The sequence below is a fragment of the Pseudorca crassidens genome, chromosome 11 (assembly GCF_039906515.1).
Source record: "Pseudorca crassidens isolate mPseCra1 chromosome 11, mPseCra1.hap1, whole genome shotgun sequence".
In the NCBI taxonomy this organism is placed as follows: Eukaryota; Metazoa; Chordata; class Mammalia; order Artiodactyla; family Delphinidae; genus Pseudorca; species Pseudorca crassidens.
Window position 1 is genome coordinate 86,587,130 of NC_090306.1, and position 129,884 is coordinate 86,717,013.

At 42.5% G+C, this 129,884-nt stretch overlaps 1 protein-coding gene and 2 long non-coding RNA genes across 5 annotated transcripts; 2 read left to right on the forward strand and 1 right to left on the reverse strand.

The window, feature by feature from the left end:
- Window positions 1–14,772: 14,772 nt before the first annotated feature.
- On the reverse strand, window positions 14,773–72,236 carry LOC137202330 (uncharacterized). Of its 2 annotated transcripts, XR_010932548.1 has the most exons (6): window positions 71,799–72,236; window positions 71,146–71,281; window positions 70,407–70,588; window positions 68,004–68,114; window positions 23,039–23,149; window positions 14,773–15,820 (listed from the first exon to the last, which is right to left on the reverse strand). It is a non-coding gene; the product is annotated as an uncharacterized lncRNA (long non-coding RNA). The 2 variants fall into 2 exon arrangements; XR_010932549.1 differs by lacking the exons at window positions 68,004–68,114; window positions 70,407–70,588; window positions 71,146–71,281; window positions 71,799–72,236 and adding exons at window positions 26,458–26,536; window positions 36,064–40,401.
- On the forward strand, window positions 19,070–109,669 carry DRAM1 (DNA damage regulated autophagy modulator 1). Of its 2 annotated transcripts, none has more exons than XM_067697727.1 (7): window positions 19,070–19,359; window positions 42,087–42,154; window positions 51,479–51,621; window positions 55,819–55,996; window positions 59,978–60,036; window positions 63,959–64,051; window positions 109,518–109,669. In XM_067697727.1, exons 1-7 carry the CDS (start codon window positions 19,229–19,231, stop codon window positions 109,533–109,535), a joined length of 690 nt encoding a protein of 229 aa, XP_067553828.1. In that variant the 5' UTR covers window positions 19,070–19,228; the 3' UTR covers window positions 109,536–109,669. The 2 variants fall into 2 exon arrangements, with proteins under 2 accessions (XP_067553828.1, XP_067553827.1); XM_067697726.1 differs by lacking the exon at window positions 109,518–109,669 and adding an exon at window positions 64,624–66,922.
- On the forward strand, window positions 56,003–59,964 carry LOC137202331 (uncharacterized). The gene is made up of 2 exons (XR_010932550.1): window positions 56,003–56,133; window positions 56,950–59,964. It is a non-coding gene; the product is annotated as an uncharacterized lncRNA (long non-coding RNA).
- Window positions 109,670–129,884: the final 20,215 nt, after the last annotated feature.

Below are 129,884 nucleotides of genomic sequence, written 5' to 3' on the forward strand. Positions count from 1 at the left end.
TTACTCTCACAGACTCTTAGGCTGGAACCTCAGGAATCACTCTGACCCTCAGTCAGTGATCTCTTCTGCTTGTAAATTCTCTATCCCTTATTTGACATTAACCATCTCATGAGGTTGAACCAAATAATGGTTAAGATCCTCTATATAAGAACCTACTGTATAAAAAAGTTTTTTTATTTAAAAAATAAAAAAAGATCCTCCATAAATGTGAGATGCCATGGTTTTATGGTATGCAACACTGCATCATGCTTTTATTGAAATTCTCAAGTGCGCACTTGTATTTTGAACAAGACTGTAAGCCTTTTTTAGGGCAGGGTCTACTCCTCATACGTCTTCAAACCTTCTTCATGCCCATCAGGTTTCTGTTAGGGAAGGGACTCAGAAAATGTTTGTAAAATGAATAAATGAATGATTTAATCATGGGCCTAAAACTTGCTTAAATCCTTTGTCCAAATTACAGATTTTGACAACAAATACTCAACACATTTTGTTACCTAATAGAACTCAGTTTCACTCACTCAACATGCAGCAAAGCCAATCTACTGACACTGGGTTGTAGTGAAGGAAATTACAGCATTTATTTGCAGGGCACCAAGCAAGAAGAACAGGCAGCTAATGCTAAAAAGACCTGAACTCCCTGATGGCACGGGTTTTTAAAGGCAACATTAGGGGTGAGGGTTGCAGGGTGTGTGATCAGCTTGTGGACATTCATCTGATTGGTTGGTGGTGAGGTAACAAGGTGATTATTTCAGAAATCTCAATCCTCAACCTTCTGGTTCCAACAAGTCTGATTAGCAGTTTCTATCCAGCAGGGGTCCTGGTTTCTATGAAACAACTCAAGGATATGCATCTGATTGTTATCTATATCCTTCCAGGAGGAACTAGGGGTCCTGTGACTCTATTGTTCAAGTTATTAGTACTTTTCTTGCTTGACTGCTTTTCCTTTTTTTCTTCATTTTCTCAATCATTAACTGAGTCTGCCCTTTGGAACTCAGGGAAGCCCTAGAAGTCTAAAGCTTTTTCTACAGACAAGAAGCTAGAGACACGGAGAGACTTGTACCTGGGAAGGGCCTTCAGGGTCTTGCTTGGTTTCAATTTCACCTCTAAGTGGCAGGACCCACAATGATAATTTCCAAAGAAGGTCCAATTCCAGCAAGCACATCCTTGAGGCTTCAAAGATCATGGTAACAAGAGTGTAAATAAGAACAGAACCCGTTAGTCAAACTATTCTCTTTTTGGTGAAATTTACCAATGAATTACTTTCCGTGCAAATAATTTCTAATAAATGTGGGTAAGAATCAAAAATGTCTGCTTAGCAAATATTTACTTTTGTGCATTATTTCTATGAATTTTAATATCTTTTTGTTTTTAACTAAATCTTAGTTTAGTTTTCTTATTATGAAAGTATTACACTTAGTAGGTCAAAGAAGACAAAATCTCTTATAGCTCTCATCCTGTTTCTTTTCTCTGTGAATGTTTCCTCTTGCCTTTTCTTTTGCATATTGACCTTTATTTTATTTTATTTTTATTTTTTGGCCATGCCACACAGCTTGTGGGATCTTAGTTCCCTGACCAGGGATCAAACCTGGGTCCTTGGCAGTGAGAGCACAGAGTCCTAACCACTGGACCACCAGGGAATTCCCACAAATTGACCTTTAAATTTTATTGTTCCAAAACAATTCACACTCATAAAAATAAAAACAATAAAAGCATATAAGGTAAAAAGTTAATGACTCCTTCCCTCCAAGGCCCTGTTGCCAATCCCAAGGGGTAACCATTGTTAACAACAGGATGCATATTCTGCCAGACAATTGTTTTTGCAGATTTAATTATTTTTTTAAAAAGTTGAAGCATTTTTTATTGAAAGTACAATACCCACCCTGCACCTTCTCATCTACTACTAGATTCTACTATTAGCACATTGCCTTATTTGCTTTTTCACATATCTATTCAAACAGCTATGCCAATTCCCATTCATCAGTCCATTTTTTCGGATTTCAAAATAAGTTGCGGAGATCAGCACACATCATCCCTAAACACTTCACCATTAAATTGCATTTAAAATATCATCTCATATATATTGATCCACAACTTGCTCTATATATATGTTGCAAGAAGGGGGACCCCTTCCAGGGCCCAAGAGTGGGCTCTTGTCTAGTACTCAGAAATGAATTGTCTGGGGAGACACACGTACTGACAAAGCAAGAGACTTTATTGGGAAGAGGCGCCCAGGTGGTAAGGAAATCCAGGAGAAATGCTCTGCCCCGTGGCTCGCAGTCTCGGGTTTTATGGTAATGGGGTTAGTTTCCGGGTTGCCTCTGGCCAATCATTCTGACTCAGGGTCCATCCTGGTGGCGCACACATCACTCAGCCAAGATGGATTCTGGTGAGAAGGATTCTGGGAGGTTGGTAGGACATATGGACTGGTGTCTCCTCTCTCATTTTGACCTTTCCCAAATTCTTCGGGTTGGTGGTAGCTTGTTCTTTCTGCGTTCCTTACCAGGACCTCCTTTTGTAAGATAACTCATGAAAGTTGTTACTATTGGGCCTGGCTAGGGTGGGTGGTTTCGGTCAGTGGTTCCCCTCACATATAGATTCAACAAGTCAATATTTTTTATCAAGGGTTTACTATGTGCCAGGTACTTTGCTAGGCCTTAGGGTTATATTTACAAGGGAAAGAAACGCCATTCCTGAATCATGGAGCTTACTCTAAAGGAGACTTTGAAACTCTTTCCACAGTAATAATGTTACCCCAAAACTGGGTTCACCTCTTGGTAGGTATCAAGACAATAGACACAACCAAGCCAAAGATCAGGAGAAGGAAAGATTTATTACTTGCAGCAAAGTAAGGAGAACAGCAGGGATCTTTCCCGAAGCAGAGTCTCCCCGAACAGCAATATTGGGGAAGCTTTAAGCTAGGGTACCTGCATATTCATGAGGCGGCTTGAGCAGAGGAGAGTTCAGCATAGAACTGGGGCAAAGGTTGACAGAGTCCAAGCTTTAGTTGATTGAATTCAGAAGGGTGAACATCACCATTCCCTCCTCCACCTGAGTGGGGGCCTTAGTTCCTGCAGAACTCAAAGATATATTATTGCGTATATCCCTTGAGGAGGAACTAGGACTCTGCTTTATCGCCGCACTATTGTTTGACTGCCTTTTACCGGTTCCTCCGTTCCTTTGTTCCCTAAGATAATTGATTACTGAGACCTGATCATGCAAGCACTGTGGCCAGGGTTAAATCACAAAATGGCTTAGGCCAGGACTTCCCTGGTGGTCCAGTGATTAAGGCTCTGTGCTTCCACTGCAGGAGGCACAGATTCCATCCCTGATTGAGGAACTGAGATCCCGCACGCCACGTGGCACGGCCAAAAAAAAAGGCTTAGGCCAAAATGGCTTCTCTAACATCAAGAAAGCCATTCCCGGTTCTCTTTCTCTAGGGACCCCCTAACCTATCTGCTTACAGTAATGATAATAACAAAGATAGTAATAATAATTAGTAGTAGTATGACAATATTATAACAAAATAATAATTATTATAATAATATAATATAATAAAGTCTAGTATTTCTTGTGTGTCTAACTATATCCCTGACACTGTTCTAAGTATTTTAAATATATTAACTAATTTAATCCTATAGAGTAAGAACAATTGTAATGTTCGATTTGGAAATGGTGATGAAACTGAGCAGTGTACAAATCCTTTTCATGTCCCCTGTTTCTTTTATTTATTTATTTATTATTTATTTTTGGCTGCGCCTGGTCTCGCGGGCTTTCTCTAGCTGCTGAGAGTGGGGGCTACTCTTTGTTACAGTGCGCGGGCTTCTCCTTCTGGTGGCTTCTCTTGTTGTGGAGCATGGGCTCTAGGGTGCACCGGCTCAGTAGTTGTGGCTCATGGGCTTAGTTGCTCCACGGCATATGGGATCTTCCGGACCAGGGTTCAAACCCGTGTCCCCTGCATTGGCAGGCAGATTCTTTTTTTTTTTTTTTTTTTTTTTTGCGGTATGCGGGCCTCTCACTGTCTTGGCCTCTCCCGTTGCGGAGCACAGGCTCCGGACGCGCAGGCTCAGCGGCCATGGCTCACGGACCCAGCCGCTCCGCGGCATGTGGGATCTTCCCGGACCGGGGCACGAACCCGTGTCCCCTGCATCGGCAGGCGGACTCTCAACCACTGCGCCACCAGGGAAGTCCTTGTCCCCTGTTTCTTGTTCTTAGGAAAAAAAGTCTCAGCCTCCTAGACCTTCCCTGAGTACCAAAGGGCAGATTCAAACAGCAGTTGCTAATCAGGGAAGTAAGGGATTGCAGAAACAAAGGAGGAGCAGTCATGAAACAATAGTGCAGCTTTGGGGCAGGGTCTTGTTTCCACCTGAAGGGATACACGTCACAATATCTTTGAGCTCTTCTGCAGAACTAAAACCCCCACCAAGGTGGAGGATGGTAACTTCAGGTGAGCACATGATCCCTGGAGCACCGCTCTGTTACCTCACCATCAACCAATCAAAAGTAAGTCACTTTGCAGCCCTAACCTCAAATTTTACCTATAAAAACTTCTCCATGAAAACCATCCAGGAGTTTGAGGTTCTTGAACATGAGCCACGTGTCTCCATGCAGGGCCCTGCAATAAGCCTTTCTCTGCTCCAAACTCCGAAGTTTCAGTTTGTTTGGCCTCACTGTGCATCGGGCATGTGAACTTGCGCTGGGCAACAGAAAGAACCCCTGAATGATATTGAGACAGGGGAGGCACGAAGGCACAACATTTAAAAGAATGACATAGCTGTTGAGGACACAACAAAAACTGCTTAGAACCAATAAGGCCCAAGAGGTGGAAGCTTCAACTTCCAGTAGACCTTGAGCCTCATGACTGTAACGCATTAGCATATGCTAAATGACACACCCATGGGCACCACGACAGTCCCGACCATAAAGGCCAAAAAGTGGGCGGTAGGGCTTCCTTGGTGGCGCAGTGGTAGGGAGTCCGCCTGCCGATGCAGGGGACGCGGGTTCGTGTCCTGGTCCGGGAGGATCCCACATGCCGCGGAGCCATGGCCACTGAGCCTGCGCGTCCGGAGCCTGTGCTCCACAGCGGGAAAGGCCACAGCAGTGAGAGGCCCAAGTACCGCAAAAAAAAAAAAAAAAAAAAGAAGTGGGCGGTGGCCCAATTCCTGGAAATCCCCACCCCTTCCCCAAAATAGTTGGAATAAACCTCACACCCGTTAGCCCATAAAATTACCCAGCCCATAAAAACTAACCACCCCCATATTTCAGGGCCTCTCACCTTCTGAGATGGCCCCTACTCTGTCTATGGAGTATCTCTCTCAGTAAATCTACTTCTTCCCTATTACTTTGCCTCGCCCTGAGTTCCTTCTGTGAGGAGACATAAAGAACCTGAGCTTCATTAAGTCCCGAGACCATGTGTGAGGATTTCAATTAAGACAATGGGTTCAAGGGACTTCCCTGGTGGCCCAGTGGTTAGGATTCCTTGCTCCCAATGCAGGGGGCCTGGGTTTGATCCCTGACCAGGGAACTAGAGTTCGCAACTAAGAGTTCTCATGCCACAACTAAGGAGCCCGCCTGCCGCAACTAAGACCTGGTGCAACCAAATAAATAAATATTTTTTAAAAATTAAAAAAAAAAGACAGCGGGCTGGAGTCCCAGCCCTTGGGTTCAAGTCCCAGTCTGAGTTTTGGATGAGATCCAATCCCATCTGAGATGAGGTGTGCGGGGTCATTATGCCCAATCTAAGCACAGGCACTGAAATTACATGACTGAGATTGAGAAACTCAAAAAGTTCCTGGAAATGAAACACACTTTTGCTCCTGTTCATTCCCTCCTCCTGCTCCTCCATGACCTTGTTTCATCACTTACTTCCTCTGCTAATCAGTCCTCAGATTGGACTCTGTCCTAACCTGTTAGGGCAACCACTGGCCGAAACCGCCCACCCTGGCCAGGTGACCATTTGCATGAGTTGTTTTACCACAGGAGGTCCTGGTAAGGAACACAGTACTAACAAGCCATTACCAGCTGGAAGAATTCGGTAAAGGTCAAAAGGAGAAACAGTCCATATGTCCCACCAACCTCTCAGAATCCTTCTCGCTGGAATCCATCTTGGCTGAGTGATACGAGCACCACCAGTAAGGACCCTGAGTCAGAATGATTGGCCAGAGACAACCCAGAAACTAACCCCATCACCATAAAACCCAAGACTTCGAGCCACGTGGCAGAGCAGTCTCCTCTTGGGTTCCCTCACCCTGCGGTTCTCCGCCTGGGCGTCCCTTTCAGTAAAGTCTCTTGCTTTGTCAGCACATGTGTCTCCTCGGACAATTCATTTCCGAGCATTAGGCAAGAGCCTGCTCTCGGGCCCTGGAAGGGGTCCTCCTTCCCGCAACAAACCCATCAGTGTGAGCATCTTCCCATTTTGTAATCATGTACTTCTCTACCTGTCCTCTTAGAATTGGAAGTCTAAACCTAGTGCCTTCAGTCCTCAGTCCAGTGCAACCTAACTTCTGTTTGTACCATGCTACTGACATTTTTCATGTAGCGATGTTCACTGACTGCTTATCTGCCCAAACCAATCTTTTTCCTTCTTGTGCTTGATGTCACGGCAGCACTTACTCCCTTGGTGGTCTCACCTATTTTAATAATGTACCCCCCTGCCCTGGTCCACTGATGCCACCTAAGTCAGTTTCCATCTACCTGTCAGTTGGCTTCACCTAGGTTTCCTAGAAGCATCTTAAACTAGTCATTAAACCGTTGTTATATCTAAAACCAAACTCATAATCATACTTCTGTTCCCGGGCTCAGTTCATGATTAATATAGGCAGTGAGCCTCTCAAGCAGGAAACCAACTGCATTTCAACTCTTCTGTTATTCCACTCATTCAATTGGCCACCACATTTTTTCTCCATCCACAGTCCAATGCCTTAGATTAGGTCATTAGCATTTCTTAAAAGGACCCACCTATCCTTAATCCTCACTGCTATCTCTAGTCCGTCCACCCAACGCCTGCAGCAGCCTTCACCTGCAGAGAATAAATCTGATAATGACACCACCCTACTCACAGAACTTTTGCCTTTTTCTTGAAGGTTTCTTCCAGGTTATACCCAATCTCTCTATCATATGGATGTAAATCCCTTCACAATGTCATCCCAGGATCTCCCAGCCTTATCTTCATGTGTTCCAGTCACCCAGGACCACTTTTCATCCCCCAAGCAAACCAAGTTCATTTGAACACGGAGTCATTAATTTCAGGCACTGTTTGCTTTATGTATCCTTAAACACAAAGCACAACATCTGACAACTTGTACATCTTCAGTGTTTGTTGAATGAATTAACTACAAATCCTGGGTGATCGGTTCTTCAATAAAACATTAATTATTAATTAATTTAGTAAGTAAGTAAAAGAATTATGAAAGGAATGCCTCCTTCAAAAAAATTACTTCTTGGGAATTCCCTGGCCGTCCAGTTGTTAGGACTCGGTGCTTTTCACTGCGGTGGGTCCAGGGTTCAATCCCAGGTCAGGGAGCTAAGATCCTGCAAGACATGTGGTATGGCTAAAAAAAAAATTACTTTTTTTTTCAGATGGGTGGGAGGCAAACAATTTTCTGCTGACCTGGTATTTTTGTCATTTTCCTAGCCAATTTCAAATCTTGTTCAATTTACATCAGAACAGCTGACGAAACCTCTTCCCCCTTCCCTGTAATATCTTTATCTACAGAAATAAATTCACGAGATCATGGTCAACATGAGCATATACCTCAGTTTTCCATAGATAACGACAACTAAAGCATGAACTGCACCTCCTAAGAAAACCCTATATATGTAGAGATTTAAGATTAGCTAAACTGAGAAAGTCAGATCATATGAGTTGCTATATTTGCAAGTTAATTTTGAAACTATTCATAAGGGGAAGGAAAGAAAAACTGAACTCTTAAAATTTTTAAGAAATTCTCACTCTCATTGTCATCATGGAAATCCCCAAATTTCTCAAATATGTTCTTTCTTCCTTAACCCTGGGAGCCTAAAAACATCTGCCAGAAAACATGATGATACTGAGGAAGTTTCTGGTACCATTGCCCAAACCTGTAGTAACTTGTAATGAACAGGTATCACTCCCACAAAGTGCTCTGGTTTCTCTCCCTTTGAGTAGCCAGAATTTCTAAACCTTTGCTGAGCCTTTCTGATTTCTGTACTCAGTGATATGGGGTTAACAGTGCCTCTTAGGAGATGCTAATGTGCTGATGGTATGTACGATTGTATAAAGACCAGATTCTCTAGGCAATAGTATTAAATCAGTATTAAGCATTCATTGGTACATATTTTTTCAATAAACATTTATTTTGTGCTAGTGTGTAGTATAAGCCCTGACCGTTTTTTTTTTCTTTTTTGTAATGCAACAGCCTGACTCAGGCTTTTTTTTTTTGGCCATGCCATGAAGCATGCGGGATCTTAGTTCCCCAGCCAGGGATTGAACCCTCGCCCCCTGCAGTGGAAGTGCGGAGTCTTAACCACTGGACCTCCAGGGAAGTCCCCTGACTTAAGCTTTGATCACCAAGGCATCCGAAGATGGCCATCTCAAATAAACATACTACCAGCCACAGACTAAATAAAGAGCCAAGCTCCTTTGTTTTTGAGATCTTGATTGATTTTAATAACTGACCGTTTGGACTATTCATCTTTTTCTCTTCCTTCAATTTATATTCCTGCTCTGTGCTATCTTTGCAACTTTTGTATAAATCTAAAATTACTCCAAAATATTTATTAAATTGCAGTAATCTATTCCACCCCAGTAAAAGGAGAACCCAGTCCCATGCATGCTCTTTCTCTCTCTCTCTTTTCCCTTAGACCTCACAGGTGTGCTATATGATTTCCAGGTCTTATGAGTAATAACACTTTATCTTTTCAAAGTTTCCTGATGGTTATTGCTGAAGGGCATCTTGCAATCATAATAACCACAAGGGCCGGTCCAACCTCATTGGTTATTGATAGGCTGAGACCAGCACAAAACATAGTGCTTGGCACTGGAGATACAAATGTAGGAGGTTTAGTTCCTGCTCACAAAGTTTTGAGTTTAGTGGGTAGACTGAAAAGTTACATTGTGAAGTATGTAACGGAAGTAGCCCAGGATGCCTCCTGATACAGGGGAGTGGCACAGAGAAGACTTCCTGAAGAAGGTCATTGCTGAGGTGAATACATTCATCAAGTATTTATTAAGCACCTATGTCAAAGCACTGCTCCAAGCTCTGGGAATAGATCAGTGAGTGAAGCAGAAAGAATCCCCTTTCTAGGTATTCTAGGAGAGTACCCTGAAGAAAGGGTGCCAGATGAACAATTTAAAGAAAACAAACAGTATATCTTTAAAGGTTGATTATGTACAAGTGAGTATAGCTTAGGCACCAGAAAAATCTGGCTCACTGTGTAACGTTTCCTGCCTTTGTGTACAGAGGTGACTTCTCTCCATACCTGGGAACAGGGCCCAGAATCCATTCACAGCTCAGGGATCCCTGCCCTGTAATAAACACACACACACACACACACACACACACACACACACACGGGTTGGGTCACTCAAAAGGTGACTGACACCAGGAGTTGTGACATCCCTATTATGACAACGCCCCTTTGCCAGAGCAGGAATATAGAAAAGAGATTCTACTTAACCCCTACCCCTACGAGCATATTTTAAGTTTCTTCTGAATCGTAAAAGGGAGAATAGAAATTATACATGGTGCTTTTTAAATTTTATTTATTTATTTTGGCTGCACTGGGTCGTAGTTGCAGCACGCAGGATCTTCGTTGCAGCATACGGATTTCTTAGCTGCGGCATGCGAACTCTGAGTTATGGCATGCATGTGGGATCTAGTTCCCTAACCAGGGATCAAACCCCGGCCCCCTGCACTGGGAGCGCAGAGTCTTACCCACTGGACCACCAGTGAAGTCCCAGATGGTGCTTTTTAAAGAGATGGTACACTTTAGTACGTGAGCCCTTTTCTTTTCAGAGCAATGGTTACACACATTCGTTCACATAAATTTCCTTGACTGTTCCAGAGACTCTTGGAAGGAGAAGCATGGTGACATCCTCTTTGGTGGGATGAGTCCTGAGGCCCTGCCATTCATTGAAAAATATACTATTTTGATTTGATTTTAAATGTACTGAATTACGGGACTTCCCTGGTGGCGCAGTGGTTAAGAATCCGCCTGCCAACACAGGGGACACAGGTTCGAGCCCTGGTCCGGGAAGATCCCACATGCCACAGAGCAACTAAGCCCATGAGCCACAGCTACTGAGCCTGTGCTGTAGAGCCTGCGAGCCACAACTACTGAGCCCACGTGCCACAACTACTGAAGCCTGCGTGCCTAGAGCCCGTGCTCCACAACAAGAGAAGCCACTGCAATGAGAAGCCCACGCACCGCAACGAAGAGTAGCACCGGCTCGCTGCAACTAGAGAAAGCCCGTGTGCAGCAACGAAGACCCAACGCAGCCAAAAATAAAATAAAATAAATAAATTTATAAAAAAGAAAAAACCCCACACATTAAAATAAATAAATAAATAAATGTACTGAATTACAATCATCTTTATTCACTTTAGCTCTCCTGTGTTTGCTGTTCATAGCAATGTTTATTAACCTCTGCCTGACCTTCTCTGGGAATCTAGAGTTACCACGTGAAGTCAACCCCGTTCAGATGAGTTAAACAAGGTGGGAGAGGCAGGTTAAGTGTATGTATATGTTGAGAAACGTGAGCTGCTGTAGCAGATAAACCCAGAAATCTCAAAGGCTTTAGTATCTCATTTCTGTAAAGACCCAAACCAGTGTTTCTCAATGGCTGGGGATTGGGGTTTGGGTGCAGTTCTTTGCTTCACAAAGTTGTTCAGGGTCTCTATCCAGTCTCTATCCATAACAAGTGGCTTCCAAGGTCATCGTGGGTGCTGGCATACTGCCAGCTGATGGGAGAAGAAAGTGAAGAAGGCATACCCACTGCCCATACTGGGAAATGGCTCACCACCTCCATTGGCAAGAGCTAGTCCTGATGCGGCCAGGAGGAAGGGAAGTCCTTGCCTGAGGAACCACTTCCCAGCGAGAACTAGACAATGGAAAAGAAGCAGGAATCTTTCATTCTAGGGGAACATCTAGGCATACTGTATATTCTCTGCTTCTACAATATAACTGAGAAAAGTAATATGGTTGTCAAAAGGAGACTAATGAAGTATGCGATTTTAAATATGAGATCTTATTGAGTTTTGGTAAATATTTTACTGCAACTTTAATAAATATTTTGGACTAATTTTAGATTTATAGAAAAGTTGCAAAGGTAGAGCAGAGAATTTCCATATACCCTTGACCCAGTTTCCGCTAATATTAACATGTACCATGTAACCATGGTACATTTGTCAAAACTAAGAAATTAACATTGGCATATTACCATTAACTAAGCTATAGGCTTAATTTAGGTTTCACTAGTTTTTCCATTAAGGTCCCTTTTCTGTTCCAGGATCCAATCTGGGACACCCCACTGCGTTTAGATATCATGTTACCTTTGTCCCTCTAGTCTGTGAGAGTTTCTCAGTCTTTCATGACCTTGAAACTTTTGAAAGTACCAATCAGGTATTTTATAGAATGACCTTCAATTTGGGTTTGTCTTGTTTTCTCACAATTAGACTGGGGGGTATGGCTTTGGAGAAAATACTACAGAGGTGAAGTACTTTCTCATCACATCATATTATGATATCCTATTATATCAATATATAAAGTAGCGGTTTATTACGGGCGATGCTAACTTTGATGATCTGGTTAAGGTGTTGTCTGCCAGATTTCTCCTCTGTAAAGATACCTTTTTTCTCTTTCCATACTCTAGTCCTCAGAAGTCACTAAGTTCAGTCCACATTCACGGAGAGGGGATACTGTAGCTTTTAGAAGAGAGAAATAATTGAGGTTTTTATTGCCTGTGAATCAAAATACATAGAATAAGTAAAGAATGGTAAAGGAAATGGAATTAGCAGTGCTAATTTTTGTACTCTTATCTGGTAATTAAAGAGCTGAGTAATGACAAGTGACCAAGCTCCTGAATTGTGAATTTTAAAAAGTTGCTTTTGCAAAAACATGACAACTTATCTTCATAAAAGAAATGGACCTAATGCAGTGCCCCAGCTTCTGCTTCTAACAACGTTGGACTAGGAAATTCAGGCAACTGAAAAATCTGGGGAAATATAAAAACATCTTAAAAGCATCAGATATAACCAAAGGATGAGGAGTTATTGGGCCAAGATCTCCGAAAAGAATAGAATCCAGAGGAGTGAGCCCAGCTCTAGGACTGTATTTGGTCAGGGGCAGGGCATCGGCCCGTGAGGAAAGGCCACTGAAAAGGGCTTTCAACCATCTTCTAAGTAAGGGATTTAAGCCTTGGAGACCAGGGCTGTGGGTCCAAAGTAAGGGTGAGCAAGAAATAACCAGCCCTCATACACACTGCAGGTCTGGCTTCAAGGTATCTGGAGTGGGGCGCGTGCAGGGCAGGGGGGACGTGGCATAGAAAACCTCGAGCCATAAAATAAGGTCTGCATGATGGTGAATAGCAAACGTCCCCAGTGCCAACATGAAGTAAACAAAATACTCTCTGGAGAAATATCATCAACACCTCAAATTATTTCTAAAAGTAATTCTTCAAGTACAATGTCTAATAATCAATACAGGATAACAATGTGGTGTATTAAAGTGGGAACTCCAGGGATGTAAAAACACACTTTAAGAGGGGAACAAAACGATGGTAGGTTGAGTTTGTAAAATTATCATGAGCTGGTAGAAGAAATAAGCAAGGCTCTTAAGCAAGTTCAGCATATGCACGTCCAGATTTACAGATGGGATACATGATGGCATAATTTACAAGAGCATTCATTATAGTATTTTAAAGATGGTGTTTAGGAAAATGACTTTATACTCAATTTTCTAGGAACATGGCCCATTGAACAACTGGGTACCTGGGATTTAGAGACATCATGAAAGGGATGCAATAAAAAAACTAATTTAGGAAGTACGGTTGACCCTTGAACAAACATGAGTTTGAACTGTACCAGTCCACATATACACGGATTTTTTTTTCAATATATATGTGATGCAGTACTACATGATCCAAGATTGGTTGAATCTGCTGATGAAGAACCACGAATACAGAGGACCAACTAATAAAGTTATAAGATTTTCCACTGGGGGTGGGGGATGGCGTAAGGGTCAACTGTATTGAAAACTACCCAAATAATAGTGTTTAAGTAAGATGGAAGTTTATTACTCTTTCACATGAAGGAAGCCCAGAGCTAGGTGATCCAGGGCTGCCCCAGCAGCTCCATGATCAGTAGGGACTAGGCCACCACCTTTTTGTTCCACCATCCTCACTTAGAGCCTTTCTCCTCAAATTTGGTGACTTCATACTCCACTATGGCTGCTGGAGTCCTGCCATCCCATTATGTTGCAAGTCATTTTCCCTTAAGCAGTCTTCTTATATCACATAAGGATTCTTTTTTTTTTTTTTTGCAGTACGTGGGCCTCTCACTGTTGTGGCCTCTCCCATTGCGGAGCACAGGCTCCGGACGCGCAGGCTCAGCGGCCATGGCTCATGGGCCCAGCCACTCCGTGACACGTGGGATCTTCCCGGATCAGGGCATGAACCCGTGTCCCCTGCATCGGCAGGCGGACTCTCAACCACTGCGCCAACAGGGAAGCCCAAGGATTCTTATTACATGCTGTAGGTCTGAACCATCACATGGCTGCCCCTAGCTGCAAGGGAAGGCGAGAAATCTGATCCTTTTGTATGGGGCAGAATGTGTCCACTCTAAATTGGGAATTTATTACTAAGGAGGAAGGGAAAATGGGTGCTGCACTGGGTAACTTGTGATCTATCACAACAATGAAATAAAGGAGCTATAGCTCTGAAAGCAAGTATAAGTTAATACCACAAGTAGTGTTTTATAGCTACTGTAGTAGATAACACTAAGAATACAGAAATGGAGGTGATATATGATGAAACTGCAACAGTGAGGTTATCGAAGCAATGAAATTGGTACAGTACTTTTGTATAATTTAGAATGTTAACAGGGATTTTAAAATATTTGTATTGTCCTTTGACAGAGCAATCCTATGTGTGAAAAGGACAGGAAAAAGAAAAGCAGAAAAAATTGAAGTGTTTGTAGAATGTTATTTAAAATAGAGAACTATCTGGATGAGCATAAGTGTTTAACATTGGGGGCAGTGAAACAAATTATAGTTCATTAATTCAATGGATGAATACAGAGTAAAAGTGGTAACTCGAAGATTGTAACAACATGGAATAGATATTTGATACATAAAAATAATCAAGCTATGGGCTCCCCTGGTGGCGCAGTGGTTGGGAGTCCGCCTGCCGATGCAGGGGACACGGTTCGTGCCCTGGTCTGGGAGGATCCCACATACTGTGGAGCGGCTGGGCCCGTGAGCCACGGCCGCTGAGCCTGCGCCTCCGGAGCCTGTGCTCCGCAATGGGAGAGGCCACGACAGTGAGAGGCCCGCGTACCGCAAAAAAAAAGAAAAAAAAAAAAAAAAAAAACAAGCTACAAATTTGCAACTACGATTTGATTTTGAATATTCCTATGAGAAAAAGCCAAACAGAAATTAGAAAATTGAGAAAGTTGACTTATTGTCAGGGAATTATGGATGCTTCTCAGTTGTTATTATATATTGGGTAAGTTTTTCAAAATGCATAATATATCCATGCATAAATATACATATACAAAAATTTAATAATAACTATATATATATTATTTATTTGTTTTTATTTATTTATTTTATTTTTGGCTGTGTTGGGTCTTCATTGCTGTGTACAGTCTAGTTGCGGTGGGCGGGGGCTACTCTTCGTTGCGGTGCGTGGGCTTCTCATTGCGGTGGCTTCTCTTGTTGCAGAGTGCAGGCTCTAGGTGCACGGGCTTCAGTAGTTGTGGCATGTGGGCTCAGTAGTTGTGGCTCACAGGCTCTAGAGCGCAGGCTCAGTAGTTGTGGCGCACTGGCTTAGTTGCTCCACGGCATGTGGGATCTTCCTGGACCAGGGCTTGAACCCATGTCCCCGGCATTGGCAGGCGGATTCTTAACCACTATGCCACCAGGGAAGTCCTAGATAACTATATATTTTAAGGAGTTTCCTTCTGTAATTCTGGAGTTTGAGGAATTAGAAGAGTGAGACAGTCCTTACAATGGTTATTAAGGTTACAGGCTTTTGAGTCAGATAGACCTGGATTCAAATTCTGCACCTCTGTTCATTAGCTGCATGACCTTGAGCTTCAGTCTCCTCATCCATGAGAAGGGGATGATACCTGAGCTTTGGTGTGAGGATTATTTAGATCAGAACAACACTACCTTTCTTTCTTTCTTTTTTTTGTTTTTTGCGGTACGCGGGCCTCTCACTGTTGTGGTCCCTCCCGCTGCGGAGCACAGGCTCCGGATGCACAGGCTCAGCGGCCATGGCTCATGGGCCCAGCCGCTCTGCGGCATGTGGGACCCTCCCGGACCGGGGCACGAACCTGCGTCCCCTGCATCGGCAGGCGGACTCTCAACCACTGTACCACCAGGGAAGCCCATCACTATCTTTCAATAAATGATGATCATCAAGGAAGAATGACTTCATCCTCAAAAGGACAGTCCACTGAGACCCTTACTTTTGAGACAGTGTGACTTCCTTTGACAGAAAGTCAGAACCATTTCAAAGGGAGATGCACAATATTTATTATATTATACATCTTAAAGTTACCCAGTGTAGAGAAAGAAAAAAAATTTCTTTTCTTCTACTCTTCTGGGTCCTCAGCTTGGGTCTCTGTCAACAAAAAACAGAAAAATGAACAGAAGTTTATTAATATGTATATCTCAAATGCACGGGAGAAACTCAGGGATGAGTAACTCAAAGGGATGGCTAGAACTTGGGTGTATATAGCATTTTAACAAAGAAAAAAAAAATTTGTATAGAAATGACGGGACAAAGGAAAGCGTTTTAAGGCTTCCAAGGGCGGGAAACTGTGGGAATGTAATTTGGGGGAAATTAACAGTGAGATTTGTTTGGTGTCATCTCTGGGCTGACAGTCTAGAACCTCCAGCAAAGGCAATTTATATTTTGTCTTTAGGCAGAAAGGAGGAGGGTAGAGAGAGCTTTTCCTGTTTTCGCTGCTCCTAATTGCCTTCGGCTCAAAACAGTATGTCAAAGAGGCATATTTGGGGGTGACATAATCTGGTTTCCTTCACCAGTAAGGTTGTTTTTTGGGATTTTTGCATTTCTTACCATATAAACTTTACTGTTCCAAGCAGTGGGTGTCATAAGATCTACAGTATTGGGACTTCCCTGGTGGTTCAGTGGCTAAGGCTCCGGGCTCCCAATGAGCCTGGGCTCAATCCCTGGTCAGGGAACTAGATCCCACATGCCACAACTAAGAGTTTGCATGCCATCACTAAAGACTAAGACCCGGCGCAGCCAAATAAATATTTAAAAGAAAAAAAAAAGGGGCTTCCCTTGTGGCACAGTGGTTAAGAATCCCCCTGCCAATGCAGGGGACACGGGTTCGAGCCCTGGTCCGGGAAGATCCCACATGCTGTGGAGCAACTAAGCCCGTGCGCAACTACTGAACCTGCTCTCTAGAGCCCACGAGCCATAAGTACTGAGCCCGTGTGCCACAAGTACTGAAGCCCGCGTGCCTAGAGCCTATGCTCCACAACAAGAGAAGCCACCGCAATAAGAAGCCTGTGCAGCAACAAAGACCCAACGCAGACAAAAATAAAATAAATAAAATAAAGTATCCCTTGCTTGAAAAAAAAAAAAAGATCTACGGTATCAGAAGCTTTTTGAAAGGAAAGCAGTGCTGTGCTCCTTAGGGCTGCTTGACACCATATTTATGTGTATGCAGTTAGTTACACTTATATACCTATATTAAATATATATATATATGTATCCATACTTATTTTATTCTTTCTGCCTTTATAGTCAGACAACTCCTGTATGTTTGTGTTAAAAGTGATTAGCCAGTTGGATTAAGGGACTTACATAAGCAACAGAAAGATAAAATGATCAAGTGAATTCCATTTGATGTCGTAATTCCTCTGCCTCAGGGAGGGTTTTTTAAATCAGATCAGTTGTAGAGTAGGAAAGGGGAAGCAGGAGGGGACAGGGAAAAGCAAGCAAGGGAAGTTGGTGGGTTTTCAGAATGCAGAAACCTAAGTAGAGACCTACAGTGGATAACTAAGGATGGCAACTTTTGTGATTTTTTTCAAAAGCTTAATTAAAAGCTTCTGTGTTATTGGATATGGTGGTCACTTCCCCACAGGCTCAGTGATTTCCTGAAATACAAGTCTGTCCATGTTCCTGTTTCCTCACTACCAAAACCAAAACCAAACAAATAAGGTTCTTTTTTTTTGTACATTTTTAGTCTTTTTAAAAATTTTTTATTTTATTTATCTTTTTATACAGCAGGTTCTTATTAGTTATCCATTTTATACATATTAGTGTATATATGTTAATCCCAGTCTCCCAGTTCATCCACTACCACCACCACACACCCGCCACTTTCCCCCCTTGGTGTCCATACGTTCAAACAAATAAGATTCTTAGCAGGGCTCAGGTGACGTGGCCTCTTTGCCCACCTCTCCATTCCCTGCCTTACACTAGCGCGCTTCTTCTTTTTTTTTTTTTTAATGGTTTATTTATTCAGTTCGGCCACCGGCCATGTGGGATCCTCCCGGGCCAGGGATGGAACCCGTGCCCCGTGCAGTGGAAGCCTGGAGTCCTAACCACTGGACCGCCATGGAAGTCCGCTAGGGTACTTCTCTAGGTCCAGAAAAACAGGCAATTCACCATCTGTGCATTTTCTCCTGCTGTTTCCTTGGACTGGAATGGTAGTCTCACCTTTCTTTGCCTGAAGAGCAATGATTTACTTTAAAAACCTCTACTATCTGTCAGGAACACGTACCTGGCTCTTCATGCGAGCACTGGCCCCAGCCTCTCAGCTCTATTTTTTTTTAAATCTCATATTTATTTAATATTCCATACAATGTATTTTATTTTGACATGTCAGTCTCCTAGACCCCATGAAACTATTTAATCTTTGTATCCTGTCCTCCAGCAGGAGGACAGGACACTCAAGAAATGTTAAGGTGGCTAAAACAAACCCACGTTTGGTTACCAATGACCAGTGACCTCACATACCTTGGGCTCAGAATCCCTAAACTGTATCTCAAAATCACTGTGCCCGCCAGCGCCTTCAGAACACGAATCCCTTTCACAGGGTTTGAAATGTATCAAGTCTCCATTACTCACCAGGCTCCAAGCCTGGGCTAACCCTGATCCATGAGAGAAAGAGAAACCTAACTTCTAGGAAAGAAGAGTCCGCTGTGCGGGGTGGAAGGGGGATTGGGGCGGGGTAGGGGGGAAGCAGCACTGTGGGCAGCACCGGGGCCGTCCAGGCTCGGCCCCCGGCCCTCGCAAACACCCGCCTATACACTCCCCTCTGTTTTCAGGTGGACACCATCCACGTGGGTGCCGCATCCGTGCCCCGTGTCCTGGCGAACGTCACCGAACACTTCCGCCCGGACCCCTGCAGCAGGGCCAGCAGCAGCCGTCGCAGTGCAGCGGGATGGGGTGGATGTCACCACGGGCGGGCGGCGGGACCACGGAGAGGAAGCCGTCGGGGTTCGAGGCCCGGCACCCCGGAAACCCCGAGGGAAAGAGGGGCCGGGAAGCGTTGATGCGTTTCCCCGGAGTTGCGCAAGGGCAAGGGCAAGGGCGGGCTGGGACCGTCTGGGCGGGCATTCCCGCCGCTGCCCCCGCCCGGAGGCCGAACCAAAAGCGAAAGGAGCCGGTCCCCCCCCCTCCGCCCCCCGCCCCGCGGTCCCGCAGCCCCGGCGTCGCGTTCGCGGGGAGGTCGCCGCGCGCCTGCAAGTCGGCGGAGCCGCCGCTTTGTGACTTCACTCGTTTCGCAACAAGCCCGGGCCGCCCGCGCCCCACCCACCCCCGCGCCGCCTCCTCGCAGCCCGCCGCCTCTCTCCGCTCTCCGCGCTTCCCCTACCTCCGGGGCCGGGCCTGCCCAGCCGTCGCGGAGCCTCCCTCCCGGCCGCCCGTGGCTGTTCGCGCCGTGGCCGCCGCGCCGTGGGTCGGCACGTGCGCGGCCCCCGCCTCCCAGCAGCGCGGAGCAGCCCCCCGTTCCGGGCCCGCAGAGCGCAGCGCCCTCCTGGTGGCGGCGCGATGCTGTGCTTCTTGAGGGGAATGGCCCTCATCCCCTTCCTCCTGGTGACCTGGTCGTCCGCCGCCTTCATCATCTCCTACGTGGTCGCCGTGCTCTCCGGGCACGTCAACCCCTTCCTCCCCTACATCAGGTGAGGAGCCAGCCGGGTGGGAGGCAGGACGCGGGACGGGGCAGAGGCACCGCGGGAGAGCACTGCTGATGCGGAGGGAAGGGGTCCAGACCCAGCTGGGGCGTCTTGCAGAAAGATGGAGCACTGACGACCAGGAGGGGGCGCTCCTGGGAGGTACAGGGAGGCAGGGGGTAGGAGCCGAGCAGTTCTGATTTTACCCCGAACACTGAGCAGAGTGGCGTCAGGAGCCATCGAGGATGCACAGGAGAACTTTGAGACTGGGTATGGGACAGAATCTCTGGAAGACGCTTTGGCGGTATTGAAACAAGGATGGATCCTGTTGGATGCCACTCATTGAATGTGTAAGAGGCAGATCCAGGTGTACGCTAGAACAGCTCACGTATTTCACTCCTGCTTCCCAACGTCCTCGTGAAGTGGCTGTCTGGCTCATTTTTCTTGCAAGGAAACTAAGTTTAAGCTGATGTTGAAATTCATCAGTGTGACACTGATGTCACAGCTAAGAAATGGTGGAAGCAGAACTCACACCCAGATTCATTCCCATGCCAGAAGCAACACCATGCTACCTTTGGTAGTGGTGTTTGGAAGACGCTTTAAGCTCTCTTGGATGGAGCTTCCCAAGATCCCTCTGGGTATTGGGCCTTCAAATTGGCAACAGTTGGTGACATCTCTTGTGTTGTCATTATACCATTTCGTCTTTCATGAGTTTTGGCCTCTACCTTTCTTTAATTTTTTAAAATAAATTTATTTATTTATGGCTGCATTGGGTCTTCGTGGCTGCGCATGGGCTTTCTCTAGTCGTGGCGAGCGGAGGCTCTTCTTTGTTGTGGTGTGCGGGCTCAGTAGTTGTGGCTCACAAGCTCTAGAGCGCAGGCTCGGTAGTTGTGGCGCACAGGCTTAGTTGCTCCATGGCATGTGGGATCTTCCCGAACCAGGGCTCGAACCCGTGTCTCCTGAATTGGCAGGGGGATTCTTAACCACTGCGCCACCAGGGACGTCTGGCCTCTACCTTTCTTGAGAGTTACTTTATCAGTGCCCAGGACATGCGTCTGGATCCTCTTCGTGTGGCTCCCAGCTCTGCGCCTTGACTGTGGTAATGGCGTTCCTTAAACATTTGAAGAATCCATCCTTATCCAAGTGGTGTGACCGCTCTGGGTCTGTATTGATTGGTGAGGGCATTATAAAGTTGGTGACACCCAAGGTTGCTGCTTAATTATTGTAGGGATTGTAGAGATTATAGAGGTTGTAGGGCCTCTTCTTTTTGCAGCCATTCTGCCTGGTGAGCTATGCTCTATAATCTCTTTTGTAGGCGAGAAAGGGGAAACGAAGTGAAGCAAGAGGGGACTACAGTTTAAAGATGCAAGGAAGCAAGTGATATGCAGAATAGTACACAGAACCAAATCTGTAGTAATGGTGGTGGTTTTGCCCACGCAAGATGAGGCGTCCCATGCATCGAGGAAACTTTCCCATCAGGCGTGGTGCCCCTGCAGAAACCTCGGCTTGGTTTCTCATGGCTCGTCTCTGTCCCAAGTGCCATTGTCTTGCTTCTCTTGTATCTGAAGTGGGATAGATCCTCTTAGACTGATGTTAAAAGCAAGAGTTCACTCCCGGTAATGCTTTTTATTGAGTAAATAGCAGCTGTGTTTGTTGCCAGTTTGAAGGTCAGGGGCAGGTAGTATTTGGTACACATTGGCTAGGCGATCAGAGGCAGGGTTTGAGTCTTTGTAGAGGTGTCTGATGTAGTTGTGATTAATACCACCTCCAGGTGAGCTACCAGACATTCAGAAATGGGGAAATGAGCTGACAGGACCAACTACTTGTAAGATGCTCAAATCACAGACATTCCAAGGAAGAGGTTTTAAATTTAGCAAGGAAAGGAAACTTTCAGGAAAAAGTGGAATAACAGGAGAAGAAGGCACGAGATTGTTCCCTTGCTGCCGGGAGCCTTCAGCCTACAAACACATGATTGCTTGCCTAAGTGTGCCTGGGGCCTTTAGGTTGTCTGCTCTGTCTGCCTACATGGGTGGCTGGAGCACTGGATTGCCTCTGCTGCCTCCTAGAAAACTAAGTCATTGAGGCCAGGGCAAGGACAAGATTAGAAGGGCAAGTTTCTGGACGTGATGGGATTAACTCCAGATTTATCCGTTTGGCCCAGACCGTACTTCTCTGACTCATCTCTGCTCTGATGCCTCCTCTTCTTCCTTACCCGCCCGCCCCTCCACTTCCCTCCAGACTCCTTGGCCTCCTTCCTGGGTCTTGAGCATGTCAGGCACACCTCTTCCTCCTGGCCTCTGCACTGGCTATTACTATGCCAGAATGTTCTTCCTTACCTCCTTCTTTGTTCAATTATCTCTGTGAGGCCTGCTCTGATGGCCCTATTTAACACTGCACCTTAGTGCTCCTGACACCCCCATCCAGTCTTGTTCTCCATAGCACCTATTACCTTCTAACAAACTGTATGATTTACTTATTTATTATGCTGATCATCTGTCTTCGTTTGCTGGAATGTAATATCCATGAAGGCTCTCGATATTTGTTGAATTAATATGTCTTGGGTGCTCAACTGTGAGTATTGCTATTCTTCCCTCCAGGGTAGGGCAGAGCCCTTTAGGGAAGGCTCGGTAAAGTCACTGGTGGTTGGTCAGTGATCTGGACGTATTTAGGGTGAGCACCCTTTAACGCGAAGGCATTTTTCAGCCAATCTGATGTTCTGATGTTTTTTAACAACGCTGAACACTCTAAGTAAGAGCCATTGCATTTTACAATTTTGTTTATTTATTTATCTTCCAGTTTTATTGAGCTATAATTGACATACAGCACTGTATACGTTAAAGGTGTACAGCATCACGAATTGACTTACACACGTCATGAAATGATCATCACAATAAGTTTAGTGACTACCCATCATCTCATATAGATACAAAATAAATGTAGGGCTTCCCTGGTGGCGCAGTGGTTGAGGGTCCGCCTGCCGATGCAGGGGACATGGGTTCGTGCCCCGGTCCGGGAAGATCCCACATGCCGCGGCTGGGCCTGTGAGCATGGCCGCTGAGCCTGCGCGTCCGGAGCCTGTGCTCCGCAACGGGAGAGGCCACAACAGCGAGAGGCCCGCGTACCGCAAAAAAAATAAATAAATAAATAAAATAAAATAAAATAAAATGAAATAACTAAATAAATGCAAAAGAAACTAGTTTTTCCTTATGATGAGAACTCTTAAGAATCACTCTCTTAACATACGGCAGTGTTCATTACGTTACTCATGTTGTACGTGACATCCCTAGCACTTCCTTGTCTTGCAGCTGGAAGTTGGTACCTTTTGGATACCTTCATGTAACGTCCCCTCTCCCCACCCCCACCTCTGGTAACCACAAATCTGATCTTTTTCTGTTTGTTCTGGAAGTTTAATTGACCTACAACACTTTGTTAGTTCCTGGTATACAACATAGTGATTCAGTATCTTTGTACACTAAAATGATCACCACTAGCCATTGCATTTTAAATAAGATCCAGAACTGTGGAAGAACCCCTTTGCAGTAGGACAATCAAATTCAGCTTTCTTATCAGATATTTTCTGATAACATTGTTATTCCTCAGTATTTGGGACAAGTGGGCCTATAGCTCTTAGACACATGAAAATATGCTCAATCTCATGAATGGAATAAAAATTCAAATTAAAACTCACTTTTGGGAATTCCCTGGTGGTCCAGTGGTTAGGACTCCAGGCGCTCACTGCCGAGGGCCTGGGTTCGATCCCTGGTTGGGGAACCGAAATCCCATAAGCTGCGCAGCCCGGCTGAAAACAAAACAAAACAAAACAAAACAACTCACTTTTCATCTACTGGCTTGGCGGAAACCCAAATGTTTGATAGCACATTCTATTGGTGAGACTTTGGGGCAACAGGCTCCTGTACACTGCTGGTGGGAATGTAAAGTGATTCAATCTCTACGGAGGGACTTGGGCATTATTTATCAAAATGACACAAATACAATATCTAAAGTATATTCATAGCACGGCTTTTAATAACAAAAGGTTGGAAACAATACAAATGTCCATCAGTAGAGGACTGGCTTAATAAATGATTTACCCAAGAATATCTCAAACGAAAGCTCTTTTTACATAGAATACTCTCTTTAGAATTTCATTACATTGTTACATGGAAAAAAGCAAGATGCAAACAAAATATACTACCATTGGGGAGGGGAATAATGTGTATCTGTATTTGCTTGCATGAAGAAACTAATAAAAATGGTTTATCTGTGTATGATGGAGGGAGGTGGCCATGGTCAGCAAGACCCTAGCTGATGGAAAAAAAGGGTGGAAATAAGACTTCTCCTGCCACACTTTAAAAAAATTAATCTTTTAATTTTAAGATAATTATAGATTTACATGCAGTTATAAAAAAATAATACAGAAAGATCCCATGTATTTTTTTACCCAGTTTCTCCCAAAGGTAACATCTCTAAACTTGGCATTAACTTTTTATATGAATTTATTTTTTAGGCAAATGGATGTTTCCTATCATAAAATTAAATTAGAAGCATGGGGATTCAAACAGCCACCAAATTTAGCAAGTTGGAATAACATAGTGTGATGTTTCTGTATTATGAAACCATTAATGCAAGGATGTGAAAACCAAGGACAAATAAAAATCAACCTCAAAGCATTAGTTTAGATTTTTACAGGGCCACACTCATATTCTTTTTTTTTTTTTTTTTTTAGTTATTTATTTTTGGCTGCATTGGGTCTTCGTTGCTGTGCACAGGCTTTCTCTAGTTGTGGCGAGCAGAGACTACTCTTTGTTGCGGTGTACAGGCTTCTCATTGCAGTGGCTTCTCTTGTTGTGGAGCATGGGCTCTAGGCGTGTGGGCTTCAGTAGTTGCAGCATGTGGACTCAGTAGTTGTGGCTTGTGGGCTCTAGAGCACAGGCTCAGTAGTTGTGGCTCACAGGCTCTAGAGCACAGGCTCAGCAGTTGTGGCCCACGGGCTTAGTTGTTCCGCTGCATGTGGGATCTTCCCAGACCAGGGCTCGAACCTGTGTCCCCTGCATTGGCAGGCAGATTCTTAACCACTGCGCCACCAGGGAAGCCCTCTATCCACTTTAAAGACACCAAAACTGGAAATGAGATGATTCAGAGTAGATGTGGTTTTTATGCCAGGAGGACATACGGTGGACTCGTACTTATGTAACAGCCTTGGCCCACATCAACACGTAGGCAAATGAATGTTTGTACATTTGTATATTTGTGGTGTGTACATATCCGTATAATTTTTTTATTACTTTTTTTAGTTGAAGTGTAGTTGATTTACAATGTTGTGTGAAAGTGATTCAGTTATACATACGCCTATATCTCTATTTTTCATATTCTTTTCCATTATAGGTTATTATTATAAGATATTAAATATAGTTCCTTGTGCTATACAGTAGGTCCTTGTTATTTATCTATTTTATATATATTAGTGTGTATCTGTTCATCCCAAACTCCTAATTTATCCCTCGCCCCCCAAATCCATATAATTTTTGATGGCTTCCTGCTTAAACCAACTCTTTTGATTACTAACTACACTGAATTTCAGGCAATGGTGACTTCTGCTTCCCTGTTCAGCTGCAACAATGGGATTCAGGATAATAAATAATAGGATAATGAGGTCTCTGGGTACAGAGTCACATATTCTCACATGATGTTAATGACATTTCAGTCTTTATAGTGCAGTGATTATTACCTCACAGTATCTAAGCCACAGTATCATAAGACGAAAAGGCAGGCATGCCATTTAAAACTTTGAGCTAGAAAAGTGTCATCCTTGAAATGATAATTTATAGCTTAGAAAGGATAATTTATAGCTTAATATTTTTATCAAAAAGCATTGCCCAAATTAGTTAATTCTATGAAAAACACAGTAAGAACATTGAAGATCCTAAACTTTTGCAGCTTGTAGCATTGTTTGGCTTCTGAGTCAACTGTAAATATATATATAAGTTCTCCTCCATTTAAAGTTTTCATTGTCATTTAATTACATAAAATACTTATTTTTCTCACTGACTTAAACTTGTGCATGTTTTTCTTCTGCTAGTTCTACTTTTTAAAAGGCAGTAGAGTATCGCTCAGAAGTCTTGATGACAATTTTTAAACCTAAGTGCTCAATTTCAACTTAAAAAAGAGTGGTCCACTGAACAGTCCTCTTTCCCTGACAGTAATTGCATTTCAGTCCATCAAGAACATGCATTGTAGAGTCATAGCATGCCAAGGACAACTTACTAAGGTAATGGCTGCAGGAGGGATCACTGGTGTGAACCCGCTTGTAAGATAAACAGTTCTGTAAACTCACATGGAAATGATATTTTATCATAAAAGGAAAGAATATAGCACAGCAGAGGAGAGTTCTGAACTGTGTCCATTGAAATTAGACAGCTCTAGATACATGGCTTGGCTTCCCCATTTAGATACATGGCTTGGCTTCCCCCTCTGTGACCTTGGGCAGTTTCTTTTCTAAGACTCAGTTTCTTCATCTTTAAGATGATGATAAGTACTTTCCTTATAATATTCTGAAGACCAAATAAGATGAAGGCAAGTGTAAGTGCTGAGGAAATGTTTTTTTCCTTTTGTAATATTAGCAGCGATAGTCCAAGCAGGGATTATTTTTTTTAGAGACTCTCCTCAGAAAAAATTTCAGAATCTGACCGCTTATGCCTCCCTCTTCATTACCATTCTGGTCCAAGCCACTGTCCTCTCTTGATACACTACTGAAATCACTTCCTAAGTCTCCCTGGTCCATGCCTGCCCATCCATAGTCTTTTTGCAACATCCTTTAAAAACGTCAATCAACTTCATATCACTTCCCTGCTCTCAGCCCTCAGTGGCTTCCCATCATGTTTAGAGTAACATTCAGAGTCCTTACCGTGACCCACGGGGCTCTCCATGACCCCCTCGCCCATGTGCACACAGGTCCTTGCTTACTCCCCTCCAGCCACGCCTCCTTCCTTGCAGTTGCTCTAATATATTGCCACCTTCTGGCCTCTGACTTGGCTCTTCCCTCTGCTTGTAATTTTCCTGGCCCAAATATTCATTCAGATCTCTGTTCAAGGACCCTCCCCAGATTACCCTGTCTCGAGTGGGTGGCTCATCTGTCTCTCTCTGTCCTCTTATCCAGCTTGCCTCTTCTTCACAGCATTCATCACTCCTAGACGATTAAAAAAATTTTTTTTTAATTTATTTGTTTTTGACTGCATTGGGTCTTTGTTGCTGTACGAGGGCTTCTCATTGTGGTGGCTTCTCTTGTTGCAGAGCATGGGCTGTAGGCGCGCGGGCTTCAGTAGTTGTGGCACACGGGCTTAGTTACTCCGCGGCAGGTGGGATCTTCCTAGACCAGGGTTCAGAACCCGTGTCCCCTGCACTGGCAGGCGGATTCTTAACCACTGTGCCACCAGGGAAGTCCCACTCCTAGACGATTTTTATTGCCCCCCACAGAATGTAATTCCACAAAGAAGGGGCTTTTTCTGTTTTACTTACCACTGCATTCCCCCTGCTACAAAATTGCCTGTTACATAGAAGGCAATCAGTAACTAAACGTTGAATCAATGAATCTTTGAATTTTTTTGTTAGATACTAAGGTTCTCGAAGGTAGTGAATTACCTTTTCATCTTTGTATCCTCATCACCCGACACAGTTCCCAACACATAGGAGATGCTTAACAGTATTTAAAAAAATTTTTTTTACACTGAATTTAAAATTTAGTGTAAACGAACATTGAATACGAACATTGAAACTTTTTTCCACAAGTCTTTAAGGACAACTTAATCTTGTTATTCTATTCATGAAACTAATAGCTGTTTCAAGATAACAATAATTTGATTTTCTGATTAATAAATTAATATAGGTATTTAAGAAATTAATTTCCTCTAAACAATCAAATTTGATTACAAAAATCTTTAGTTAAATTTTCTTAAAATGTTAAAACTACATGGAAGTAGTTTGACCTAGCGATGGCAGACCAGCTTGTTTCTCACTAAACTTCCTTTTTTAAATTTTTTAAATTAATTTTTATTGGAGTATAGCTGTTTTACAATGTTGTTTAACAGTATTTTAAAAATGTTGTATGAGTGAACAAAGAGGGAACTGGGGTTGATAGAGGGCAACTGCATGTGAATAGAGTGAGAAAAGAGCAAGTTTTTTGCATTTATGATCAGGATATTCTTTTTAAATTTAAAACTAGTTGAATATAATATTGTCGATCAACCACACCTCAAAAAAAATAGTTGATATAGCTATAGGGTACCTCCCACTCTAGAATAATCACTGAGTGAAGCTGCCAAAAAGTTAGCCCTAATAATTTAAAGTAATAAAATGGAATGACTTTTTTTTTTTTTTTGGCCATGTGGCTTGTGGGATCTTAGTTCCCCAGCCAGGAATTGAACCCTGGCCATGGCAGTGAAGGCACCGAGTCCTAACCACTGGACAACCAGGGAATTCCCTGGAATGACTTTTTATTATCATACTTATTTTTTTTAAATAATATATTTAAATATGAAGACAAAGGAAGTAATGGTCTCCTTATACGGGTGCATTAAGTGCTTTTGGTTCTAGGTCCTGACTAATCTTCCAAGCAATGGGCCTAGGATTTTAGGACAGTCTAATAAAACTGTTTGGGCATGCAGATAATTTTGCATACTGCCAGCATCTCAGTCCCCACAGTAAACCATGACCCCAGGCTTTAGAGTAATGGAATCACGTGTATCCAATGATTTAAAGAACAGTATTCGACCAAGCTTATATTATCATGCGTGTTTTTTTTTAATTTTTTAATTTAATTTTTTTTTATACAGCAGGTTCTTATTAGTTATCCATTTTATACACATCAGTATGTACATATCAATCCCAATCTCCCAATTCATCACACCACCACCACCATCACCACCGCTTTCCCCCCTTGGTGTCCATACGTTTGTTCTCTGCATCTGTGTCTCTATTTCTGCCCTGCAAACCAGTACATCTATACCATTTTTCTAGGTTCCACATATATGCGTTAATACACGATTTTTGTTTTTCTCTTTCTGACTTACTTCACTCTGTATGACAGTCTCTAGGTCCATCCACATCTCTACAAATAACCCACTTTCGTTCCTTTTTATGGCTGAGTAATATTCCATTGTATATATGTGCCACATCTTCTTTATCCATTCGTCTGTCAATGGGCATTTAGGTTGCTTCCATGACCTGGATATTGTAAATAGTGCTGCAATGAACATTGGGGTGCATGTGTCTTTTTGAATTATGGTTTTCTCTCGGTATATGTCCAGGAGTGGGATTGCTGGGTCGTATGGTAGTTCTGTTTTTCGTTTTTTAAGGAACCTCCATACTCTTCTCCATAGTGGCTGTATCAATTTACATTCCCACGAACAGTGCAAGAGGGTTCCCTTTTCTCCACACCCTCTCCAGCATTTGTTGTTTGTAGATTTTCTGATGATGCACATTCTAACTGGTGTGAGATGATACCTCATTGTAGTTTTGATTTGCATTTCTCTAATAATTAGTGATGTTGAGCAGCTTTTCATGTGTTTCTGATGATGCCCATTCTAACCAGTGTGAGGTGATACCTCATTGTAGTTTTGATTTACATTTCTCTAATACTTAGTGATGTTGAGCAGCTTTTCATGTGCTTCTTGGCCATCTGTGTGTCTTCTTTGGAGAGGTGTCTATTTAGGTCTTCTGCCCATTTTTGCATTGGGTTGTTTGTTTCTTTAATATTGAGCTGCATGAGCGGTTTATATATTTTGGAGATAAATTCTTTGTCAGTTGATTCGTTAGCAAATATTTTTTCCCATTCTGAGGGTTGTCTTTTTGTCTTGTTCGTAGTTTCCTTTGCTTTGCAAAAGCTTTTAAGTTTCATTAGGTCCCATTTGTTTATTTTTGTTTTTATTTCCATTACTCTAGGAGGTGGAGCAAAAAAGATCTTGCTGCGATTTATGTCAAAGAGTGTTCTTCCTATGCTTTCCTCTAAGAGTTATAGTGTCCGGTCTTACATTTAGGTCATGAATCCATTTTGAATTTATTTTTGTGTATGGTTTTAGGGAATGTTCTAAATTCACTCTTTTACATGTAGCTGTCCAGTTTTCCAGGCACCACTTACTGAAGAGGCTGTCTTTTCTCCATTGTATATTTTTGCCTCCTTTGTCATAGATTAGTTGACCATAGGTGCGTGGATTTATCTCTGGGCTTTCTATCCTGTTCCATTGATCTATATTTCTGTTTTTGTACCAGTACCATATTTTCTTGATTACTGTAGCTTTGTAGTATAGTCTGAAGTCAGGGAGTCTGATTCCTCCAGCTCCATTTTTTTCCTTCAGGACTGCTTTGGTGAGACTTCCCTGGTGATGCAGTGGTTAAGAATTCGCCTGCCAGTGTAGGGGACATGGGTTCAAACCCTGGTCCAGGAAGATCCCACATGCCATGGAGCAATAAGCCTGTGTGCCACAACTACTGAGCCTGTGCTCTAGAGCCCATGAGCCACAACTACTGAGCCTGCGCCCCACAACTATTGCAGCCCACGTGCCTAGAGCCTGTGCTCCAGAACAAGAGAAGCCCGCACACCACAACAAAGAGTAGTCCCCACTCACTGCAACTAGAGAAAGCCCGCACACAGCAACGAAGACCCAGCGCAGCCAATAAATAAATAAATTTATTTTTAAAAAAAAGAAAGTTAAAAATAAAAAAGTGCTTTGGCTATTTGGGGTCTTTTGTGACTCCATACAAATTTTAAGATTTTTTGTTCTAGTTCTGTAAGAAATGCCATTGGTAATTTGATAGGGATTGCACTGAATCTGTAGATTGCCTTGGGTAGTAGAGTCATTTTCACAATATTGATTCTTCCAATCGAAGAGCATGGTATATCTCTCCATCTGTTTGTGTCATCTTTGATTTCTTTCATCAGTGTCTCATAGTTTTCTGAGTACAGGTCTTTTACCTCCTTAGGTAGGTTTATTCCTAGGTATTTTATTCTTTTTGTTGCAATGGTGAATGGGATTGTATCCTTAATTTTTCTTTCTGATCTTTCGTTGTTAACGTATAGGAATGCAAGAGATTTCTGTGCATTAATTTTTCATCCTGTAACTTTATCAGATTCATTGATTAGCTCTAGTAGTTTTCTGGTGGCATCTTTAGGATTCTCTATGTGTAGTATCATGTCATCTGCAAACAGTGACAGTTTTACGTCCTCTTTTCCAGTTTGGATTACTTTTTCTTCTCTGATTGCCGTGGCTAGAACTTCAAAACTATGTTGAATAATAGTGGTGAGAGTGGACATCCTTGTCTCGTTCCTGATCTTAGAGGAAATGCTTTCAGTTTTTCACCATTGAGAATGATGTTTGCTGGGGGTTTGTCATATATGGCCTTTATTATGTTGAGGTAGGTTCCCTCTATGCCCACTTTCTGGAGAGTTTTTATCATAAATCGGTGTTGAATTTTGTCAAAAGCTTTTTCTGCATCTATTGAGATGATCATATGGTTTTTATTCTTCAATTTGTTAATATGGTGTATCACATTGATTGATTTGCATATATTGAAGAATCCTTGCATTCCTGGGGTAAATCCCACTTGATCATGGTGTTTGATCCTTTTAATGTGTTGTTGGATTCTGTTTGCTAGTATTTTGTTGAGGATTTTTGCATCTATATTCATCAGTGATATTGGTCTGTAATTTTCTTTTCTTGTAGTATCTTTGTCTGGTGTTGGTATCAGGGTGATGGTGGCCTCATAGAATGAGTTTGGAAGTGTTCCTTCCTCTGCAATTTTTTGGAAGAGTTTGAGAAGGTTGGGTGTTAGCTCTTCTCTAAATGTTTCATAGCATTCACCCGTGAAGACATTTGGTCCTGGACTTTTGTTTGTTGAAAGATTTTTAATCACAGTTTCAATTTCATTACTTGTGATTCGACTTTTCATATTTTCTATTTCTTCCTGGTTCAGTCTTGGAAGTTTATACCTTTCTAAGAATTTGTCCATTTCTTCCAGGTTGTCCATTTTATTGGCTTGTAGTAGTCTCCTAGAATGCTTTGTATTTTTGCGATGTCCATTGTAACTTCTTTTTCATTTCTAGTTTTTTTGTTTGTTTGTTTTTTTGTGGTACGTGGGCCTCACTGTTGTGGCCTCTCCCATTGTGGAGCACAGGCTCTGGATTTGCAGGCTCAGCGGCCATGGCTCACGGGCCCAGCCGCTCCGCGGCATGTGGGACCTTCCTGGACCAGGGCACGAACCTGTGTCCCCTGCATTGGCAGGCGGACTCTCAACCACTGCACCACCAGGGAAGCCCTCTGGTTTTATTGATTTGAGTCCTCTCCCTCTTTTTCTGATGAGTCTGGCTAATAGTTTATCAGTTTTGTTTAACTTCTCAAAGAACCAGCTTTTAGTTTTATTGATGTTTGCTATTGCTTTCTTTGTTTCTATTTCATTTATTTCTGCTCAGATCTTTATGATTTCTTTCCTTCTGCTAACTTTGGGTTTTGTTTGTTCTTCTTTCTCTAGTTCCTTTAGGTGTAAGTTTTGAGATATTTTGATTTTGAGATTTCAAAATTTGAGATTTTTCTTGTTTCTTGAGGTAGGCTTGTATTGCTATAAACTTCCCTCTTAGAACTGCTTTTGCTGCATCCCATAGGTTTTGGATTGCCGTGTTTTCGTTGTCATTTGTCTCTAGGTATTTTTTGATTTCCTCTTTGATTTCTTCAGTGATCTCTTGGTTATTTAGTAACGTATTGTTTAGCCTCCATGTGTTTGTGTTTTTTACATTTTTTCCCATGTAGTTGATTTCTAATCTCATAGCATTGTGGTTGGAAAAGATGCTTGATATGATTTCAATATTCTTAAATTTACCGAAGCTTGATTTGTGACCTAAGATGTGATCTATCCTGGAGAATGTTTCTTGTGCACTTGAGAAGAAAGTGTAATCTGCTGTTTTTGGATAGAATGTCCTATAAATATCAATTAGATCTATCTGGTCTATTTTGTCATTTAAAGCTTGTGTTTCCTTATTAATTTTCTGTCTGGATGATCTGTCCATTGGTGTAAGTGAGGTGTTAAAGTCCCCCACTATTTTTGTGTTACTGTCGATTTCCTCTTTTATAGCTGTTAGCAGTTGCCTTATGTATTGAGGTGCTCCTATGTGTTGGGTGCATATATATTTATAATTGTTATGTCTTCTTCTTGGATTGATCCCTTGATCATCCAAGGTAGTGTCCTTCCTTGTCTCTTGTAACATTCTTTATTTTAAAGTCTGTTTTATTTGATATGAGTATTGCTACTCCAGCTTCCTTTTGATTTCCATTTGCATGGAATATCTTTTTCCATCCCCTCACTTTCAGTCTGTATGTGGCCCTAGGTCTGAAGTGGGTCTCTTGTAGACAGCATATATATGGGTCTTGTTTTCGTATCCATTCAGCAAGCCTGTGTCTTATGGTTAGAGCATTTATTCCAGTCAGGTTTAAGGTAATTATTGATATGTATGTTCCTATTACCGTTGTCTTAACTGTTATGGGTTTGTTTTTGTAGGTCCTTTACTTCTCTTGTGTTTCCCACTTAGAGAAGTTCCTTTAACATTTGTTGTAGAGCTGGTTTGGTTGGTGCTGAATTCTCTTAGCTTTTGCTTGTCTGTAAAGCTTTTGATTTCTCCATCGAATCTGAATGAGATCCTTGCTGGGTAGAGTAATCTTGGTTGTAGGTTTTTCCCTTTCATCACTTTAAATATACTGTGCCACTCCCTTCTGGCTTGTAGAGTTTCTGCTGAGAAATCAGCTGTTAACCTTATGGGAGTTCCCTTGTATGTTATTTGCCGTTTTCCCCTCGTTGCTTCCAATAATTTTTCTTTGTCTTTAATCGTTGGCAATTTGATTACTATGTGTCTTGGTGTGTTTCTCCTTGGGTTTATCCTGCCTGGGACTCTCTGTGCTTCCTGGACTTGGGTGGCTATTTCCTTTCCCATGTTAGGGAAGTTTTTGACTATAATCTCTTCAAATATTTTCTCAGGTCCTTTCTCTCTCTCTTCTCCTGGGACCCCTATAATTCGAATGTTGTTGTGTTTAATGTTGTCCCAGAGGTCTCTTAGGCTGTCTTCATTCCTTTTTATTCTTTTTTCTTTATTCTGTTCCTTAGTAGTGAATTCCACCATTCTGTTTTTCAGGTCACTTATCCGTTCTTTTGCCTCAGTTATTCTGCTATTGACTCCTTGTAGTGTATTTTTCATTTCAGTTATTGTATTGTTGATCTCTGTTTGTTCTTTAATTCTTCTGGGTCTTTATGAAACATTTCTTGCTTCCTCTCAATCTTGCCTCCATTCTTTTTCTGAGGTCCTTATCATCTTCAGTATCATTTTTCTGAATTCTTTTTCTGGAAGGTTGCCTATCTCCACTTCATTCAGTTGTTTTTCTGGGGTTTTATCTTGTTCCTTCATCTGGTACATAGCCCTCTGACTTTTTATCCTGTCTGTCTTTCTGTGAATGTGGTTTTCCTTCCACAGGCTGCAGGATTGTAGTTCTTTTTGCTTCTGCTGTCTGTCCTCTGGTGGATGAGGCTATGTAAGAGGCTTGTGCAAGCTTCCTGATGGGAGGGATTGGTGATGGGTAGAGCTGGGTGTTGCTCTGGTGGGCAGAGCTCAGTAAAACTTTAGTATGCTTGTCTGCTGATGGATGGGGCTGGGTTCCCTCCCTGTCGGTTTGGCCTGAGACAAACCAGCACTGGAGCCTACTCAGCTCTTGGTGGAGCTAATGGTGGACTCTGGGAGGGCTCTCACCTAGGAGTACTTCCCAGAACTTCTGCTGCCAGTGTCCTTGTCCTCACGGTGAGACACAGCCACCCCCCACCTCTGCAGGATACCCTCCAACACTAGCAGGTAGGTCTGGTTCAGTCTCCTATGGGGTCACTGCTCCTTCCCCTGGGTGCTGATGCACACACTACTTTGTGTGTGCCCTCCAAGAGTGGAGACTCTGTTTCCCCCAGTCCTGTTGAAGTTCTGCAATCAAATTCCGCTGGCCTTCAAAGTCTGATTCTCTCGGAATTCCTCCTCCCGTTGCTAGACCCCCAGGTTGGGAAGCCTGACGTGGGGCTCAGAACCTTCACTCCATTGGGTGGACTTCTGTGGTAAAATTGTTCTCCAGTCTGTGAGTCACCCACCCAGCAGCTATGGGATTTGATTTTATTGTGATTGCGCCCCTCCTACTGTCTCATTGCAGTGTCTCCTTTGTTTTCGGATGTGGGGTATCTTTTTTGGTGAGTTCCAGTGTCTTCCTGTTGATGATTCCTCAGCAGTTAGCTGTGATTCTGGTGCTCTCGCAAGAGGGAGTGAGCACACGTCCTTCTACTCCGCCATCTTGAACCTATGCACGTCTTATTTGTATTGTTTTTATCCCTTTGAGGACCAAGTGATTATGAAGTGGCTTAACATCATAAATTAGTTCGGAGAAAGGTGTTAGATAAACCGCTTGGAATTTTCCGTGATGAACAAAACTTGTAGAAATCTAAACACAGTACATATAGTTGTAAATTGATTTCCTAGGCACAAGTGTGTACACATAACAGCCTCAACAGCTTCTAAGCCACATGCAAATGAACAATTAGTTCCTATCCCCCTGTACAGTTTCCAGGAAGTGCCTCATTTACTAGGAGGCAAGTGAGGACGTGGATGGATCTGGGCCAGGTCTTTAAGCCATGTGATACAGAATGATGTCGTGGGAGTTGGGTAAGGGGACTACTTCTGCCACATTGGGAGGCAACTGCTTTGGCATGGCATTCATTCTCCATTTTCCTGAATCAGGTGCCCAAGTACAGCTGTGCCAACCAAATCCTACTACCTCTGCCTTTGCACAATATGATCATTTACTGTGAGCATAAAAAATGTAAAAGAAAAAGAGGCTACCAACAGGTTCTCTTGGCACCCCCTTGGTGTTATGTTCATCTGGATTCCAGTGTCAGGTGGAAGGTGTGATACAGTATTTACTTATGATGTAAAATAATAGCTTGGAGACCAAAAGAAAGACTGAAAAGAACATTTTAAGGTAAGAGAGGTTTTCATATATATATATATATGTATATATGTGTGTATATATATATATATATGAAAAAATATATACATATATTATTTTTAAAGAAAATCACTTGTTAACATTTATTTTTTATTTTTTTATTTTTTTTGCGGTACGCGGGCCTCTCACTGCTGTGGCCTCTCCCATTGCGGAGCACAGGCTCCGGACGTGCAGGCTCAGCGGCCATGGCTCACGGGCCTAGCTGCTCCGCGGCATGTGGGATCTTCCCAGACCAGGGCACAAACCCGTGTCCCCTGCATCAGCAGGCAGACTCTCAACCACTGTGCCACCAGGGAAGCCCACTTGTTAACATTTAAAAATCTCCCTCCATGTGACTTCAAGCTACCAGGACAGAGCCACTCCCCCACGCCGTCCCCCAACACACACACACACACACACACACACACACACACACACACCCTTAATATTCTCCTCACCTCTTCTGCTGAAGAATTTAACCTTCATGACAATGTTACCCCAAAAAGTGGGTTCACCTCTTGGTAGGTGTCAAGCCAGAAGACACAGCCAAGCCAAACAATGGAAGAAGGAAGGATTTATTACTTGCAGCAAGTAAGGAGAACACCAGGGATCTTTCCCAAAGCAGAGTCTCCCCAAACAGCAACACTGGGGAAGCTTTAAGCTAGGTTACCTGAGTACTCATGAAGGGGCTTGAACAGAGGAGAATTCAGCATAGAATTGGGGCAAAGGTCGACAATGTCCAAGCTTTAGTCAGTTGATGTCAGGAGGATCAGAAAAGGTCGACATTCTCATCGCTCAGGTTCCAGTGGATCTGGTGGATGAGCCCTCCAGAGGGGTTTAAATTCTGTGAAACAGTTCCAGAAAGTGCTTCAGGCTAATCTTTACCATTGAAACAGAACTGGGAGTCTTTACAACTGACTTATTATCTTTGCTATTGTTACTCACCTTGCCTAGTAACAGTTGTTTGTTCCTTTGTTCCCTTAAGATCATTACTGCTGAGACCTGTTCAAGGGCAAGCATTGCAGCCAGGCTTAGATCACAAAATGGTTTAGGGCTAAATGGCTTCTCTAATGTCAAAAAGCTATATCTGGTTCTTTTCCTCCAGGGCCCCCCTACTCTACCTGCTTACAATTACAGGCTGCTTTGGGAACTTTCTCTTCTCCAGAACTGCCTGATCACACCACATCAATAATCGGAGCACCTCCAGTCTTGTTTTTGGTAGCATTTCCCCCGTGTCTGCTCACTGATCAAGGTCCACAGTTTATCATTGTTGACAGTGGGGCAGAAGCTCCGATTCCTCTTTTAAGTGGTGATGCCTCATTCCAACTTTCACAAAGTAACCTCGGTGATATTTGTCAAAGCTGATCCTGTGGTGATGGATGCCATCCGCGTTACCCAGGCCTCTGGGTGCTTCCGACGTTTGATGATGCAGCCATGGCATGACTGCGTGGCACGCGGCCCCTAAGTTTCTGGGTCTTCCTTAGTCAGCATGGCATGTCAGTGGCTGAGATGAAAGAGGGAGCCTTCTGTTTGTATTAACGATAGTAGGCAACCACTACTATCCTTAAAAGTTCTTAGAAGTGGCCACAGTTTCATTTTCTGCTTGGAAAGTTTTCTTTCTTTTTTCTTTTCTTTCTTTTTTTTTTTTTTTTTTGGCCGCTGCAAGCTGCATGGCTTGCAGGTTCATAGTTCCCTGACCAGGGACTGAACCCATGCCCTCAGCAGTGAAAGCACAAAGTCCTAACCACCGGACCACCAGGGAATTCCCTGGAAATTTTCTTGAAATACTCTTTTTCTTTTTAAATTTTATACAAAATTTTATTGACATATAGTTGATTTACAATGTTGTGTTAATTTCAACTGTACAGCAAAATGATTCAGTTATACATATATATATATATATATATATATATATATACACACATTCTTTTTCATATTCTTTTCCAGTATGGTTTATCACAGGATATTGAATATAGTTCCCTATGCTATATGGTAGGACTTTGTTGTTTATATCTTAAATTGTTTTTTAATTAATTAATTTTATTTATTTTTGGCTGTGTTGGGTCTTCTTTGCTGCGCGCAGGCTTTCTCTAGTTGTGGTGAGCGGGGGCTACTCTTTGTCGTGGTGCGCGGGCTTCTCATTGCGGTGGCTTCTCTTGTTGCAGAGCATGGGCTCTAGGCACGCGGGCTTCCGTAGTTGTGGCTCGCAGGGCTCTAGAGCGCAGGCTCAGTAGTTGGCCGCATGGGCTTCGTTGCTCTGTGGCATGTGGGATCTTCCTGGACCAGGGCTCGAACCTGTGTCCCCTGCATCGGCAGGCGGATTCTTAACCACTGCGCCACCAGGGAAGCCCCCCTCTTGAAATATTCTTAAGCAAAATTTCACCAAATGGGGGACTTCCCTGGTGTCCAGTGGTAACGACTCCATGCTCCCAATGCAGGGGGCCTGGGTTCAATCACCGGTGAGGGATTTGGATCCTGCATGCTGCAACTGAGACCTGGCGCAGCCAAATAAATAAATAAATAAAATTTTAAAAATCACCAAATGTAGTTTAGGTACCACTTTGTCACTTAATGGAAATAAATCACACACTGACCACTCTTACCTGATAAATAGGGAAATTTGTGACTCAGATTGTACTAACACATGGTAGGTGTCCCATAAATATTTTGTTGATGAGTGGATAAAGTTTATGGTTATTTTTGCAGCCAAATAAAAACTTTTTAAAAGATGATTTCATTTAATCAAACAACTGGTTATGAATACAGTGCATTCATATTTTCCCCTATGTTTGTAGTATTGATGTTTCCTATGTTGTAGTGCCAAGCGTAGGAATGTAGGCCCATTGGTACTCATGCATTGATGGTGGGTGTTATAGACTGAGTAATCCTGAAAGAAAATCAGACCATGGTGGTGAATAATTGTCAAAGGTGTTTTTTTTTGCTTTTTTTAAAAATTTTCTTTATTTATTTTTGGCTGCGTTGGCTCTTTGTTGTTGCGCGCGGGCTTTCTCTAATTGCGGTGAGTGGGGGCTACTCTTCCTTGCGGTGGTTGGGCTTCTCATTGCGGTGGCCTCTCTTGTTGCGGAGCACAGGCTCTAGGCATGCGGGCTTCAGTAGCTGTGGCTCGCGGGCTCTAGAGGGCAGGCTCAGTAGTTGTGGCACACGGGCCCAGTTGCTCCGCGGCATGTGGGATCTTCCCGGACCAGGGCTCAAACCCATGTCCCCTGCATTAGCAGGCGGATTCTTAATCACTGTGCCACCAGGGAAGCCCAAAGGTGTTTTCTTATTATTTTTTTTAATTTAAAAAAAATTTTATTGAAATATAGTTGATTTACAATGTAGTATTAGTTTCCAGTTTATTCTTTTAACATCTTCATTGGAGTATAATTGCTTTACAATGGTGTGTTAGTTTCTGCTTTATAACAAAGTGAATCAGCTATACGTATACATATATCCCCATATCTCCTCCCTCTTGCGTCTCCCTCCCACCTTCCCTATCCCACCCCTCTAGGTGGTCCCAAAGCACCGAGCTGATCTCCCTGTGCTATGCGGCTGCTTCCCACTAGCTATCGGTTTTACATTTGGTAGTGTATATATGTCCATACCACTCTCTCACTTCGTCCCAGCTTACCCTTCCACCTCCCCATTTCCTCAAGTCCATTCTCTATGTCTGCGTCTTTATTCCTGTCCTGCCCCTAGGTTCTTCAGAACCATTTTTTAAAGGTGTTTTATTATTAAATTATGGCATCTGAGAAGCTATGAGGTCTTAACCTACTTTACACCTTCCTGGTATAGAACTAAGGCACGATGAGCCAACTGTGTGCATTTTTTCCCAACTCCTTGTTCAGTGACCAGCATTTTGGTAGCTTGAATTTTGACATATTGGGAATATTTATAGCATGGAAATTGGCCTGTGTTACAAATCAGGTTCCCTCTAGAGCTGTTTGTTAAGCATTTACCAGCACATCTGTGCTCGCTCTCCTCCCCCAGTCATTCTTCTAATTGCTTTGTTCCTTGCCTGCTGTTAGAGCACAGAGGAGGCAGGAAAGCAGAGTCAGACACATAGATGGAATGTAGATTCCCTCCATCTGATAGCACTGGGACCTGGAACAAGTTATATAACCTCTCCAATACCCCGTTTCCTCCTTAATAAAGTGGGGTTGGTAATAGGCCCACCTCAGGGTTGAAAGGATGAAATGAAATGATGTATGGTGAGCACCTAGCAGTGGCTGGTGCATGGTAAGTGTTCAAAAAGTAGTGTCTACTGCCAGTACTGATAGTCATTCATTCAACAAATGCATATGGAAAGGCTGTTTGCAAAGCACTTTTGATTCTGCCTGTATGGGTTTTTTTGTGTGTTTGTTTTTGTTTTTGACCTCGCTGTGTGGCTTGTGGGATCTTTGTTTTGTTCCCTGACCAGGGATCTAATCCAGGCTCATGGCAGTGAAAGCATGGAGTCCTAACCACTGGACTGCCAGGGAATTCCCAGATTCTGCCTGTATGGTTTTAAATGTAAAGATAAGCAAGAATAAAATATCACTCTGAAATTCTGAGCTTTCGAATCGATGTTCGATGTCATGTGGACTGCATACCTGGGCCCTTGAAATATGTCCTGGTTTGCTCTCCCTGGACAGATCATTCCCAAGTATGGGCATCTTCTCATCTCCTGTTACAGCACCTTTGTCCCCCCACCTACCTACCCCCCTCAATATCCTCGTCACTTCTCCACAACCAACAATCTTCCTGGCACGTGGCAGATTCCTCACAGACCTGTGCCAACAAGTACTCTTGCATGAGTCATCGGGTAGCTGCTTTTTTATACCCTAAGGTCAAGAATAGAAGGCTTCCTTTCCCTGTGAGAATTTTCTGGCAAAAGTGCTGCCCAGGGCCTCCCTGGTGGCGCAGTGGTTGCTGCTGATGGCGCCTGCTGATGCAGGGGACACGGGTTCGTGCCCTGGTCCGGGAAGATCCCACATGCTGCGGAGCAGCTGGGCCCGTGAGCCATGGCCGCTGAGCCTGCGCGTCCGGAGCCTGTGCTCCGCAACGGGAGAGGCCACAGCAGTGAGAGGCCCGCGTACCGCAAAAAAAAAAAAAAAAAAAAAAAGTGCTGCCCAAGGGCACACATGAGCTGTTTCCACCAGCTGTTTCCATCACTGGTTCCCATCCCCTCCTCGCCCATTCAGGACGATGTTGTGCTCAGAAGGGCATCCCAAACGTCGGGCAGCCTTCACCCCAACATCCCTTTAGTGAGAAAGAAGATTATTTGTAGGAAAAATGGTAATGTTAAATTCTAAACCCTTCAGATTCTTACAGGTACAAGTGACACTGAGATTGAAGTAATTGGGACTAGAGGAATTTGTGGGAAGGGGGAACATTAACCTCTTCATACTCTTCAAATATTAAGTGTTCACAGAGCTTAAAGACTCCTGCTTCCTGCACACACAGGCTTCCTGTGGAATTTTTCAAACACTTTGAAGTGCATCTTTTCAACTTGATCCATTTTTCAGTACTTAAATTTCAGAGCTGTTTTTAAAACGTGGAAACACTCAAGACAAGTACGAGTTGTTTCATGTTGGGAGTGCCTTTGCCATCAGTTTGAAACTGTGCTTTATGCAAGCAGCTTGAGAGTATAAAAATGTAAACCTTGGCATTAATGAATAGAAGCTAGCACATGTCAAATGCTACATTCCAGCTCATTGAATTAATTAATTGATAGACTGCATCTGAAATATGTCTCATAGAAGCTATTTTTTTGTTAAAATAATTTATCACCATGAGTAATACCCTTGATACCCTATTTCCATAAAGTACTGACAGGCATCAATAATATTTATTGCTCAGCCTTCTATCATATTTTCAGCAGTGTAAATTCTTATGCATAAATCATATTGTTAAAAATTAAAATGATGTGTTTATGTATATTTAATATTCAAATAGTAGACTTTTCAAACGTGGTTTTAGACCAGGTTTTTTTTTTTCCCCAAAAATAGTCTCACTCAATTCCTCATCAAGAATGAACACACACTTCAGATTTTTCAGGTGGGATCATCTGAAAAACACCACCACCATTCACTTTAAAATTTCCTCACACAGTGTTGTCAATTATATTTCAAAACAAACAAACATACAAACAAACTCATAGGAAAAGAGACCAGACTTGTGGTTCTCAGAGGCCAGGGGTGAGGAAGAGGGGGATTGGATGATGGTGGTCAAATAGCACAAACTTCCAGTTAAAATATAAATAAGTACTAGGGAGGTAATGTACAACATGGGTACTATAATTAACACTGCTGTATGTTATATATGAACGTTGTTAAGAAAGTAAATCCTAAGAGTTCTCAGCATAACAAAAAAAGTTCTCAAAAAAATTTATATCTATATGAGATGATGGATGTTCACGAAACTTACTGTGGTGATCATTTCATGATGTCTCTAAGTCAGATCATTATGCTGTACACCTTAAACTTATACAGTGCTGTTTGTTAATTATATATCAGTAAAACTGGGGAAAAAAGAAAAAATAGTTTTTAATTTTTCAGAGCCCAACTTGAAAATACTTTAGAACAAAATCAGGTCAAATCTTTGGAATTCAAAGTGGCCAAACACCCAGAAGGGACACAATATAATACCTGCCAATTACATGCCTGAACTGAATTCCTTTTTACTAATTTGGACATGTCTTCTCTTTCTCAGTGATACAGGAACAACACCTCCAGAGAGTGGTATTTTTGGATTTATGATAAACTTCTCTGCATTTCTTAGTAAGTACACAATAATAATTATAAATAAATTAAAAATTACCAATCTCACGTGAAGTAAAATGTTACAGTTTATGTATCATTTTTATTGATTGGTCTTTGATCTTTGTTATTGTTTTCTTTGTTTCTATTTCATTTATTTTTGCTCTGATCTTTATGATTTCTTTCCTTCTACTAACTTTGTGTTTTGTTTGTTCTGCTTTCTCTAGCTCCTTTAGGTGTAAGTTTAGATTGTTTATTTGAGATTTTTCCTGTTTCTTGAGGCAGGCTTGTATTGCTATAAACTTCCCTCTTAGAACTGCTTTTGCTGCATCCCATAGGTTTTGGATCGTTGTGTTTTCATTGTCATTTGTCTCTAGGTATTTTTTGATTTCCTCTTTGATTTCTTCAGTGATCTCTTGGTTATTTAGTAACGTATTGTTTAGCCTCCATGTGTTTGTGTTTTTTACATTTTTTTCCCTGTAGTTGATTTCTAATCTCATAGCATTGTGGTCGGAAAAGATGCTTGATATGATTTCAATTTTCTTAAATTTATGGAGGCTTGATTTGTGACCCAAGATGTGATCTATCCTGGAGAATGTTCCTTGTGCACTTGAGAAGAAAGTGTAATCTGCTGTTTTTGGATAGAATGTCCCATAAATATCATTTAAATCTATCTGGTCTATTTTGTCATTTAAAGCTTGTGTTTCCTTATTAATTTTCTGTCTGGATGATCTGTCCATTGGTGTAAGTGAGGTGTTAAAGTCCCCCACTATTACTGTGTTACTGTCGATTTCCTCTTTTATAGCTGTTAGCAGTTGCCTTATGTATTGAGGTGCTCCTATGTGTTGGGTGCATATATATTTATAATTGTTATGTCTTCTTCTTGGATTGATCCCTTGATCATCCAAGGTAGTGTCCTTCCTTGTCTCTTGTAACATTCTTTATTTTAAAGTCTGTTTTATCTGATATGAGTATTGCTACTCCAGCTTCCTTTTGATTTCCATTTGCATGGAATATCTTTTTCCATCCCCTCACTTTCAGTCTGTATGTGTCCCTAGGTCTGAAGTGGGTCTCTTGTAGACAGCATATATATGGGTCTTGTTTTCGTATCCATTCAGCAAGCCTGTGTCTTTTGGTTGGAGCATTTATTCCAGTCACGTTTAAGGTAATTATTGATATGTATGTTCCTATTACCATTTTCTTAATTGTTATGGGTTTGTTTTTGTAGGTCCTTTATTTCTCTTGTGTTTCCCACTTAGAGAATTCCTTTAGCATTTGTTGTAGAGCTGGTTTGGTTGGTGCTGAATTCTCTTAGCTTTTGCTTGTCTGTAAAGCTTTTGATTTCTCCATCAAATCTGAATGAGATCCTTGCTGGGTAGAGTAATCTTGGTTGTAAGTTTTTCCCTTTCATCACTTTAAATATACTGTGCCACTCCCTTCTGGTTTGTAGAGTTTCTGCTGAGAAATCAGCTGTTAACCTTACGGGAGTTCTCTTGTATGTTATTTGCCGTTTTTCCCTTGTTGCTTTCAATAATTTTTCTTTGTCTTTAATTTGATTAAATTAATTAATTTAATTTAATTATTCAGTCTGATTACTCGATGTGTTTCTCCTTGGGTTTATCCTGCCTGGGACTCTGTGTTTCCTGGACTTGGGTGGCTATTTCCTCTCCCATGTTAGGGAAGTTTTCATCTATAATCTCTTCAAGTATTTTCTCGGGTCCTTTCTCTCTCTCTTCTCCTTCTGGGACCCCTATAGTGCGAATGTTGTTGCGTTTAATGTTTTCCCAGAGGTCCCTTAGGCTGTCTTCATTTCTTTTCATTCTTTTTTCTTTATTCTGTTCCACGGCAGTGAATTCCACCCTTCTGCCTTCCAGGTCACTTATCCGTTCTTCTGCCTCAGTTATTCTGCTTGCTTCCTTCTAGTGTATTTTTCATTTCAGTTATTGTATTGTTCATCTCTGTTTGTTTGTTCTTTAATTCTTCTAGGTCTTTGTTAAACATTTCTGGCATCTTCTCGATCCTTGCCTCCATTCTTTTTCCGAGGTCCTGGATCATCTTCACTATCATTTTTCTGGATTCTTTTTCTGGAAGGTTTCCTATCTCCACTTCATTCAGTTGTTTTTCTGGGGTTTTACCTTGTTCCTTCATCTGGTACATAGCCCTCTGCTTTTTCATCTTGTCTCTTTCTGTGAATGTGGTTTTGGTTCCACAGGCTGCATGATTGTAGTTCTTCTTGCTTCTGTCCTCTTTTATTGTTATTTTTTAACAAACATTATTTTTTAGAACATTTTCAGATTCACAGAAAACTGGAGGAAAAGGTAGAGATTTCCCATATATGCCCTGCTCCCCGCACCCCCCCACAGCCTTCTCCATTATCAACATCCCCGCACCAGAGTAATATATTAGTTACAGCTGATGAACCTACATTGCCACATCATTATCACCCAAAGTCAATAGTTTACATTAGGGTTTATGCTTGGTCTACGTGATTTTTTAAAAAGTATAACCTTTGCAACTACAGTTTTGCTCTACTTTAAGAACTCAAGTGACTAGAAATCCAAAGTTATTTTTGGCCTCATTATAGAACTATTCACTTTATCTGGTAATTTGCCACAGGAATTTGAAATGGATTTTAAATGTAATTTCTAAAATTGTGATTTATATCCAATGCATTTGCGTTAAGCCAAAGACACCTAAAGTTTAGAAGCTAGTGTTTCTCAGAGTGTGTTCTGAAGGTAACTTACAAGAAAATCCTCTTGGGTGCTGGTTCCAAGGCCTGTTCCAGGGCCACACTGCAGATCTACTGGATCAGAACTTCTGGAAGTGGGGCCCAAGCATATGTGCTGTGAACCAGCACTCTAAGGGACTTGGATACTCACGAAAGCTTCTGAACCAATGACAAAGGTGTTAGCTCACCTGTTAGAGGAAGGGAAAGGTGAAGCATGGAATAGTTTGTCTCCAACTCAGCTATGATTTTTCAGTTCCTCAAATGCACCTGAGATGCAGTTGAGAGGCTACAACCCTCTCTCATGAGCCAATTAATGTAAAGACTAAAAAACTCAGTCCTATGGGTGATGAGGGTATATGGATGGAAGAGGTAGGGCTCTTTCCATAAACCCTTAACCCTGCAGAACAATCAGGTATTTGCCAGGGACCCATCATATAACCAGCACTTTCTGGCCCTCTCTACTGATGTAGGGCGGAAAGGGCAGAGGTGCTGGAAACCCTACCTACTGACTTGACATCTTCAGAATTTGTTCATCCTCCTTGGTAGAGGGAGTTTCACCCCATCACTCATTTGTTGTCTTCTCCTCCCAAGGTTTTGGAGGTGAGCAAGGGGAAGTAGAAATAGGAGTCAGTCAATCCCAGTGCCCTCTTACACCATCCTTGCCCAGAGTCCAGATTTAGAAGACAGATTATTTTATCACTAGCAAGTGATAAATGTAGCTTTTTGCTTCTAGGCAAGGGAGAATCTGACACGAATATCTCTGTTTAAAATGCTCTAAGATAAATGATTAGCCTTTAGACTGGTTTTAAAAATTCAGCAAAAAATATTATGGCCATCATAACACTATTGAACACACAGAAATCTACTTTATCCCAACACATGCATGATATCCATCTCATGGACATATAATAATTTATAATTCAGTCCCCTATTGTTAAACATTTAGGCTATTTTTCATTTTGTAATATACAATGCTAAAGTGAATATCTTTTAAACATATCTCTGCATATCTATGTGACTTTTTCTATAAGCTAAATTTGCTGAGTTAAATTTGCTCTCACACTATTCACAAAAGCCAATGGCAATTAAAGAAGTAAACATGAAGAACAAAACCATAAGAGGAGGGACTTCTTATGGTGGTGCAGTGGATGAGAATCCGCCTGCCAGTGCAGGGGACATGGGTTCGAGCCCTGGTCCGGGAAGATCCCACATGCCATGGAACAACTAAGCCCATGAGCCACAACTACTGAGCCCACGCTCCACACCTACTGAAGCCCGCACGCCTAGAGCCCGTGCTCTGCAACAAGAGAAGCCACAGCAAGGAGAAGCCCGACTGCAAAGAAGAGTAGCCCCGCTTGCTGCAACTAGAGAAAGCCCGCGCGCAAGAGTGAAGACCCAACACAGCCAAAAATAAATAAAATTAAATCTTAAAAAAAAAAAAAAGAGGATTTGGATTTAAGTATAGGAAAATATTTTTAAAACCTTAGGATGGAAAAGCTTATCTAAACTTACACACACAAAACCCCGAAGCTAAATAGAAGAACTGACAGATTTGGGTAGATGAAAATGGAAACTTCTAAGTGATGAAAGATTCATGAAGTTAAAGACAAACAACAGACCAGAAGAACATTTGTAATATTTATAGCAGACAATAGACTAACGTACATAATGTATAAAGAGCAACTACAAATTAAAAATGAACAAACTCAAGAGAAAAATTTAAAAAATGATAAACATACAATTTTCAGAAGAGAAATGCAAATGAGTAGTGACATACTGAAAGTTGCTCAATCTCACTGACTATCAGAGAAATGCAAATTAAACAAACAGGTTGCCATTTTTCATTTGTTAGATTGGCAACAATTAAAAGGACAGGGCATACAGAATTGCTTTCAAACTCTGTTGTGGGAGTATGAATTGCCTCAGTCTTGGAGCAGTTTGGAGCTACTTTTTGGCATTTTAATTGAGCATAGTTTTTTGACCCAGTAATACTACTTCTAGGAATTCATTTTTCAGAAACACTGAAAGTGCACCAAAGCCTTCTATATAAGGATGTTCACTGAGCATTGTTTGTAATAGGAAAAACATATAATGTAGAAATCTATCATTAGGAGAATGATGAAATAAATATGGCATCTCACTGTATACCATGATGAGGGAGACCTATGTGTACTGACATTGGCAAGATCTCCACGGAACACTTTTATTTTAAAAATTTATTTAGTTATTTATTTTAAATTTATTTATTTATGGCTGCGTTGGGTCTTCGTTGCTGTGCGCAGGCTTTCTCTAGTTGCGGCGAGCGGGGTCTACTCTTTGTTGCAGTGCACAGGCTTCTCATTGCAGTGGCTTCTCTTGTTGTGGAGCATGGGCTCTAGGCACACGGGCTTCAGTAGTTGTGGCACGTGGGCTCAGTAGTTGTGGTTCGTGTGCTCTAGAGCTCAGGCTCAGTAGTTGTGGCGCACGGGCTTAGTTGCTCCGCGGCATGTGGGATCTTCCCAGACCAGGGCTCAAACCCGCGTCCCCTGCATTGATCTTTGCTATTGTTTCCTTCATTTCTTTTTCATTTATTTCTGATCTGATTTTTATGATTTCTTTCCTTCTGCTAGCTTTGGGGTTTTTTTGTTCTTCTTTCTCTAATTGCTTGAGGTGCAAGGTTAGGTTGTTTATTCGAGATGTTTCCTGCTTCTTAAGGTGGGCTTGTATTGCTATAAACTTCCCCTTCAGAACTGCTTTTGCTGCATCCCACAGGTTTTGGGTTGTTGTGTCTCCATTGTCATTTGTTTCTAGGTATTTTTTGATTTCCTCTTTGATTTCTTCAGTGATCACTTCATTATTAAGTAGTGTATTGTTTAGCCTCCATGTGTTTGTAGTTTTTACAGATCTTTTCCTGTAATTGATATCTAGTCTCATGGCGTTGTGGTCAGAAAAGATACTTGATACAATTTCAATTTTCTTAAATTTACCAAGGCTTGATTTGTGACCCAAGATATGATCTATCCTGGAGAATGTTCCATGAGCACTTGAGAAAAATGTGTATTCTGTTGTTTTTGGATGGAATGTCCTATAAATATCAATTAACTCCATCTCGTTTAATGTATCATTTAAAGCTTGTGTTTCCTTATTTATTTTCATTTTGGATGATCTGTCCATTGGTGAAAGTGGGGTGTTAAAGTCCCCTACTATGAATGTGTTACTGTCGATTTCCCCTTTTATGGTTGTCAGTATTTGCCTTATGTATTGAGGTGCACCTATGTTGGGTGCATAAGTATTTACAATTGTTATATCTTCCTCTTGGATCGATCCCTTGATCATTATGTAGTGTCCTTCTTTGTCTCTTCTAATAGTCTTTGTTTTAAAGTCTATTTTGTCTGATATGAGAATTGCTACTCCAGCTTTCTTTTGGTTTCCATTTGCATGAAATACCTTTTTCCATCCCCTTACTTTCAGTCTGTATGTGTCCCTAGGTCTGAAGTGGGTCTCTTGTAGACAGCAAATATATGGGTCTTGTTTTTGTATCCATTCAGCCAATCTGTGTCTTTTGGTGGGAGCATTTAGTCCATTTACATTTAAGGTAATTATCGATATGTGTGTTCCTATTCCCATTTTCTTAATTGTTTTGGGTTCGTTATTGTAGGTCCTTTCCTTCTTTTGTGTTTCTTGCCTAGAGATTCCTTTAGCAGTTGTTGTAGAGCTGGTTTGGTGGTGCTGAACTCTCTCAGCTTTTGCTTGTCTGTAAAGGTTTTAATTTCTCCATCAAATCTGAATGAGATCCTTGCTGGGTAGAGTAATCTTGGTTGCAGGTTTTTCTCCTTCAACACTTTCAATATGTCCTGCCACTCCCTTCTGGCTTGTAGAGTTTCTGCTGAAAGATCAGCTGTTAACCTTATGGGGATTCCCTTGTGTGTTATTTGTTGTTTTTCCCTCGCTGCTTTTAATATGTTTTCTTTGTATTTAATTTTTGACAGTTTGATTAATACGTGTCTTGGCGTATTTCTCCTTGGATTTATCCTGTATGGGACTCTCTGTGCTTCCTGGACTTGATTAACTATTTCCTTTCCCATATTAGGGAAGTTTTCAACTATAATCTCTTCAAATATTTTCTCAGTCCCTTTCTTTTTCTCTTCTTCTTCTGGAACCCCTATAATTCGAATGTTGGTGCGTTTAATGTTGTCCCAGAGGTCTCTGAGACTGTCCTCAGTTCTTTTCATTCTTTTTTCTTTATTCTGCTCTGCAGTAGTTATTTCCACTATTTTATCTTCCAGGTCACTTATCCGTTCTTCTGCCTCAGTTATTCTGCTATTGATCCCATCTAGAGTACTTTTAATTTCATTTATTGTGTTGTTCATCGTTGCTTGTTTCATCTTTAGTTCTTCTAGGTCCTTGTTAACTGATTCTTGCAATTTGTCCATTCTATTGTCCATTCTATCTCCAAGATTTCGGATCAACCTTACTATCATTATTCTGAATTCTTTTTCAGGTAGACTGCCTATTTCCTCTTCATTTGTTAGGTCTGGTGGGTTTTTATCTTGCTCCTTCATCTGCTGTGTGTTTTTCTGTCTTTTCATTTTGCTTATCTTACTGTGTTTGGGGTCTCCTTTTTTGCAGGCTGAAGGTTCGTAGTTCCTGTTGTTTTTTGTGTCTGTCCCCAGTGGCTAAGGTTGGTTCAGTGGGTTGTGTAGGCTTCCTGGTGGAGGGTACTAGTGCCTGTGTTCTGGTGGATGAGGCTGGATCTTGTCTTTCTGGTGGGCAGGTCCACGTCTGGTGGTGTGTTTTGGGGTGTCTGTAGACTTATTATGATTTTGGGCAGCCTCTCTGCTAATGGGTGGGGTTGTGTTCCTGTCTTGCTAGTTGTTTGGCATAAGCTGTCCAGCACTGTAGCTTGCTGGTCGTTGAGTGAAGCTGGGTGCTGGCGTTGAGATGGAGATCTCTCGGAGATTTTTGCTGTTTGATATTATGTGCAGCTGGGAGGCCTCTTGTGGACCAGTGTCCTGAAGTTGGCTCTCCCACCTCCGAGGCACAGCACTGACTCCTGGCTGCAGCACCAAGAGCCTTTCATCCACAGGGCTCCTTAATTTGGGATGATTCGTTGTCTATTCAGGTATTCCACAGATGCAGGGTATATCAAGTTGATTGTGGAGCTTTAATCCGCTGCTTCTGAGGCTGCTGGGAGAGATTTCCCTTTCTCTTCTTTGTTCTCACAGTTCCCAGGGGCTCAGCTTTGGATTTGGCCCCGCCTGTGCGTGTAGGTCGCCGGAGGGCGTCTGTTCTTTGCTCAGACAGGACGGGGTTAAAGGAGCCGCTGATTCGGAGGCTCTGGCTCACCCAGGCCGGGGGGGGGGGGGTAGGGAGGGTCACGGAGTGCGGGGGCGGGCCTGCAGTGGCAGAGGCCGGCGTGACGCTGCAGCCTGAGGCGCGCCGTGCGCTCTCCCGGGGGAGCCGTCCCTGGATCCCGGGACCCTGGCAGTGGCGGGCTGCACAGGCTCCCCGGAAGGGCGTGTGGCTAGTGACCTGTGTTCGCACACAGGCCTCCCGGCGGCGGCAGCAGCGGCCTTAGCGTCCCATGTCCATCTCTGGGCTCCGCACTCCCAGCCGCGGCTCGCGCCCGTCCCCGGAGCTCTCTCAAGCAGCGTTCTTAATCCCCTCTCCTCGTGCACCAGGAAACAAAGAGGGACGTAAAAGTCTCTTGCCTCTTTGGCAGGTCCAGACCCCTCCCCGGACTCTCTCCTGGCCAGCCGCGGCGCACCAACGCCCTGCAGGCTGTGTTTACGCCGCCAACCTCAGTCCTCTCCCTGCGCTCCGACAAAAGCCGGAGCCTCAGCTCCCAGTCCCGCCCGCCCCAGCGGGCGAGCAGACAAGCCTCTCGGCTGGTGAGTGCCGGTCGGCCCGATCCTCTGCGCTGGAATCTGTCCGCTTTGCCCTCCGCACCCCTGTTGCTGTGCTCTCCTCCGCGGCTCCCAAGCTCCCCCACTCCGCCTCCCGAAGTCTCCACCCGCGAAGGGGCTTCCTAGTGTGTGGACACTTTTCCTCCTTCACAGCTCTCTCCCGCTGGTGCAGGACCCGTCCCTATCCTTTTGTCTCTGTTTAGTTTTTTCTTTTGCCCTAACCAGGTACGTGGGGGGTTCCTTGCCTTTTGGGAGGTCTGAGGTCTTCTGCCAGCGTTCAGTAGGTGCTCCGTAGGAGTTGTTCCACGCGTAGATGTATTTCTGGTGTATCTGTGGAGAGGAAGGTGATCTCCGCGTCTTACTCTTCCGCCATCTTCCCGGAAGCGCGTCCCCTGCATTGGCAGGCGGATTCTTAACCACTGTGCCACCAGGGAAGTCCCAACCATGGAACGTTTTTAAATAAATAAAAAAGCAAGTTCCAGAAAAATACGTGCACAATAGCATATATGTGAAAAGGATAACAGCCAAGACAGTGTGTGTGTGTGTGTATGCGTCACATGGCGGGGGAAAGTAAGATGGGGTGAGGAAGGGCAGGTGTGAACGAGTGGGGAGACTATCGCAATCAGGAGACTGAAAATACAAATTATTTTAAAAGCCATAAAAACTGTTCATGTGTTTTTCCTTCTAAAAAGTCAAAAAATAAAAATTCATCAGAGTCCCTTTCTTTTTCAGGTGCAGCCACGATGTACACAAGATATAAAATAGTAGAGAAGCAAAACCAAACCAGCGATTTCAGCACTCCTGTTTTTAACTTGGTGTCGTTAGTTCTAGGATTGGTGGGATGCATCGGGTTGGGCATTGTAGCCAATTTCCAGGTATGACCTGAAGTTTTTTTGGTTATTGGGGGTGATGGAGTATATGTATCTGGAGGAGAGAAGCAAGAGCACCAGAGGCACGCTTGTGCCAGCACAGCTCTCAAATAGTTGATGAGTGTATGAATATTGGGATAGTTTGCTTCTTAGAAACAAATCTTCGTCATTTGCAAGTCAGCCCAGCCTAGTACTTGGGAGAGATGGGGTGCGTGTGTGAGAGAGAGCGTGCTTCAGACCATGCTGTGGGCTCTGGGTTGCTCTGTGTTCTTGTTGATTGTGGTTTAATGTACTGGGAGAGCTACTTCAGTCATTGTAATGATTTCATTAACATCGTGAAAACGTTTCTGTGTATGAGCGTGTGTATGTTTACTGATTCTGCTGTTTGGGCCTCTGGTGTTCAATTCAAAGAGAGGCATCTGATCTCTTTCTTTCACAGATGAGGATCTAGGCACATGGAGGTGAAATAATTTGGTCAGGGTTACTCAGCTAATCAGTTGCAGGGCCAAAATATGGCCTTACTGAGCAAATTAACTTATATAACAACTACTGCAGAGTCCACTTGACATATTCTTACTGTGTCAAGTGTTGGAAAAAATCCTACACGTTTTATTCTAATTTTTGGATTCCTTTCATTCCGAAGCCTCTTTCAGGAAGGCATGGTATTTGTCTATGGAGGCAATATCTTATATTTTACAAGTATGTGTTGTATTTCAAATGAGTACTAATTATGAGCACTCGCCTTACAGGGTTATTGCTGGGATTCGATGAGATAATGTACAGTGCCCAGCAGTCTGTACGGTCATCGGTTCATCACTATAGGCCAACACCCTGGAGGGCCTGCTCTGTCATCACCATTGTCCCTTTGTGACCGTAGAAAGGAGGTTACTCCTGGAGGACTTTTGGTTCTGCCTGGGGGTACTCCTTTAACTTTTTTCCCACCAGAAGTGGGTTGATCTTCTGTGACGCTTACTTTATAAAAACGTGTCAGCCTTCAGTGCTAGCTGGCTGTTCAAGTCCACATCTGCACACTGAAGCTGCAGCAGAGGGGCACTGCCTCCTGGTGTGTACCTGGGAGGCTGATAACCTCAGGACACCACCTGTACCATCTGCTGTCCACCTGTTCTCTAGTGTCTGCTCCTGCATGAGTCAGACCATTGTCAGAGGGCCCTCTGCCTCGCCTGCATCACGTGGGCCTCAGAGAATCACCTTTTCTGCCCTGCACATGCAGGAAGCCATCTGTCATTGGTTGGGGGGACAGTATAATAAAGTGCTCTGGGAAACTCAGTGCTGTGTTGTGAGGGGTGAGGCATCCTTCCTTGTATGACACAGAATCTTCAGGACAACCTAGGGCAGGGATATTCTTCCAGGTCTGGCGGCCAACAAGTTTTCGTTTTAGGATGTTACAAATCCACAACTAACAGTGTTTCCTTGTTAACACTGGTGAAAGCTGAGAGCCAAATTTGTAGCCTCCCTGAAGCAAGCCTATAGGGCTTCCAGGAGGGCGTCTTGTGAACTCACTTTGCTTCCGGCTTCGTTTAACTTTCCTACTCTATTGTCTCTGTGTTAGGAAATAAACATCACTAGTTGCCTATGACATTCGTCACGTGGTAGAGACTCTTGAAGACATTTCCTTACGTTTTATGATTGTGTGTGTTTTGGGTTCCATAACAACATTTATTGAAGTTTTCTTTTTTCCTTCTTTCTTTTTCTTATTTGGCCGGGCTGCACGGCTTGTGGGATCTTAGTTCCCCGACCAGGGATTGAACCCTGGCCCCGGCAGTGAGAGCATGGAGCCCTAACCGCTGGACCACCTGGGAATTCTTATTGAAGTTTTCTAGGTGACAGACATTTATGAAAACATTTCATGCTTTAACTCGTATAATTCTAATAATGACCTTAGAAGATAGGTAGTATTATTTTCCTCATTTATCAATGGAGAAATGGAGACCCAGAGAGGTTAATACTCTCCCCAAATCCTGTGAGTCATGAAAAGTCACCTTTGATTGAAGCAGTCTTCCCAGAACCTGTGGGGAAGAGTTAACCTCTAGGCCAGAATGAGAAAATCTCTGTGAGAAAAAAGCATGTACACAGTTCACAGTTCTAGGGCTTCCCAGGTGGCGCAGTGGTTAAAGAATCCGCCTGCCAATGCAGGGGACACAGGTTCTAGCCCTGGTCCACAAAGATCCCACATGTTACGGAGCAACTAAGCCCATGCACCACAACTACTGAGCCCGCGTGCCGCCGCTACTGAAGCCCACATGCCTAGAGCCCACACTCCACAACAAAGAGAAGCCACCACAATGAGAAGCCCGCACACCGCAACGAGGAGTAGCCCCCGCTTGCCGCAACTAGACAAAAACCTGCGCGCAGCAACGAAGACCCAGTGCAGCCAAAAATAAAATAAACTTAAAAAAGAAGAATGATAAATTTTTTTTCATAAAATTAGGGGAAAAAAATTCACAGTTCACAGTTCTAGCGTCAGAAAGCACGATGGAAAAATTATTTTCAAAGGGAAGGTGGCAACTTGGAAGGATATAAGTTGTCTAGTGGAGTGTGGGTATGACTTGTCCTGTGGGGGGGATAGTATGCACTGTATGATATCCCATCACATTATTCTCGGAATAACTCAACATCACAAGTGATAACGGCCATCAGTGTTTAAACCATAAAGGGCAGACTTCAGGAAGAAGGCTTAGGTGGTTAGATAATTACACTTTTGTTTCCTTTTAAGGTTTCTGTGAAGTGATTACATCTTCACAAAGACCAGAAATAGAATTTCTAACTTTCCTGAGAGCAAAGTGTTTGCCTTGTCATTATTCCCGTAAATGTATCTTTACAACTTCCTTTTTTGATATCCTGCAATTCACTTTCGGGCGTGCCGTAAGCAAACCTATGTGAGCGGTTGCCTCAAGAAGAATTAGAGATGTGAGGGCGGGAGACAGCATTGGCTGGTGCTTTTTCTTGAGGGGGAGTAAACTGCATTTACCAGGTGTTCACAGTTAGCACTCTTTCCTGCACTGGTGGATAAGATGGCTACTTTTTGGTGTCTCCTCACCAAGCAGTCTCCGTCAATGCTCTCCTGTCCCTCAAGAAGTCTCCTTTTTGGAAAAGTCAAGTTTCCTGAGGTTGAATCCTCTCAATAGTCTAGTTTTCTCTACTTTTATTATCTTTTTTTTTTTTTTTTTTTTTTACCGGTACGCGGGCCTCTCACTGTTGTGGCCTCTCCCATTGCGGAGCACAGGCTCCGGACGCGCAGGCTCAGCGGCCATGGCTCACGGGCCCAGCCGCTCCGCGGCATGTGGGATCTTCCCGGACCGGGGCACGAACCCGTGTTCCCTGCATCGGCAGACGGACTCTCAACCACTGCGCCACCAGGGAAGCCCTATTATCTTTTAAATTAACAAGAGTTTCAAAAAGAGCTACCAGGTTTTCATCTTAACCTCTATCCAAAATTCATGTCTGATCTGAGTCGTTTCCCTTCTAAAAGACATCTTTGATGAGCGAATATGTATTCCACAGTGAAAAGGGCACACTGGAAATACACCTCCTGCTAATCCAAGGGCCTTTTGATCTGATTTCATCAGGGCTAATGTGGGTGTCATGAAGCTTGCAGATTAAGATCTGATGTATTGAATTGGCCAGGGTTGAGGAAGCAAGTTTCCTGACAGTGCTAGTGGGGGGTGGAAACAAAGTATGTAAATTCAGGATTTGATTTACTTATTAGCATAGAAAGAAAATGGAGAGTGGAAAGTACCAGGACTATCAGGTTATTCCTAAAACAACCCCAGCTCATTAGCATTAGATGCTTTGCCTTTTGTTTATTTTCCCTTGCTCAAATGTGCCTAACATTCAAGGGGTGAAAAGGATTTGTTTTTCTTAATTCTTTTATAATTTTTTTGGTTTAATAGGGGTTCCCCCGCCAGTTTTATTGAGATATTATTACTGAACCAGGCCCATCTGCCCAACTCGCAGCAAGCCAAACTTTGATATGGAACAAGCAAGTTCCTGGCATTTACTCCAGTGCCGGGAAGGCTTTTCTCTTGGTCATCTTCTGCAAGCAGCTGTATTTTCCAAAGATGGGGTGTGTGCATCTGTGATGCCTGGTGGCTTGGAGGAGCCCAAAGCAAGTGAGTGAGTGTTCGGCTCTTGATGTGCACAGACTCACGCTGAGTAACAGCACATGTGTGACTTTCTCTCTAGGAGTTAACTGTCCCCGTGGTACACGATGGCGGTGCCCTTTTGGCGTTTGTCTGCGGTGTTGTGTACACGCTCCTGCAATCCATCATCTCTTACAAATCGTGTCCCCAGTGGAACAGCCTTTCCACATGCCGCATACGGATGGCCATCTCTGCCGTTTCCTCTGCAGCCATCATCCCCAGTATCCTTTCTTACATTTGTCAGTGTCCTTGCAAGCTTGACACCCTCACTGCCCCACTCCCCTCCAAAAAAAATGGAGAAAGCAAAGGTTAACAGCCAAGTGTCAACAGGCTTCAGAAGAACGATTGGGAGAAACGGGTAAATCATAAGGAAAATATCTCAACGTTGTCTGGTTAAATCAAAAGAATCTTTGGGGAAAAGAATGGTGTGAAAGGAAAATGAAAAACAATGTCAGAACACTTCAGTCTCTGTTTACTTTCCTTCCACAGGGTCGGTTTCATGAGCCATGTGAAAATATTTATTTTTCTCTGTAGTGCTTGGCTAAAGACATCAAATATTGATATTGTACTTAAAGTAATAGCCCTGTGGATTCCCAAGAGGCCCGACTTTCCCTTCTCCCCACACATAGGTGGTTAGATGGTTTGATTTATTCGTCCATATTAAGAGGTTTTAAAAAGCTCTATACTATTTATTTCTAAGTCATTTAAATACATTTAGCCTTTTCTTTTTATCACTGATTTCATTTTCAAAATGAAATTTTATTTTTTCTAATTCAACAATGTGAAAAGAAAATATAAATTTATCATACTTGTATATTCTGATTTAGAAGAAATGAAAAACAACCCTTCCTTCCTTTTTTTTCCTTTTTCATTCTTTCTTTTCCTTTTTTTTCCCCCAAGAGGTATTTAACAAAGAAAAAAAAAGCTGTGGTCTTTCAAGGGTGGAAAATTCCCCATCTTTCAAAATACCATCTGCAGTCATAGCAAATGCTAAAGAGTCATTAAAAACTGGTGATTATTTTCAGACTGTAGGAAAATGGAACTATTTTATTAGCGGTGGTCTTGTTCATCCGAGTTGGGTTGTGGTACAAAGTGGGCAAGCTTGAGTAAAAAGATATTTTGTCATCATGTGCTTCTAAGTATTAAGCCTTGCATTTTTCTTTTAAAATTGGAGCTATAGGGACTTCCTGGTAGCGCAGTGGTGAAGGATCCACCTGCCAATGCAGGGGACATGGGTTCGAGCCCTGGTCCGGGAAGATCCCACATGCTGCAGAGCAACTAAGCCCATGCACCACAACTACTGAGCCTGTGCTCTAGAGCCCATGAGCCACAACTACTGAGCCTGCGTGCCACAACTACTGAAGCCCACGTGCCTAGAGCCCGTGCTCCACCACAAGAGAAGCCACCGCAATGAGAAGCCCGCGCACTGCAATAAAGAGTAGCTCCCGCTCGCTGCAACTAGACAAAGCCTGGGCGCAGCAAAGAAGACCCAATGCAACCAAAAATAAATAAATTCATTTAAAAATTTTCTTAAAAAAAAAAATTGGAGCTATACAAAATGTGAAGTCTAAGGATGGTTTTTGTTTTTGTCATTTAGGGAAGAAAAATTTTAATTACAAAATTTCTAAGCACAGAGGAACCAAATTCTAGTATTGAGAAATTTAACAACAAACTATATACACCCTGGTTCCTAAGACAGTTCCTTCTCTGTTTCCTTGTCCTATTTATGGATTGAAGACATTCATGCTTTCTCTTGAGACGGATCTCCTCAAACCTTTTAGCTTGTTTTAGTTGTAAGATTTATAGAACCACTTGTAAAGTCAAAAACAAAGTTTTTTGGTATAGGAAAACTTTCCTTGCTTTCAACTTTGGAGACAGATCGCTAGGTACTAAAATGAGAGAGGTTTAGCAGAATTACTTTTTCAAGCCAGAGTTTCACATACTAATAGTTCCCATTTCTAGGAAGTTCGTATGAGCCATGCTGACGGGTAGGATCCCTGAACAGAAACAGGTTATATGTTTTTATCCAATTAACTTGAAATAATTCATCCATAGGAAAAAGTCTTTTGTCTTAAACATTAGCATGGATTTATATTTCCTTAGAAAGATTTTAAAGTATCTTGAAAATGTCCTTGTTTCTCTTTCCTGTATTAGTTCCGTGAAACCTTATTTGACTCCTGAAGAAACTGAGGCCTGGAATCATGCTTCTGAGCCCTTCCTACTAAACTATCCATCTTGCATTCAGCTTCTGCAGCTTTCAAAAGGCTTCACAAAATCACTAACAATGCAAAGGCCGGTTCCTTTGCGAGAGACGCAGTCTGAGGCTGCCTATTTCTCCGACCTCCGTTTTACACTTTCTTCCCTGACTGTGGCTGTTTCCTGTTCTCTGCTTTTGCCCATGCTCTTCTTCTTGCCTGGATAAACTTCTCCACTTTGTCTTTCTAGAACTGAACTGTCTATCCAACACAGTAGCCACTGGCCACACGAGGCTCTTGAGCATTGAAACGTGGGTAGTCTGTGTAGAGAAGGGCCGTAAGTGTAAAACACTGGATTTCAAAGACTTAATGAGAAAAAAAATGTAAAATATCTCATTAATAATTGTTTATATTATTACATGTTGAAATGACAACATGTTTGATATATTGGGTTAAATAAGATATGTTAATATTAATTTCATTAGGCTCTTTTTCGTTTCTGTCAATGTGGTGACTATAGTAGAAAATATTGTTACACATATGCCTGAATTTCTGTGGGATGATGCTGTCCTAGAGAGCTCCTCAAACCTCACAGCTTAGATTAAACTCAACTCAGTGTAGCTTCCCTGACACCTCAAACTCCATTTCGCTCCAAATTAATAATCTTCCCTCCGAGTCATGACTGCACCCTGTTCTTTTCTCTCTAACGCGGCACATTCCCTGGGTCTGACAAGGCTGTAATATTTCTGGGAGCTGAGCCCAGGTCTTTTTTGCCAGAGTTTTGTCTGCCTCTCCCCCCCACCCACTCCTCCCCAGCATGGGACCTGATGGGACTAAAGATGAGATAAAGAATTAAGTGAAAGAATTAAGAGGCTTTTAAAACTATTAGAAACAGACATACGGTCATGACATGATTAGAGAACCTTTAATGTTCTCTACTTCTTTTTATTTTTTGGCCAGCGGCATGCGGGGTCTTAGTTCCCTGACCAGGGATTGAACCCGCGCCCCCTGCTCTGGAAGCGTGGAGTCTTAACCACTGGACTGCCAGGGAAGTCCCATTCTCTACTTCTTTTACTTTGAGAAACTGAGAGGTGTTAAGCATTGCAAAATATGGGACGTGGCGGAGGGCAGGGAGAGAGGGTGCTGACTCCAAATTCAGAGGAGGCGCTAAACTTGGCATTGATTGACACAACACTTGGAATTAACATTTTGCAAAAACTTTTAAAGAGCATCCCATTTCTCTCTAGCTTTCTCTTTGGCCTTCTACGTTCAATCAAAATGGTTGTCACCACCTTTGTGCAGACAGTCTTGTCCACGTTGGGCAGTAGCCTCAGTCCCTGGCCTTGTTAGGCTGGCCTCTCAGGATTTGTCCTTCGTCCCCAGGGTCAGATGTAGGATGTATCTTTCTGATTTGTAAACCCTTTGGGCCAGGGAGGAAGGGCTCCGCTTACACCCAGTTACTCAATGGAAAAATCTGTTTTTTTAAATTTTTATAAAGATAATACATTAAATTTCTGTAGCTTGTTTTTGTATATGAGCCTTGGTACTTTGTGATGCTTTGAAATGTTAATTTTTTCCTTGAAGCTGTTGCCTTGAACATAGTATTTTAGGAAAAAGAATTTTAATCAATATTATTATTTAGGGACAATAGTATTTTAGGGGAAAACTACTGCAAAAGTACCCATATTAGACTGCTGTGTCATTTTGACCAAACTTAAACAACAGGGTCAAGCAAAATGTAGCCACAGATTAAAAGTCTTCTATACATAACTGACAAAGTATTGCTAAGGAATGACTACTTCTGTGTTGTATTTTAACTGCTGCCATGATCGAACTTAAGGTTTGAGATGATAAGAAGCTGATATAACTTGTTTGATAGCAGAAATGTTGGCACTAACATGTGAACATTGTGTAATGGTTATATTATTAGAAGAATAACCTATTCTTTATTCTTCTAATAAAGGACCTATTTTCTCCTGTAGTTTCCTTAACAATTTCGTTTTTTAGTGATTGCCTGTGCTTCGTTAATTTCTATAACCAAGCTGGAGTGGAATCCAAAAGAGAAGGTAAACTATAAGCTGTTTTCAATATGATTGTCAAACCTGGTTCCTTGAATTATTTTCAAAATTATTTTTTAAAATTTGAAATTAAAATTTTAAACCCTTCAACCATCGAGGCTTAGTAAAAGAGGTGAGATTTAAGGGTAGGGAAACAATGCGAATGAAGGTGTATGGAGGTCAGACGAAGCACCACATGTTAAGCAGAGGTGATGAAAACAGAGTAGAAGATAGTTTGTATCAGCATAGGGTGAGAAATAAATGTGGTCAGGGATAAGGTTGTGGGGGAATAGTTTGTGCAAGGCTTTAAGAGGTGGGCAGAGGGGCTCATGCTTGATGTAGGTGATCGGCCGCAGGCTTTTGAACAGGAAAGTAAATTAAAAGAATATTATTGGAGGGCTTCCCAGGTGGCGCAGTGGTTGAGAGTCCGCCTGCCGATGCAGGGGACACGGGTGCGTGTCCCGTTCCGGGATTATCCCACATGCCGTGGAGTGGCTAGGCCCGTGAGCCATGGCCGCTGAGCCTGCGCGTCCGGAGCCTGTGCTCCGCAACGGGAGAGGCCACAACAGTGAGAGGCCCGCGTACCGCAAAAAAAAAAGAATATTATTGGAAGAAAATTAGAAGAGACACCTGGGATGTATTGAAGAGGAGAGAGACCGGAGTTAGGATGGCAGAGAGAAGGCAGTTCCACTAGTTTAGATTTTAAATCAAGATTTCCCTAGACTGGAAGAAATAGCATAAGAATGAAAGGACGTGATGAAGTGAAGATGACTTCCAAGTTTTTGTCTTGGGTGAACCAAAGAACCTGTTCTCATGAACAGATAAGATTGGGTCCCTTGGGACTTCCCTGGTGGTCCAGTGGCTAAGACTCAGCGCTCCCAATGCAGGGGGCCCAGATTTGATCCCTGGTCGCGGAACTAGATCCCACATGCTGCAACTAAGAGTTTGCATGCCGCAACTAAAGATTCCATGTGCCACAACTAAAACATCCTGCGTGCTGCAACTAAGACCCAGCGCAGCCAAATAAATATTTTTTAAAAAGAAGAAGAAAAGATTGGGTCCTTAACAGGAATAAATGATTTCATGGGGAGAAATGGATGGGTTTGGTTTCAGAATCGTTGAATCTGAAGCTATAGTGAAACGCCGAGGAGAAATGTCCAGTTAGACATGGGGGACTAGACCTGGGGTAGGATCAAGAGCCATCAGAGCATAGGGTAGAGTGACGGGTAGTTTCCAGGCCAAACATCAGAACACAAGGAATCAGATGTTTCGAATTAAGATCAACTCATGTCGTTAGTTACCTACAGAGAGAAGGGAGTTAGTGAGGAGCAGCAGTTTTTCCCAAGGTGCAGGTGGAGTTACTGATGTTTTTCAAAGAGCAGTTTCAGGGGCTTCCCTGGTGGCGCAGTGGTTAAGGATCTGCCTGCCAATGCAGGGGACACGGGTTCGAGCCCCGGTCCAGGAAGATGCCGCAGAGCAACTAAGCCCGTGAGCCACAACTACTGAGCCTGTGCTCTACAGCCCGTGAGCCACAACTACTGAGCCCGCCTTGCTACAACTACTGAAGCCCGCGCGGCTAGAGCTCGTGCTCTGCAACAAGAGAAGCCACCACAATGAGAATCCTGCACCCCGCAATGAAGAGCAGCCCCCGCTCGCCACAACTAGAGAAAGCCCGCATGCAGCAACGAAGACCCAATGCAGCCAAAAAAAAAAAAAAAAAAAAAGCCCAATCCCTTTGTTTAAAAAGAAAAAAAAAAGCAGTTTCAGGGGCTTCCCTGGTGGTCCATTGGTTGACTCCGTGCTTCCACTGCAGGGAGCATGGGTTCAATCCCTGGTCGGGGTAATGGCAGGGTCAGAGGAAGCATTTTCCACCAGAGGGGATTCTGGCAGGTGATGGAAGCCTGCAAGAAGCAAGTGAGAGACTGAAGACGGTGAGGACGAGCCAGGCAGAAGTTAGAAAAAAAGTGCTTCCTGATAAGGAGAGCTCACAAGAGTAGCCCTAGGTGTATTTTACTTCTTAACCACTGGGGGGAGGCCTTCCACCACAAATCAGCAGCTGGGAAGGATTCATCAAAGCATATTCCCCAGTTGAAAAACCTTTTTTCATTTCATTTTCTATCTTAAAAATGTGAAAAGTACCTGGTTTTCTATTCACTCCCCTTCCGTTCCCCAATATCCACGAATGCAAAGAAAACTCTTTACATAAGTTCACGGAACAGAATAATCGTTTAGGTCCTGCCCCAAACCGTGGAGTCCTTCAGAGGTTTCACAGCACATTCCTGTGCATTGACTTAACGTGGTAGGGAGGATAAGAATTATGATGTCCTTGTCCCATTTTACGTAGCAAGGAGATTAGAGCTTTGCCTGCGTTCATATATGTGTAGTGGAAGAGTCTGGACCCCTCCTTCAGTGCACTGTTATTAATATCATGCTACAGAAATCCTCTCCCACCCCCAAATTCTGCTGCTATTTGATTAAGCCATCTTCATTGTCTAGAGATGATAGGAGATGGGGTGGGTCCCCTAGTGCTGTCACCTTTGAAAAGGAAGTGGCCCCCATTCTCGACCCTGTAACGTAGGCTGGTCAGATTCTCCCTGGAGTGGCCTGGATGAGAACAGTGGGTGGATGTGATCCTCCGTGGGGAGGGTGAGTGGTGGTGTCTGAGAGTTTGATGTGCCTCAATTAGATCTTTGTGGTGGATCAAAGAAAAGAACTGACCTGTAATCTAGCACACTTGTTTGTTCACACTTGTAACCTACGGCAAAGCAGACAGTGAAGCAGGAAGAAAATGTAGGTTATGATTTGAAATCAGAGGGCTCGAACTGATGACAGTCCACAGGCTAATTGGGCATGTGGGCTAAAGTCAGAATTTAGACAAGCATTTTTTACTTAGATGGTGTTTAAAAATGCTTTTTAAAAATGGTTTCCAGTATTTAAAAATCAGGGGAGCTATCTCACACATACACACACGCGCGCACACACACACTCTGTGGGCCTTTTTTTGGCCCCGCCGCATGGCATGTGGGATCTTAGTTCCCTGACTAGGGATCAAACCTGAGCCCCCTGCATTGGAAGCACAGAGTCTTAACCACTGGACCAACAAGGAAGTCTCTCTCTCTCTCTCTCTCTCTTTTTTTAATCTCAAAGGAACACTGGGGTCATACTTTCCTACCTGGCGAGAATGGAATTGAGCTGATGGGGCGTGGGCTCCCCATTGTCCCTCTTTTTGCAACCGTCAGTTTCATTTCTTTTTATTAGTTTCCTGGCCTCCAGAGGCAGCTGACTTTGGAACCCCGAATTAAAGCCATTCTCTTTCTTGTCCTCCATTCTCTCATTCCTGCCCCCAAGAAAACAGTCTCATAATTAGCATTTGCTTTGTAGCTGTGCTTACCTTATAACATCAAGCAGACCTATTTTCTGAACTGACGTTTTCTATAGTAACAGAGAAACACAAAACCCAGGGGTGATAGCCAGTTTCCTTTAGATGCATAGTTGAAGTCTGGAATAACCACATGGACACTGGGTAGGTGCTTTTCAAGCCTGCCTTTCAACTTTGGGATTCCCAGCTGTGGGAGAGCAAGTCATGCCTTGTATGGAAAGTTCTTTCTTCTGTTGAGTCCAAATTTGCCTTCCACTCTCAGCCGTTTTGTGATCCTTCTTCTGCCTGTTGAGGTTCCACAGACAAGTCTTAAAGCCAGAGTGTGTGAGAACCAGAGAGAACTTTTGGGGTCATTGTATTCACATTCTTATCGGGCAGTTGCCCTGATGTGCATCCACATGGCCTTGCTTACCGTGTTTCCTCCGGGGGTTGATTTATGCTCACTGGACAGCTTTTTCCTTTGGCCTGACCTGCTCATTATTATTTCAGTATGTCCACTAAAGTGAATGCATTTAGGCTAAATTCTGTTTCTTTTTTTGTTGTTGCTCTTAGGATTATGTATATCACGTAGTGAGTGCGATCTGTGAATGGACAGTGGCCTTTGGTTTTATTTTCTACTTTCTAACATTCATCTACGATTTCCAGGTAGGTATTTATCAGTGCAAATGTTATAAGTTATGATGCGGATTAGTAGAAATCCATAGAACATTTCTTGCATTTAACATAAGTGCACTATCTTTTTACCCTTATGTGTTTGAAAAAATATGTAAGTATTGTGCAATTTAGTGTATTCCCAAAGGAAAGCATCTTGAATAGCTCTCCTAAACAAGGAAACGTTCATCTGTCCTCTGCCATTTGATGCTTATAGTCATAGATCCTGGTTATTTTTTTTTCAAAGAGGTCTCACAAGTTCCAAATAACAGGAAATATGTCTTTTCTTAAAAATAAAAGTGTGTTGTTGAAAAATGTTCTCAAGGCAGAGAGAAGATGGGACCTTGTCAGATTTGGCAACAGGGAAAATCTTACATTTTGAAACAAGTGAATTACTAGCTAAAAGGTTAGAGAGAAGGCCAAGAAAACTCTTGAGGACCCAACTCGAGCTCAGTACAAACCGTAGTGAGATCATCTCTGAGGGGGTGCAAAGCTGTTGGGAGTTTCAGAGCTGGCACTGGAATTGTTTACCTTCTTTTAAACCTTTTTTATTTTTTTAAAAATAGAGTGTCACCCTAAGGATATCCACAGAAATCAATGGTGATGTTTGAAGGAAGGAGAATTCAATCTCACTCAAGGAAAGTGGCAGACAATTTCTAGAAGTGGTACAGAGGATAGACAGGGTTTTAACGCTGCCCTGCGTGGAATTCATCTGCAGCACATCCAGGACTTGAATTTCTTTAAGAATTCCCAATAGTTGTACTATTTCCAAAGGTATGTTTTCCTAGAGAATGTAGAGCATTTATGACATTGTAGCAATGTTTTTATAATTTTCTAAGTAGACACTTTTTTATATTAACAAATTCATTACAGAAAAGATAAGGTGTTCCAGAAAATGGAGACCTCTTATTTTTTGTACAGATTCTGTTTTGTTTCTTTGTCTGTAAGAGATTTATGGAAATACACTAAAGGAGGAATTCATTAAAAAGTAAAATCAGGGAATATTCATTTTAAAATTTCATTTTTAGAGAATGCACTGTATAATTTTATATCTCAAGAGCATCTATAAAATTCAATTTATAATGATCATTAAGATTTCGTTAATAAACTAACACTAAGAGACTATGATTTTTAGATGAACCAAGCAAAATGCTTCTGTTGAAAGGCCTTAATACCACTATGCACATTAACTCAGTGACCACGGAAGACCACGGTTTTGAAATTCTGTCCCCCCCCAGGCCTCCCTGCTCACAGAGACCAAGCTTCTACCCTTGCTGCTAACTGGCAGTCCGTAGTGATGTAACTCCAGGTAGGATTGATTTAGCAAGGCAGCTTAGAAATCAAAAGCCTTCTAACAACAGAGTGAAATGCAGGTGAACAACTAACAGGAAAAACTCACTGGTTTCCGGACTGTTGTCTTTACCAGATGAGCAGGGAGAGGGGAGTGTGTCTCAGGGAATATCCAAGTAAGGCAGGATTATGGGAAGGAGACTTTTGCTTAATACTAAACCTCTGCAAAAGCCAGTCTGCAAACAGCATTGCAGATTCCACTTATAAAACTACCCTTTATTGTTACTGGCATACCTTGACATACAGTCTGACTCAGAAGCTGCAACTAACACCTTGCATTCATTTTACGCCAGTCAACGTGCTGATGGGAGCGCAGGTCTGAGAGAGGAGAAAGGGGAGCAGGGTGTGTGATGGAGTTTGTTTGCTCCTCTTCTTAATGCCTATGGCTGGATGTTTGCACACTTTACAAAATGTGAAGCAGGTCCTTTGCTCAGCAAGACCTGCACATGGTGCCACTTTTCACCCAAATCAAAAATGACAAATGAAAAGCAGGTCATTCCAGAGGAAGAAGTGGGTCTTGAAATAGGAAGGCTTAGGTTTAGAAGTTGAAGAGAAGGAACTCTTCTTCAGGGACCCTCCAGACCATAAACCCATGTCTGGCCAAGTGGGTCCAGACCTTGAGGGCATATGCCAAGGGCAGAGCAGCCCGCCTGGATAGCTGTGGAGGAAGGAGTGAGACTCAGGGGTGGTCAGCCACTTCTGCAAGGTCACACTCTATTTCCCCTCAAGGTTCAGTGGTGAGAGCCTCAGACCCGCTGCTGGGTTAGTGGTAACTTGTTATAATGCTGTGGCTCTCTGTGTAACACTGGAACTGAAATACTGGTTAAAGCTATGTTCTGCAGAGGGGGAGGAATGCCACTGGCCTTTACCGTGGAACCTGCAGTAGAATGAATCCAGAGCTGGGTCTCCCTTGGAACAGACTTTTGTTATCAGCCCTTCTGGATGCATTGTCATTCATTTCTATATCTCTCTGCAAGATTTAGATTGGGAGCTCCTTGAGGGCAGGGTCTGCGCCTTAATCTTTGTCTTTGTAACTCCAGCATTTACCAGGCTGCCTCCTGGTACACAGTAGGTGCTTAATAAATACTCACTGAATGCATGAATGAAGGAATGAGCAAATGAAGGCATGGCTAGGGATATTTGTAGTGCTGCATAATGAGATTTACTCTGGTTTACTAATTAAGTGCTTAAATAGTCTGTGTCACCTTGTAATATTGACTGTTCTGCTCTGTGTGCTGTAAACGTTTCAGTTGTTTGGGCTTCTCCATTCTATGATGACTCTCTTCATCCTGGACAGTTACCACAGAAATTGTTAAATGGGCTAGACAAAATGGTACACCTGGCTTGGCAAACTGAGAAGGCCAAAAATCACTCCAGACAATCACGTTCTGCTGATTCCATGAAATCTCTAAAGCTGATCTTATCCATATTCTGGTATTACTTCTAATTTCCATGAACTTGCATTTCCTTGGACCTCATGGCTAAAGGAGTAAAATAAAATGAAATATTTCTTTATTTTAGTAGTTTGTGTCTCTGTTAAATTACAATATGTCGACTGGGTGCTACTATGAAGTATATTTATCCGGGAAAGGATTCTAGCTCCACTTGGACTCTATAAAGGTAGAGTTTAAACCTTATGTGTTCTTTTTTTTTTTTTTTTGCGGTACGTGGGCCTCTCACTGTTGTGGCCTCTCTCGTTGTGGAGCACAGGCTCCGGACGCGCAGGCTCAGCGGCCATGGCTCACGGGCCCAGCTGCTCCGCGGCATGTGGGATCTTCCCGGACCGGGGCACGAACCCGTGTCCCCTGCATCGGCAGGCGGACTCTCAACCAGTGCGCCACCAGGGAAGCCCACCTTATGTATTCTTAATTCATGTAGATTTGCATGTGGGCAGGATGGCTCATCTTTGTAGAGATTCTTGAATAGTAGTATCAGAAGTTTGCACCAGAAATCCAACTCAAATTTGTTGAACGAAAAAGGGGCATCTATTGCTTCAAGTAATGAGAAGTCCGGGGGTAGAGCTGGCTATAGGGATGGCTGGATCCACAAGTGCCACCAGGACTCCATCTGTTCTCTTCTTCTCTCAGCTCTGCTTTTCTCTCTGTTGGCATTATTCTCAGGCAGGCTTTCCCCTGGTGGGAGTGAGATGGCTTCTAGAAGACCCAGGCTACAAACTGTCCAGTGGAATAAGAGGGCTTCCTAAAAGTTCCAACCAAAGCTCTCCAATTCAAACTCACTGTCTCTGATTGGCTGCCTTGGGTCACATGCCCATCCTGTAGCCCAGGGAGGTGTGATGATGCTCTGATTGGTCAGACCAGCATCACATGTCCACCTCTGGAGCATTGAGGGGTCCACACTGCCCAAACTACTGGGCTGATGGTGCGGGAAAGTTGTTTCTCAGAAGAAAGGGATGATAAATGGATCTTGCACAGACAAAAAGCTGCAGATTCCACTATGAAATTAAAGTCTTCCCTGACCCCACAGGTCAGAAAAGCCAACCCAACTTGATTCAGAGCAAACCAAATTTTACCTGCTGCCAATCTTTTCAGGTAAAAAAAAAGATAAGTAAATGTAAGCCAGGTAGGTAATAATGTACCTTCAGTTAACTTCAAAGTTATGTTTATACTTCTCCAAGCTTCTCGTGTTCTTATTTAACCTCTGTGAGATTGGTCAGGCAGTTAACTGTCACATGCTTCAAATGAGGAAACTAAGGCAAAGAAAAAGAGGTTCAGTGACCTGTAAGTGGTTCTACCACCGGATGGCAACAGATTCCTGTCTGGGACTCTTGTTTTCTAATCCAGTGCATCTTTTTTTTTTTTTTCCTCCCTTTTTTTTTTTCCTCCCCAAACATTAACAGAGGATTCCACAGAAATTGTATTTCATAAACCAAATTAAGTACATCAGTGTTGTGCTGTGTTTGGGTTTCCTAACATCCCTTACATGTGGCATGGTCCCATGTTCCCAGTTTTTACTCATTTGGAGACACACTGGTCTGGTATTTGGGCCTGGAATGAGGAAGGGGGAGTGGGAGGAAGATAAGTGGTCTCCATTCTCTCCCATTCCTTGATTCTGGCAAGCCTGGAGGCCCAGCCGTCTCCCCACACACATACTCTTGGTCTGGCTCTGAATACCCTGCATTCTCAAGGCCAGAATGTCATGCATCTGCATCTTGTCTGTTGCACAAGAGAGCAACCACAGCCTCAAGCCCTGGAGGAGAAGCTTCTGACGCTCCTGGGTCACCCCCAGCAGATTCATCTTCTAAAACGAAGGGCAGCGGTATGCCAAACTCACACTGGGGGGGGTGGTGACCTCCAAAATCAATGCTTAGAAAATGCTGAAGGGGCTACCAGCCATCTGCACTGTGGTTTGGGTCAGGGTGCCATGAGATAGATGATGCCTAGTGAGCCTGCAGCCTAGGTAGTCCCTCAGTGATGAGCAAAGCCCTCCATCCCCAGAGCCGGCTCTATCTCTGGACTCTTCAGTTACATGAATCTCTTTTTAACTTCGGTAAACTTGAGCTGGATTTCCCATGCTTATTCCTATAAGAGCCCTGACTTAATACAAATACCCAAGAGTTCTCCTAATATGCAAATATAGCAAACTGCTGTTATCTGGACTCACTGTGCTGGGGTGGAAAGATAATTTCTAGATAACAGGTGATTCAACTGTTCCCACTCACAGCCCTTACTCTCTGAACCATGTTTTCTTTTTTTAAAAATCTCGAATCAGTAATATATTGATGTGATTCAAAAATCAAAACGATATAAAAAGGTACTCTGTGAAAAGCCTTTGTACTTTCCTCTACCCACACTTAATTCACCGCTCTTCTGGCAGATAGCCCCTTTTAATGAAAATACAAGCAGAAACACACATTTAAGAACGTTTCCCTTTTAATTTCTATCCCAAATGTAGCATATCTTGCAAACAGTTTTGAGCCTGCCTTTTTTGACTAAGCAATGTATCTCAGAGATGTTTCCTTATCAACACACAGAGAGCTTCTTTGGGTTTTTTTGTTCTGTTTTACACTTGTACAGTATTCTATGTGCCATTCTTTATTTAACAAGTCCCCTGTTTGATGACCAATCATGTGGTGTCCAAGCTTTGCAATTATAAGTGAGTGACCTAGTACATACAGCATTTCACACGGGTGCAAGGAAATCTGTGGGAGAAATTCCCGTGAGTGGGAATGCTGGGACCAACGGGAACTGCAATCTGTGATGTGACAAATACTATCTTCTTGCCTTTGGAACCTTACCACATGAGTGTTTTTTGTTGGAAAATCTTTCCAGCTATTTCACCCTTCCATCTAAACTGGGGATGCTGATTGTAAGTTCACCTTTTCTTGGCAACTCATTCATTCATCATGTGGATTCTGCAGTACATGGTGTGGGACAGAAGCCAGCTGATGGTGTCACTGTTCTACAAAGCCCTCTTCACTCTTTTATTTAAGCCCCTAGGGCAGGGAGGGTGAGGCTGTTTGCTCCCCTCTCTGCGGACAGCAGAACGCCACTGTCTTTTACCTCCTACCAACTGATGCCCACTCTCCTTTTCATGGTCAAGAGTGTCTCCATCTCACTTGGGTTTTTCATTGTGATCTTGCACTTTTGTCTCTGCCTCTTCTAATCTCATCTCTTTTCTATCCACTTTCTCTTTTGGGATCTCTTTGAAGGGCTGCCACTTCACGTATACTTCCTTATCTTCTGAGAACATTTTGCTTTTATAGACATCAATCATCAACCACAATATTCCCTTTCCTCTTTCTGGCAAACTGAACCATTACAGAACCAGGGAGAATCCACAAGCCTTTTGGTCCTCCCTGACCTTGTAGCTTGGTGGTCAGTGTGGAATGACCCAATGAGTGGGGGACACCAGCGATGCAGGGGCGAGAGAGAGAGAGAGAGAGAGAGAGAGAAAGAGAGAGAGGGAGAGAGGGATTGATTCTCCAGCTTTGAGAAATTTAACTTACTTAGAAATAATAGGCTTTAATTGATGGACCTACCTTGATACATCATTACACCATAGTCTGTAGTATCCATTAGGGTTCACTCTTGGTGTGGTGCACATTCCATGAGTTTCGACAAATGTAGCATGGCATGTAGCTGCTATTGTAGTATCATACAGAATAGTTTCACTGTCCACAAAATCCTTTTGTCATTTTGAAAAAGACAAAGTTGGGACTACCTGTGGAGAGACAGCATAAAGTTTTCTCAGTACCAGCTATTCAGGGACTTTTGTTTAACCACCAAGAACATTTCTTTACTTGCTTGCATTATGACTCAGTTCCTGTTAATATTGACTGAGCATCCAACCACAACGAAGATACTGTGAGAAGGGGACAGGGAGTAGGTAGTGGGAACATGATAGAGAGAGGGCTCCTGTGCCACACCAATCTTTGGTGGGAGTTTGAGATTAGCTCTCCCACAGCCATGCATGACCCTTGAAGGGGAGCACCGAAATGGCTAAGGATGCCATGGGGCAGTGAGGCTGGGGGCTGGGGGCCTTTCAGTATGATTAAGGCCCTGGTAGCTGTGAGGTGTGGTTTCTTAGGACTCTGAACTCTTAGTATCTTTTGCTTCTGATTGGTGCAGTAAGATGGACTTGGGGTTAGAAACATCTGCTCTCTACTTGCCAAGGAGGCAATCATGGTGGGGTGCAGAGACCACTTAGGCTTCCCCCAGGCTGAGTAACAGAAGTCCTCAGTGCTCACACTTGTCAGACGGATGGGCTTGGCATCCTACCTCCAGCAGGTGATGTGGTTGGAGGATGTAGAGTTCTCTGAGCCTCCAGCGGAAGCAGAAGGGTCTCCGGGCTCGGGGTCCCAGGTTCCAGCTCTCTTGCTCATCAGGCTAATGTTAGCACAAGTGATAGGAATGCCTGGAAGACAAAATTCACCTTCTTGAACAATCCTGTTGCTTAGGGTCAGCCCAGAGAAGCACATTCCGGGTGCCACCCAAGATATCTGATTTAGGGTAAAGAGTGATGTAGTTAGAGCTGGCCAGCAATTTGACAGCTGCTAACATAACCTTTAACACGTGTATTAAAATGAATACTGAGCTTAGTTCAGTCTGTCATTTCCTCTTAATACTTGAAAAGCCAGAGTTTTGTTTGAAAGTTCCCTCAAAAGGCTCTAGCGGGTGAATTTATTCTTCCGCTTGACCACACTTGGAACTCTGAAGTCAGAACCACCTTGAAACTGAAACCAGGAAAATCCCTGGTCTCTCTGGCCGAGAGAAGCAAAGGTATGCTCTGAGGTTTATTAAATAATTACCCAGTTGCTGACATGTTGTAGGGGAGGGAAGAGCCAAGGTGCTGGCAAGTATGAATAGACATTAGTGAGGATCTTGTGTCATAGGGCTTATAAATGAGGTAGAACATTTTGGTGTTCCCTGACCTTTGGCTCAAACCGGGGGATGTGTTCTTTTGAGAAGACTCAGTTAACTAGGCCTTGGTGTGCTCTGTCGTTGTTTTGACTGTCTGAAAGACCACAGTCAGCTGTGATCCAATTAATGCTGAAGATACTCAAAAGTCGTTGGCTGTTGGGAGCAGATGCAGCAGTGACTTGAAGAGAAGAAAATGAGAAGTGGGGCTTCCCTGGTGGCACAGTGGTTAAGGATCCACCTGCCAATGCAGGTGACACGGATTCGAGCCCTGGTCCGGGAAGATCCCACATGCCACGCAGCAACTAAGCCCTTGTGCCACAATTACTGAGCCTGCGCTCTAGAGCCCGCAAGCCACAACTACTGAGCCCACGTGCCACAACTACTGAAGCCCGTGTGCCCTAGAGCCCTCGCACTGCAACTACTGAGTCCATGCCATGTGTTCTAGGGCCCGTGTGCCACAACTACTGAGCCTGCATGCTGCAACTACTGACGCCCACGTGCCTAGAGCCTGTGACCCGCAACAAGAGAAGCCACCGCAATGAGAAGCCCACGCACCTCAACAAAGAGTAGCCCCCGCTCGCCACAACTAGAGAAAGCCCACACGCAGCAAGGAAGACCCAATGCAGCCAAAAAAAGAAAGTGAGAAGTGAGGGAAAAAACCCGGAATTAATTGGCCATTTCGACTTCCCATCTGCAGCTGGTGTGAATGGCAGATGAGGGCAGGTTTCCTAATAAATGGCTCTGAGACTAACTCAGTTCAGAGGTTCAGGGAGGGAGGATGATAACTTCCTTCAATACTCCCCAGACTTCAACCATTTGTGTGTCTCCTTTGCAATTTTTGTCATCCTCTTACTGCAATTTACTGAATATTTTTCACTGACTCACTTTTTAACTATTTTTATTTTAAAAAGAAACTTCTCCCGTTGCTTCTCCTCCTGGACTGCCTGGTTTGGTGAATGGTGTTACCATTCCCTGGGTCACCCAGGGCAGAAACACTCTGCTCCCCAACCCCACCTCATGTTCTATTAACTTTATCTCCTATGTACTGGGTTAAAAGATAATTATCATCCAAACCAGGGCATTCTGGGGAATGAAAGGGACATTATTAATAAGTGAACCAGAAGGAAACTGGGTTTGTCGGAAGCAAACGGGGATATGTGGTTAACCATCTACATGGCCTTGAAACCTCTTCCTCCTCCCCATTCCCACCATCACTACCTTATTTATTCATAATTATTTGCCTTCATAATTATTTGCTTGGACTAGTGCAGTAGCTCACTATCGTTTCCTTAATTTCATTCTTGGTCCTTTCCAACACATCTTACACACTGCACATACACATTTGATATAACAGCCTCTTAAAATCCTTCAGTGGCTCCCCATAACTTCAGGATAAATTTCAAATTCCTTAGTATGGCTTACCAGGCTCTTCACAGATCTGTTCCTTTTTATCCTTCCAGCCTGTGAGCTCATTTATTTATTCATTCATTCAACATTTATTGAGAGTTACTCTGGGTTGGCACCGTGCTAGTCTCTGGAATATAACCATAAATAAGATGGGTTTCTGCCCTCAAGGTATTTATAGTGGAGTGGAGAAACAGCCAAGGAAACACTAGAGTTAAAAAAAAATAAAACAAATAACATGCTATGGTGAAGCACTGCCCTCTCTGACCTCATGGCTCAAAGTGTGTTCCAGGGACCTGGAAGCTTGATAGAAACTCAGAATCTTAGGGCCCCAACCCAGACTCACTAAATCCAAATCTGCATTTTAGTAAGACGCTTAGGTGGTTCGAGTTAACATTAGTTTGCAAAGCCTGGTCTGTGGGACCGTGCTAGTTGAAGAGCTTGGTTCAGTTCCCTAGGGATGGTCATGCCTGGAGGGAGACTTGGAGGAGGAGATAGAGTTTGCTAAATGAAGGCAAGGTGGGAAAAGGGATTCACCTGTGCTGTGGAACAGAGGCAAGAGAGCTTATGCTGTTTGGTGGGAATTACAAGTTCTTCAGTATCTGGGGACATGGGTTTCAGGTGGGAGCCTCACCTAACTCAGAGATACCTTATTCAAGGAGAAAAAATGATAAACCTCGGCACCTTCATTTCTTCTTTGAGCCCATCTGGAAAGGATGATTTAGAACGAATACTTTAATTCGTAGAGACAGACAGTAGAATAGGAGTGACCAGGAGCTGGAGGGAGGGGAGAATGGGGAGTTACTGTTTAATGGGTACAGAGTATATGTTTTGAGATGATGAAAAAGTTCCGGAAATGGATAGTGGTGGTGGTTACACAACATTGTGAATGTGCTTAATGCCACTAAAACCGTATGCTTCAAAATGGTGAAAGTGGCAAATTCTTATGTTATATATATTTTATCACAATTCTAAAAAAAGGAATCTTTGACTTTGGAGTCAAAGACTTGGTTTTCAAGTTCCAGCTTTGATGCCCCAGCAAGTCAGGTAACTTCATGGAACCTCAGTGTCTTCATCTGTAAAATGGGAATAACCATCATACCTGCCTCATAGTCTTGTCATGAAGATTCACTGGAGCAATGCCCGTAAAGCACCTGGGAGCTCGCTGGGTTTTCCTTATGCCCATTAAATATTTAAAAGCATGTTCTTATCCTTAGCACAATGTCTGGCACAGCTAGCCCTTGGCATCACAGTTATTTTTACCCCTTCCACTTCCTCTTTGAGGTAGCAGTGGTTTTCAACTCTTAGCTGCACATTAGAATCACCTGTAGAGTTTTGTAAACAACCTTTTGCCTGGAGCAACTAAATGAATTTCAGGAATAGAGCAGAAGCATCATTATTCCAGGTGATTCCAATGTGTGGCCAAGGCTGAGAACTGTACTATAGCAGTGGTCCACAAGCGTTAGTGTGTATCAGAATCACCTGGAGGGCTTGTCAAAACAATTCTTGGGTCCCCGCCCCATCCCCCTCCACCCCGAGTTTCAAGTTTAGTAGATACAGAACAGCCTTTCACTTTATTCCATCATCTATGTGGTGGCCCTTTCTTTTTGTTTGCAGTCTACCCACTACTTAACCTCTTCCAGACCCATTACTCAACTGAACTTTTTCTTGAAAACACTTGCCAATAGTCTTCTTCACGCCAATGCTCTCCATATTCTCCAACTGTGGCCTTAGACACAATTCACCATGTCTCAAAATTCTCCTCCTTTGAATTCAGGGCCACTACTCTGGGTCATGTTTTCCTTATTTCTCTTTCCTTCTCCCTCCCCCACTTGGAAGTACGGATTCCCATGTGGGACTCCCATGACCATATTCTGGAATTCCTTTATTTATCCCTTAAAAAGATCACAGTCTTAGAAGTGAGACAGACATGGGTTCATATCTTGTACCTGGACAATTTACTCAAACTCTGAGCCTCATTTTCCTTACTGGTGATGATAATAGTGCCCCTGTAAATAATACATCCCTGACACATAACACCCAACTATTATAGGGTTTCGCCTTTAAGAACATGGTAAAATCTTGACCTTGAAGAGAACTCCAGGAGTGGTGGGACTAACCCATAGGATGCAGAGGGCAGAGCCAGGGATATCAAAAACACAGTGTGGAAGAATAAAGCCAGGATTTACCAAGGGGCAAGGAAATGGGCCCAACCAAGGATTTTCCAGGAACGCCTGGGCAGACAGAGAGGTGAGAGATGGGATCTTAGAAAAGGAACTGACCATGAGATTCCCTGTGACTACATTAAAATGTGAGCCTATGGGCTGGTCCATGCACAGGATGGGGGTTGTTAATAGTGCTATCACGAGCTATGAAATGGCCCCAGAGGACGCCCACAAGGGGATTTCAACCCCAGCAGTGTGGAATTCAGTCCCTTTGGCAAGAAACAAAGTGATAAAGGACCTGTTACAGTTTGCACCATTTATTACTGTCGTGTGCAAAACATGATTCGGGGCATTACACAGAGCTCTTGTTACCACCAGATGAGGTCTCTGAGTGCTGTTTCCCGTTGATGATGTTATTCAGCAGGACGGCTCACATGTTGAAATTTGAAACTCCTTGGGTGAAGAATGCCTCTGCAGGCTGTACCAGATGTTGCTTGTGTAGCTCCCCAAGCCCAGAAAGATGAGTTAATCCTTGAAGGAAATTATTCTGAACTTGCATCAAACTCAGAGGCTTTGATCCAACAGGCCATGGCAATAAAACGCAAGGCTATCAGAAGAGCTGTGGGTGGTAGTCCTGTCTCTGAGAAGGGAACAGGGCCACTGGCCCCCGGCTGCATTCCAGATGCAGACAGCCAGGAGCAGAGGCCTCACTTAGTGTGATGTTGTGAAAATCCTGCACTTCAAACACGTGTAGTGGGACTTCCCTGGTGGCGCAGTGGTTAAGAATCTGCCTGCCAATGCAGGGGACATGGGTTTGATCCCTGGTCCGGGAAGATCCCACATGCCACGGAGCAACTAAGCCCGTGTGCCACAACTACTGAGCCTGTGCTCTAGAGCCCGTGAGCCACAACTACTGAGCCTGCGGGCCACAACTACTGAAGCCCGTGTGCCTAGAGCCCATGCTCCGCAACAAGAGAAGCCACTGCAATGAGAAGCCCACGCACTGCAATGAAGAGTAGCCCCCGCTTGCCGCTACTAGAGAAAGCCCGTGCGCAACAACGAAGACCCAGCACAGCCAAAAATAAATAAATAAATAAATTTATAAATGAAATCATATACTCTTTAAAAAAACCCAAAAAACACATGTATTCATAAACGAAAACTTCCTCACCCTTTAAAGACCCTGCAGAAGTACCACCCTCTCCAAGATGCTTCCCTGGAAGGTTCCAGGCCTCACTGACCCCACTCACTTTCCTTTACCTTCATTATCCATAGCACGCAGCTTGCCCCTTGATGATTCTCCAAATACAGTCTTCTGCCTTCAGTTGTGTGGTAAGTTTCCAGAGGTCCTAAACCAAGTCTAGTTTATATTTCTTTGTATCTCTGAATGCCTAGCACTCTAAGAGGCATCGTGGTCATCATTTCATCCTTAGAATCCAGCATAGTACCTGGCACATAGCAGACACTCAGTAAATGAATAAGTGCTTATTAAATGAATGGAATTGTTTGTTGATAGCGTAGCTGAACTGGCATGAAAAAACAAATAAGGGAAGGTGGAACAGGCACCTCTTGTGTTGTTGGCCCAGCACTTCACCCCCTCTCTTCCATAAGTTTCCTCTTTCTTCACCCCATCTTTACGGTTCCCACAGGAGCTGCCATGTTGTTTCATGACTCTTTGGAGTTATCTGACTTGAACTACTTGAATGAGTCCTTCCCGGGGATTTTTCAACTTGGAACCAGAGAGAATGTTAAGATAATTTCTTTCTAGTGCCCAAAGCTATGTAGATATACTGGTACATCTGAGAGCTGTTGGCCCCCCTGTTTTTCACCACGTGGAGAAAGGTGATGGCTAGCTAGAAGGAAGAATGAAACTAAGGAAGCGAGTGAATGAAGGCACAGAGACAAGAAGAATAAAAGAGAAACCTGATGGTCTTGGAGTTGTTTCAGTGGTTCCTGTGCCCCAGGCACATTCCTGTCTTTTGGTTTCACAGATGTCACATTATCCCTTACTATAGTCCCTTCTTTTGCTTAAATGAGCTTGAGTTAGGTCTCTGTCACTTGTAACCATACAAGTCTCAACTAATACAGAAGTGCCTGCTTCTTGGTAGATACTCCATAAAAAAGAATGGATGAATAAAATCTCATTATGTCACGTTATGAAGTTTTGCAAATGGGGTATTTCAAAACTTCCCATCCTTATTTGTGGTTTTAATAAACCCATCTTTGATATCCCTCCCAGAGCTAGCACAGTTCTGAATAGAGGGAAGGCACATGGTATACATGCAAGCTGCAATTTCTGGTAGGTTGATTCTTCATTTTTCATTTTCAGTGACTTTTTATCTGTGTGTGCATTTGCCGAGAATCAGATGCTTGGGGCTGCAATGCCATCTGTACGTGATGGAAGACATTTGTAAGGACTTTTTAAAGTGCACGTAGAGTAATGGGCTCTGAACAGCAGTTGGGGACTAAATATGAAAACATGAAAGGATATGGTCTTCATGAGCAAGGATGATGGAAAAGAGCTTTTTTTTTGGCTGCGAGGGGTCTTCGTTGCTGTGCGCAGCTTTCTCTAGTTGTGGCAAGCGGGGGCTACTCTTCCTTGCAGTACCTGGGCTTCTCATTGCAGTGGCTTCTCTTGTTGTGGAGCACAGACTCTAGGCGTGCGGGCTTCAGTAGTTGTGGATTGCAGGCTCAGTAGTTGTGGCTCACAGGCTCTAGAGCACAGGCTCAGTAGTTGTGGCACACGGGCTTAGTTGCTCTGCGGCATGTGGGATCTTCCCAGACCAGGGATCAAACCCGTGTCCCCTGCATTGGCAGGTGGATTCTTAACCACTGCGCCACCAGGGAGGTCCCGGAAAAGAGCCTTTGAACAGCTCCATGATAGACAAGATGGTGCTAGAGACTTACTGGTATCCACATTTTCTGAACTTCAAATCCAGGCACATGGCCCAATGCATAAGAGGGAATTTGTGGGAACAGTGGGAGAACTTATTGGATGTTGCGTCACCAGCTCCGCATCTCTGGTTACCGTATTTGTAGAGCTAATCTTTAGCATCAAACCCTTCTTTAGACAGACTGGTCTACTCATTGCCACACAAATAGGCCATACGGATTTTATATTTGGCACACTTGCTCACAAAATCCCTGGTGCCAGATACCTCTCCCTCCCTTACTTCATCTCCTTCTATTCACATCAAACTCATCCTCCAAGGTCCAGCTATCTATCTTCTCCAGAAATGACTGTTCTATCTAATCTGTCACATCTGGAATTTCATCATTCATTTTAAGAATGTTAAGTATGTGTGGTATAACTTCATTCATACTCCTCATTCCCATGAAAAACATCACTAATTGATATTGGTGCTCTTTCTCTCCAAGGCTGGCAAGAACTTCAGAATTCTTCTCCACATAGCACTTGAGGCAGCCACTGAAGGCTCACGGCAAGTGACGTGAGACCTAGTTGCTATCTCTGTTCCATTCCCTTATATTGTTATTTGAAGTTTCTGAGTGTGCTTGTCTTCTATCACCAACTGGGCTATTAAGTCCTTGAGGGCAGGGACAATAAAAGTAACAATAATAGCATCATAATAATATCAATAATCATAATAAGGAAAACAATAATGATAGCAGCAGCAGCAAATATTTATTAAACACATGTGCTGGCACTGTACTAACCATTTTACATGTACAGTTGGCCCTCTGTATCCGGGTTCCACATTCGCAGATTCAACCAACCACAGATTTCAATCTGGTTGGCTGAAATCTGCACAGATGTGGAACCCTGGGTATGGAGTATTTATTTTATATTAGGTACTTGAGCATCTGCAGATTTTGGTATCTGTTGGGGATGGGTGGGTGGTGGAACCAATCCCACATGGATACCAAGGGGCAACTGTGTTTTCTAATTTAGTCCTCAACACAATCCTGTGGAGAAGGGATTAGTCAGGTTTTTTTTTTTTTTTTTTTGCGGTACGCGGGCCCCTCACTGTTGTGGTCTCTCCCGTTGCGGAGCACAGGCTCCGGACGCGCAGGCTCAGTGGCCATGGCTCACGGGCCCAGCCGCTCCGCGGCATGTGGGACCTTCCTGGACCGGGGCACGAACCCGTGTCCCCTGCATCGGCAGGCGGACTCTCAACCACTGCGCCACCAGGGAAGCCCAGTCAGGTTTTATAGATAGGGATTCTGAGTCTTTTATTTATTTTACAAATTGAGTTTTTAAAATAAAAATTGTATATATTTTAGGTGTACGACATGATGATTTTTTTTGTTTTGGCCGCACCACGAGGCATGTGGGATCTTAGTTCCCTGACCAGGGATCGAACCCGTGCCCCCTGCAGTAGAAGTGCAGAGTCTTGACCACTGGTTGCTAGGGGAAGTCCCACGACAAGATGATTTGATACACATATACGTAGTGCATGCAGTAATCATACACTGCAGTTAAGCGAATTAACATATCTTCTCCCATAGTTAACTTTTTTAGTTACTGTTTTGGTGAGAGCACTGAAATTACTCTTAGCAGATTTCCAGTAATCACTATGGTATTCTTAACCACATCATGCTGTACATTAGATCTCCAGACTTATTCATCCTCCATAAGTGCAACGTTGTATCCTTTGACCAACATCACCCCATTTCCCCCACCTTCCCACCCCTGGTAACCATCATTCTATTCTTTACTTCTATATATTCAACTTTCTTAGATTCCACATATAAGTGAGATCATGCAGTTTTATTTCTGTGCCTGGCTTATTTCAGTTAGCATAATGTCTTCCAGGCTCATCTATGTTGTTTCACATGGCAAGATCTCCTTCTTTTTTTTTAAAGCTGAATAAAATTTCATTATATATATATATATGTATGTGTGTATATATATATATACATACACATACATACACACCACAATTTTTTAATCTGCTTATCTGTCAATGGACACTTAAGTTGTTTCCATATCTTGAGTTTAAAGATGATAAGTAACTTGTCCAAATGTACACAGCCAGAATGTGGCAGAACCAGAACCTGACCTCCAAACCTTTGCTCTTACCCAATGTGCTATATCATGTTGAATCTTCCAAGTACCAGAAAACCGTGTGCATCGTATTTGCTGAATATACATTTTTTATAAAAAAATGAGGTTCTTCACAAGAGACAGCAAAATTGAATCGAAAATACCAGAAGCAAATTCTCCTCCCCAAAGAGTTGGAGCATACTTGAAAGGGGTCTACTTCACTTTCCCAATATCCTTGGCTGAAGGCAATGCCATTTCCCATTCCACAGGTAAACACGCTTTGTGGAAATAGGAATACTAAGAATTGACTCTGGGGAGGAGGTAGGCTCTCTGGTGAAGAAGCAGCTCTGGGAGCTGGGAGCCTCCTGACAGATCCTCACGGCGGCCCTACTAACTACCACCAAGCCACTGGCACCTCCCTGGGACTATTTCCAAATCTGTAGAATGGTTCATTTGGACTCAATTAGCACTTTCGCAAAGTGTTCCCTGAAATATTAGCCCTACAAGAAATTCGTATACAACGTGGTTCTTGTCAAATGTTATCGGGAATTGCATTTCCCCTTGGGAGGCACACAATCCATATTAAAGGATCTGAGAAGACCAGCAGGAAAGATCCTGCTTATCTAATATTTAATTAATGTTTATTTAACCCAGTGTCTCCTAACCCATTTTGGTTTCACATAATAACTGCTAATATCTCTCAGAGCTAATACCCATACTTAGGTTAAAAAACAACTGGCTACATACTTTCTAAAGGTCCTTCCTAAAATTCTCTAAGTCTCAGAAATAATAATGTAACTTGACTATAAACTGTCTTTCAGTGAATTAAATGTGGAAGCATAGTTTCAAAATTTTGAGATTTCTTTGTCAGAAAAGTTTCGAGGGTGTTAAGATGACTTACCCAGGTTTAGCCGTTCATGCTGCCCTGTGAGTTTCCTGAAGGGGACAATAGGGGGCACTAGTGGACTGCAGTAACAGCCACCCCATCCATAAATAGCAAGAAGGAGCAACCATAGTTGTAGCAACCAGAGCTGTTCCTTTTCCAGCCGAATGGAAAGCTACTGAGAGCCAACTCTTCTCCCTTTTGGGTCTCTCTCCCTCTCTTTCCTTTGGAGAAAAAATTGGGAATGAATTAGGATAGCTAACACTGTACGTTTGCCCTTTACCTTTATACATAGAAAAGCATATAAACCAACTCTTTTCAACTGCTTGTGGCTGGTTGTGTTCACTTTGGGGCAACTACATGTGACAGTGGAATTTCTTATTGGAGTAAATGTAGAGTCTATGAGTTGAAAAAGTAATTCTTCTTTCCTTCACCAATTGTCTCATTTTACATAAGTTAAAAAAATTGTACAGGTGAAGAAAAGAACAAACTTCATTAGGATATAACAAGTTTTTTTCAATTAATATCTCTTTTTCTCTAAACTTTGGGTGTAAGACTTACACAGTAAGCCTTTTTAACGATGTGGCAGGCTGTAAGAGGCTTGGAGGCAAAAGGGTTGTACATAACTTTTAACTTTTTCTCACTTATCCCCTCTTTGTCATTTTCCTGTGAAGTAGGACAAAGCAGGCAGGCCTCCCTGTCCAGGTCAAACACAAGGGATTGGAGTTTCTAAGTTGATATTGTCACGTTTCCCTACAACTTCCCTCATTGTTAACTACACCCTCGTGCCCACGCTGCCCCTACACAGAACCCGCCGCTTAGGAAAGAAACTTTCCATAGGCTTACACAATTTTTTCCTCAAGAGAAAGTGTAAATAAGATTCAGGAGTGTAGCCCACAGAAACTAACAGAGGATAGAGAAATCACTTTCCATCAATAGAAATTCTCTACATTCCGGCTCAGAGGAACTCGGAGCTTGGAGAGTCCTCAGCTTTCACCTGATTTCATCCTTTGGTTGTGTGCACGAGGGGACCAGAATGCCCAGGCCCTGCAGGGAGGTGTGCCAGCCTGGCCGCTGCCTGAGCTTCCTCCCATTCCCTTGTGCTGGACCCCAAGCCCTTAGGTTCCAGGCAAGGTGCACAAGCAAAAGCCACACCCCTCCCTGATTCTACACACTGCGTGGAGCATCTTATTTTTGACCATCCCGTTCTTTTTTTAATATAAATTTATTTATTTATTTTTGGCTGCGTTGGCTCTTCGTTGCTGTGCACGGGCTTTCTCTAGTTGCGGCGAGCGGGGGCTACTCTTTCGTTGCTGCGTGCAGTCTTCTCATTGTGGTGGCTTCTCTTGTTGCAGAGCACGGGCTCTAGGCACACGGGCTTCAGTAGTTGTGGCACGCGGGCTCAGTAGCTGCGGCACGTGGGCTCTAGAGCGCAGGCTCAGTAGTTGTGGCGCATGGGCTTAGTTGCTCCGCGGCATGTGGGATCTTCCCGGACCAGGGATCGAACCCATGTCACCTGCATTGGCAGGCGGATTCTTAACCACTGAGCCACCAGGGAAGCCCTATACCATTACTTTCTGTTCTCAATTCCTGTTTTCTGCTACAACGACATTCAATCCATATCCTCTACGTGTGAAAGATTTTTTCCTATACTTGCTTCAAATTTGCACAGATAACTATATTCCACAACCACATTTGTGCCTGCCTTTCACAGTCATTATAGCAAGCAAGCTTTTCCTAGCATCTAACTTAACCCCACCCCCAGATGCACTGGGAGCCACCTGCCCTGCCCTCAGGGAACATGGAAAATGGCTACAACATTCCAGTGAGCAGCAGCTCCCCCAGTCCTGGTTCCAAGTTGCTTCTGTTAAAAGAATTGTCAATTCAAAACACATGCACTGTCATAAAGCCTCACTCCCATCCCAGACGCTCAACTCTGGGCCCCTTTTAGGGTGAGCCTGAAATATCACTCAGAATCAGGGCTTTTTGTCCAGACTGCAACCAGGATGGGGATGGATCAAGGCTTTTCTTCCACCCCCATTCCTGAGGCGAGCCCTGATCGGATCCCTTTTTTCAAAGTATAGTCTAGGGCTAACATTTTATGGGAACAAATACACGGCCTATTCACATTTGAGCTGTCGGCGACCAGAAAACAAAATTTCTTACATGGGGAATTTGGGCACCCTTTTTGATTCTTTGCAAACAGAAAAATCTAGCCTGGGAATCCCTTTGCAAAAAATGTATGTGCATCAGGCATCTAAAAAAGAGAATGCATAGCAGTACAACAACTTGCATTTAGGAGCAAGTGAAGGTTTTCAGAAAATGTATGGAATTTGGAAGTGAAAAACCTGCATGTGAATCCTATCACAGACCCTTACTAACTATGTGATTTGGGGCATGTTAACCTAACCTCTCTAACCTTGCATTCTCTTCTCTGTGGAATGAAAGTAATTATACATAACTCATACATACATAATGCACAGTTCATACATAACTGCTGAAAAGATTCCTGCAAAGTAATCCATAAAATTTTAAAAGATATTATTATTAACACTATTGGTATTGCTGCTGCACTAAAAAAGCCTACCTCTGATTTGAGAGAACAACCTTCAATCTTACTCCCTTAGGGCACACTTTTATTCTGGGTGTTTACCCTATGTCAGGCCTTACATGTTTTAAGCTTCACATATATTATTAGCTCATTCCTAGCAACAATCCAAGAAGGTAGATGCTGTCTTTAGCATCTACCTTTTATAGTTGAGGCCAAAAAGTGAAGCAATATACCTGTGGCTATCAGCTAATAAGTGATTGAACTTAGGCAGTGCATTTCCAGAATCCATCCTCCTGAGCACCGTATCAGTAAAGACTCACTTTGTAGTATGTAATAGAAACTCAAAATAACACTGATTTAAATTAAATAGAGGTGTACTTCCCTTTTATGTAAAAGCACAGAGGCTGGTAGTTCAGGACTAAAGCAGAGGCTCTGTGCCATACAGTGCTCAGGGTCCCAGAACTCCTAACATGTTGTCTCATTCCCAACATCTAAAACAGATGCTAGAGCTTCAGTTGCTACCTCTGCTTTCCAAGCAGCAGGATGGAGGAAAGCGTAGGATAGAACAGGGATAAAACACATGCCAGTTGTTTATTGTGGACTGTTCCTGGGTGTGGTCATATGACATTTCTGCTTACAACCCATTGATCATAACAGCAAGAGGGCTAGGAAATATCATCATTATTCTGGGTGGTTTTGTGACCCGTTGAAACTGGAGTGTTTGATTACTGAAAGAAGGGGAGAGGCAGTCAAGGGCTAGTGGATGTATGGAAGAGGAGTGGGAGATGGAGCTGGAGAGGTGGGCAGGGGCTGGGTGATGAGAACTTACCAAGACCCTACAATTCACCCCTCTAATCTTTGGGTTCATCTCCCATTTTAGCAGGTGCCAAGGGAAGGCAAGGATGTCCCTTGAAAACCACCAGTTATGGCCATTGACTGGACCTCCGAAGCCTTGTAATAGGCATTCCCAGAATACAATGCAAGTGTTCACCTTGGTGGTGGACTTGAGGCTGGTTCCTGTATGAGACCCATTAACTCATTAGGTTAAATCGGGGATAGGTGGCTTCTGATTCATGTCTCCAAAGAGTCCAGAAGGAGGAGGTGGGGTGGGAGGACACCAGCACAGACTATAGGCACTGAGTGGCCTTTGGCTGGCTTCTCTGATCCTCCAGAGAGAACCTAGATGCCACATGCTGGAAAGTGACTTCATGGTTTCTGAAGACATTTCCCATATGCTGTTTCTCCGGGAACACATAATGAGATGGTGGTAGGGTGTGTCTGCTCCTTATTTTGCCAATGAGGAAAGGAAGTCAGAGTCTCCCTGCGATATTCAGTAGGATGAGGTGAGATCTTAGAATCTGTTTTTTCACAAGAGTGCCAGGTGATTCTTAGGTTCAAGTAACTCTGAGAAACATCACACTCAGGGTGCTGAGTGATACTGGAGGGTCACGTCTCGGGAGGGTGGCAGATGAATCAGGAGACCATAAACTCCACGATTACTTTCAGGTGTGTCTTTCATCATTACTGCTGCATCTTTAGCTGGCACATTGTAGGTACTCAATAAATATTTGATGAAAGGATGAATGAAGACAAGGTTAGGTATGGAGACTTCTTGCATACTACTTCCCCCCAGTGTCCTGGAGTAATCCTAGAATAAGCTCACATTTTTACATGCTTAGTGCTGACAAGGCAGGAAATACATACTATTGAAACCTCCATTTAGAGACAGTAACCGAAGTTAAATGACTTGCCCAAGGTTACACAGATAGTAAGTACTAGAACCAGCATTCAGACTCAGGCTCGTAAATATCATACTCTCTTGTTTCTCTCATACAGAATAACTATTCCATGTCAGTAGATTTACCGTAGCTCAGACCATTTCCCACGAAACAGAAAAAGTCTATTCTGTAGATATTTAATGTAACAGCTAACCTAATACACAGATGTGCGTCCTGTCACTCGACACCAATGTTATAGAAAAGTTCCACTCAGCTCCATAGCCTATTTGCTCATATTGAAGTGCCAAACTAGATTGCTGGAGAGGAATGTATATTGACCTTGAATGTTTACTTTACTCATGAACACACATCTGTTTTTGTTAATGGGGATGAGGGCAATCAGAGTGAGCTCTCAGAAGCAGACATTCTTGAGTGGAATTCTCTCCCAGTCTGTGAAGTTTTATCATCCCTCAGGCTAGAGAGCAGGTTGTCAGTTTAGACAGTGGCCTGTTGAACCCGGAAGCTTCTGGACTCTTCTGTTCTTTCAAAAGAGGCCTTGTTTCTTCAGGGCCCTTAGCTGAAGTTGAATCTTAAAGGAGATGTGAGATTTTGTAGAGTAACTACATCAAAAGGACCCCAAGCAGACTTGGAACAGTAAAACGGCTCTGTGGGGGTCCCATCTAAAAACTCCTCTCTTTTCCAGCAACGAATTCAAAGCACAGGAGCTGACCTTTCTGATCTGCCTTCTCAGGGTCCCTTCCCCCTCACTGCTCCTTTGCCAACTTTTGTATCCACTGCCTCAGCTCTAGCATGTGTGGGGGAGGGGAGGTTGCCCATATTGGGAATGGTTTTCATTTCCTTCCTTCACTGGCATTCCTTTATAGAAGACATAACACACAGATTGCACAGGCAAATGTTGCCTTGTAACGTGTTTGGCATTAGCAGCCTTCGTGTGTTTTCTTGCAAGTTCTCCATTTGTCTTAGATGCAGGGCAGCTGGCCCTTATACTGACCCCTATAACACGGGCACATAGGCTGATGGGTAGTCCGTTAGTGGGTTTTATAGGGACTTGGCTTTTTCACTCAGCTGCCTTACCTAAAAGAAGGTTGGAAGACAGGACTATACGCTCCTTAGAGGCAAGCAATGTGACTGGGTTTGGGATCCACCCCACCACCCCAAGTGATGAGAACAGTTGACTGACTGAAGCTATATCCCCTGACATTTGGTAGAAAGTGCAGCTTTTTCAAAGAGCAGCGTATGAAAAAACAGTGGAGCTGGGAGGTGTGAATACAGAGGGTCTTGGTAGTAAGTCTGTTCATGAAGCAGTATTCATAGTCTGATTTTGTATTTCTTTTCTAACTCAATAAAAATGTGATTTTTTTCTTGGTTACAGAAGAAATATGATGACTTATGGTTCAATAATTCCATGTGTGATTTCTTAGACTCTTGACATTTATATCACGCTCCGAATAGTTACACTGCTTGTCTTCTGAGACATCTGCTCATTCCACTGGGAAAAGCATTTTGCAGTACATGTAACCTCTGGTCATCCCAGCCACCTCCCTTCCCCTCCCATCCCCCACATGCCACATTTAAGCTTTCTCAAATGATAACTTTGCCAAATCAAGGGAACTAGAGGTCTGCATCTTGCCTTCCTGTGGTGCTGACAGAACATGATATTGGGCAAACAACAGGTGGTTAAAAATTTGAGCAGGAGGGGCCCTGCACCGACTCTAATGCCCTCGAGGTAGATGGACCTGAATAAGACATGTCTAAGTGTGAGAACTGGACATTACTTCAAGGCCGTGGGAACCCAGATGGACTTATCTAAGAGAGGGAAAGGAAACTGGGAAAGATATCTGGTATCGAGCTTCCGGCCAATTTAGTCCTGTGGGGCACTCAGGCTGGATTTAATTCAATATAGAAAAATAAGGAAATACTATCATATACACTGAGTGTTATGTAAGAATTTTTAACTGTTAACAATACTTGAAAGAAAAAGTCAACCTCAATTTGCAAAGAAATTAAAATTTAAATGAGATTTTTTTCCCCTGTTAGATTAGTAAAGATGCTTTTAAAAGCTCACACTCGATGGTGAGTAAGGGTGCAGTGAAATGAGAACACTTACATACTTTCATTAGATATATAAATTGGTGCAATCCTTTTGTCTCATAATTTGGTAATTATTAAGAGGTTTAAATTTTGACCCAGTAATTCTTCTTCCACCAATTGATTATAATTAAATAATCAGAAACGTGGATAAATATTTATACACAAAGATATTCATGGTAGTGTTGTTTATAGTTGTAGTAAATGTGATGTAACACATTGGGTAGCAGTGCGATTCTAACAATAAGAAAATGGTTAAATAAATGACGGCACATCCTTATGATTTAATATCGAGGTAGTCATTTAGACTTAAAAAAAAAAATCATGGCTCCCTCCCAGATGAAATTAGATGTAGATGTGTGTATAAGCCAGCTCTTGCTGCATATCAAACTGCCCCAAAATTTAGTGGCTTAAGACAACACTCGAAATCTGTGGATTGGCTAAACAGTTCTGGTCTGGGCTGGCTGGAGCTGGATGGTTGAGAATGGCCTTGCTTACATATCTGGGATGGCTGTAATAGCTGGGACAGCATGGTCTCTCTCTCCACATGGTCTGTCACCCTCTAGGTCAATCTTGGGCTGTTCTAAAAGCACTAGGAGAGATCAAGCCCTAACGCACAAGCATATTTTAAGCCTCTGCTCATGTTACATTTGCTAATGTACTATTAGCTAAAGTAAGTCACATGGCTAAGCCCAGAGTCAAGGGGTGGAGAAACAGACTCAATTCTTGATTGGAGGATCTGCAAAATATTGTGGCCATTTAAAAAAAAATATATCACACCATGAGACTTGCTTTGGCTAACAAAATGTGAAAGCCTTGGGAGCAGAAGCTTTAAGAGCCATTGCATGTTCCCCTCTATTCTCCTTTCCTTCCTATACAATAGCCAGATACATTTGAGATGGTAGCTGCTCTGTCTGCCTCTGTTCCAGAGAGATCAAGATGAGCAGAGTCTCCATGTCAACCTGCATTGGACATGTGGCTTGAATAAGAAATAAACTTTTGTGATTCGAAGCCAGGCAACAAAGTTGAGGGTTTTTTTATTGCTACAAAATCTGGTCTATCCAAACTAATATGAAAATTGGGCAGGCATTAAAGTGACATTTTAAAAGAATGATTATTTATATGGGAAAGAGTTCATTATATATTATAATTCTATATAAACCAGTAGCCTATAAAGCTGGTATATATTCTGTAATCCTAAATTTGTCAAAACAAGCAAGCACACAGACATATATCCTGGAAGGAAATATATCAGAATGTTAACAGTGAGATTACAGGTAATTTTGATTTTCTTCTTTCCTCTCTACATTTTCTAAATTATCTATAATGAGTTTATATTATCATGGTGGAATATATTGTTCTTTCCAATCACTACCCACCCCTCCCTGTCCATTGTCAGGTGATCCACTGTGCCTCCTATGGGAGGATTTTATGTCCTTACCTCATTTGATTTGGTTTTGGTCATGTGACATGCTTTGGCCAATGAAATGTGAGTAAATATGGCATTTACCATGTTGCAGCAGAAGGTCTATGACTCATCTTGAGTTTTGGCCAGTTCTCTTGCTCTTTCCCAGACATGTCCTATGTAGAGGCTGGGTCCTGAAATCAGAAGACAGAACAAGCCCAGGGTATAAGGTAATAGAAAATATATATCTTCTCTGCTCCCAGCTCCTATCCCAGAGCTCCTAAAACCCTTGTAATTCCCTTAGTGATAAAAGCACTAGGAGTATCTTTTGTTCTAATATTTGGTCTTTGACCCAGGTTCCTGACACTGAGCTCCTAAATTCCTTGGAATTTCCTGGGTAATAGCAATGTATTTTGCTCTAATGAGGTGACTCTTGGTGGGGGGGCTGATCACCAGAAAGACCAAGTCATGATTAGAAGCTTGGGATTTTCAACCCTCCCCTCCACTCTCCAGAGAAGCGAGAGGAGCTGGAAATGGAGTTAATCATTGATTATACCTATGTGATGAAGCCTCCATAATAATCCTAAAAGTACAGGGTTTGGAGAGCTTCTGGGTTGGTGAACACGTGGAGGTGCTGGGACAGTGGCAGAGAGGGCGGTGAAGCTCCGAGTCCCTTCCCCATACCTTGCCCTATGCATCTCTTCCATCTGGATGTTCATATGTATCCTTTATCATATCCTTTTAGAATAAACTGGTAAACAGTAAGGGAGCTGCTTTCCTGAGTTCTGTGAGTTGCTCTAGCACATTAATTGAGCCCGAGGAGGGGGTGGAGGGAATACCTGATCTATGGATGATTGGTCAGCAGCACAGGTGACAACCCGGACTTTTGACTGGCATCCGAAGTGGTGGGGGGAAGGGGTTGTTTTGCGGGACTGAGCCCTTAACCTATAGGATCTGACACTATTTCCAGGAAGACAGTGTCAGAATTGAGTTGAACTGTGGGACATCCAGCTGGTGTTGTAGAACCAGTGGTGCAGGAACACCCCGACCCTCACATCTGGTGTCAAAAGTGTTGTGAGTGTGGCTGTGGTATGATAGTAAAGGGGAGACACACAAGAGGAAGAGTGAGCCTTTCCTACAGGGCCTGGTGAAAGCCACAGCCCACCTCAGCCTCCAGATAGCATGAGGAAGAAATAAACCACTGTTGTAATAAGTCACTGAGACTGAGGTGCAGGGTTTGTTAACAGAGCAAACCTTACAAGAAAATTCCTTGTTTTACTTTAAAAGACATACCTAAAAATATGGCCACCTGGGACTCTTAAGTCACCCAATTCTAAGTCCTGCCCATAAAGGATACTGCTGTCTTATTCCCACACCAGACTTTCTTCCTCCCTTCCTTTCAATTACAAGGTGGAATATTACAAAAGCAGGTTGTCCCGAAGTAAACTAGTTCACAGATTCAAAGGCTACCCCAGTCCTCTTATGACGGCTATATGACGGCTATATCCATTTTCGGGGGATGTAACTAGGCTTGTCATATCTTTGGACCCGAGGACAGGTAAAAAGGGAGTTCATCTCTTCCTCAGTAAGAAATACTTTAGCCCTGGTAGAGAGTATGGCATGATTCACAAATCACCAACCAGCACTGAATCCTCATCATTCCAAATTAAAATAGAATTGTTTCATCCAAAACCTGCCCGGGGATGTCCGTAAGCCACATATAGAGGGGTTGATCATTTACACACAATATACTCATTTATTCAAAGAAAGTGTGGCTTTCTCAGCTTTCTATAAATGATATAATCTTCCTTATGAGCCCAGCCTGCTGAGTCACAAGAAAACTCATGTTTAAGTATCTCAGCATCCCCTCCCTGTCTTCTCCAGAATGCCTGGAAGTAACAAGCATTTGCTTATTGTGTCGCTGTGGAGGTGGGCAGGTGAAAACTTGGATCCCATGCTGCTCCTTGCATCTTCACTGTCTTTGAAGAATGATTTCCCTATGTACCTAGTCATTCCTCCCTCTGCTAGCACCTTCTGCAGACAGCTGGGGATAGAATACTCCAGGTCTGCTGTTTCTCCATTCGTCAGGGCCTGGAGTCCTCCTAGTTAATTTGCCTCATCTCAGCTCTCTGGGGTTGTGTGTCTCTTTGAAGAATGGCTGGGATTTCCATTTGATTGCCAGCTCAGGTGGTCTGCCCTGCAGTCCCCACACTTTGGTCACCCTCTGCTGAGCTTGCCAGCAGCACCATCGACTACCTTCTGTGCCTTTCACTGGACCCTGGAGGGTACTTCTTGATAATCTCCATGCCAGATGGGAACTGGGGACAGCTGGGCTTAGCCATGTCCCATGTGGCAGCCCAGATTGGTAGAGGGGGGACTCTGTTTCATTCCAATTGCTGGCCTTATGCAGAAGAGAAGGATGTGAGCTAGACTTCCGCCCTTGGCCTTGCGTGAAGGTCATGGAAGGAAGTGGGCCACAGCCCAAGGATTGGAAGTGAGGGTTCAGTGGGCTCCTCGAACTGAAGGAAGATTCGCTTCTGCTTCTCCAAGAGCCATGCTTGGGCCATGTTTGGGAGCATATTTCCCATCTGTTTTTCATTCCCCCAGCATAGAATGTGGGAGGCCAGGATCACACAACATTCCCTTCTCATTCCCGGGATGCCGCTAAACTCCCTTCCTTGAATTTTTTGTTCCCATCCATGCCGAATTACTTGAATGGCTCCCAGCACACACCATGCTATTTCATACTTCTGAGCCTTTGCCCGTGCTGTGTTCTCTGCCCAGATTGCCCTTCCAACACCCACTTTTACTCAGTCCCCAAGACACTGCACAGGACTTTTCGTCCAAGATGCTCACTTGCCCCTTGGCAAGGTGCACGATGAACTTTTTCAAAGAGATCTGTTGTGTGTGTCTTTATCACAAGAATCTAAGGTGCTGAGGGGATGACGTCTCATCTGAGGCATCTTTATTTTCCTGAGGCACAGAAAAAATGTTCAGTAAATGTTGGTTTAAAAAATTAAGCTTTGGGCTTCCCTGGTCGCACAGTGGTTAACAATCCACCTGCCAATGCAAGGGACACGGGTTCGATCCCTGGTCTGGGAAGATCCCACATGCCGTGGCGCAACTAAGCCCCTGCACCACAACTACTGAGCCTGTGCTCTAGAGCCCGTGAGCCACAACTACTGAAGCGCGCATGCCCTAGAGCCTGTGCTCCTCAACAAGATAAGCCACCGCCATAAGAAGCCCGCGCACTGCAACGAAAAGTAGCCCCCGCTCACCACAACTAGAGAAAGCCCACGTGCAGCAACAAAGACCCAATGCAGCCAAAACAAACAAACAGATAAATAAATACATTTTAAAAAATAAAAATTAAACCTTTAGTAAAGAAGACACTGTATCTCTCTGTATTTCTTACAACTGCATGTGAATCTACAATTATCTCAAAAACAAAACAAAACAACCCAAACCTTAATGAACAGGGCCAGTTATTCTCTAAAGCTCCCTAGTTACCCCTGGGAGAAGATCAGTCTGAAGGAAGTCCAAGGGCTTTATGAAGTTGCCATTTCCAAATGGGGGATGGATGCTACAAACTATTTAGTAGTCAGGTGCCCTGTACCCCACTTGCCCTCAGACCTATCAAGTCCTGAAGGGCTTTGAGTTGAGCACATACAAATTATACCTATTATAAAAAGGAGCCCTTTCAGGTAGGTGAATTAGGAAAAGTGGTCTCCTCTAGGCTTTGTAGGTAGACAGTGTCTGTGTGAGGAACCAAAGTATGGCATCCCGCCCTCGGGTACTTGCACCCACACAGACTGAATCAGGAGTAAAGGCTACATTTCACCACCATCCTTCCCCTCAGCCCTGCACTCGTGTGTAAGGCCTCACCTGAACGCAGCGGCCCCCGCCTGAGTATTTGCCATCTCACTTCAAAGGGCTGACAGCTATGTTTCTACCCACTTGCTTATGTTGAAACATTCCTTGTGTGTGTAGCAAAAACTTAATTTTTTTGTTAATTTTCTTAAATGAGTCAATGTAAGTAAAGAGTGTGTGGTTCATTCTTCACAAAAATTAGTTCATTCTCCACAAACATCTCCTCCTTTGGGGTTTGTTCCTAGGGGAAGTTTTTGTCAGATACACTCTTTTTTCCCCTGGAGAGTGAAAATAAGGGTCCCCCTCTACACGCAGCCCTCCAGGACTTTGATAATCAGGCAGAAGTACACATTTTCACTAAGACTGTAATCTGCTGCGTGGAGCGGGGGTGCAATTACGGCCTGTCAGAGTCCCCTCTTGCCTTATGTGTCTGTAAGTGTATTTGCATCTGTTATCGCCTTTGATTTCTTTTTCACAATGCTGTGAGCTCCTTGTGTGTTCCTCACACCTGCATGCTGTCGTGCCAAAGTGGCACAGACACACATTTTACTGGTGACACGCAGCAAGAAGCAAAGCATGGTTTCCTGAGGAAGCCTCCATGAAGAGAGGCAGGAGAATGCATTGGTACCCTGGGCTGCCACCATCCGACAGAGAGAAGTGTGCTTGATCGACCAAAGCTGAGTGCACACTGGAAAGGGCTTCAGGGGAAGCAGCCCACTCTGTACTGCTCGACGGATTTATAGGAAAAGCATGGCAGAGAAGATCTGGTGTAGTATGTAATATTGGGCATTTCCTGGTTGAGGAAGCAGTCTTGTTCAAAGGCAGAGCCTCCAGAGCTCAGCCCCTGGCATGAGGCTGTTCTTCCCTCAAGTGAACACAGACCCTCTCAGCCAGCCTCTTGCCAAACTACCGCAAGCGAGGCTGGGGTTGTCTCTCCTGGCACCAAGTAGGTAATTGGGCACTCAGTAAGCGTTGAATGAATAGAACTATTATTGTTAGGAGGAAACTCGTGTTGATTTCATCTAAATTTGCTCTCCTCCCACATGCTAGCCATGGCAAGGCCCCTTAGGGGTAGATGGTGAGCTGGGCAGGGTTGGGGATTTTCTGTGCCTGCCCACTTCACAGGGAAGGGAGTGGGCCAATTAGCTACAGTGGGTTATTTCTGCACCTAGATCCCTAGAATGAAAAACAAATTAACGTCTTTTTCTTGCTGGGTAGAAGACAGCCTCTGGAGAGACACAGGTGCAGAGCAACTAGGTGGCACAGTTTTCTGCTCTGCGTCATAGCTTGGGCAGAGCAGCCCCTACTATGCCCAGGAGAACCTTGTGACCATTCTGGGAGAGGTCTAGTGAGGTACGGCAATAACGTTGTCTCGACCAAAACATCGGGGCACGTGGCAGCCATATGGAAACTGTTTAGTGCTCCTTTGGAGATAAATGAAGGGGGAAAACCCACCAGGATCCATCAGAAAGATGAGTTTCTTATGAGCCCTAAGGCCCCAGCATCCCCAGAAGTTCCAGACCTGCTACTCTGGGCTCAACATGCAGCAGGAAGGGGCTCTGAGGGGGGCAGTGCGTGGGAAGAGCCCACACCACAGAATGGCAGGCTCCCACAGCTGCAGTGACTGCTGGCAGGCCTCAGGGGTGACGGGAGGGGTTGCATCTTTTGAGGTCAGAGATGGCAGGGTTCAGTGTGAGGGATTCTTGCCGCAGCAGGCTGGCAAACACACTCCTGGGGAGGAAGGAGCTGCATTTTCTTCCATGAGCAGAGGAGGCACTGCAGCTTGAGAAGGAAGATGATGTGGTTCTGAGCATTGGGCAAGCCTTTTTTTTCTCCCTTAAACTTAAGAGATTCCTAGGGTGGGATGGATCTGTGACCCCCCCTCCCCCCCAGCGATGGTTGGACCCATGGACTTGCCACGACCTTCTCTGCTGAGGGACAATATGGTCCACTTACGGCTACTACTACCACCACTGGGACTTCCCTGGTGGCGCAGTGGTTAAGAATCCACCTGCCAATGCAGGGGACAGAGGTTTGAGCCCTGGTCTGGGAAGATCCCACATGCCATGGAGCAACTAAGCCCATGCGCCACAACTACTGAGCCTGCGCTCTAGAGCCCACGTGCCGCAGCTACTGAGCCCATGTGCCCCAACTACTGCGCCGTGACAAGAGAAGACACTGCAATAAGAAGCCCATGCACTGCAACGAAGAGTAGCCCTCGCTCACCGCAACTAGGGAAAGCCTGCGTGGAGCAGCGAAGACCCAACACAGCCAAAAATAGAAAAATAACATAAAATAAATAAACTTATACTACCACCACCGCTACTCATGGTTCTTAGCCAGGCACTATGTAAAAGCTGTACAAGGACTTTTCCACTTGACCCTCAAAATAACTCTGTGAGGTAAGTACCACTGCAATTTAGGACTCTGAAGCTTAGTAAGGCCACAAAAATTGTTCAAAATAAAACAGCTTGGGTGGTATAGCCTGGATCCGAACACAGACCATAAGCTTCACCATTAGTTTGTTTTGCATGTGCCTCAAATGTCTCAACAGACAGTAATCTATGCAGCCAAGATATCTTCCTTCAGAAAGTGCCATGTGGCAGGAGTTGCATTTATCCTGTTCATCACTGTGGTCCCAATGCCTAGGCCAGTGCTTGGCCCACAGTCAGTACTAGATATGTATTTGTGGAATGAAAACAGGGATATGGATGTAGCAGGAAACCAGCAGTCTGTCCTGAGACTCTTTCCTAAAGTGAGCTAGGAATCATATTCCTATATCAGGTCAAGGGAAGGAAGCCGTGGACCATCAGGCTATTAATGCTTTTAGTATTTCAGATTCAAAAAAAGCATTGTTTTATGGTCAAAATGAATTATCCTGACATTCTATCATATCTTATCAGACTCTTCTTTATTCAAAATGTTGTTGGTACTATTACTTAATAAACTGGAGCAAGCAATAAATTCCACTGGTCTACAGAGACTGTGGTTGGGTTCCCAGTACCAAAATGATTTTGATTATTGAGTTGGCATGTACCCCTAAACATTCCTAAATCAGTGGTTGGCAGTGGCAAGATTCTGAGAGAAAAAGAAAAAGAACAGTGCACGCGTGCGTGTGCGCGCAGACACACACACACACACACGCACACATCCAGCAGCTTCAAAGCATCTTACACATTAATGGATTCCTTATGGAGTACATGGCTGTAATTGTGAAAGAGGACAAAGAACTAGAAATAACCTTATTTCTTTAAACAAAAAAATTTTTTTAATATTCCTTTGAAAAGTCTATTTTTCTGAAGAGAGTAGGAAAAAAAACCATTCCACATAATGGAACTCTTAAAAATGTGCGTCGGCGACACAATAGGAAACCAGAATAAATGTAGGCAAGGCAACCACATGAAGCCAAACACAGAGTGAGTTCATCTGTGCTATAACAGTGGATGGAGATGGAGAAAACAACCAGGGGGAGGGAGAATGCCAACTCATAGTAAGAAGGCCCGGGGTGGGGGCAGGGGTGCAGTAGGGAGAGGAACATTCTAGAATTCAAAACAACAGACTATTCCAATCATATTCTTAAACTCTGTATAATGAAACCTGTTTATATTATCCTTAAATTAATTGTTCGATGTTCACATTTCAGTGTCCTGGCCAGTGACCCACCAGCAATTTCCTTGTTCATAACATTTTCTTTTCTTGGTCCCTTGAAAAAAATAGCGAATGAATTTCTCATTTTGTAAAGCTGCTCTGAAATGTTTCCTTACGTCATGGGGACTGGGAGGTCATCTTGGGACACTGGATGTAATGGGGGGCACTTGGGCCGGGGACCAGGAGGTTTTCTGACTGTGAGGCAACTTCTGATCCCATTAGCTGATGGTTGACTGACATTTTGGAACAAGATTTTGTGAGAGACTGGGGGAAGGAAAAGAAGGAGCATGGGAAGGAGGCACTTAAAAGACTGAACAGGCAGGAATGAGCTGAGTGCTCCCAGATTCGAGGAGGATTTTATTATTGGACACAGATCTGTGGTGAGCTTTTAGCCAGGATCTCAGAGGCCCGGTCTGAGGGGCCTCATATAGGTTTTCTTATCAGCATTTTGCTGACCTCACCAAGTAAACTGTCTCTGTGAGAAAAGACAAGTTAACTTCTCATTTAAAAATTAAGCAGCGAAAGGAGCAGCAGCTACTCAGGGAAAGATTTTTTGTGGCAATGGGAGAAGTACAAGAGAGCAAACCCAACTCCAAGAAAATACTGAAGCCTCTCCTGTGTCGTGTTTGGCAAGTTCCCAAATAGAGGCAATTTTTGGACTCAGAACCCATTGCCTGAAATCCTGGCTGAGTCCCTAGGAGGAGAAAGGCGCTGTAACACATCCGTGTGGCTGACAGGTCTTGGTGCTCCAGCCGGGTGTCAGGCCTGAGCCTCTGAGGTGGGAGAGCCGAGTTCAGGACATTGGACCACCAGAGACCTCCTGGCCCCACGTAATATCAATCAGCGAGAGCTCTCCCAGAGATCTCCGTCTCAATGCAAAGACCCAGCTCCACCCAACAGCCAGCAAGCTCCAGTGCTGGACGCCCCATGCCAAACAACTAACAAGACAGGAACACAACCCCACCCATTAGCGGAGAGGCTGCCTAAAATCATACTAAGTTCACAGACACCCCCAAACACACCACCGGATGCAGCCCTGCCCACCAGAAAGACAAGATCCAGTCCCACCCACTAGAATATAGGCACCAGTCCCCTCCACCAGGAAGCCTACACAAGCCACTGAACCAACCTCATCCACTGGGGGCAGACACCAAAAACAACGGGAACTACGAACCTGCAGCCTACCACAAACGAAGTAAGTTAAAAAAAATGAGAAGACAGAGAAAAACACAGCAGATGAAGGAGCAAGGTAAAAACCACCAGACCAAACAAGTGAAGAGGAAATAGGCAGCCTACCTGAAAAAGACTTCAGAGTAATGGTAGTAAAGATGATCCAATATCTTGGAAATAGAATGGGGAAAATACAAGAAACATTTAACAAGGACTTAGAAGAACTAAAGAGCAAACAAACAATGATGAACAACACAAAAAATGAAATTAAAAATTCTCTAGAAGGAATCAATAGCAGAATAACTGAGGAAGAAGAATGGATAAGTGACCTGGAAGATAAAATAGTGGAAATAACTACCACAGAGCAGAATAAAGAGAAAAGAATGAAAAGAATTGAGGACAGTCTCAGAGGCTTCTGGGACAACATTAAATGCAGCAACATTCGAATTATAGGGGTCCCAGAGAAGAAGAGAAAAAGAAAGGGTTTGAGGAAACATTTGAAGAGATTATACTTGAAAACTTCCCTAACATGGGAAAGGAAATAGTCAATCAAGTCCAGGAAGCACAGAGAGTCCCATACAGGATAAATCCAAGGAGAAACACACCAAGACATATATTAATCAAACTATCAAAAATCAAATACAAAGAAAAAATATTAAAAGCAGCCAGGGAAAAGCAACAAATAACATACAAGGAAAGCCCTATAAGGTTAACAGCTGATCTTTCAGCAGAAACTTTACAAGCCAAAAGGGAGTGGCAGGACATATTTAAAGTGATGAAAGGGAAAAACCTACAACCAAGATTATTCTGCCCTGCAAGGATCTCATTCAGATTCGATGGAGAAATTAAAACCTTTACAGACAAGCAGAAGTTAAGAGAATTCAGCCCCACCAAACCAGCTTTACAATAAATACTAAAGGAACTTCTCTAGGCAGGAAACACAGGAGGAGGAAAAGACCTACAAAAACAAACCCCAAACAAGAAAATGGTAATAGGAACATACATATTGACAATTACCTTAAATGTAAATGGATTAAATGCTCCAACCAAAAGACACAGACTGGCTAAATGGATACAAAAACAAAACCCATATATGTGTTGTATACAAGAGACCCACTTCAGACCTAGGGACACATACAGACTGAAAGTGAGGGGATGGAAAAAGATATTCCATGCATATGGAAGTCAGAAGAAAGCTGGAGTAGCAATTCTCATATCAGACAAAGTAGACTTTAAAATAAAGACTATAACAAGACACAAAGAAGGACACTACATAATAATCAAGGGATCAATCCAAGAAGATATAACAATTGTAAATATTTATGCACCCAACATACGAGCACCTCAATACATAAGGTGAATGCTAACAGTCATAAAAGGGGAAATCGACAGTAACACAATCATAGTAGGGGACTTTAACACCCCACTTTCACTAATGGACAGATCATTCAAAATGAAAATAAATAAGGAAACACAAGCTTTAAATGATACATTAAGCAAGATGGACTTAATTGATATTTATAGGATATTCCATCCAAAAACAACAGAATACACTTTCTTCTCAAGTGCTCATGGAACATTCTCCAGCATAGATCATATCTTGGGTCACCAACCAAGCCTTGGTAAATTTAAGAAAAATGAAATCATATCAAGTATGTTTTCTGACTACAATGCTATGAGACTAGCATTTCAGGATCAACTAGCATCAATTACAGGAAAAAAAAACTGTAAAAAATACGAACACATGGAGGCTAAACAATAAGCAAGAGATTACTGAAGAAATCAATGAGGAAATCAAAAAATACCTAGAAACAAATGACAATGAAAACACGATGACCGAAAACCTATGGGATGCAGCAAAAGCAGTTTAAGAGGGAAGTTTATAGCAATACAATCCTACCTCAAGAAACAAGAAACATCTCAAATAAACAACCTAACCTTACACCTAAAGCAATTAGAGAAAGAAGAACAAAAAAACCCCAAAGTTAGCAGAAGGAAAGAAATCACAAAGATCAGATCAGAAATAAATGAAAAAGAAATAAAGGAAATAATAGTAAAGATCAATAAAACTAAAAGCTGGTTCTTTGAGAAGATAAACAAAATTGATAAACCATTAGCCAGACTCATCAAAAAAAAAAAGAAGACTCAAATCAACAGAATTAGAAATGATAAAGAAGTAACAAGTGAAAAAAAAAAAAAAGAAGTAACAAGTGACACTGCAGAAATACAAAGGATCATGAGAGATTACTACAATCAACTCTATGCCAATAAAATGGACAACCTGGAAGAAATGGACAAATTCTTAGAAAAGCACAATGTTCTGAGACTGAACCAGGAAGAAATAGAAAATATAAACAGACCAATCACAAGCACTGAAATTGAAACTGTGATTAAAAATCTTCCACCAAAAAAAAGTCCAGCACTAGATGGCTTCACAGGCGAATTCTATCAAACATTTAGAAAACAGCTAACACTTATCCTTCTCAAACTCTTCCAAAATATAGCAGAGGGAGCAACACTCCCAAACTCATTCTGAGGCCACCATCACCCTGATACCAAAACCAGACAAAGATGACACAAAAAAAGAAAACTACAGCCCAATATCACTGATGAACATACATGCAAAAATCCTCAACAAAATACTAGCAAACAGAATCCAGCAGCACATTAAAAGGATCATACACCATGATCAAGTAGGGTTTATCCCAGGAATGCAAAGATTCTTCAATATACGCAAATCAATCAATGTGATACACCATATTAACAAAATTGAAGGATAAAAACCATATGATCATCTCAATAGATGCAGAAAACCCTTTAAACAAAATTCAACACCAATTTATGATAAAAATTCTCCAGAAAGTAGGCATAGAGGGAACCTACCTCAACATAATAAAGGCCATATATGACAAACCCACTGCCAACATCATTCTCAATGGTGAAAAACTGAAACCATTTCCTCTAAGATCAGGCACAAAATAAGTTTGCCCACTCTCACCACTATTATTCAACATAGTTTTGGAAGTTTTAGCCACAGCAACCAGAGAACAAAAAAAAAAAAAAATAAAAGGAATCCAAATCAGAAAAGAAGAAGTAAAACTGTCACTGTCTGCAGATGACATGATACTATCTATACATAGAGAATCCTAAAGACGCTACCAGAAAACTACTAGAGCTAATCAATGAGTTCGGTAAAGTAGCAGGATACAAAATTAATGCACAGAACTCTCCTGCATTCCTATACACTAATGATGAAAAATCTGAAAGAGAAATTAAGGAAACACTCCCACTTACCACTGCAACAAAAAGAATAAAATACCTAGGATTAAGCCTACCTAGGGAGACAAAAGACCTGTATGCAGAAAACTATAAGACACTGATGAAAGAAATTAAAGATGATACCAACAGATGGAGAGATATACCATGTTATTGGATTGGAAGAATCAACAGTGTGAAAATGACTCTACTATCCAAAGCAATCTACAGATGCAATGCAATCCCTATCAAAGTACCAATGGCATTTTTCACAGAACTAGAACAAAAAATTTCACAATTGGTATGGAAGCACAAAAGACCCCGAATAGCCAAAGCAATCTTGAGAAAGAAAAACAGAGCTGGAGGAATCAGGCTCCCTCACTTCAGGCTATACTACAAAGCTACAGTAATCGAGACAGTATGGTACTGGCAAAAAATAGAATTATAGATCAATGGAACACGATAGAAATCCCAGAGATAAACCCACACACATATGGTCACCTTATCTTTGATAAAGGAGGCAGGAATATACAATGGAGAAAAGACAGCCTCTTCAATAAGTGGTGCTGGGAAAACTGGACAGCTACGTGTAAAAGAATGAAATTAGAACAGTCCCTAACACCATACACAAAAATAAACTCAAAATGGATTAAAGACCTAAATGTAAGGCCAGACACTATAAAACTCTTAGAGGGAAACATAGGCAGAACACTCTATGACATAAATCACAGCAAGATCCTTTTTGACCCACCTCCTGGAAAAATGGGAATAAAAACAAAAATAAACAAATGGGAGCTAATGAAACTTAAAAGCTTTTGCACAGCAAAGGAAACCATAAACAAGACGAAAAGACAACCCTCAGAATGGGAGAAAATATTTGTACACGAAGCAACTGACAAAGGATTAATCTCTAAAATATACAAGCAGCTTATGAAGTTCAATATCAAAAAAACAAACAACCCAATCCAAAAATGGGCAGAAGACCTAAATAGACATTTCTCCAAAGAAGACATACAGATTGCCAACAAACACATGAAAGAATGCTCAATATCACTAATCATTAGAGAAATGCAAATCAAAACTACAGTGAGGTATCACCTCATACCAGTCAGAATGGCCATCATCAAAAAACCTACAGACAATAAATGCTGGAGACGGTGTGGAGAAAAGGGAACCCTCTTGCAGTGTTGGTGGGAATGTAAATTGATGCAGCCACTATGGAGAACAGTATGGACGTTCCTTAAAAAACTAAAAATAGAACTACCATATGAGCCAGGAATCCCATTACTGGGCATATATCCTGAGAAAACCATAATTCAAAAAGAGTCATGTACCACAATGTTCATTGCAGCACTATTTACAATAGCCAGGACATGGAAACAACCTAAGTGTCCATCGACAGATGAATGGATAAAGAAGATGTGGCACATATACACAATGGAATATTACTCAGCCATAAAAAGAAACCAAATTGAGTTATTTGTAGTGAGGTGGATGGACATAGAGGCTGTCATACAGAGTGAAGTAAGTCAGAAAGAGAAAAATACTGTATGCTAACACATATATATGGAATCTAAAAAAAAATGGTTCTAATGAACTTAGGCGCAGGACAGGAATAAATACGCAGATGTAGAGAATGGATTAGAAGACGTGGGGAGCAGGAAGGGTAAGCTGGGACAAAACGAGAGAGAGGCATGTACATATATACACTATGAAATGTAAAACAGATAGGTAGTAGGAAGCAGCTGCATAGCTCAGGGAGATCAGCTCGGTGCTTTGTGACCACCTAGCAGCGTGGCATAGGGAGGGTGTGAGGGAGACGCAAGAGGGAGGGGATATGGGGATATATGTATACATATAGCTGATTCACTTTGTTATACAGCAGAAACTAACATAACATTTTAAAGCAATTATACTCCAATAAAGATGTTTAAAAAATTAAGCATTAATGTATACAGGCATAATGGGGCAGCCCTTCCTAGAGGGTTAAAGGTGATATTTTAGAAAAAAAATAAAAGGAAGTACAATTTTACATGCCTGGAAGTTGTTTCTCAGAGATATGACATAAGGTAAAAATAACTAGTATCATGAAAGATTTATCTAGATTTCTTGATGGTAGGTTTGTAATAATTTATTACCGGAAGTACAGGACTTTGGGGGTTGTTTTTAAATTTTCATCAATATTCCTACCAGAAGCAGAATATTGGTTGTATTGAATAGAGTCTGACTGAATGTTTAATTTCTCATTGAAAAAAATAATTATATTTTGAAATATCTCAGGAAGTCCCTCTGTCCAAGATCTGTAGGAGGGTTAAAAAAAAAAAAAAAAAGAATGGGCTTTGCAGTCAGACAGTACACTTTGAAGCCCAGTTGTACTCCTCTTTGGTCACTCCCAGCTGTGGAACCTTGGGTAAATTACTTAACCTCTCTGAACCTCCACTGAACGGTATAAAGGGTAAAAACATGTGCCTAACAAGGTTTCTGTGATGAGCCAGTGCGATCATATATGTAAAAACCTAGTGTGCAGCCTGGCACATAGTAGGTTACCAATAAATATTAGTACCATTTATTTTCTATATCTTCCTTTTCTCTCCTGCCCCACCACCTCCTGCACTCTGATTCTTGAAATCTTTTAACCAGTGACAGAGCCTCTCCTTGCATGTTTAAAAACAGGGAATTCCCTGGCATTCCAGTGGTTCGGACTCATCCCTGGTCAGGGAACTAAGATCCTGCAAGCCATGTGGTGCAGCAAATAAATAAATAAAATAATGTAGTAATTAGAACATAACATAAATAGATAGCATAACATCACTAAGCACTTTACCATACATTTCATCTTGTTTGATTCTTAAACCAATCCTATGAAATAGGTACTATTATTGACTCCATTTCATAGGGGAAGAAATCAAATCTAGGTTTGGGTTAGATACTATTTCAATGATCTACTGCTATATAACAAACTACCCCAAAACTTAGTGGCTTGAAGCAACAACTATTTTATTATATCTCATGATTCTGAGTTGATTGGGCTCAGCTGGGCAGTTCTTCTGCTCCATGTGATGTTGTCTGCCTATGTCCATATGCATTTATCTGGAGGCTCGACTAGGCTAGAACATCCAAATGGTTTGCTCACAGGGCTGGCAATTGGTGCTGGATGTCAGCTGGGAGCAGAGCTGGGACTGCTCACCAGAGTACATCCATGCTCCTCCATTGCCTCTCCTGGGATGGCAGCTGGACTCCAAGAAGGAGCACTGCAAGAGGAAAAAAATTGAACCTTCCAGTTTGCTTAAGGCCTGGCCTCAGAAGTCTCAGAATGTTACTTCTGCTATGATCTGTTGGTCAAAGCAGTTACAGGCCCAGCAAGATTTAAGAGAAGGGGAAACAAGTTTCACCTCCCAATGGAGGAGTGTGGCAGGGAGGGAAGAGGTTGATGACAGCCTTGATTGGAGACTATCTGCCACAAATAGTTTGCCCAAAGTCACAGAGCTAGTGGGTGATAGAGTTAACATTCCACATACTCAACCACTAGGTCATACACATACGATTAAATGCCAAAGTCTGTGGAAAACACAGTAAGTGCAATATAATCTCAGAGGAGATCAGTACAAAATTAAGAACTCTAAAGACCCTAAACTGAAAAAAGTACCCCTTTTTGTGCCCCTCCTCCCCACGTAATGCAGAATAAATGTTATTTCTTGAAATGTCACAAAGGTTGCATATGCTAAAATAAATTCTTTCTAGATTTTCCATTTCAAAATTCTGGATACATTCACTGAATCTGAGGTTTTCTGTGTGTGTGTGTGTGTGTGTGTGTGTGTGTGTGTGTGTGTGTGTGTGTGTGTGTGTGTGTTAAGGTGGGGGGTGAGAACCCTGACTTACAACTGCTCTGTGCACATACTCAGCCTGCCTGTTGGGTAACTCATGCCTTTGTGGGAGAGGTCACAGAGGCCTCAAGTTGGCAGGGGAAGCTCCAGGGAGAAGCAGAATTTGGCCTGGCTCTGAACTCTGATTAGGACTTTTTTTGGCTGCGTAGCATCTTCGTTGCTGCACGCGACCTTTTTCTAGTTGTGGTGAGCAGGGGCTACTCTTCGTTGTGGTGCACGGGCTTCTCATTGCGGTGGCTTCTCTTGTTGTGGAGCACGGGCTCTAGAGCACAGGCTCAGTAGTTGTAGATCACGGGCTCTAGAGCGCACGCTCAGTAGTTGTGGCACATGGGCTTCAGTAGTTGTGGCATGCGGGCTGTAGAGCACAGGCTCAGTAGTTTTGGAGCCCAGGCTTAGTTGCTCCGTGGCATGTGGGATCTTCCCAGACCAGGGATCGAACCCGAGTCCCCTGCACTGGCAGGTGGATTCTTAACCACTGTGCCACCAGGAAAGTCCGGTGATTAGGATCTGAATAAGAGGAACAGAAGGAGAAAGAAGAGGAAGGGAAAATATGAACAAGACATGAAGCTGGGAATGGACAGCGAGTAGTAGCTAGGGAGATGGAGGAAGGGACCAGGCTGAAGTAAAAGGGTCTGGATTTGGAAATGGGAGGGCTGATTAGTAATCTGCTTGATGACTGGAGCTAAATTGGCTCCCCATCTTCAGGAGTATCCCAAAGTAGCACTGAGAACCAGATTACAAAGAATGAAGATCTACATGAAACCCAGGTCCAGCTGTGTAAACTCTGTTTTAGCCTTGGCCTTGCTGAAGGCAGATGCCTGGAGAGCCCTGTTGGGGGCTGGGTAGGAAGGATACTGCTTGAGGATCTTCCTAATGGCTGATCCGGGAATATCTGGGCTTACACCACTCTTACTAGCTTCATTTGGAAAGGGATTGACAAGCATAAAGCAAACCCAGACATCATAACCCTTCTTATAGCACTTTCCAGAGAGTTTATTAACCTAAATCTCTCTTATATTACCTATCTATCAGGACTTCCTGGTAAAGGCAAGGACTTGGGGATTTTGAGTCATTCTGAGCAAACACCATCTTCACATTATTTTCCTGCTAAGGTGGCTTCTATCACTTTCATTTGCAAAACCTTTTCTCCTTCTTCATATTTGAAAGAAACCCAGTATGACCTTTGTAATTTTTTTCATGTAAATTACAAATATTTAGAATCCCTGTCAAAGGAATGAAATAAAAGCAGATGTTTTTCGCTTACGCTGGCCCCAAGTAATAGCACAATAGAAAACAGAGAGTATTTTCGAGTCTCGTTAAAAAATATTTCAAGAAAATAAACATTTGTTGAATGCAAACAAGAAGAGGATATGGCATTTTTTAATATGAATGTAGAATTCAGAGCTAAGGAGTCTAAGGCCCAGAGAGACTCAGTGACTTGTGTAAGGTCACAAAGTGAGTTTACAGCCAAGTCAGGATCTGACCTCAGTCCTCTCAAGTCCAGCCTGGTGTGCTTTCTATACTCTATGCGGTAGATTGGTTGCAAAGATGGCCCAGATACTTCATGCCTCCCTGTATCAACATCTTTGCAATTATAACTTAGCAGGTTGTCTCATCGCCTCTGGAATCTGGGCTGCCCTTGTTACTTGCTTTGGTCAATATCACATGTAGTGCAATGGTAGGATGTGGTGGAAGTGATGGTGTGCCACTTTGGAGCCTTGGTCTCAAGAGTTCTTACGTGTTTCCACTTATTCTATTGGAATCTTATTATCACCATAAGGACAAGCCTAGACTAGCCTGTTAGAGAATGAAAAGTCACAGGGGAAGATCCCAGATACTCCAGCTAAAGTCAGACTAGCCAACAACCAGTCAACCAGGACATATGACAGAACATAGCCTAAGCATCAGAGCTCACAGGTGATCATGAATGAGCCTAGCTGAGACCAGAAAAACTACCCAGCTGACTCATTAGCAATAATACATACTTATTTTTTAAGCAGAATCGAGCAAAACTTTTTTTTTTAAAAGGGCTAGATAGTGAATATTATAAGTTAATGAGGCATATGCTCTGTGGTACCTCCCCTCTGTTTACTGTAGTACAAAAAACAGATAAACACATAAGGCAGATAATATGTAAATGAACAGATACAGCCATGTCTAAATAAAACTACATTTACAAAGACAGGCATCTGGCCCACAGGTTGTAGTTTGCAGACCCCTGATTATAAGCCACTGACTTTGGGATGATTTGTTATACAGCAAGAGCTAGCTGATACACTGATTCTGACTTGATATCCCAAACAAAGAAAAGCACCAAACTAACTGCCAAAGAACTTACTTGCAAAGATAAAAGGGAGGAGCAGAAGGGAAATGTCTCCATTTTCTTGAAGTTCACACTTTAACTACCTGTAAAGTCTGTCACAATTTTTCTCATTTGCAGATTGTGTACTGCTGTCAGATAACTGCTATTTCAGTCCTTACAAATAGGGTTTCATGAGGATAGCCAAACTGCTGGGGGACAAAATGGAACCTATTCTGGTTGCAGACTCAGTTTGTAAGCTTCTGATTCTGGATTCCAAACCCAACTGAAACAGAGTTCAGAGACGCCTGGAGAGATTTCAAAGCCATATTTGTCAGCCTCTGCCTATTTCTCCTCATTCTCACCGTCTCTACAGCATTTGGTGCTTCTGACCACACCCTCCTTGAAATCATCTCCTCCTTTGGCTCCCATCATGCCTCTAGCTCATTTATTTCATCTCTGGTCTATCAGCAGGAACTCCCTATTCAGAGTTGTTCTTTTTACATTTCGGTCCTGAGCCACTTTTTCTTTCTGTTTGTTCTACACTACTGGGTCTGAGCTGGGGATAGGTATCAGAATTCCCCATGGAACCTATTTAAAACTTGGAAGCATAATGGCCATAATTTGAAAAAGTTCCTCAGGTGACTTGGGTGGACATTCCTGTAGCAGTTAGTATTTTTCAAAGATAATCCCCAATATTTCCCATCCGACATGCCCTTCCACAGTGTGACTGTGCTGTTTTCCCCATCAAGAGGTAGAATCTATTTCTCAACCTCTTGAATGTGGTTAGGTCCCGTAAAATGTAATAGAAGTGACACTGCCAGTTCTGGGCATGGCCCTTTACTGACCTGGTAGCCTTAACTCCTGCCTCTTGTAAGAAATGTGATTAGATATCCTGAGACCACCATGACAGGAGAAACCCAAGCCATATGGAGCAGCTCAAAGTATAAGACCCCATGTGTAGAACACTGAGGCACTCTGTGTAAATAAGGAACCATCTTGAAAGTGGATCCTCTAGGCCCAGCCACTACAGCTAAAACCATGTGGAACAAAACTATCTAGCCTAGTCCTTCCCAGATTCCTGACCTACAAAATCATCAGCAAAATAAATGATTGTGTTAAACCATTAAGTTTGGGGGTAGTTGTTACTCAATAAGAGGTAAATCAGCCAAATCCCCCTCTTCCCATGCATACACACAACCCTGTTAAGAACTATTGCCCTAGGACTTCCCTGGTGGTGTAGTGGTTAAGAATTCGCCTGTCAATGCAGGGGACATGGGTTCGAGCCCTGGTCCAGGAAGGTCCCACATGCCGCGGAGCAACTAAGCCCGTGGGCCACAACTACTGAGCCCGTGCTCTAGAGGCCATGAGCCACAACTACTCAGCCTGTGAGCCACAACTACTAAAGCCTGTGTGCCTAGAGCCCGTACTCTGTAACAAGAGAAGCCACCACAATGAGAAGCCCGTGCACCGCAATGAAGAGTAGCCCCTGCTCGCTGCAACTAGAGAAATCCTGTGCACAGCAACGAAGACGCAACGCAGCCAAAAATAAATAAATAAATAATTTGTATTAAAAAGAAAATCACTTCTATAATACCTGCTGTATGCCAGGCAATGAATAAAGACCATAAACACAAAGGCGTGTTATCAGGTCTGTCTTGAGTGGCTTAAAGTTATGGTAGACAGACATATAACAAGATGTATGCTACAAAAGACTTTCACCTCTATCCTTACTTTATTCTTCTCCATTTTAGAGTTGGTTGAAAAAAAAAGAAAAAAATAGATAAAAAGGGAATTCCCTGGCGGGACTTGGCATTCTCACTGTTGGGGCCCCCGGTTCGATTCCTGGCCCAGGGATTAAGATCCCACAAGCCATGCAGCAGAGCCAAAAAAAAAAAGAAAAAAGAAAAAGAAGAAAGAGTTGGTTGACAGTTCTATTTCAGTACAAAATTCTTAGGGGCCAAGGTCATGTCTTATTTATCATAGCCCACAATTAGCACTTGGCTTTGCTCCATATATTCTCGGATAATGGTTATTAGATTTTATCAGATGTACTAGTTATAAAAAGAGCAACCATTTATTGGCCCTTTACATGGAACACTGCTAACATCATGATGTTGGATGGGAAGTACACATGTAGAGCTGTGGCAAAGACTGCTGTGAGTTCACTTTACCCCAGTTCCTTTTCTTACTGGGCACTCAGCTAGACTGCTTTTCCTAGCCTTCCCTGCAGTTAGGTGTGACCATATGACTGAATTCTGGCCAATAAAATGTGGGCAGGAAGTGATATGTATTTAAGCCTGGTCTACAAAAACTTTCTGCTTAATATTCCACTCTTCCAATCTCTCTCTTTTCCTCCTGCAGTTTAATGGAGAAGACTGAAGATCTAGAAGAGGTGGCACTACAAAAAGGAAAGAACCTGGATCCCTGAGATACTATTTGGGGCATCACTGGCTAAACAAGAATACTTGCATTACACTATTGCATGAGTCAGCAATAAACTTTTATTATGTAAAGCTTCTGGAAGTTGAAGACTGCTTATTACAGTTGTCAGTTTGAACTTGCCTAATTCAAGTGCTAAGTTTAATGCAACCTTCCTAGATTGATCATGACTACCTACTTTTCAAAAGAGTATCCAGTAGATTCCAAAATTGTATTTATTATTCTCGTTTAAGTATGAGCTCTCTCATCTCCATGATCAGAAATAATGGCTTGTTCGATCTTTTATTTTTGCAGTCTTCGAAATATATATGAGTGGTAACAAAACCAAAGAGCTAATCAACCTCTCCCAAAATATACTTTAATAAGCCCAGCAAAAACTCTTTGGTGTAGAATACGAAAAGTTCAGGGATCCCTGGGCCTGGTTAGGGCCAGGCTAACCAGGCGGCTGTCTACAGAGGCTGCATAGGATGGGGTGATTGATGTTCAGGCCTGTGAATGCTGGGAAAGAAACAGAGAGGACTAAGCTTTGACTTCCTTGATGCCTTAGAGCCAGTTTGGCACTTGTCACAACTCAGTGATTTGTATTCATGTGACAACCTTACCACTTCCTGTTTTGATCCAAAAAAGGAATTCTAGGAGAGAAATGAGGCCAAAAACTGAAGAAGGCCCAGTGTGTCCTTTTTATCTTCCATTTACTCAACATACATTTACTGTGCACCTATTATGTTCACAACTGTGTGTGTGTGTTTGGAAGGGTGGAATTCAAATAAACATAATAAACAGATCTGCTTCCAGGGAGATGTTTAGACTGATGGGATTTGACAAGGCAAGCAGCTGTTTGAAAGACAGTGTAGAGTAGAAAGTTCATTGACTCTGATGAGAGAGACTCAGGTTCAAAATCTGGCATATAATTGGCACAAACAAGAAAAACTGGATAAGTATGGAGGAGGAAAATTACATTGGGCTGGAATGGACAAAATAAGTCATCAATTTTTCTTAATCAAGGCTTCCTTTTAGAACATTTCTCAGTTCTAATCTAATATGGATGCCAAATCTAAATGTCTAATTCACAACCAGCCATCACCAAGAAAGGTACAAATGGAGAGAGGAATTCATTGTTCCAGAAGAGAAGTTCCTGTACTGGATGAAAAATTCACAGCAGGCATTGCTGACTCATATATACACATTTGTGTGTGTGTGTATGTGTGTGTATAATAGGCATGCTACATACGTGAGAGATAAGTCATAAAAATTTTTCACATATCCAGGAACAAAGAGTTATGATATAATTTCTGAAATTACAGAGATCCAGAATTAGAAGAGGATCTTTCAATCCAAACCATTTATCTTACAATTGAGGAGACAGACTCAAATAGGTGAAATGACTTGGTGAAGGCCACACAACTATGAAATCATCAAGCCAGGACTTGACCTGGATTTCTGGCCCAGTGCCCTTACCACTAACTCCTTTCTAGTCAAGGCATAAGGAGCTATTCCATAACGCCACTGGGTAGAGCTTCCTGGAGGTCTTAGTTCCAGGGAGTGAAGACTTCCCACTGAAAATTTCCCAGTATTATGGACAGAGGTCTGGCTTGAACTAAACTGTATTAAGGGAGTCCACAAGATAGTTAAGCATACTTAAAACAGCCCTCATTTATTGAACACTTGCTATGTGTCAGGCACTGTGCCGAATGCTTTATATATATATATATTTATATATGTTTATTTATTTCATTTATTCATTCACTTAAATTTTTATTTGTATGCCAGGAATCTATGCTATGTGCTAGGATCCAATAGTGAAAAGACATACATGGTTCTTGACCTTATGGAACCTCTAGACTTCCGCATAACAGAAATTCCATAAGGTCTGCTTGTTTATTGCATCCATTTACAGGTGATGAAATGGGCCCAGAGAATAACAATGATGGCTACCATATATTGTCCACCTACCCCACACCAAACACTTTTCCAAGCACGCTCTGAGTTAATCTGTACAACAGTTCTACGAGATAAGAAACAGGGGCATAGGAAGCTGAACGTCTGGTTCAAGGTCACGTAGGTAATAAGCAGTAGAACACGGACTGGAACCAAGGTTGTCTGGTGCCAGTGTCCATGATTTTAACCACTACATTACACTGACCAGTTGGATTCCTGCTATGCATGCTAAAAGATGGTATTATCTGATGTCAAAGCTCTGCTAGTGAGACCTAGGATCCAAGAAGCATCAATTACTTTGTCTACCGGCAAATTTTGTTTTCAGCAGTTGTATGTAGATAATAATATTTGCTTGAGTGCTTACCATATGTCAGAGTACTGCACCTGTACATATGATATCCAGGTAAAACACAAGCATAATACTGGCCTTTAGTAGATCCTCAATATAGTAGGCAAATGGTAAGCAGTAGGAATAAATATGTAAGGCTAGAGAAAATCTAGAAATTATTAAGAAGTAGAGGGTACTGGCTGCAATTGTGCTGGATCTGCATTTGGACAAAAATATGTTTGTATTTTTTCAAGACTGTGCTTGCTTTATTTAGATATAGAGATAACAAATATCTACATAAATCTTCACTCACCTGTTAGAGGGAGATTTCCGCAGAAATAATTTCTTCAGCCATAAAATTTATTGTGTACTGTGATTTACTCATCTGTGTAAGGCATCCTGTTGCAAGGCATGGACACACTCCTTGAAAATAAAAACACAAACTTGAACGATTTTCGGTTTCACATAAATTCTATTAAAGAAGAATAAAACAGTGAAATCACAGAATTTCTCCATTCTCTTCCACCATGTGTTTCTTTGAGGTTTAATAATATTATAAATAAAGCAGCTTCAAGATTAAATACAAAACAGTGAACAACTTAGAAACATTTTGAAGAAGCAAGTATTATATCCCAGTGTTGCCAGGCTTTCAACAAAATTAAGATAGAAAACAGAGCGAGAACTCTCATTTGTTCTATCAAGAAAGCATAAATATTGGCTCCGTATTAAGCCAACCTCTTGCAGCTGTACACCAGCTCTCAACTATTAAAAACATTCTTAAATTCCCAGGGAAACAAAAATCAATTTCAGCCATATAAGTCTGTATATAAATCTATTGTGCTTTATTCCAAATATTTTCTCATCAAGGAATTTGGAACAAAATTTTTTTTGAAAGAGAAAGTCTCCATTTCACCCATTACACCATTATAAATATTTGAATGACTTCCAGTAACTTTGCTTAGAAAATCTCAATGTCTGTATAACATGCCAATGACAGCTCAGCAGTAATGTCAATACATTTCATTACCTGGCAAGACAATCATTCATAGCAATAGATTGGAATTCTGATTGCCCTTTACATATATTATATTTCACTTTTGTCACAGCACACCGGATGGTTACTCTTGCCCTCTTGGCAAGATACTCTTTCTGAGCTTATATTAAAAATCTATTTTATCTGTTAAAGCTTAGAATGAGCTAAGTGGTTACTGTTTTAATCCTAAACCAATATGTGTAGTCAGGTCTTGAAAGAATTCCAATCACTGTAGCCCTTGTTCATATTTTAGATGGATAATAATGCCATTGGGTTGTTTTCCTTGGGGCTCATTTTATATATTCTATTTGTAGGAATTAAGGTTTCTAGTCTAGTGACTATTGTTCACATAATTCAAACAAAGAAAGGAATGTGATACTAATTTTCTGGGTTTTGTAAGAAACTGCACTGGAAAAGTGAAATATAAATATTTGCTAAAGTTTGGAGAAATAGAGTAGAATAGAGATGTAGTTCTCAAAATTCAGTGTGCATTAGAATCTCCCGGAGAGCTGGTTAAAACAGATTCCTAGGTCCCACAGCCAGTGATTCTGATTCAGTAAGCCTGTGTGGAGTTCAGGACTGATTTCCAGCAAGTTCCCAGGTGATGTTCATGTTGCCAGTTCACGGACCATCTTTTGAGGAGCAGTGGAACAAAACGGAGTGGTCAATAGCAAAGGCTAAAATCGTGCCTTTGCCATTTACAGGCTTGTTGATTTGGAGTAATCAATTAAGGGGTAATTTATTTAACATATTTTTAAGCCTTAGTTTCCTCATCTGCTCAATGGGGGTTTTGTAAGGATTAGATAAGTCTGTACATCACTTGACATAGTGCTAGACAGATACCTGGTATGTGCTAAATAAATGGCAACCATGGTTATCAGAAATGATGAAGTCTCCTTTTCTGGGGTCCACCTGGTTGAATATGTAGTTCTTCTGTTCCATATCCTAGTGTGTTTGGCAAATTATTTGTTAAGTATGTCTAGATTAGGAGTTATCAGATCGATGCATTAGCAACTATTCAGGATTTGAATTGCTAAGGTGGGACCTAAAACACTTAAATATTTTGATCCCTGGGCCTTCCAACCAAATACCATGCTGAAACTCTGATTCTCTGTACTTTGAATTATTTTTCATTTAAATTTCTTTATAGTCCACATCTCCACAGTTATGGCTCCTTATGAATGATCTTTAAAGAACAACATCAGTTTATTTTCAAAATCAAACTCAAGTCTTTGGAGACTAATATCCTTTCTCTCCATATTTTGCTATTAAGAGGCCTGGTGTTCTGCCAAGGCAACGTATTAATAAATTTAAGCTTGAGGTTTTCATTGTCATGTGAACGTTGAAATTGGCTCTCAATTACACAAAGCAGCCAGTTCAACAGAGTACGTGTATTGGATTTACAACGAACATGTCTGGGAAAAAATTAGTTTAAAATCCTTGATTTTGTGGTTTGCTTTTAATTTGTTAAATAGGCATAATCCACCAGTCATAAGCATCTCAGCCAATTCAGGCTAAGTTAATTCTGAGAAATATATGTTTACTTTAGTCAAATGTTAACAAATTAATTTGTCTTGCATCCAATCATTTATTTAGTTTTTCACTTAACACTAAGTCCCATTTCTGTGGTAGGTGATGGTCTAGATGCTGGGGAAAACACGTACCCCATCCTCCCAGAGTTTATAGTCTAGTGAGAAAGGTAAAAGCACAGTTATCAGAACCTCGTTTTAACAGGCTGATAAATCTCCAGTCTTTACCAGTTAACAAGCTGTAGAAAGTTTCAGCCCATTGTTTGTGTTTATATGCAATTACTCATCAATCTGTTAACCATCATCCAAAGCTTCAGATACAGTGGATGACGTCTTCTAAAACTAGAATACTTCCAGAGCTTCTAACCAAAGGAGAACTTTACATTTCCGGTTTTCTTTCTTCTTTTTTTTTTTGGAAAATGAATGTAGAGAAAGTAAATCAAGTCAGTTTTGTAGCTTGCAACTAGCTGTTATGTAAACTCTCAAGTGAAATGACATGAGTGAAGACAAATACCAATCTGTATATCACACTTCATTTTTTGAGATTTTCAAAAGATGCAGGGGGACTTCCCTGGTGGTGCAGTGGTTAAGAATCTGCCTGCCAATGCACGGGACACGGGTTCGATCCCTGGTCTGGGAAGATCCCACATGCTGTGGAGCAACTAAGCCCCGTGGGCCACAACTACTGAGCCTGCACTCTAGAGCCCACGAGCCACAACTACTGAGCCTGCACGCCTAGAGTCCATGCTCCGCAACAAGAGAAGCCACCACAATGGAAGCTCGTGCACTGCAATGAAGAGTAGCCCCCACTCACCACAACTAGAGAAAGCCCGCACGCAGCAACAAAGACCCAATGCAGCCCCCCCCCCCAAAAAAAATTAAAAGATGCAGGGATTTACATTCATATGACCTATTTTGGACCGAATGTTGGGTCCCCATCCACAACCCCCTACCCTTGCCAAATTCATATGTTTAAGGCCTAACCTCCAATGTGATGGTATTTGGAGATGGGGCTTTGGGGAGGTAATTAGAGTTAGATGAGGTCATGAGGGTGGGCATTTCATGATGGGATTAGTGTCCTTATAGGAAGAGACACCAGAGAGCTTTCTCTCTCTGCCCCATGTAAGGACACAGCCCGAACGTGGCTGTCTGCAAGGCAGGAAGCAGCCCTCACCAGAATCCAAATTGGCTTCTACCTTGATCTTGGACTTCCCAGCCTCTAGAACTGTGAGAATAAATTTTTTTGTTTAAGCCACCCAGTCTATGGTATTTTGTTATGGCAGCCTGAGCAGACTAAGACGTGATTTTAGAAAGATGACAGGGATTTGTACAAAACGGTGGAATGCTTCAAACTTATCTCATATTATTCCCAAGCAGGGCCCTCAGCCTCAGTCTGCCAGGTGGGCTCTTGACAATCGCCAGCACACAATTTACTCTCTCTTGCCTCTGGTCTGCGATCCTCTTTGTGCTGTTTTCTTTACCCTAAATCTTCCATTTCTGGCTCAGAGTCTCATATCTAAGAAATCTTGATTAGCTCTAGTCAAGAAGGATCAAGTCCCAAATGACCCTTCATTGCAAAGTTTGTTTCACAATACACTTATTTGCATTTCTCTATTGTGTCCTTATGTTGGTTCAAGGATGTAGGTCTTATCTCCTCAACAAGACCTTGAGCATCTCCAAGACAAGCCCAGGGTCTAGACTTTTCAAATCTTTTGTGTCCTCCACTGGCCCTTGCAGAATGTGCAAATAGAATGGGAATAAAACTTATTGAATGAAAATTGAACTAGATGCAAGAGCCAACGAATGTTCTGAGGCAAATGAATCAAGTAATGCGAGGAAGTACAATAAAATCCTGGCTCCAGAGCCTGCGGGTGGGGGTCGGAGAGAGTCGTTCTGGATAAGTGAGTTTAATAGATGGCTGAGTTTTAATTATCTTGAATGGAAACATTTCCAATATATTAATCTTCCCTGCCTTCTAAAATAGTGCATTATAAACATAATCCAGCTTGATGACTTGAGGCTGTCATTAAAAGTACTATTGTGCCATAACACTGAGAAGCCCTACGGCCCTTTAGAGGTATGCAGAACTGTTTGTCCCTATTCTAAATGGCTGCAGATTGCTGGGTTTTTTTTTTTAATTGTTGTTTTGTTTTTTAGCCTTTTTGGGTCATCCCTTGCTGCTGGACTGTCAGTCTCACTGATGCCAGTGTGACTGATTGTGCCATTTCTACTCCCTGCTCCTAATTTGCTGCTTCTCATCTGAAACGAGCTTGGAAAACAAATACTCAAGCTCACTGTGGTTGCTGTCATGATTATTATTGTTAAAGATGTATGTAAACAGAGAGCAAAGGGCTCTGTGTGAGGGCTTGCCAGGGTCTCCATGGCTAAACTGTGCAAGAGACAAACACATATATGTTGTGAACTCCTAGTTCAGCCTCTCTGAAGCCTTTTCAATTTAATTCCTATTCTTACTTTTCTGGTCTGAAAATAAAACTTTCTGGAAATGCATTTTTCAGTAAAATTAGGAATTTAGTCATGTATTCGACAAGGAATCATTGAGCGCTTACAAAGTGCAACATACATGCTAGGTGCTGTAGGATGGTCGTTCAAAATGGATACTCTATGTCCAGCTTGCTCTCTGTTTTCTGTATTGCACTAGCACCTAGTAGGTACTCAATAAATATCTGTTCATCAATGAAATGAACTTTATAATCTGAGAATATACAAGATATTGACACACATACACACACAAACAGGTTTACAATGTAAGCTGTAGTAAGGACCAGAATAAAAATACAAAAAAAGTATACACAAGGACCAAAAGATTATTTCCTGCTGGAAAATCCAGAAGGACTTCATGGAAGAGGTAGTGGTTTTGACTGGGACTTGAAGGATGGGGTCATATTTCAATCAGCAAGCAGTCAGGGAAGTAAGAAGAGACAAAAACACCACAGACAAAGGCCAGATGCTAGGATGGGCAGGGCGTATTGGGGGGACAATTAGTATATTTTGGCTGTAGTACATGTAGGGGAGTAAGGAGACAACATTATAACATTATATTGGGGTCAGAGCATGGGTGGGCTTTGAATGTCAGGCTAAAGAATTTGGACTTTATTAGGTAATGGGGAGGAACTGAGGGTTTTTGAGCTGGGAGGTGACATGCTTTGAGCTGGGCTTTAGAAATCTTGATAAATGTTGGAATCTAGGAGTTAAAGGGAAACAGGACTGGAGGTGATTCCAAGGGTATATGGGAGGCAACACGGGCCTGAACTAGGATGCTGTCAGTGAGAATAGCCGAGTAGGAATGATTGTCCGAGACACTGTAGAGGTAAATAAGAGGATATGGCAACTTATTTGTTGTCAGGAGCAATGGAGAAGGACACGTTGGGTATAACTCCAAGTGATGTCCTTTCCAGAACGAACTAGAAGAGTCCAAAAGAACGGATTTAAAGAGATGGTGATGAGTTTGACTTGGGACATGCTGAGATGTGAGAGTGAATTGTTGATAGCTCTTCTGTAAAAAGCATGAATGGGAAACTGCCCTGAAAAACACGAAAGGGATAACAAATACTCACAAAATGAGAGCTTATGTGGACTCAGCTCAAAAAAGAAGTTAAAAGGTCAACACCTTATTTTTAGTCCCTTCTTGACATGACTATATTAAAAACTGTTCATCCTTATTTTCAAATAGCTTTCAAGTACATCTTTACAAAAACTTCTACTTGGGGCTTCCCTGGTGGCGCAGTGGTTGAGAATCTGCCTGCCAATGCAGGGGACACGGGTTCGAGCCCTAGTCTGGGAAGATCCCACATGCTGCGAAGCAACTAGGCCCGTGAGCCACAATTACTGAGCCTGCGTGTCTGGAGCCTGTGCTCCGCAACAAGAGAGGCCGCGATAGTGAGAGGCCCGCTCACCGCGATGAAGAGTGGCCCCCACTTGCCGCAACTAGAGAAAGCCCTCGCACAGAAACCCAACAAAATACCACCAGCTTCAGGTTGACCTGGTTCCTTATAGCATACAGAGCACCCTGAGGCACAATTATTCTGGACAGGAATATGTCAAGTCCTTGGGGGGACCAATGGAGCTTCAGAAAAGTTCAAGGAAAATCTGCAAGAGATCTCCATTGAAGAGACTCTATTTCGTGTTTTAAATACAGTGAATATGTACTACGCTATAGGCTTGCTCTGTCCAACACCGTAGTCACTAGGTGTGTGTAGCTATTAAGCATTTGACATGTGACTGGTCCAAATTCAGATTTTCTGTGAGTATAAAATACACACCAGATTTCAAAGACTTAGTATGAGAAAAATAACATAAAATATCTCATAAATACTTTTTGTATTGGTTATATGTTGATAATGTTTTTAGATTTATTAGACTAAATAAAATGTACTATTAAAGTATACTTTTTGAAATGAGGCTACTAGAAAATTTAAAATAATTTTATGTAGCTTATATTATTCTATTGGACAGAACTACTATAGAAAGTTCAGTGTTATTTTCTATTGCAAAAATAAAATATTTCTATCTCCTCTGATTTTTCTGAACCTTTCTCTTGTAGGGAAGCTGTCAACATGTGTGCTAGGAAGAAATTCAAACAGGTTAATGTATTCATGTCTATTGTCCAGAATTGTTTATCTGCCTTTCAATGTTTCCAGGGAGATTAGTGCACCTGTAAGCTTGTTTTAATGGCCATGGTGTTCTGTACAGTTTGCATATTATAAAAATTATATATATAAAAAATTTGAAAGGGTTCATTACTTGGGGTTATTAAAAAGCAAGAAAGATAAGGAGCAGAGAAGCTGTCATATTAATATCTTTCATATAATGGCAAGTTGTAGTCTGACATATTTAAATAGACTCAACCTTTCTAAAGAAGAGATTACTGCAAAATACCCCTCTCTTGCAAAGCTTGGAGCCAATATCTCTTCTATTAGAACACCAAATAACAATTGCAAATTCTCAAACCAGAGTACTTGAAGGATCATTTTGCTTTCACATTGGTGAACAGCAAGTAACTGTTCAGAAAGGGCATTCCTGAATTCAACTGCAGGGCTTCCAATTTCTTTTTTTTCCTTGTGGGTTAATGGAAATTGTAAACATTTGATCATAATACTGAACTTTAGCCTAATTTTGCAGAACCTTCCTGCTTCACACCAACAACCCCTTATCATTCTATAAATTTGGTGTGTGTTAGCACTTAACAGAATGTGAAATAACATCAAGGAATCTCCACCAAATGGAACTGATTATACAAAGAAAATAAACTTAAGAAGGTTCTGAGACATCATGTAAAATATTTTACTTGTTTTGTAAGTCCCTTTGCATTTAGGAAGCAAGTAGGTTTGTTTTTAAATAAAAGTGGCCTCTTAAAAAAAAAAAGCAAAATCTTATTCACTGTCTTTGAAGTGTGAGAAAAAAATTTTTTTTTGAAAAGTTAAATGATGACTATGAAATCCAAAGGGGAGACTTACAACCTGAGTTGTGCCTGCCACATGGACGTTCTGCTGTGCTTCAAAGCAGTTGGGAGCAGTGTTAACTATGTACATAGACACTCTGGATAGTACTCAGTAGTCACTGGACCTTTTGGACAGAACAAGCAGTTCTTAAATACCTGTCACTAACATTACACAGCAGAGCGAGATGGAACTGAAAGATTCTTATGTCAAGCCTTTAATATTGGTACAACAAAGATGACTTCATCTGTGCAATTAGTGTACAAGCTGTTCCCACTCATCTAATAGCTCCAGGAGGAGAAACTTATTTTGACTTTGATTTGTTCTGTTTTTCCTGCATACTGAATGTTGCAACCTTACGTCAACTAAAATCTCTTGGCCTAATAATTACAGCCAGCATTGAAAAACTCTTCCCTCAAATTACTAGTGCAAACAAAATGAGGGGAAAATAAATTAAACTCAGCCCTCTCATTCTCATGTTACCTCCCCTTCCTCACCTCACAAGCTGTGGTCAAAATGTTTCAGAACTTTTCATCTGTAAAATGAAACTATATTTCCACCTAATAATTAATTTTTAAAGAGCTTTGTTTTGCTACTACTTTCATTGCTTTATTGCCCTGTTTGGGCAGAGTATTCCATAATTTTTAAAATAATTCTTTTTTTTTTTTTTTTGGCTGTACCACATGGCTTTCGGGATCTCAGTTCCCCAACTGGGGATTGAACCCAGGCCCATGGCAGTGAAAGCGCTGAGTCCTAACCACTGGACCGCCAGGGAAAGCCCTAAATTCTTTTACTTAAAGGAAAGAAACTCTATGAAATTACTTTTTTTCCCATTCAGATTCTAATGTCTAAAGGGAGTAGTTTGAAGAGAGGCATGGACTTCTAGAAATGTATGCCTATTATGAGGCTTGTGTATATGAGAAATACTTTTTGACTTGATAGCTCATACAGAAGAAATTTTTCAAATATTAACATATTATCCTCCAGAAAAATCAGGAAATAGATTTGTGGCTTAATTTTTTTTTTAACTAATTAATTTAATTTATTTTTTTTTTATTTTTGGCTGTGTTGGGGCTTCATTGCTGTGCGCGGGCTTTTCTCTGGTTGTGGCGAGTGGGGGCTACTCTTTGTTGCGGTGCACAGGCTTCTCATCGTGGTGGCTTCTTTTGTTGCAGAGCATGGGCTCTACGTGTGTGGGCTTCAGTAGTTGTGGCACGAGGGCTCAGTAGCTGTGGCATGAGGGCTCAGTAGCTGTGGCTCACGGGCTCTAGAGCGCAGGCTCAGTAGTTGTGGCACACGGGCTTAGTTGCTCCATGGCATGTGGGATCTTCCTGGCCCAGGGCTCGAACCCATGTCCCCTGCACTGGCAGGCAGATTCTTAACCACTGCGCCACCAGGGAAGCCCCTGTGGCTTAATTTTGACTCAACAGTGAGCCTAAGTAAACAGACCCATTGCTCTTTCCATCAAAATCTGAAAAGAAATATCCAAAACCCTTTCAAACTTACCATTCTTCTAGGCATGAATCTATCTTGCTAGTGATAAGCCCTAGGAGTCTGGGACTGTCAGCAAAATTACTTTAAGTGGTGCCAATTTCTTCTAGGACTTAAAGGATCCATATTCATTATTCCAGAGTGAAAAACAGATGTAGAACAAGGGCAATAAGTTGGGAAATGCTCCCTTTAAAAGCAGCAGTAATAAGTCACATACGCTGTGGCTTGTTAGGTGGCACTCTTACCTAACACCATATTCCATTCTAATTTGGGGAGAATATTTTACCCCCCAAAATTATTTTCACTTAAAAAGGTATTTCCATTTAATTCCACATCTGATTTATAAAAAATGGGGGAAAAAAAGATTTTTTTCCTCTTAGTGCTGGAATGTTATATGTAGTTCCACTCTTGTCATGTCATGCTACTTTTCAAAGGGCAAATGGGCTAATAGAGATGAAAGAAGCCCACCTGTAGGGATGATGGAAGAAGCCCAAATGCCCACTACGTACTAATACAGTTATTAGCTTTGAACTTAATTTACTTTCTCCTTCTAAAAGAGGACCTGGTTTAGGAGAAGATTTCACTCAAGACATTTGTTTTTAGCACTTAGCCTGGTAGCCTCGAAGTAACAGAGTCAATGTGCCAATACTAGCCATTTTTTGGCACTTCCTACCCTTCGGGCCATAAATTACAGAGCTAGACCAGGGCCCGGCTAAATTATTTTGGCAGATGAGGCATATGAAGCATTTCCTCTGAGGAGAATTTACTCCATTGGATTAGATCACCATTTGATGGGTACACAACTGATTAGAAATTTTGCTCAAGGAGTTACCAGGAGGTGAAGTTAACTAGAGGCACTTATGGTTTATGTAGGCCCTCTCTTAGGATCTTTTATTTTTTTCCTAAACATTTTAGAAATGATATGGATGAATGTTAACTATACCAAGATGAATATAGAAAAGGATAGTCTGTATTTCGGAGGAGAGAATCAATAATGTTTTTGGCATACTAGGAAAATGGTTTGAATTAAAAGGGAAAAGTTCATTGAGGACAATGTTGGGAGGAAACAGGATCTCATTCATTAAAAAAAATTTATTGAATGCCTACTATGTGCTAAGCACTGTTCTAGGTGCTAGCTGAATTTCCAGGAGCTAACATAATTAACTTTAAGGGCCTAAAGTTGACACATTGACCTTCCACTTATGGTCGTGGTGGAATAACAGGAACCACATGTACCCTTTTTCCTTAAACAACTAAAAAATTGGTCAAAATCTATGAAACTCGTTTTCAGACACTGGAAAATAGGCAGTTCAGGACAGAGAGATCTCTGGAAAAAAGGAGCAAAAATGCCCAAGATGAGCCTGATGAATGCTTCAGCTTACTGCCTGAGGAGTTCCCAGGCCACTGCACAGAGAAAGCGATCCCAGCAGGTTTGGTGATCTTCCTGAGTTGAGCGACAGAGTTCAGAGTTCAGGGATGCTAAGGCAGCTAGACCTCATGGGGCAGAGTACTAGAGAGAAGACAGCTGCAATGAGAGCGCTCCAGATATACACAGAGGTTCTCCTTGAGTCTTTAGTTGAATAATAATTGGCACATAGATTTTAGGAAACTACCAAGACTGGAGAAGAAACCACTGGAAAGGAGCTGGTGGATCAATCCTTGGAGTACACACAGATCTGGGAATAGTTTGTTTCCACTAGCTAGAATAGGAAGGCTTCCAAACACATAAGAAACTGAGGGAGACTTCAGAAGCATATTGCCTCAATAGAAGGGTCAAATTAGCCCTAAAAGCTGTTCTGCACCCACCAAACAAAGCTTAAGAGCAAGTCTTGAAAACATCAAACTGTTTCCAAGTAATTTAACTGCATCCTATTGCAAAGTACAAAAATATTTAAAGGATTCCAAACATATCCAGTACCCTCCAAAAGTTAAATTTCCAATGTCTGACATTAAATAAAAAATTACCAGACATGCAAAGAAGCAGGAATATAAGATCCAATATGAGGACAAAATCAATAGAAACACACTTAGAAATGATATAGATAGTGGAGTTAGTAGACAAAGACATAAAACAGCTACTATAAATATATCCCATATGTTCAAGGAGTTGGAGGAAAGCATGAGCATGAGTATGAACAAGACCCAAGTAAAACCTCTACAGTTGAAAAGTGAACTGGGGGCTTCCCTGGTGGCACAGTGGTTGAGAATCTACCTGTCAATGCAGGGGACACGGGTTCGAGCCCTGGTCTGGGAAGATCCCACATGCCACGGAGCAACTAGGCCCGTGAGCCGCAACTACTGAGCCTGCGCTCCGCAACAAGAGAGGCTGCGATAGTGAGAGGTCCACGCACCACGATGAAGAGTGGCCCCTGCTTGCCGCAACTAGAGAAAGCCCTCACACAGAAATGAAGACCCAATGCAGCCAAAAAATAAATAAATTAATTAAAAAAAAAAAAGCTTACCAAAAAAAAAAAGTGAACTGGATGGGGCATAGATTAACAGCAGATTAGACATGGCAAGAAGAAAAGATCAGTGAATTTGAAGACCACAATAGAAGCTACCCAAAATGAAACACAAAGACTAAAAGACTGGAGTACATGAACAGACCATCAGTGAGCTATGCGACAACAACCAGCAGCCTAACATATGTGTACTTGGAGTTCCAGAAGGTAAGGAGAGGCAGGTGGAGACAGACAAAATATTTAAAAGAAACAATGGCTGAAATTTTCCGTTTGAAAAATTTGAAGCATGGCTTAAAAAAGATCCAGCGGCTCTTTTTAAATTATTTTTTATTACAAAGCACTACCTCGGCAGTCCCTTCATGTAGAATGCCCTCCCATTGCTTCTCCATCCACCTAACACATACTTTAAGACCCAGCTCAAATCCCACAGTCTCCAAAAAAACAGGAGTTCTTGCATAGTTGTTTCTATTTGTAGCCTTTTACTTTCATTCAACTATTTACATGTTTATGTCTTTCTTCCACCCAAGGTCTAGATTCTGTCTTTTCCACTTTCAGAACATACTTCCTCCATCAATTCTCCTCTTTTTCTATTCAGGTATCTACCACCGCTAAAAAAAAAATAAAAGGTTCATATGGCTAAAACCCTCCCATGTCCCTTCTGCCCTACTTGACTCCTAGCTGTTGTTTTATCCTTTCCTCTTCTCAGCTAAACCTCTGAAAAGATTCTTCTATTTTTCTCATATCCCATTTTTACCTCAACCCACTGCTTTATGGCTTCACCCTCACCACTCTCCTAAAATTGTTCTCATCAAGGTCACCCGTTACCTATTTGCTACCAAATCCAATGAATTATTTTAGCTTTAATCTTTGTTTATTCAACAAAATATTTATTAAATATCTGCTGTGCACCCGGAGCTGGAAATATGAAGGTAAGAAGTACAGATGCCCTCGCAGAGCCCAAGTTTGGCAGGGAAGTCAAGTAAGTAACAAGGTGTGATAAGTGCTACCTGGCATTTGTTGATGGTGGCTGCTCCCTCCCACTTGAACAGCTCTTTGATATTGGCTTCTGTGATGCCATCCTTTCTGGGTCCTCGTCTCCTAATTCTGACTATGTCTTAATAGCCTTTGTACTGGGTTGCTCTTCCTCCACCTGTCCCATGAGTTAGGTGTTTTCCCTCTGCTTCCTTCCTTGGCCTTATCTTCTTCTGAATCTCAAGCTTCCTTCATGATCTCATCCAGGTCCATGGTTTCATCTATCTACTATAGGCTGATACTACCAAATCTGCATCTTCAGCCCAGAGTTTTTTTCTAAGTTCCAGATGTGCTCTACTGGACAGCTTCACTTGGATGTCCACAAGTGGTCCAAAATAAACAAGTCTTAAATAGAATTATTATTTACCCTAAATTTGTTCTCCTTTGCACTCCTTAATTTAGTGAATGGTACCTAGTCATCATAGCCTTAAACCTTGGCATCATCCTTGATGTCTCTGTCCTTCAAAATCTCATATCCAGTTGGTCACCAAACTATTTATTTGCTCCTAGGCATTTCTCGGATGGGTCTTCTCTCTATTCCTACAGCCAGTGCCTTAATTAAATCTTATAATTTCTTTTTGGATTCATTAGTCATACCTCCCTGATTCTGGTCTTGGTTTCTTCCAGTCAGGCCCATGCAACAAAAAGTGACCTTTCCAAAGTAGAACACAAGTGTGTCACTTCCATGTTTAATATCTTTTTCTTTTTGTGATACGTGGGCTTCTCACTGTTGTGGCCTCTCCCGTTGTGGAGCACAGGCTCTGGACGCGCAGGCTTAGCGGCCATGGCTCACGGGCCCAGCCACTCCGCGGCATGTGGGATCTTCCCAGACCAGGGGACGAACCCGTGTCCCCTGCATCGGCAGGCGGACTCTCAACCACTGCACCACCAGGGAAGCCCCATGTTTAATATCTTTTGATAGTTCTCCATAGACTTCCAGATAAAGTTGAAACTCCACATCATGGCCCATAATGCCCCAATCTGCCCACCTCCTCTCTCTCCTCACACTGAATTACTCAGTTCCTTGGATGCCCCACAGTGTCTCAAACATCCTGGTATTTATACATGATGCTCCTTCTGCTAATCTTGCCCCCTCCTTTCTATTAATGCCTCTTCATGGCATTCTTTAATACTCATATCAGACACTGCTCTATCTAAACAACTTCCCTGATATTCTCCTTCTCCAAGGTGAGATTAGATGCCCCTCCTTGGTCCATCCATAAAATATTCCATATATATTCATTTTTTAAAATAAATTAATTTTATTTGTTTATTTTTGGCTGTGTTTGGTCTTTGTTGCTGCATGTGGGTTTTTCTCTAGTTGTGGCGAGCGAGGGCTACTCGTTGTTGCGGTGCGCAGGCTTCTCATTGCAGTGGCTTCTCTTGCTGCGTAGCATGGGCTCTAGGCACGTGGGCTTCAGTAGTTGTGGCACATGGGCTCAGTAGTTGTGGCTCATGGGCTCTAGAGCACAGGCTCGGTAGTTGTGGTGCAGGGGCTTAGCTGCTCCACAGCATGTGGGATCTTCCTGGACCAGGGCTTGAACCCGTGTCCCCTGCATTGGCAGGCAGATTCTTAACCACCACGCCACCAGGGAAGTCCCATATATATTCTTTGTGGAACATTCATCTTGATTTTTAAGAAGTATCTGTTTATGTCTTTCCCATCACTAGATTGTGAATCCCTCCCCCCACTCTCTACTAGCTAACCTCTTTCCTTGCTTAATTTTTCTTCAAGCACTTATTACCATCTGTCATACAGTACATTTTACTTGTTTCTCTCTACCCCAATAAGAAGGTAAGCTACATGAAGGTGGGGACATTTGTCTGTTTTATTCAGTGCAATATCCTTGACACCTAGAAAAGTACTGGCACAGAACAAAAGTACTTAGTAGTCATTTGTTATACAAACAAATAAATCTTTGCTCTGAGCACTTAGAGCCAGTATCTAGCACATGGTATTGGTTGCTACATTCCACTGCAACCTTGTTTACTCATCTGTGCCCCCTATGAGGGGTATTAGATTTTTAAGGACAGTCTCGTGGAAACTATATTTCCTAATTAGGTTCCTAGGTTCTTGCATGATCATAGTAGTGTTTTTTATTGTGATAAAATATACATAAAATTTAACATTTAATCATTTTAAAGTGTACAGTTCAGTGGCATTAGGTACATTCACACTGTTGAGCAAACATCGCCACTATCCATCTCCAGAACTTTTTCATCTTCAACTGAAACCCTGTACCCATTAAACAATAACTCCCTATTCCCCCTCTCCCTCAAGCCAATGGTAACTACCATTATACTTTCTGTCTCTGTGAATTTGACTACTCCAGGTAACTCATACATATGGAATCATACAATATTTGTCCTTTTGTGTCTGGCTTGTTTCATTTATCATATCTTCAAGGGTTGTCAATGTTGTAGTCTGTAACAGAATTTCCTTTAAGGCTGAATAATATTTCATTGTATGTATATACTACATTTTGTTCATCTATTCATCTATGGATGGGCAATTGAGGTGCTTCCACCTTTGGGCTATTGTGAATAATGCTGTTTGAGTCCTTGCTTTAACTTCTTTTGGATATATGCCCAGGAGTGGAACCACTGGATCATATGGTAATTATATGCTTAATTTTTTTTTGAGGAACTGCTATACTGCTTTCCACAGCAACTGCACAATTCTACATTCCCACCAGCATTATAGAAGGGTTCCAATTTCTCCACATCCTCACCAACACTTGCTATTTCTGTTATTTTGTTTTATAATAGCCATCCTAATGGGTGTGAGGTGTTACCTCATTGTTGTTTTTATTTGCATTTCCCTAATGATTAGTGATGTTGGGCATCTTTTCATGTGCTTATTGGCCATTTGTATATCTTCTTTGGGGAGGATACATATTCAAGTCCTATGCCAATTTTTAAAACTGGGTTGTTTGTTTTGTTGAGTTCCAGGATTAAGAGTTTGACTGTATGTTTATATTTGAAGTTCAAATTTATATCCAGTTTGGGACTTCCCTTGTGGTGCTGTGGTTAAGAATCCTCCTGTCAATGCAGGGGACACGGGTTCGAGCCCTGGTCTGGGAAGATCCCACATGCCATAGAGCAACTAAGCCCGTGTGTCACAGCTGCTGAGCCTGCGCTCTAGAGCCCACGAGCCACAACTACTGAAGCCCGCGTGCCTACAGCTCACGCTATGCAACAAGAGAAGCTGTCACAATGAGAAGCCCACACACCGCAACGAAGAGAAGCCCCCGCTGGCTGCAACTAGAGAAAGTCCGTGCACAGCAATGAAGACCCAACGAAGCAAATAAAATAAAATAAAATATTTTTTAAAAATTTATATCCAGTTTGCCTGGATGTAAAATCTTTAGCTCACATTTTCTTTCTTTGGGTATTTTATTTATTTTTAAAATACATTTATTTATTTTATTTATTTATTTTTGGCTGCTTGGGTCTTCGTTGCTGTGCGCGGGCTTTCTCTAGTTGTGGAGGGTGGGGACTACTCTTCATTGTGGTGCGTGGGCTTCTTATTGCAGTGACTTCTCTTGTTGCGGAGCACAGGCTCTAGGCATGCGGGCTTCAGTAGTTGCGGCACATGGGCTCAGTAGTTGTGGCTCGCGGGGTCTAGAGTGCAGGCTCAGCAGCTGTGGTGCACGGGCTTAGTTGCTCTATGGCATGTGGGATCTTCCCAGACCAGAGCTCGAACCTGTGTCCCCTGCATCGGCAGGTGGATGAGCCACCAAGGAAGCCTCTTTGGGTATTTTAAATATATTATGCCATTGTTTTTCAGCATAAACTATTGCTATTAAAAAGGTTTATGACAATCTAATGTTATTTCATATAGAAGTGACTTGGTCATTTTTGGCTAGAAGCCCAAAGAATTTTCTTCTTTCTTTTTATTGTCCAATAGGTTTAATGAAATATATCTTGATATTTATTAGCTGTTCTGGGTCTACTTTCTCAGATACATATAGTGTGCCTTCTCAATATACAATTTCAATATACAATCCTTTTTATTTTAGGAACATTTTCTTGAATTGTACTTTTTGTAATTTGTCACACTGCATGGTTTTCCTTTCTTGAACTCCTATTATATGTATGTAGAATCTTCACTGATTTTATTTATTTATGTATAAACTTTCCCTCAAATCCTCCACATCCTCACCAATGCTTGGTATTGTCAGGATTTCAAATTTTAGCCACTCTAATAGGTGTATAGTAATATCTTGATGTGGTTTTAATTTGCATTTTCCTAATGACTTATGTTGTGTGTATCTTTTCATGTGCTTTCGTCATCTGTATCCTGGTTTTTTGGTTTTTTTTTACATCTTTATTGGAGTATAATTGCTTTACAATGGTGTGTTAGTTTCTGCTTTATAACAAAGTGAATCAGTTATACATATACATATGTTCCCATATCTCTTCCCTCTTGCGTCTCCCTCCCTCCTACCCTCCCTATCCCACCCCTCTAGGTGGTCACAAAGCACCGAGCTGATTGCCCTGTGCTATGCGGCTGCTTCCCACTAGCTATCTATTTTACGTTTGGTAGTGTATATATGTCCATGCCACTCTCTCACTTTGTCACAGCTTACCCTTCCCCCTCCCTATGTCCTCAAGTCCATTCTCTAGTAGGTCTGTGTCTTTATTCCTGTCTTACCCCTAGGCTCTTCATGACATTTATTTTTTCTTAAATTCCATATATATGTCTTAGCATACGGTATTTGTCTTTCTCTTTCTGACTTACTTCACTCTGTTGTATCCTTTTTTTTGATGGAGTATCTGATCAAATCTTTTGCTCATCTTTTTAAGTTGGATTTTTTTTTTTTTTCCGGGTATGCGGGCCTCTCACTGTTGTGGCCTCTCCCATTGCGGAGCACAGGCTCTGGACGCGCAGGCCCAGCGGCCATGGCTCACGGGCCCAGCTGCTCCGCGGCATGTGGGATCTTCCCGGACCGGGGCACGAACCCGTGTCCCCTGCATCGGCAGGCGGACTCTCAACCACTGTGCCACCAGGGAAGCC

What these genes read in the sequence shown, in the direction of transcription:
- DRAM1 (XM_067697726.1), top strand. Translation starts at nt 19,229, where the DNA reads ATGCTGTGCTTCTTGAGGGGAATGGCCCTCATCCCCTTCCTCCTGGTG. An exon ending in CCCTTCCTCCCCTACATCAG is followed by an intron (nt 19,360 to 42,086) that starts GTGAGGAGCCAG and finishes TCTCTTTCTCAG; the next exon opens with TGATACAGGAACAACACCTC. An exon ending in CATTCATCTACGATTTCCAG is followed by an intron (nt 64,052 to 64,623) that starts GTAGGTATTTAT and finishes TTTTAAAAATAG; the next exon opens with AGTGTCACCCTAAGGATATC.